Below are 144,179 nucleotides of genomic sequence, written 5' to 3' on the forward strand. Positions count from 1 at the left end.
ATCAACTAACAGATCCTTCACTGATTTTGAAATCATAAAGAAAGCATTTCCTATAGCTGTATTGAAGTTCAGTTTCCTCAAGGAGTTTTGACTATTCCCCTGTGTAGAACCTGATGCACCTTGCATTGGTGTTTTGCTTTATTCACAGCATACTGCAAACATTCTATTGGATGTGTTTTGATTATTTTATTACATTCAACAACATTGATTTTATGGTCCCTTTCTCATTTATTAGAGTATTAGTGGGTATGCTTTTGTTAACTTGCTGGGAAGTCTATTTGTGTTCAAGTTTGAGTTTCTTAGCAGGGGAAACCTGTTGCTGTTGGATAAAAATATTCTGTTATACTCTGGAATCCATCTGCCTCTCAATTCTAACAAGGGCACTAGGAACAGACACACCTCTATATTTCACAGGAGAGGCGTCATTCTTTTTCAACACAAATTACTGATACCTAATGTTTTCTAAAACATTTACCAACATAAAAATGCAAAGAATGCAAAGAATGTCCAAAACCTCAAGCAGACAAAATAAAACTTGCATTTTCTTTTTACGAACACGATGTGATGTAAAGGTTATTCTTTAAATAACCTTTTTAAAATTGAATATGTGTTTGTATGTGTGTTGACCAGCTTTCATTACATTTAGTTTCTTGATCTGGTTAATCTCGCATTACCTCCGATAGCTGGCGGGGAAAGTGGAATGTTGTGTTTTAGGGCAGTATGATGAATTTCCATTGTGCACCACTTCATACTTCAAAAAGACACACTAACGCCATCTATATCACGGTGAATATAAACCAATGTGATCAAAAACAGAAATAAAACATACATTTAATATTTTTATTATACCAGTATGGGGACTTCAGGCAGATTTGATTTTGAAGCCTGTTTATGGGTTTGGATAAAGCTGAATATCCCAGCTTTATTAAAACTTTTGTAAAATATTTTAATTTGGATAGGACTTTGAAATACCACACCTTCTAAGGCACAGTGGATTCTGTCCAAAGGGAAATACTACTTCTGGTCCTTTTTATAAAGGACTCCTTTCCAGCAGCACCCTATACATTATTGAGTGTCTCCCAATCAAGTACTGGCACACCATAGCTTAAATTTGCATTTCTGAACAAGAGAAACTTAAATCCTGGACCTGGGGTGCTATCTGTTTGGAGTTTGTATGTTCTTCCTTTTGTCGGGTTTCTTCCAGGTGCTTCAGTTTCACTTCTCAATCCAAAGACATCCTGGTAAATTAATTGGCTTCTAGAAGAATTGTTTCTGGTGTGCATGTCTGTTTGCACTGTGATGGATGGATGTATCCTGCCTTGCACCCGTTGTATGCTGGAATAATCTCCAGCTCCCGCTCAACCATGTATTTCACAAAGCAGATAGAAAATGTATGGATGGATATAGTGTTCTGTTCATCTGTAAATTATTTGACATGACAATTTTACATATGTTTTACATATCATTAGCTTTTTTTATATTTAAATTTGTTATACATGTACATGATTTGGTATGGAGAATAATGGCAATGTAACACTTTTTACATAGTGACAGAAACATCTGTAGCTGTTCGGCAGATGAGGCATATACCTCCACAAATTAAATTTAAATAGTTGAAAAAAATTCATTAAAAACAACAATTCTTTTCAAAAACTACAAATCTATTTTATTAAAAATAATTGGTATAAAGTGACATATAAAGTGTGCCATTCTTTATTGAAATGTGTGTAGAGTTAAACAGAGTATTAATTTTTACTTATGAATTTGTTTGCCTAATTTAGAAACAGACGGGGCTAAGCAGCTCTCAGGAGTTTAATTAAAATACTTTTTTCGTCTACACTTCATGGTAATGCTTTGGGAAGCTAATTGTACTGGAGTGTGTTAAGTGTAAAAGGAAGCTCGCCGAAGAGCACTACAATTAGTGTTGCCCGTATATGGACCTTATACCCATTGCTCTTAAAACTCCCACAGCTGCACGGTGTCCTAGCTTTGTACCATATATCATGCATACTTACAATATTCAAGTCTGTTAGGAAACCGTTACAGGAGGCAGTAAATATTTGTAGTTGTATAGTAAATTCCCAGACTGCTCCAATGTCTTTCAGGTCATTTGCAGATGGTGAAATGTAGATTATTCCCCCACACATCTTCCTTAATGCAATTTGTGGGTAAAGGTTATGAATCACATTAGTAGTCTAATTCCAGTATCGGTCATGAGTAAGCCACTTATGGATTGAAGCTTCTATAATCAGTTATAATCTGTCATAACTTGTGTTTTATATTATTATCAAATTCTATCTATGCTGAAAGTCCTAAATAATTAACATTGTGTTTCTTTTCTTTGCCTTTCAGCATGGAATGAAAATGAACAGTAGCTTACTCAAATGTCTTCAATACGTAAGCACATACTGTATATATTAGGTCACCAGTTAGTGTTGCTGAAATTGGGTTAGTGTTGCTGAAAGATGGAGCAGGAACAAGTAGCTGTAAGAAGAAGAAGGGTCCAAATGCATGGTGGTAGTACAGGGGATGGCGAGAAGGAAGGTAAGAGGAAGGCAAAGATGAACGCATACAGATATCTCTAATGAAATAACTCATGGCTTGACAATGGTGATGTACCAAGAACCTTATTAGATACAGAGCCAGGACAGTGTGGGGATAGTATAACCATGTTAGCTGCCATATCAGGTGTTGGTGTAATCGCCCACTTTCCCACCATAGGGCCCTACAACATAGGTCATCTATTAGTGGTTAGTTTCTTTGGATGTTCTATACAGTAGTCTTGTAGCTGTTGATGAGTTACAGCTGTTGAAGGGTAACTTGCCAAATTATGTAGTGGTGTGGGACAATGTCAGCTCTCACCACTCTTTCATTCAAGGAAAGGTTTGCTGCACCCCAACACATGGGCATGGAATTCCTACCATCCTGTTCTCCATTCCTCAACCTCATTGAGGAGTTCTATTCTCCCTAGAGGTAGAAGGTTTACTGCCACAGGCCTTGTGATTATGTCTTTGGAGACATTAAGCTGTGGGTAATTGCAGAAGATTATTGCAGGGAATAGGTGTGACAAGCCAGACAGTTTTACCCTTGTTGCATTGAAACAGAATTCATAAGGTACAATGTGGATAAAATCTGTAGGCTAACCATAAGGAGAGACTGAATGCCCAGTGACATGTGTACAGTTGATCATTTGCTTCTCTTTCTCAAACACGTTCATTTGGTTTTCATTTAGTTGAACCATTTGTTTTTGCTGATTTTCTGGATTCATGCACTGTAACCATATTTACAGCATTGCATTGTTTTACTTAATGTATAAGCATTGGTTTAATTTTATTGAATGAATACTGTTAGGATTTGTTAGGTTAAATATATAATTTTTATTTTTTATATTGTGTGGGAACGGCCTTATTTACATCAAAACTATTGAAACAGTAATTACACTTTCAATGATATCCATTTTCAGTTGGACTGTAAGGTAGAGGAACATGCTCTTAGGGTAATATTGATGTTGACACTTCATATTTTGTATGGCACTGTCTAAACATTGAGAAAGAGAGCTTCCCATTTACCAACACAGTTGTACTGTTTCTTAGACTTATTGGATTTTGAGCTTTGTGTTAGATATACAGTATAGGGAATTTTGCACTGATTATGTGTTATTTTGCAAACTGAAATAGAGGATATCTGTTCACTGTTTTGACAATGTCAGTGCTGTTTCCCGAACTGCCTTTAAGCCATTGACAAAAACTGTAATGTCTAAACATCAGAGGTACACTTAGCTTGCTATGCAACAGGAACCACTGTGATATTTTGGGAGCTTGCAAGAGGAGTCACCGAGTGCTGCATGTTTGCAATTTAAGGAATAATAGTTAGAAATAGCACCCCTAGGAATTGAACCGAAGGCTCCAGCACTGCAAGGTGGCAATGCCAGCCATAGAATTTAAGAAAGCCACATGAAAGGAGCTGTTTTGTCAAAGGTGCTATGTTGGTCTGCGGATAGTTAAGAGCTTGGTTGAAATGAAACTCTGAAGAGCAGACATGAGGAGTGCATCCCTCCACAGTATTCAATAAATGTTATGTGGAAAAACATCTTGCTGTTTTTGTTAAACTTTTTGAATGATTAGCTGGTTTTATGTCATTTCATCTGGGTGTGCAAAAGATACTGTATAAATCCACAAGAAATGTTAATGTAAGGAACCATTAGGCTTGTCTACTTGTGAAGTGCATTCTTTATTCATGTTCTTCTCAGTAGGATGCTAAAGCAGCCCAGTACATATATTAAAAAAAAATCTTTATACATTCATTGTATGAAAACATTTCTTGTAACCAGGCACTAATATATGTTTCCTACTTGTCTTTTCCACAAAACTGGAATGATGTTTGGCAAACAATTTCAGCTTAAGTCATTCCTGTTTATGAAATAGAAATCCATTTTGATGTAGGTCTACAATTTGATCTAAACTTCATGTGCTGTTTAATTTGATTTCTATTCTTCTATTCCATAAAAATACTGTGTAATCTATCTGTGATTGTTTGGAAAACATTAAAGATTCTGCACACAATATAAGGGGCACTCATACCAGGGCAATGTAACATAAAAATAGTATCAGTAATGAGCACTGAAGTTCTGTTTTTTTCCCCCATCATTTTATAAGTGTCTGTTATAAAGAATTCAGAATTTGCCTATCAGCCTGCTTTTTTCCATGTCCAATGGTCTTCCTCTTCTGTACTGTATTCCCCATGGTAGATACCAGGAACTGAAAAGTATTTACAGTATTGTATGCATGGCAACCAATTACCACTCCACATTGAATCACTGTCAGTGCTGATCCATATATCATTCCAGCCAGAACTGCCTATGTCAGATTACAAATTGCTTTTACATAATGTACCTCTGGACTGGCACACGTGTCAAAATACATGATCTCTGGAACTATCCATTTCTTGAACGGGGACACTTGTCTCAATACTTTTAAACCTGCACTGTACGGCACTGAACCATGTTGTTTTGTCTGCACTCACATGAGGTAATTGAGCTGCTTGTTTCTAGCAAGCAACGAGGTAAACAGTGAAAAGATATCTGCAGAGCCCCTGCTCGGAGGCATATGGGCAGTTCACTCAGCTGCCATGGCAACATGATTCTACAGAATGGCAAACGTCTATAGCGTTCAGCTTTTCACTCTGCCTCTCACTTGTCATGGAATGTAGTACATACTCTAATGCTAGAAACATTCTTTTTATGAGGGGTATTCAGTATTAGAACAGCATAGAGGCTACAAAGTCAATGAATGTAGGAAAGAGGAGATCTGATGAGCAAAATTTTCCCTCAGTTTGCCACTTAACAGTACCATGAACCGTTGTTTGCATTTTCCAACATCTGCATTCAATTTTCTTTCTCTACTTAGCTAACTTAATACAGTTGAGGTTTTGATCTACAGTATCTGAAACTTACCCATTTAAACTAGAGTGCCTGCATCTCTGTGCACTGAATATTGATCCTGTCAGATTAGGAACTGCAAACTGCTTTACATATGATCAGAAATGAAATTAAAAAAGAGACATTCTTTGCATTTTTCCAATGAAAAGAAATAGGTATGAACAGTACAATCTATTAGAATGTAATATTGATTTATGTAATTTCTATGATCTAATTCAAAATTAGATCAATGCAGATGTTGATTATAATGTTCATTATATGTGTTTTAAAATTTTAAATAACAGAGAAAAATGTAACTTTGTAGCTTCTTTCCATTTAATTATAAACAATTTAAAATGGGATCTAAGAAAAAATATAAACTATAAACTTTGGATACCCACCAGGTGTCCACAACAGAAAAAATATTCTAAAGCTATATCACCCTCCAACTCACAACTGGCAACCTACTGAAGCCCAGCAGGTGTGAGCCTGGTCAATACCTGGATGGGGAGACCTCCTGGGAAAAACTGAAGTTGCTGCTGGAAGAGGTGTTAGTGGGTTCAGCAGGGGCTGCTAACCCTGCAGTCTGAGTGGGCCCTAATGCCCCAGTATAGTGACAGGGACACTGTAAAAAGGTGCTGTCCTGCAGATGAGACAAAACCAAGGTCCTGACTTTCTCTGGTCATTAAAAATTCCACTGCATTTCTCGAGAAGTGTAACCCTGGCGTCCTGATGAAATTTCCTATTGGCCCTTACCAATCATGGCCTCCTAATAATTCCCCATCTCTGAATTGGTATCATCATTCTGTTCTTCTCCCCACCGGATAGCTGGTGTATGGTGAGTGTAGTGGTGCCATTGCATCATCCAGGTGGGGCTGCACATTGGTGGTGGAGGGCAGTCCTCTTAACCTGTAAAGGGATTTGAGTGGATTGTCCAGAAAAGTGCTATATAAGTATAAGGAATCTTGAGATACACATTAAATTTAGAAAATTTGCTGAATAAAGTTGTCAATAAGGCAGATATTTCAAATAAAAAAAAGTATCCTTGATCTTACCAGCCCCTTCACTCTACCCATCTTTAGTTCTACATTTATTTTTTTCAATCTTATTCTGCTGGCCACACAGCTGCTCCTTCTCTTGAAGTGTGACTATATACAACAACCTTCCGGCATCTATCGAAGACCCACTTTGTTGTACCCCACTTTTAGGTCGTCATACAACTCTTTATTACTCTTTATTCTATTTCACAGTTCATTAACTGCAAGCCATGTTGGATAATGGCATCAACTGATTAATTTAATAACATTGCACGTGATTCATAAAGTAACGCTTTGTACTCACATTCCACATACAGGGATTGCTGAAACATTATTAAAGAAGAAAACAGATGTAATGAAAAGAGCCTTAAATTATCAATCTTCAGTTCAAATAATGTCTGCTGGTTTGGATGCTGGTGAGACTTTCCCAAAGCTATGATCCATCTGAATGATCCAGGACAAATGCACTTGAATTAACACAGTACTTAAAAGGGCTATGTTTTGTCAAAGATGTGTTTTTTTGTCAGTGCACCACTATTGTGTTAATCTGACAAGGCAGAGACAAGAAGACTATAACACTTTTGAGGCTTTCAATAAACTCATTTATTATTTTCACACAATGAATAACATATGAACAAGGTCAACTTTATTTTATTTTTAAGTGCTCTATACTGCTAACCAGGAAATGGCAGCAAAAGAATGAGCTTTTCTTTAAGAAAAAAAAGGAAAAAAACAACTAGATCATGAACAAACATGACCAAAAGCATGCCAGCATATATATATAAATATATACGTATGCAATTTTTACCCAATATATACCTATATATATATGCCAAATATTTGCAGTTTTAATATCCATACAATGTACAAAAATGCTTCATGAATTAAAAATCCATTACAAAAAAACATATCAAACAATGTACAAGTTTTTCCTCCGAATTTAATTAAAATACAAATAACTTTCCCCTTGTCTAAAATATGTATACATACAATCAAGTAGAACATGCAAAAAAGAAAAAAAATCCACTCTATTAAAAAGAGGTTAAAAAACACTATGTATACAAACTAAAATATGCCAGCACAGTCAGAGCTCCAATTGTGCTCCTGTAATGTACATTGTTACATTTATTTTTCTCAATACTTCATTTGCACTTTATGTCTGAAACAACAGCATTGTTTAAAAACTTAAAAACACTTTGATGTATATGCAACCTGTGTTAACATGAGCAGTAATTCTGATATTCTTACATTTTCACTTTAGTGTTTCACAGTCAGGTAAGACTTCAGCTCTGTGTAGTGCCAATTGCCTTCATAATACAAGGTAAAGCAGTTCAAGACATATTCATCACATATGTACAGTCTGGTTTATCTTTCCATTTTCTTTTTGAAGCTTAAGAACCAGGTAACAAAAACACTTTTAAGCTTTAGAAGGCACCGGTATTTCGGCTGGTAGAGTACAGGTATCTGGTATTTCAGGCTTCACACAGCAACATAAAATTACTTTTTTTTTCAGAGAAATCCTTTTTTTATGCTGGCTTAATGACTAACCATCTCTGCTGTCTCTGTACCAAGAGTGTCTTGTACTGCCACAAATAATAGTAATGCTTTAATGGTTGTGATTTTTACATTTTGGTTAGAGTAGAACATTCAAATTTAGCTTCTTTCAGAAATGAACCATGAAACCCAGTTAGAGTGGTTTGATATAAAATACTTTGACATGGTTTTGTAATGGAAATATTTTAGTCTTTTTTTGGCAATGTCTCAGAATGAATCAGTCCAAACCCATGTAGGTCTACAAGCCTTGCATTTGTACAACTGACAGAAGAAATAGCTGCTAGCTTGTTTATTATTGGCTACGAAACTACACAATTCAACTTTAGTCTCAGCAGTGCTCAGCTCATTTTAGGCTGTATCCTGCTGGAGCTATAGCTGGACACCTTGACAGGAACCATTATGCAGACCCACGTTTCTGTAAAACACAGTTTGCATTCATGCAGTCAGATCCAGTTTAATTACACTATTTACAATCGACTTCTAGATTAATTAAACTTCAGATTAAGGCTCTACTGCAAGAAAGGACTTTCTGACCCTTTGCAGTAATAGTTGCAATGATAGTCACTTTTTGCACACGTTGCAAATTATTATTATTCATTATAATTTTTTTTTACATTTATTGTTTTCTTGAAATTAAATAAGACCACTTATTTATCTTTGTGAAAGGGTGGACCCAAAACAGAAAGCTGAATTTACAGATCAATTCAACAGTTTGTTGCAAAGTCACAATCCACCAGCAGCGTACTCATATAACCTGATGCATAGCACATAGAAGAAGTGGGGACGCCACACAAGACACAGCCTAGGGATTAATACAATCATGGGAGGAAGCAAAGGTATGAGGGCAGAGGTTTGCAGCTGCAGTCCTGGAGGGCTGCAGGGTCTTCTGAATGCTGTTCCACCTGAGCTCTTTGCTGCCTAATTGAAATATTAACTTATTCAGATCAGCTTTGCCTTTTTCCCAGCTCTTAAAATGTGGGCCATTAAACCACAAATCCTGTTGGACTGCTGCTGCCCCGAAGGAATGAGGCTGTGCACCATTGACCAGGGCCCCTGTGTAATGCTGGATAGGACAACTAGAATCCACGCTAAAAAAAATCACTTTTGTGATCCATTGAAATGATTTACAAGACTTTCCATCTTATAGCTGTCAACAGTACAAAAACAAAATTAAGGTTTCATATTAAGCTATATAAAAGGACTACTGTCTTAAATCAATGTTTTTCAGGCACACTGAGTTGGAATAAAAATTCTGAGTATAGGATAACTTCTCCCTTGCTTGTATAATCTGCGCAGATAATTTTATGCCTTGGGAAACACACATAAGGCACATCAACAACTGCTTTCAGACTACAGTACTACTGTTTCCCAAAAACTACAGAGCCTATAAGGAAATGCATTAACTTAATGTCATAAACTATACATCATTTCTGTTGATTGTTACTTTCCATATGTGGCCACTGGACACATCAACACAATACTGACCTAAGTTCATAATGAATGTTTCCCTAAACAAGAGTAATTTGCCAGCTTTCACGGAAGAAAGTATATGCAAAACATGAAGCATACCATATTTCCAAACAGCTTCTCTTTCTGTTCGTTTCTAGTAAACAGTGCTTTTTCACTTGTTCTTTTATTATTGCCATTTTGCCCTGGTATATTGGGTGTCACAGAGACCGCAAATCATCTTTTAACCCCCAGCATTACAACACAAATAGCAGACAAACTTTGGTTACTATACTTGAAAACTTTCTGGTAACTACACTTACAAAAGTTTACTGTAATTCTTCTGGTAATTTGGACACAATCATCTCTCAACAACATGCATTCTGAAATTAATGGAAGTATATACTGTATATCTTGCACCTTTAAGGTTTGGGTTTTGCCTGGGGTCCTATATAACAACATTAATATCACTGTTAATTTCAATTAATTTTGTTCCAACTATGAACCAAACAGTATATCTAATGTCAAATACTTTTTGTATCTTATTACGATACTTGATAGGTTAACTTTATAACTCCTTAAAGGTTAATTCTTAAAGTGAACCCTAGTTTTGCGTCTTCCGGATTCAGAAGTTGAAATAACTTTTGGCATCAACAGTTTTTAATCTCCTTAGCATTTTTTTCCATGCACAACTAAATATATACCAAATGAATGAATGAAAGACTTTTGAAAAAATGTATGCAGAAAGAACTGATACAACACATTTGTAAGTCCAGTGCTACTACACGGTATTCCATACCAGATTTTAACAGGAACATTTTACATTTTAAGGCTTAATTAAGGATTTAAGTGCTGATTTTATAAATAGAATTATAAATTAAATTGATTTTATTGACAGCCAAAAGCAACTGACTTTGTAAAAGAGAACCGTTTTAACACCATGTTAAAAGAATTACTTGACTGGTATTTAAATGACAGGGAATATTTTGGTTGCTCTGTTCTTATTTTTTAACTACTATGTATGTGACGTACCCACTTCATATAAATAATGAATCTGGATCCTTTTATCTGAAAGCAAACATGTCTCAAGTCACACCCATCTCTATTTTTGGTTAAAAATAATACCCAACTTTCATGTTCCAGGGTACAACACACTTCACTACTTTTTAAGCCAGTAAGTCAAAAATACTTTCTGAAACACACTGTACAGCGAAAAGGCATGTATTGTAAGAAGAAAATGTTCCTATGTACAGTCAGACCTCTTGAGTAACGAAGCTGGCATGACAGCATTCATTAGGTCTTATTATTCCAAAGTATTGCCATCCTCCCACCAGTTCAGAAAAAAAATCAATTCAGAACAGGGGGACAGAGTTCAATGAAAACAAAGATCGGTCAATGTGTTGTCATTGCAATAAATGCACTGTGCTTTAACAAAATTAGTAATCCAAGGCAAAATAACTGAAGCTGCACAGTATAAGCTAATGAATCATTGTTTATATACTTGCTGGTTAGATGTGGCAGAGCCAGAGTTAGGAGACAAACTTAAGATATAGTATGAGTGGGGCAGGATTTTGCAGGAGTCCAATACACCATGGTAGTGTCTTCAGTAGACCAAAGAAAGTAAAAGCCAACTGCAGCAGAGATGCAATGTATTTCCTGTTACATGTTGACAGGTGTATCCTGCAGAACTGACCAAGTTCTCCTTCGGAATCCTCCAAGAATGCCCATAATACTTGAATATAGAAAAAAACAAAGGCTAAAGTGCAAGGAGGATTCATTGCGCAGATTGTACGGTTGAAAAACTGGTCGATGAAAGGGCGGAGCTGCCAAGCTTTCTCCCCGGGACTACAACCTCGTCTTTCTCCATTCCTCGGCACCGTCGTGGCCGCTTGACTCGGACGTCCTCCTGGCTCTGGTGCCACCGCTTTCCGCTCTTTTGCTGCACCCTTGCCATGTGGACCACAGACTCAATCGCGTCCATGATGGAATCTTGCTTGGCAAACTCCAGAGTCTCAGGCACAACGTTCGTGCGCAGGCTTCTCTTACCAGGAAGATCAATGCATTTCTCCAGCACAGGCATTTGGCCCAAGGATTCATCATCCAACAGGACAGGCTGCTTTCTGGGTCTTCCCCTCCTCCTCTTCACAATGTTGTTTCCGGTCTTCGCCTGTCGCTGGAGCCGTTTTGCCTTCAGGATTTTGTTGACGTGGTCTAGGTTCTTCTTAGTGGAAAGGATTTTGGAAAAGGTGCACATCTTGCGCACTTCACACTGTATCTCCTCAATTTCTTTCCGTTTAAACCTCTTCTTCAAGGGTGGGCTATTATCTAACAAAGAAAAGAGAAAAAAATGGTAACTTGCATCAGAAAGGAAATGATGGCTAAGTTAAAACCTAAAAGAGCTCCAGGTTTTCTTTCCTCTTTTATGTTTTTATTGTTCTGGGAAACCAGGAGTTTCATATTGGTTTGTATTATTACACACTTATTTTATGCTTTAAAAGCACAACCACTGCAGTGTATTACATACAGAGACTATATACTGTATAGTAGCAAAGAGAATGCAAGTTCTAAACTGAGACAACAATTAAACAAACTGCAATAAGAAAAGTACATTTTTGTCAACTTTACTTAAATACAGTAACTATGCACAACACTGTTATTTTTAAACAAAACAATGCTCACAAACATTTGTTTCAGTTCTTTTGCAAACAAGCCCCACAACTATTACAGCTAGTCCAAATTTGCAAAAAACTATTTGCCACATAATGGTTTTAGAAAAGGCAATCAAATTTGCTGTGAAATCATGTGACCTATCTGTGCAGCAATGTTGTTGAAAAAAAATACCATACATATGTCCTTTATCCAACACATTCGTCTTTTGTATTACTCCTCCATCCCATCTCTACCTTTGCAGCTACTTTTGGCTAACTCCTCAGTCTATGGCCAGGAGGTTGGTGCTTAGCCAGCTCTTACTATGACTCAGGACTCAAATATTTAATTCTTGGTTGTTGTTATTCCTCATGAGTGGATATTTTTGACATAATCCAACATGGCTGCCAAACACTGTGATTTACTGACAGTTCTCTCTTGAACAGTTCTAAATCTAGGGCAGAAAGGTACTTCATGGCCTATAGTTCATACCTCTACCACAACTGTCTTCAGAGAAGCAGGCTTTTAAAAGTTGTCCAAACTTCCTTATAAACTCGACATCACCACTAAATCATAACGCATATGATCTTCATTTTTGTTCTGCACCAACCTAAAATTACCCTCTAAAATCATGGCTTCATCCATGGCATGGAATTTACAAGTACTGAACACCATGGGAGAACAATAAAACACAATTACAATAGGAGTTATTAGTTATATAACCTTCAACTGAAGTCACAGGTTAAAATACAAAATATTGAAACTAGGACTCGAAGGTAATTATGCAGTTAGACTTTACGGAGAGTTCAAAAATGTTTGGCATGTTTAATGCCATTCCAAAGCTGTGGACAAAATATGAGTCTACAATACTGTAGTACAGATAAAAAATGCCATACATTGAAATACATAGAAACTGAACATAAATTAAATTTGAGTGCCACCTAATTTCACAGAGAGTGGTTTAATATTTTAATATAGATGTCAAACCATGTGACCAATGTCTTAAAAACCTATATCTAGTCTTTGGTCAAAAGTGCTGTATACACCAATATTGCTGCCATAAACTTCCTATGAAGCTCTAAAATCAAAAGATATCTTACAGAAATTGTCCAAGGATATGCGTTTTAAAGAGTTTTTGAAATATTGGCAGGTGAATGACAATAATTAACCATTGTAATAGGGTTCCAGCCTCTCATTCCTTGGTCGCTTAATTACTATTGAAGGGTTGAGGCAGAATACAACCTCTCAGTTAAAGGCGAGAAGAAAACACAGCTGTAACAAGCTTGTAGATTTCATTTCACATAAGGGAGAACAAAGACCTCTTCTGTAATGGCAGGAAATCCACAGAAATGTCTCCTTCAGTCATGTTGTTACAGTGACTTATTTCCAAACATCTGGAGTACAGATATCTACTCTTTTGAGCACAACAAAAGCAATTTCCATGTAAAGATCTCTTTAAATTTACAAACTGGCACAGAACAAGAAAGCAGAGCCATACTGTTCCTCTTACAACCATTAATTTGATATGAATTCTAGACATAATGTTGATTTCCTGTGCCCATGTTTTATAGTATTTAGCAGAGCTACCATCACGTACTTTCACTGAAAAACACAAGTAACATTCCACTCCATCAGATATTTTTTTTATCTATGTAGGCTAACAAGGGTGCTCTGTGAGTATTAAAATGTTTAATAATAATATTTCCATTAAGAATGAATATATAGACTAAAATCACATAATCATAAATCATCATAAATATCTAGAGGAAAGTTTGTCACCAAGATAAACTACGAATTAAGACAGTGATTATAACAAATAAATTGATAGAAACTGAATTCAACCTATGCTTTTGTTTACTCAGATACTAAGGGATTCATTTACTTCACCTTACTAACTTTCTTAGTTCTAAAGTATGTGTAGAATAAATTATACCATAGAAATTATTTACATGAGATCTGAGTCTATAACATAAAAACATTTAAAAACTGATGCAATTTTAAAAAAGACAAAGAAAGGCTTTGAAACTCATTACAGTCTTAAATGATTTGGAAATATCCACTTGTAAACAAAAATACAAGGTCTATTTACACCTGAAAGATAATAGCATCAATATACATAATTAAACAAATATGAACCAATCCATCTTATCATTTACCATTTGAATGTAATCAGTGTTCTCCTGCAAGCCTTGCATATAAGGGCCTGTAAATTCATGCAATAAACTGCAGGACTAAGAACTATAGGTAATTAATTTACTGCCTTTCCACTTCAGAGTTTTGGAACCCAGCCCAGACCAAAAAAGAAATTGTACTTCTACCGGCCTCATGTGGAATGAGTTCAGACAGTCTTAGCGTTGCCCTAGGATAGGTGCCAGAAAATGTATTCCACCTCTGAAATCTATCCTGAGTACACCTATCCTTAGAGAACACCCTTCTCCCCTTTATCACATTAAGTTTGGGCAGTTTTCCCAGAAAACAAACAAAACTGAGATGAATTGAACTTACTAGGCAAAAATAAAAAGCGTCAAATAAAACAAGCAATAAATTTCCAGCATAAAGAAGGTGGATATTAGAATACCTTTGATTTGTGACAAACCCAAAGTCAGCACTTTCAAAAATGATAAATTAAGAAGTAGCTGTGATGTACGGTATTCCCCAAATATTCTTGCCTGGGCGGTAAGCAGAAAAATAAGAAAGGCTGTAAACTTAAGGTTGTTTTGAACACCAAATCCTGCAGTAACAGTTTTGGGGCTAAATACAAATTCTTAGCTCAGTTCAGAAATAACAAAGCAAATGCCCATTTCCTTCTTATCGACCAAATCCTAAGCTATAGCCTTATGAACGTGAATATTACCAACTATTAAAAACTCTTGAAAAAAATGTTGTCATGTACAGTATAAAAACATTTTTTCACACTCACACAAATGCCACACTCTTTAAAAATCCTTGCCTAGAGAACTAGAGATAAATGAGGTATCCATTTTTATTTTTATTGTTGTTTTTTTTCGCAGGGAGATCTCCCAACAAATTAAATGAAATCTAATCTAATGATTGCTTGGGTGTCACTAAGTCAAATGACACATGTTATTGAGGATGATACTTGAATACACCAGAACCGAGCTTTGATTGCATCAAGACTGAGAACTCCTGGGGGTGAAAAATGGAGTAGTTGATGGAAGTCTTTTGTTTCCCAGAGCTACTTTCTCCATACAAATGGAAACATAAGAATCTAAGAAAAGTTACAAATGAGAGGAAGCCATTCGATCCATCTTGACCATTTAGCTGCTGGTAACTTATTGATCTGAGGACCTCATCCAGCTGCCAGTGAGTACTGGATTTGACAGTTCACATAGTCAAGATGGGTCAAAATCTAAATGATGCTTAAATAATGAAAAACCTTTAGAAAATCTGATTTGCCAAAACTAGGAGGTCAAAAGGTACATCGGGCATCAAAGGATAAACATTCCTACGTTTATAACGCAGTTTCTCTTGTGTTATACATATTTTGAAGAAATGGATCGCTTTCAATTGATTATTATGACACAACTATTCTCAAATGACCTCCATGAATATTCTTCTCTATAGGAAGTTATTGTAAAATATAAATATTGAGCAATTTGATTTTGTAACTCATAATACAGCTTATTCACTTTCACTGTCAATAATTTTTACTTGAATAAAAAAAGATAAAAGAACTCCACTTGAACTAACAATTTTTATTATGAACCCTTGATTCTGTCAAAAATGTATTTCTTTGCATACTGTGGGAAAAGTACAGTAAATGAACAACTTCATGGCAGCTATAATTGCTTACATAATCTATAGCACCAAACTAAGCTCTTGTACAACATTGTGATCTTAACATCCTGTCAAAGGACATTTAGCAAATCTCTTCTGGCATGAATGACATTGTAAAAGGAATTCTATAAAATAGTTAAACCAAATTCACATTGTCAGAAAGATCTTAAAATTTTGTGTGGGATCAGTTGTACACAGTGGCAAATTCAGAGCTCTTTTTCATTAGCAACCTTCACCACTTTGTGAACAAATGCAGGGAACACTCATCAATAAAAATCTCCTTTATATTCTCAACAGAGCTCTTGAGTCCTATTGATTTATTTCACCCCAAATCACACAAATAATTCTTTTCAAATATCTCTATCCTAAGTGTCTACTGTACATTAGGGAGAACCTAGGGCTGAGCCTTTAGTGGTGAAGAGCTCAGTACAACCCTATGTTTTTCATACTTAGCATACTGTAGGTACAGCTGACGTATGTAAAAGACAACGCACACCATTTCCATGAATCCATGAAGAAGACATAAACCTGCCTAAACCATTTTTTTTCCCAACATCAATCAAAACATTGTCTCAGAAAAGACAATGCTAATCTGTCAAACAGGATTTCTTCCTTCTACTATTATTTGAAAGAACAATTATGAAATATCATACTATGACCATTTTCAGACCACATAAATTGCAATTATTTTTAAATAGAAATTCGTGGGCTGCAATACCTATCAGAAAAAATAGATTTTAGACATTATAGGGTAAAGGAAACATTTCTGCTGTTAAACCTATATTGGGAATACAGCATGTTCATAGCATAGGGTAGTTGTTTTGATCATATTTAATCATTAAAAATCATCAGCCTCTTGCAAAAACAAAGCATAAGGTGAACGTTTAATGGACTATAATTTTCAAATCATATTTAATGGAAATAAAATGGGAAAAACATTTCAAATATTTCTCCATAAACTCCTTAAAAGCAGTACTCCTATCCATTTTTCACATTGGAGTGACAAAGAGATTTACATCACTTTCAATGAGCATGACTTTGGCATGTCCCAGGATTCAAAATCTCAATACAAGCTTCCAGGCTCCTCTTTCTTTTTATGTTTGCGAATCCGCTCTGCAATTCATTCTTATGATGCCCCCTAGAGGGAAGAGGTTGTCATGAACTCAACAAATAATCTGTTTGACCACAGGGGCAGATGAAAGGAACCCTTTACATTGTTCCATGGTAACCTTGTTCCTAGTCCCCTATGTACACTCTGCCCAGGGCCACTATGGACAGCTTTTTATGCAAGTTTTGGGAATGTCCAAAAGCGGTTATGTTCTTGAAATGAGTCTTGTTTTGTCTGTATACTGTATATGTCCCCTGGGACTGAAATGGCTGGATTAACTGCAACTAAAAAGTTGTTGGCACAGTGTTGGAAGGCTCTTCAATGGCAACTCTGGATTCAGGTTTATCCTGAGATTATTCATGTGGGGCTTCCAAATGCTAGCACTCATAGGGCCAGTGGCCAAAGCCTTGTTTCAGGAGTTTCTGTTGTAGTGATCCTATTTAAAAAGGCCTATTTTAGAGGATTTCATACAATGAGCATTGATGTATAACGTTATTGATATACTGTAATGTTCTTGTTTTCCTCTTGTATTTTATTTGAAAAAATATCAAGTGAAATTAATTTTTGAGAAGTAAACTGCACTGTAAATTCAAGCCCAGGCCACATTCTTATAATGTAACTTAGCACACTGCCAACTGCCATTAATTTTATGTTGTTTTGCGAGTTTCCTATTATGGATAGAACTTTTCTAAAAAAAAAAAATAAGTTTCTTTGACTTTGAATTTTTCAGAACTATGTGAACACTAATGTTTAATTTAGTTTTTCTCTTCATTCAAGTTATCCATATTATTTCTGCTATCTTTCTCTGTATTACACAACTCAGATTATATGGATGACATGTTGGTAGAATGGATGGGATCTATTATGAATTTGTGCCAAACTAAGACTAAAATGATATCCATTCTGCACTTTTATTACAAGAAACAAGCCATTCCTCTGCTCCAAAGAAGCCACAAATTATCCCACCAGAATTAATGCTATTCTCAATCAAGTCATGCATTTTTACACACTTCATATGGGTTAATGACATTGAATTTTGTGGTAAAAATAAATAACGGGACTCCAAAAAGGATTACAAAAAATGAGAGATCTACTAAAAACACTTTAGTATGGGCTCCTTAAATATTTGCATCTAAGAAAACAAACAGTAATTTATTTCAGGGGGAGGTCTCCTAATGTTTAATATAAACCATGGCAACCAACTGTTTTTCTATATGACTGTTAGGAAACCAGTCAATGCTACAGTTAAGAATCAGTGCTTCATGAATAGTTTTTTAGTTTGGGAGCCAATAGCTCTAATGAAAAGGACTGTTCTTACAAGTTCCCACTCTCTCTGCTGTATTTAAATTGCACACTGTACACGCATCTAAGTGTAATTATATAGCTGAAAGCAAGCTGTGCCAAAATATTTTGCTTGTGTGTGGTCAGGTGTTTACTTGTTAAATAAAAGATTCATGTATCCACAGCAGTCTCTGTAGTCCTTTTCCAAACACTTTTTCTTTCCAACAACTCAGTTATAGTACTTTTTGTCTGCAAGGGTAAAAGATAAATATAAAAAATTCACTAAGTCAAATACCAAATATATTTTAAAACCAAATTATGCAATGTTTACTTTACTATGTGAAAAAAGTGAACTTATTTGCCAAGTGTAAAAATATCTATATGTTTCAAATTGTTGGAAGTTTTTTTTTAAATCCCGGTCAATTTCCCGAATTATTGAACATGCTGTTTTCTTAAGTTTTTGTACCTAAAATACTTTGCTTATTAAAAAAAAACATGAAAACTGTATTAAATCTAGAATAGGAAGAATGACAAAACTGTTTTGTGACTGTTAAACTACCGAAATGAAACCCTTACAATTCACACTTAAACAAATTTGTAGTAAATTACATGTAGCACTGCTTATGTTCTCCTAGCCTTAGGGATGCTCATCTACAAGAGAATGGCAGAACAAGTATTTGACACTGATAAAAATATCTTATGAAGCAAGGATCTTTCCAGCTGTTTATAAGCTGCAGCTCCCAGCATAGCATAGAGATGCAGGAAGGGACTACAAATGCCGAGCATTGAGTACACAGTCACATTATACCTGCATGCAGTACACTTCATTTTCCTAGAAGATCTTCTTTTGGAGAACAGCAGTAACTGAAGTGAGGAAGAACACCAAGGAACAACTAAAACCACTCATGAAAAGGTCAGCTGTAATGACTTGTAATTCTACTCCATTATAATCACTAATCACAGCTAGGACCCTTAGACACTCAGTTCCTTTTACTCCATGCCCATACGCACCACTTTGCCATCATTCATCTGAAGAATGCATTACCTCAGCTAGGAAATCCTTTGCTGATGAAACAGTACTTTTTTTTTTTTTTACTGTCGCCACAGATTTTTTTTATGATATCAGAAACTTCAAAGCAGAAGGAAAAGGTTGTTCTTTACATTTTTAATGATACTGTGTATAGACAGTAATGGATTTATTCTATAATATTCTAATTCAATTCTAATTATTATATGAGAGTTGTTCTATAATAATCTTGGCAAGTGTTCACATTCCAGTGGTACTATAGATCAATGGCAAACGTAAATACCAGATATTTACTGCTTATACCACATTAATGATACAAGATGCACATGATGTGTTAGGATAAAGACTTGTCTGTTACATAAGTAACTTTATGTTTTTGCTACCCACACGTAACACTCTAAACTTTATTTACACAATGTGCGCCACATCAATCTTCACTAATGAATCTCCTTTGCCTCTTCAGCAGTGTTAATCTACATCTACTAATTGACATAGATTAATAAGAAATACAGCCCTAATACACATCACTGTAGTGCTCCTCTAACCACACCAACCAAATTGGAGTATTTACCTCTCTTGTTTTCTATCCAATGATATGTTTTCAATCAAAAAAAAACCTTCTGAAAGTCATACAAAATACTGACAACAGTTAACATGGGCAGTTAATATGGGTGTGAAACCATACTGTACATACAAATATACAATCCAGCTTCAAGATCAAAGTAGTAAAACCCAACTTACAAGCATTTAGCTTCTTCCAGTTAGTTCTTCCATTTGAAATTAGAATGATTTATTGTGCCAATAATCAAATGTACAACAGGACAAAATGTAGACATTTTTAATAACCTTTTTTATGGACTCAGCACACTTATCAAGGAGACATTATCTACAGTACATGTTTGAATCCCAGTTGAAATCACCCCTTCATTGACCTGTACCTTAAATTCCCAAAGAATTGATTCAGTATGGATGCTGAATCACCTGCTGAGGCAATTTTACTGCAATTTACCAAAACCTGCTTGTTGTGAAGTGATGTTTTTGTAAGGCTAAATACAGAAATAACACTGCAGATGATGACCTCAGTGTAAGCATATCATTTACTGTTGCTTCCAGAAAGTCCCTAGTGAGAAACAACATCACGTTTTAAAAACAAAAGCACTAATTCATTTTCTGTGTTTAGCTGTTAAATAAAGAGCGACTTGTATGAGCTTATGTTGCTTTTGGCTAAAACGCAACGCTTAAATTGCAGGGAGCTAAGTAAACAGTCACAGTTTTTAAGTTGTTTCAAAGACAGCCACATTCAAGCTCATTGTTGAAATAAGAAGTGTATCATTAGAAGTACATTAATCACAGATTTTTAGTGTTTCACCATACGTGATATTGAAATATTATGGAGTAAATCTGAACATCATTGTCAAATGTAGCAGTTCGTTTGATATTATAGAATAATATGTTAGCAGCTTGAGTTCTTTGAGCATAACACCAAAACTTCATGCTTCATGAAAATGTTTACTTTCAAATGTTGAGTGAGTTTTAAGGAGTGATTGGTTGACTTAACTCCTGGTCAAAAAAGGGAGGCTCTAGTGGAATCTACAGTATATTTTCATCATCGTAATATAAACAAATCTGTCTGAAGTCCAATAGCTGAACTGTGAGGAGCACTGTGAAACACTAACACTGTTTGTTCCGTTTATAAAACTACATCCATCTCATATAAGAAAAAATGTAACTTACAAAATGTTGTATATTAGACAATTAAAAGGTAAGTTTTCATACTATGTGAAATTAAATTTCTGTTAGTGGTACTGGTTGTCAATCTTATGTATGTCGCACTCTTATATGGTACATTCCCTTTTATAATTGATCATTATAAATATTATAGTATTTTAAGCTTATAAAAGTGCACTATTATTATTATTATTATTATTATTATTATTATTATTATTATTATTATTACTATACAGTGCTGTAGTGTCCCCCCATGGACTGGAGATAGACCTAAAAGGATGTCCTTTAACACATGGGTTGTTAGTAAATGCTATGTTTTCGCTCAGTTGGACTAGCATGCACCTGTTAATTATTAAGGGCAGTAAACCCCTGGGAGATTGCAATCCCGCTGCCCTGCTTCTACTTAACTACTCCACACTCTTTCTAAGGTAGAAAAGATGGAAGACCACTATAGTGTTTGAATAAAAAGTACTGTAAATCAAGAAGACAGGATTGGGAGAAATTATGTTACTCAAAGCTTCATATAGCTTAATTCCTAGTGTTGGCTTGATTTTCACTAGTGATCAAAGGGATAACAATGCAAACACATAGTAAAACCTATTCCAGGTACTGCAGATGTAAAACAAATTACAGTGTGGAACAAGACTGAGGTCGAATGTAACTTTTTATTAAGGAAAATTGGATTCATGAAAGTTAGGGAGTACCTCTACTGTAGATGTTATGTTGTGGTTGCTTTTTGTCTCGAGACATTAGGTTTAAAAAATAAGCTTTTGTTGCATGAGCACTAAATCATCTCATTACTGAGAGTTAAATGGGTCTACTTTACATGATGATGTTCTTTAACCTGTCAAGCCTGGTGTAACCTGTCAAGCTTGGTGTAAATCAAGAAAAGAGCCAATAAGCCCCCATTATAAAGACAACAATGCCTTTGTACAATTGGTATTTCATAGGGTGTTCACAGCCAGGCATTTCTAACCCAACAATACATTACATTAAAACACAGCCAAATGTAGTACTTCCATTACAGCCCATGATGTGGAAGACCACAAGTCTAAAACCTAACCAAAGTCAATGGGGAGGTCTAAGTGTGATGATCTGGGTAGGTGTATTTAGTTGTCATAGAATACAGCAGATAATGATAGATAGCAGCTTGACTATATCGTGCTACCGTCTTGGGATCTCAACTGCTGGCCTTCCTGCAGACAGAGATGACGAGTGGGACCTAGACCAGTTAACAGACACATACTTTTCCAGGATCTATGAGATGAATTGAATTCAAGAAAGTGTCTTTAGTTTGGTGCAAAGTAGCTGTCACATACCGTATCCTCCCAGTGGTGACCACAAACACTGTCATGTTCTTGAACATTTTTTGCAATTGCTGTGGCTGTAGTAGGCAAGTTTCTTCATGGTGCTCAGAATACATAAAACTAAAAGCATTAATAGGAAACAATAAAAAATACATAGGAGACCTATGCAATGTGACAGAATTTTCATTTGTTTTTAATCAAAGAACTGGTGAGCCTGCCTCTTCCCCCAGAACCTAAGCCTTCTTCTTGCTCCCTGACCTCCATTAAACACAAAAAAACCTTATGCAGCCTTCCCCAGTGCCAACAAATCATGTGCAAGAGACATTAATTTTCAAAGGGACCGTCACAAGCCATTTATCCCCTGAAATCTCTACCTGCAGCCTGCACACCATGTTTTCATTAGGGACACTGATTTATGGACTTGCTTCTGCTCTCCCTCTAGCTCCCCTCTTGAATGCAGAGGCCTTCTTCCTGTTGTCATGGAAACCAAAGCCCTGAGTTCAAGGTTAAAATATTCCCTGAACAAATTTAGTGTCAAAGCACAGATTCTAGTTATGTTTTTATTGACTTCTGAAAGATATTGAAAGGTCAAAGACAGGTACTCTGCAGAGTTCTTCTTTGAGGTCGAGTCAATATTTTCTATTACACATGGCTTATCATTTGTTTGGAGACATCACTGGTCAATTACTGACCTTGAGAGAGCAAAACAGATAAACAAAGGTGACCTTTCACCTCCGCTTTGGTGTTCTAGCTCAATAACATGCTCTTTTTTGGTCATAATTAAAATAGTACAAGTGTGGCTTGCGAACCTCAGATAAAATTGTCCCACAGTTGTGAATACTTCATATTTTAATATTTAAATATGTTCAAAAGTTTCCAAGAAACAATAGTGTTAAAAATGTTAACTGCAGCACCAAGGCGTGGATGAGATGAAAGTTTAACCTTACCTGTTTTCAAAAAGAGCAATCAAACCTGCTCTGAAACTGATGTACCAATCTGACTGATTAGCCATTAGCCACTACTGTCCTTGCTAAAAATAAATTGGATACAAATACAGTCGTTCCACTCGGTTCTACAACTATAGACTTGTGCAGGATGTAATCAGGAGAGATGATTTTAGAGGTCTTTTAACATGAGTCATGAGTAATAGGTCATGGACAGCTTGAATGAGAAAGAAGCTATAAAAGCTCAGGAAAATTTTTGGAATGATTTCCTGTAAGTAAAGATAAACAGCTCTCCCTAGACTAGTCTGGATTTTTCTCTCCAAATAACTACATTTACCTTCTACTTGTCTAGTTTATTTAGTCTCAAATAGGTATATGAAATTATATACAAAGCTTAACGTTTTACATAAAACTGTTTCCATGAAACATCAGTCTTAGTGAAGAAACCAAGTGGAAATAAAAAAGCATTTGAAGATTCAAATTTCCCAGATCTTCTAATGCAGCTTACAAAACACAAAAATACACATGTCTATGTGGGGGGGGGAAAAAGGCCCACAGATTTTATTTGAAACTCTTGCTAACATTCCACCTCACACAGCCTTCCCCGAAGACATCAATAGGTGGATTGCACAGTACTCTTATCTTTAGCAGCTCACTCCAGGGAGCAAACAACAAGATGACAGTAAGAAGAACCTCAGGGGACATGAGTGCACACAGGAACTGAAACAGACGGCTATCTGCAGAGAATTCAGAAGTACTGTGTGAACTGAAAATCAAATGTACAACCAGTACTTGAATCAATATCCTATTTCCGTTACATACGTTATACAACACAGTCCTGGTTTAAAGTACTCTTGAAAGAGCAATACAGCTGACCTCAGAGAAACATTTAACCTCCCTCTCAACCACAGAGCTGCAGCAAAGGCGTCAACCAGAGTTCCCAGTTTTTTGCAAGAAAAGCTTCTGCAATGTCTTTCTTGCCTGGGACTTTTGTCTAGGTTTCATTTTATTTGTACTAAAAAACGTGTTTCCTGAATTGAAACACCAAAACTCATTTGCAATTTTAAACAGTTCACTGCACAAGTATACCTGTAAATGTGTAGAAGGCACAGCGGTAAAAAAAATGTTTCAGTCCTAAAGCAAACCCCACTTTTCATTTATCTAGTAAAGAAAACAGGGAGACATCAAAAAGTTTGGTCACATTTTGGTGTAGTTCAGTTTTCTGCAGATTCAAATTTTGGAGCTCACTGTTAGGCCAACATATGATATATAGAACTCTTGATGCAAGGAAGTAAATGAAGAAATATTGATTATCCTTGGAAAGTCCTATCAATTTTCCCTGACAACCAATAAATTTAATTTTAAGTACAATACTAAAACAATGACTTTTCGGATGAACAGGAGTAATAGCTCCAAAAGAGGAATCCCACAAATGCCTCTATAAAAATAAATAAATGAGAATGAGTCCAACATGTGCAAATAGTGTTGAAGAAAGTTTGTAATAATGGATCATTTCACAGTTTTCTTTTTCAATAGACAGTTTCCCCCCCTCTACCAAGAAGATAAATTAATTGAGCTGTGTTTCAGGTTCCTTGACTATGTTAACAGGTATTTTACCTCAACAAAAGGCTTCAATACAGTTCATTAAAGAACTCTTCTAATTGATCAAACGATTAATGATGAACAATGTTAGAATGGCTTTACTCTGCTATTCCTTGCGTATAAAACAGCTAATTAAAAGCAACATGTGGGCTCTTACAAACTCAAAAGCTTCCTACTAGGTCAATTTAGTTTATACTCTTGAAAATGTATTTCATTCTAGAAGACACTATGTTTAAGAGCCACGTTAATAGCTGACGCAACATTTTTACCATTTTCATTTGTCCAAATGTTGCTATGGTTTAATACATCGTTCACAAGCTTTTTTTTAACAAAGTATTATCTACAGTATATTCAGTTAGCAAAGACAACAGAGTTCTGTGTTCACTTCTCATTACAGAAGAATTTTGTTTTACAGCAAAACATTCTAAACACAAAAAATAGTATTGGAACCAATAGCATTTGAAGTGTTTTTAGTGCCTTGCAGTACAGTTACTATTTTCAACATTGTGACATGGCAACATTAATTTACACAATACTTCTTTATGTCTGCACTGCTCCAATTTCCTTTAAAATAGCTTCTGTCATTCAGTTTTATTCAAGTTAATTTTTTCATTAGGCATAATTGCAGACAAAAGTTACCCATAGATGTAGCAATCGTTTGGACTTTATCATTTCCATGAGTCTTAAATTTTCCATCTTTGAAAGTCACATCATGACTATTTATTTGAATAATCAAATAATTCACACTTAAATATTTTACTAACATTAAATTTCCACTTCTGCTATTGTACTTTTTTATAGGATACATATTTTTTTTAAAGAAAACACTGTCATACAGTACACACATAACTCTGAAATTATGGTTATGACAGTAGTCTATTAAAATCAAATACCATCTACATAAGAAGCTGGACTGTAAATTAAACAAGTAATTCAATATCTAGATCTAGACCGATAATGAACTTCTAAAGGATAAAAATGGCATTATTTTGTACTCCTTGGTTTCCAAATTAAAACAAAGTATTTTAGCCTGATAAACTGATAAGTCAGGAATATGCACATTTTATGGCTGAAGATCCGTCTTTATTTTATATATTATCATGCAATAAATAAACAATGAACATGCAAGATTTAAGACTTAATGTTTCTTTCCTTAAATTAATTTCGAAAGCATTTTTATAAAAAAATCAAATTAATGAACATTTCTGACATATTTCTCAATGACAAGTCAAGAGCGTAACTGTAACATATCTACTTTGCTGGCTTTTCCTATAGAAACAATTCTTCCATTTTGATAAGAGGTGGATCTGCCAAATGCAGCAGCAAGCAAGGAGGTTGGGGGTGAGGGTGGGGGAAGCAGAATGTGACTCACCCCCCCCCCCCTCCTCAAGGGAGTGGGAATGTAATCTAACTGAGCCCAGGGCTCCCAATTCCCTTCAGTGGAGTAGGCCGGATTCATTAAACTGCTGGCTGCTTTCCAGTTCTTTTAACACAAGGAGCTTTTTTTATTACACGTCTGTAGAAAATAAATCAAAATGTGTTAATAATATATCTCTAGTAGACCACTGGTAGGAGAGAAAAAAAAAGTAATGTCGATATCATACTTGTCTTCCTCGGTTTACAATTGTTTAATTTTACCTGCTACGATGCTTTAAATACATGCAATTTTACTGGACTCAGAAGTCTTTAATTTTTGTTGTTTGTTTTATCTGCAGGATAAAAAAAACATAAAAATGTCAAATCCTTTTGTGCAGAATTGTGAAGAACTGTTACTGGGCAAATTTAACATTTAATTTTGTGTAATTTCACTGAAACAAAGTGCTGTGAGGTGTGGATGATTTATTTAAAACATCTGTGAGGAAACAGATGATTGCAGTAGAATACTTGCAGACTAAATATTAAAGCAAAAAAAAGGGTGTAAGCCTAGTAAATGTATTAATGTAAATCTAAACCACTTTCATGCTAAGCTCATTTATTCTAATTGCCTTGGAAAAGACAACAGTGAAAAGACCAACTAACCTTTCTTTTTCAAGGTTTTAGTGACAGTGGTGAATTAATATTTTGTTATATTTTCTATAACAATTTTTTTTAATTGAGTGAGGGAATGTTAGGTGACATTTCAAAATAAGACAGCATAGTACAGTAAATTTAAAGTACATTAGTCAATATAGTAATTAATATTTAATTAGTTGCAAATCAATACTAAAACCGCACATCAAATTTAAAAGATGCCAAGCTAACACCTTATCCATATTCTGCCTAAAATGTACAATTTAATTCACATTAGTTCATATTCAAGTAAAAGAGTTGTGGAGTAAATTGATGGCATAAAAGCTAAAACCATAATAATAATTGTACATAATATCATAATGAATCTTACATGAGAAATGTATTATAATACAAGCACCTAAAGAAAATAAATAGTCTGAGTATTAAAAATAAATTTTACCTGTCAATGAAGGACTCGGGCAATTATACATCTGCTGCACCTTCTCCTTCCTGCCATTCTTAAATGGGACAATGTTTTGCTCCCTGTATATCCCAAAGCTTTCCAGACTCCGTCTTCGACTGTTCATGCCAGATTCACCATCCCTAGAAGACTGCAGCTCCCCAAACAGGTCAGAACTGGTCCTAATGGTTTCAGCATGCTGGCGGGTGCAGGCATTGTGGAAGTCACCTGCAGATTCAGTTCGTTCGCGGGTGCGTTTCCATTGCTGTGAATCAGAGAGGGACAAGGTAGAGAGGGTATCAACCTCAAAGATGTTCCTGGAACTTCTTTGCAGAGTGTCTGTGCTTTGCTGGTTCCGTTGCTTGTCTTTATGTTTAGGCAAAGAAGGCTCTTTGTCAGGCATCCCAAGCCTCTCGCTCAGAAGGCTCAAATAGCTGGGGTTCTTTGCTCCACTGAAGAGTCCGCCTAGGTCTTCCCTCTGGGAGCTCGAGAGCTGATCCTCCTTGTGTTTGTGCTTGTGCTTGTGTTTGCGTTTGTGGAGGCGGCCACTTGGCAAGCTGCTGGCACCAACTTTGGGAGCCACTAAAGACGACTGGGCTTCATCCATGCCAGTAGAGGGCATCTGGTGGGAGCTGTGTTTGGTTTTGTGTTTGGCAGCAGCAGTCAACTTTACATGAGCACCAGAATGAAACTGGGGTGGCGGGACTGCTGGCCTAATAAAAGGAGACGTTGCTGCCCCAAGAGTATGGGACAAATATAAAGGAGCTGGATATTGACCATAGTAACCCAAGTTCATCATACTGGTGGCAATAGGCATCGACGTATAAGGCATTGCATAGGGTGCATAGTAATTGCCACTGGGGATCGGGTAGCCGAACCCTTGGAGAAAAGGCATCTTCGTCATAGGCTCATTGGCTTTGGCCGGCCTGCCACGTCTCTTCTTAGACTTCATCTCAGAGTTCCTGCGAAGGTAGTGCAGTGGGTCATAAGGAAAGTACGGCACAGGATAGTAGTGGTCAAAGTTTATCCGGAAGATGCTAGGATACGAGTTCTCATGGTAGAAGCTATAGCTCCGATGGGAGACGCGGAAGACCTGGAACTTGCCAATAAGCTCCTCAAGGTCAGCCAGAAACTGAAGATCATCTCGGCTCTGCAGACCCTTGCGCTTACGGCGATGCTTCTGTTTTTTCAGGCTCTCATGGGCTAGGTAAGAGTCTACTGCTACTGCTGTTACATGCTTGGAACAGTGCCCTCTCTTGGCTTTCTTGCTGGCCTCCAGTGCAGCAGCTTCAGAAGGCTCAAGGGTGCAGAAGTCAAAAGAGTACCTCCTGCGAGATGCGGGGCCTTTCTCAGCCTGGTCAGACGTACTATTGTTGTCTGTGCCAATCCCACTGTCACTGGGGATTGTCTCTTCACTGTGAGACTCACTTACAGGAGACAATGTTACCTCTTTGAGGGAAGCTACCTCTGACAGATGAGAAGGGGAGTTCGCCATGAGTCTAGGTGGAGAAAGTTTCCAATTGCTGCTGTGTAAGCCTTTGGGGGCTTTAGTGGGCAATGCACTAATAGGCTGCAGATTTGGCATGGTCTTCAGCTCCTGCAGGCTGGTGTCTGCTGTGGCAGGGCAGAGAAGCCCACCAGTTCCAGCAGCGTGGGCAACAGAAGGCTGTGTAGCTCTGGGAGAAGGCATTCCAGCTGTGGGCTGTGGATTGCAAGGCACTACTGGGTTCTCAAACTGGCTAGGAACAGGCACCGGGTGCTTATCACTGGTTTTGTGCTCATCTTGCTGGACCTGCACCTCAGCTCTAGGTTTTCTACCCCTCTTTTTGCCAATATAAATAGTCCCTCGTTTACTCACATTGATCTGCTTACCCAAACGGGCCTCAATAGTTGATGCCATAGTTGAAACAACATTTGACCTGGGAACCTTTGATTGCAGAGCCAGATTGCTATAAATCTCATTCAATATATTCTTCCTCTTTACCATTTTCATCTTGTTAATTGTCCTTATGGTTTTCTTATCCAGGATCCCTAAATTGCCTACTTTTTTATTAAGCTTCATCTGGTTAGCTGGGGATGCATTTGCAGCAGCAATTTGCACCAGCTTTATCAAACTACGTTTTTTTCTCCTTTTCTTCAAAGAGCCAGGTGACTCCCGAGCAATAGGGCTTACAGGACTAGTAGAAGTTCCCTCATGTATGGTCTCAACCGTGAGTAGAGGCTGCTTTTTTGGGCGCCCACGCTTCTTTTTCACAGGTGTGATAACTGTCAAGCTGTCAGTATTAGTGTACAGTGGGCTGGAGGGTGTAATAGGATAGGCTGAAGGAGGCTCTGCAACAACTGCAGCTGGACTGCTGTCATCTTTCTGGAGGCTGCAATTTTTGGACTTGATGTAAGACCACCTTGCCTTGGCCTTTGGTTTTGGTAGTTTATCATTGTCCTCCTTGTTTATAGCCTGGTTTGAATCAAGAACCATTTTAGGTCTCACCACAGGCAATGGCTTTCGAAGTCTGTTTCTACACATTTCAGAGAATTCAGTGACAGACACTGTATTGTCTTCATCTGCCTCATGTGGTCCTTCTTTCTCCATCAGTTTAGATGTTCTTGACTCAGTCTTGTTGGTAATGGCAGCTTTTGGCTCAGGCAGACCTCTGTTGCCTACATCATTCTTCTCAGCCAAATCAGAAGTCTGAATTTCTTCCAATAAATTCTCCACAGGAAGCTGATCTTTGAATGATCGTCGATATCGTCTCTTTTTCCCAGGATAACCTTTGGAGTCTTCTATCTGCAGAGGAACAGCTCCTGGTATGATGTCTCCCTCCTTCTCCAGAACCTTTCCAGAGCTTTCACTGTTCCCACAGGGTGATTCTGCTGTTTTTTCAGGTTCATGCACTTCTTTTTCTTTTATAGTCTCTGGGATTTTAGCATCAAAATCTTTTTCAGCCTTTTTGCCCCACTGTGCTTCTGGGTTCTGAGCTACCAGACTCCTCATTGAGTCCTTCCTGCCATACTTCCTCTTAATGTTTCCAAATATTGGCTCAGCTGCCTCCTGTACCACTCTATCTTTGTTTAAAGAGTTGAGGATCATCCGAGTACTTTCTGACTGGTTGGGCATCTGTGGCATACTAGCTATGGAGCTTGGCTGAACTAGAGAGCCACTCACTTGGCTGGACAATCCAGTACTGAAGTGAGTTACAGATGGGCTCCCAGTGACCTTTTTTTGCTGTGGTTTGGCAAGACCATTTGCAGAATCTGGAAAAGAACTCTTGTTAACTACCGTTGGCTCTCTTTTAGATTCTGTTTCGGTCAGACTGCCCTGGGAGATTGTTCCCCCCACTGGTGTTTTTGACCAATCGAGTTGGTGCTGAGTGCTTCTGGGCTGGTGCTTTGGTTTCATGGATTCTCCAAGAAAGTCTACAGGGTGTTCACCTTCATTTTGTTCAGTAGGCTTGAAAGACTTCTCATAGATCTATGGAGACAGAAGAAAATAAGCACTTCTGTAAGTTTACACAGCAAATGTAGTAAATAAAAAAAACAATTCTCAACTATGACATATCAACTGGGATTTTGAAATGTGATCTATGGAAAACAGAGAAGTCTAACAACAAAAAACATTAAAAATGCACTCCCAGCACAACTGAGAACATAAGTACATCTTGTCAGTGTGCAGTTAATGTTATTTGCAGATAGTGTTCTGATGTAAATGCTATCTTGAGCCATTATTTTTGTCTCTAGAGGTAGAGGTATGTTTCTGTCGTACGTATTTAATCCTAAAAACCTCACTGTGAATTGAGCAATATGATGGTTCAGAATGGTAGGACATCAACAGAAACCATTTTAATTTAGTGTGATGATATGATCACACAGGAAATGCATTGATTTTATCACTAGTCAGTAAATTAATTTGGGTAAATATTGGTTAATTAAAATACGAGTTGTTCCCTGTGTATTAAGAAAATTTCAGTCTTATTTTCAACACAGATATTTATACACACATTTTCAAAAGTATGTATTTTAGCTCCAAATAGTATCAATTTCAGGACAGAACAAATTAAAATAAAGAAAAAATGAGTGTTCTAACTTCCTTACAGATAGGCAAGAATGCTAACAACTGTACCAAGACCCAGATTATTGAATATAATATTTTTCTGAGACATAAGGCACATATTTTATTTTCCAATGTATCTGATCACTCATATTTTAATTAGAGCCAATCTGTAAATTAAATATAAAGGTATGCCCAGGTGCCTCTGTATCATATTTACTTGTAAATAAAAACAAAAAACATCTATTATTAAAGACATCTTGACATCTCAATACTACAAAACGTCAAAGATAAGCAAAGTATAAATGTTGTTTAGTATAAAGCAATATGTGGATATATATACTGTATTATCCATAATACAGTCCTCAATTTATGTAAGAATTTGGGACTAGAAACTGTACTTTAAGTCATTTTACATAACTTGGACTCATGACGCCTTACCAAAGCACTGCCAAGCTCAAGTGAACACATTTTCAATACATTTTACACATTCTGAAATTAAATGAGATAAAATCATTCATGAATTAAATATTTACTAAGTTAAGTTAAGGAAAAATAAAAACTCAGGAATTACACAGAATATGTTATTTAAGGAGGTACTGTGTAAGTGTAACTAGTTCTCACCTACATTTGAATCTTTAAAAAACAATCCCACAAAATTAATCACAAATCAACATTTTTCATTTACTTTACAGTGGTCTTAAGTAAAGATGACATGAAAGTACAGTGTGATGTAAGCTAGGGAGTGCCTATATCTGGACAACAATAGTGCCCATAAATATACCAAGTTCCCTAGGACTCTTCTGGGTTGGGACAAAAGTTAATCATCATGATCATTCTTGTAGTGAAATTATAATGGTGACAAAACATTATTGATAATCATAATCATTATCTTTGGCTGAACAAAATGCCAAATCTAGAAACATCAGTGAAAATATCATCAAAATAAAGCACTAATCAACTAGCCTTTAGATATCTCCACTGCATGTTCAAATTTAATTTTATTTTGGTTTCTTATCTAGCATAGCAGAAACTCACTAGTCACCTGGGGCCCTATTTTTAAGACAGTCCCAATAGCAAACAATACAAATGCATCATCAAAAATGTATCTTTTTGTGAGGTAATATTACTGACTTACTATGTAACTGTATATTTTGAATCATCTTTCCACAGAGATGTGGATAGATGTTAAAGATCTAGACACAGTTGAAGATTATTAAAAAATATTATAAATATATAAATTAACATTCAGAAACAAAGACTGTAATGTTTTCTTCTTGCATGTGTTTTTAACTTTAACTTTACAAGAAATTGTTAGTAGGTTTGTTACTGCTTGTAAGGTAAAAGCAAATGTATATTATCAGGCACCATACAACTCATCGGATGTCAGACAAATATCCTGGAACCTATTTAAACACTTCAATTGTAAGATGATGCTCCTCAGGTCATACTGATTATCTGAGGCTGAAGTAGACTGATATTTGGCAGTTCCACAATAGTAAGAATAAGAAATAGACAGCCAAACGCCAGTTTTGGAAAATTTAAAACTTGTGGCAACTGAAAAACATCTCTCTCAAGACCAAACTCAATGTGTACAAGGTAATCAGCATACCTATGTAACTCATTGAAACACAGCCAATTGCAAAGGTACTTAGAAGCTAGATGCACTTCACCATTAATATCAGAAGAATATTAGAAACCATTTTTAAGGAATGGAAAGAAGAAATGATGATGTTTCAATTAATCTGTAAGAGAATACATCAGTGGCTGGGGCAACTGGATATAGACCATTTAGTGAGTACCAAACCCAGATGGATTACAGAAAAAGGGGAAACAAAAAGGCTTGGAAAATCCAATGATTCAGGAAGCTCTGAGATAGAATGTAAAAAACTGGAGATGGTGGCTGTAGTGATGGGAAACAAACAACAACAGCTTTAATTGTAGAACAACGCATTTTCATGAGTTGATATGTTTTGTAATCTCTTGCATATGGCAATTACTATGGTATCATGAAGGAAAATGAGAACACTTCTCAGTACTGGTGATTTTTGGCTCCAGGTGGACAAGTGGAAAGGGAATATGTACTACTAAGACAGTACGATGTTTGGTTAATGAGTGTCAGAAAGATGATTCCCAACAATATATTGTATACACAATGCTAAAATGTACTTTTCATATCAGATTTGTTTTCTATTTTCAGCAATATGTTATTCCCTCAGATGATAATCTTGGTTTTCACAAGCAGGAATGCATAAATGCTAATATAATGAATGCACAGCCTAGTCTTTTCTCAGAAATCTGAAGCAACGAAAAAATCACCCCCGCATTCAAATATTCTGACATCATCCCTATGTCTCATTAGAGAGATATGGTCACAGATAATCACCGTTTTATTTTTCCTTTAGACGTTTAAACACACAAAGAGAGAGTATTTGAATTATGTGTACCTGCATATTCACATTTACATGAATAACCCTTCCACCCATTTTCTAATTTATCCAACACAAGATTACGTGGGAGCCACAGTCTATCCTGGCAATCAACAGGTGCATGGTAGGGTACTGCCTGGATGGGATGCCAGTCCATTACAGGGCATACACACAAACTCACACCAGACCCTTTTTTTTCCCAGAAGCCAATTAGCCTACCAGTATGCATTTGGACTGTGAGAGGCAACCAGAGCACTCCAGGCTAGGAATTTAATCCACAGCCCCAAGGCAGCAATGCACAGCACTGCAACTGCACCACTGTGTCATGCACTACATGAATACATATTTAATGATGCTTATCCTATTCAATTTTGGTTTGGATAATGAGAATAACAAAGTGTGACAAACAGCATTCCCATAAATCATTAGATGGATAAAGTCATACAATACAAGTTGGGCTCTATGATCCAGGTGTCATAGGTTTGAGACCAGGCCATGTCACCAGCTGACTGTGCATGCAGACTCGTGGGGAGGTTGTGGAGGTTGTGCCTCCTCCTCCTCCAATCAATGCTGAACCATCTGTACAGGGAAGCATAACCTGTGAAGTGCTAAAAACGAGCAGCTCAGGTGGGAAGATTAGAAGAACCTGCCAAAATGTCCTGATTCCCCTCCACTGCCAGGTTGCAGGGCCCAGTGTTGTGTGCCGAGATGTTCAAACCACACAATTGGTAAAAACCTACCAAAAACTGGAAGCATTGTTGTGCAGCATGGTTTTGAAGTGGAAAATCCAATATAATATTGGATGTCAGAATGTGTGGAACAGATCAGATTCCATGCATCCTTTTATATTAGGAAACTATTCCCATCCTGGAGGACAATTTCTGGTATGGAATGCCAGTACATCACTGAACAATCAGGACAGATAATTTCCCCAGTTTCATCCCAAGATGAAATACTCGTACAACTCTTGGAAAGGTTCACTGAATTTGCAGCTGCCCTGTATTTAAACAATCAAAAGAAAAACAAAATGCAGATCTCCTTGCATTCGAGCAATTTGACTTGTTCAAGTCGCTGCACTGCGAAGGCTGCTTTGCTTTTGAAAGTTAATCACTTTCATTAAGAAAATGTTTGTCCTACAAAGTGAAAATGGAAGTGCCTTCACTGAGAAAGGCTCGGATTGACATTGTTTATATGGGTCAGCTCCATCTTAAAATCCAGAACACATGGGCAAAATGCATATGCAAAAAAAACAACAGATAAAGCGATACCATCTAGTAGTCTGTGAAGGTTTGATAGATTACTTTACTGATGACATAGAAGGTGGTAATAGTTAATTAATTAATTTATTTATTAGAACAAAAAGTACAGAAAGAAATTGTGGTTTTACGGTTATTAAGCATGGGTAGTGAAATGAGTAATGTCTTGTACTTCTCACACATGCATGTTTTGTAAAATCATCCTGTTTTTGAAAGCCAAGAGCTACAAACCAGTCTTGAAGTTTAACCGCAGTTTTGTTTTTTAGCACAGGTCAGCTTCCATTTTGCAGCTTTGCAGCTGAGCCTGAAGCATAAAAGAGGTTTTGAAGTTTTCTTTTCTCCTCTGTGGTTACAGTTAAGCTTTGCAGAGGGTTCTTTATCTTGGTGATATGGTCGTATTGGCCCCTAAAATTTCATGCGCTAAGAAAAGTGCACAAGGCATTTATTCAGTCTGGTAGCACAAGTAGCTCTGCTTCACAAATGACCTGCAACTTCACAAGTTCAATTTTAATACAGAGAAATAGGGGAGAATTCTTGCCATTTAAAATATTATTCAAAGGTGTTCCAAATGTAAATTCAAGATTCAAAATATATAGCTAACAGACTCTGTCATATCATACCCACAAGTCAATTTAAATTTTTAAGACATATTCCTTGTCCCATTGAGAATTGCTCCATTCTCAATATTTAGTTATAAGCTCAGAGCTATAAAATTCTTGAGAAAAAATGTAAAAAGTCAAATGGATTTTACAGCCCAAACTCAATGCAAGTAGTGAAAACTACATTCTTATATGAAGTTGTAAGGAAAGCCTTTAAAATTCTAAGGACGAGGACATTACCAAACAAGAGAAAGAAAAGGCAAGATTATCATTTCACTGTACTAAACATCTTGAACACCTGAAGCTTATATTGAATTCAGCAGTTGATACTGAGAGATCTGTGTCTGGGCTAGGTCAATGAATAGCAGGCTAGTAAAGTACATGGGATGCTTATTTAACTCCTAGTTATTATCTCCCTTTCATAGTCTTAATATTATCCATCAATCCATGGGAAAGATAATCTAATTATAAATAAAGTATGATAAAGAAAAACTAACCTTTAAATAGCAGACACCAATAACAGACATGTTTAGATGCCTGGAAAATTAAATTTAGATGCTTATGTAACAAGCAGGGATTTCAGAACGCTTTGCTGGCAGAAATGAAAGTGAAAATATTTGACTAAACAAAAAAACAGAGAATTTCTAACAGGATTTAAATATTTTCCATCAACCTTAAAAAATACTGTTCTTATAATACTTCAGCTAAACATAAAATGGTCTATATAGTATGTGCTGCCATAGCATGAATCACTGCAAACCTACAAATTATGGACTGTTTCTAGTCCAGCAGTGTTTAGCTCACACAGTAAAAATGGCATTAAATGTAAAAGGGATAAAGTTCTACTGTGACCTCTGCTCATTACATTAGGAAAAACTGCCCAAGATAAATAAGCCAACGAATGTGTCAACAAAACTACAAAGAGAAAAAAAACAACAAAAAGTCTTCAGATTCTGAATGTTGCTTGAGGATGTTATATTACATGATAATGAAGGATGACAACTTTGAAGAATTTTGGCGCCAGGCAATTTAGTGCAGGGTACCATGTACCATGTTGTCCAAGCAGCTAAAGCAATAATGCCAGACAGTGGAAGCGGTTAGTGGCTTTCTGACAAGTCTTTTACTTTCTGATCAACACACAATTGCTTATAAGGAATGTTCTCAGAACCTCAGATAGTTACAAATTCAGAGAAGACCTTCTTTGCCACCATTTACTGGCAAGTGATAACAATTAAAAGCCACCGGGCCTCTAGGCTACGAAATGAAGTACTTGCTTTTCTCAAATAACCTAGTGTGAATCAAAAAGATGTAAAGAGGAAAGAGACAATCAAGAGTACATCTAACCACTATATACTGTACCATGCTCTCTCTCGCTCCATCTTCTCAGCTGTAATCGCTAAGTGACAACTCATTAAGCCGCCTCCTCAGAGCATGCAGCAGCAGGACATTTTATCTGCATTGAACATTCTATGCAGTCACGCTTGGCTGTAAAATTCCCAGTAAGCTCTGTGAAAAGTCAGGAAGGCCAAGGGAAGTGTGGTGGAGGGAGCTGTGTGCTCTGCAGCAGTGCTGTGCTGGAGACCTCCAAGTGCCTAATCCTTCCCAGTATCTTTCAATCAGTGGTTTTTAATTAAAAGGAGTGCCGTTGAGAGATGCATTAACAGGAGATCTCCACACTGCAGGTCTTGCTCTTTTTATTTTCCGTCTCTGAGAAACTGCATCACCTTTCAGCTTCTTAATCCCATAATCCTTTAAGGAATTCATGGTCTCCCCAAACCCTTAGGATATGGTCTCAAACTCTGTGTGCCAAAGCTTACCAGCAGCTGCTAAATTTCACTAAGTAGCATTATAGCCTCTTCTCTCAAAAACAACACTGCAGCCATTACATAATCTTTATGTGAAAGGTGTTAATTCTCTTATAAAAATGCCACTAATTCTTTCTAATGTACAATCTAGGTAACCATTAAGTAACAGAAAGTTTAAAGCAGACTGAGTAATTTCTATCTCCTTTTGCGACATCTTATTATAAAGTGGTACGGTTTATAATGTTTCAAGAATTAAGATATTCAATAAGCTTTAGGACTGAGGCACTGCTGTTCTAGGGCCAAAACCATTACCTCATGCAAACATGCAATGCAACTGAAACATGTTTTGGAAATACAGGTGTATAAAAAGAACAAAGTTAAGCAGAGTTAAATTATTAAGCATAATGAAACTGTAAATAGCCAAAGAAAAAATGATGACATTTGACAAAAGTTTTATTTTACTTGCTGTTATGTGTAGAACTCAACAGGATATTCCAATAGCTGTTATGTCTGTTCTTAAAAGGAAACTTTTACTGTATTTAAGGACTATGGCATCTAAACTGAAATACAGTGCAGGATACAGCAGCTTTAGGGAGGTCAGGAAAACTCTATTCTAATAGTAAAGCGCACAAGCTTTTATACACTTACAATCTCCTGAAATACTTGTTCTGAAGACATTTTTTTGTTTCGAGGACCACTTTGATTTTTACTACTGATTATGAAACAAATAGAAAAAAATGCTTTAAAAATATACATTAAGGATTTAAAAGGGTGAGATTGCAAGCTTCTGAAATGACAGCCTTACTTACTGATAAATGCAACATACTGGTAATTTGAAACAGCTACAGCATTCTGCAAAAATAAAGTGGCACTGCAATATGTAGCAGTTTAACATTCTGCAAAACAAAACTTTAAAAAGGCAAATGCAACCATATACAAAACAGGAATATCTACATTCTCCTAAGAGGGAATGGATAAAAAAATGAAAAGCAGAGTATAACCATTCCAAAGCAGCTTAGTAAGCACTACTAAAATAGGACCAAGCAACAGGAGTATCTGGCTAACGGTCTTGGAAACTCCATGTGTAACTGGAAGGGCATCCACTAAATGCTTTGTGTGTGCGCACATAGTTTGTAGATAAACTGATGGAACACTACATCAGGGAGGGTGCCGAGGCTGAAAAAGGTTACAAAATCACAACCTACATCTAAATAAATTAAAAAACATTCATTAAATTATACCATACTATCTTCCTCAAAACAGAATATGGTCTGGCAAAACTACTTAGCAGCTGACTCAGAAAGACTTGATTGCAGCTGAAGGCTTAAAATGTCTACTGTAAGCAGAATTCAGCAAGCAGAATTGCCTTTATAAATAAAAAAAGAACTCAATGAAACAGGCTGAAGAGCTGAAGCATTAACCTCCAAGCACTCAGATAACAAGAGGTGGGATTTCGAAAACACTAACAGCAAGAGTTCACTTTTTTCCCTTTCCATCTTTTCGTTTATTCCTGTTATAATGAGTGTCAGCCAGTGACGTGCTGGACCACCAAGTGCGTGTGTTCAGTAACTAAGGGTTACCGTGAGTCACAACCACCAAAAATAGCTATCAATACATTCTGCCAACCTTCTTTGCTTGACCCTGAACTGTGCGTGATATCCACTTAGATGTTGATTGTCACCCAGGTTCCATTGTTTCAATTCACGATGCCTGGACTGCCTTACTAATCAACCTGCAACGACACCTAGATTCACTCCTCAGTGTGAACCTAAACCGTTTATGTATATTTGTGCATTGCATGAACAGGTGATAGGTTTTATTTTTAGGTGATTACCCATGCATACATTTGATCATACTGGAACAAAACTATACTTTGTGTCCAAGCCAGTGAATTCATGTGACCACAAGCACTGACACACATTCACTTTAAGTACATTTCTGAGTGTAGAATGAAGTCTCATGATCATAAATACAAATTGCCTTAAAGAAAAAAATAGTTTTGACTTTGCTGCCCTATTTATGTTTCAAAATACACAAGAACATAAGAAAAACCAAAACCTGGAGAGAAACAGCATGATTGTTATACTAGGTCTAAGAAGTGTTGAACTAAAATACAGTGGAGTTGAGGGTAACATTTTATTATTGGTACGTTTCCCAATGGCTGTCAAACAATTTATTTTAGAGGTCTTAGCGAAAAACTTATTGTATGTCCTATATAGGTTGTGAAAAGGACAGTAAAAACTCTAATCAAAGAAATAATGCACAATGGACATGGAATTGTCCAGTGGACAATTCTCTGATTCCAAGAATCTGAAAGGCTGTGGTGGTGAAGAATTACTGTGAAGACTTTTCCTAAGGATATAGTACACATTAGGCTGCATACAGTATATATATATCAAAAAGTCTAAGAAGCACCTATTGACATTCTTCTACCGCATTTGATTTTTATTGCCAATAAATAACTAAGATACAATGCTCATTTTCTTTAGGACTGAAGAGAGTCTGTTCCTGCTGAGTGACAATGAGTGTCAATTCTCCCAAGTGCTGCTTTAAAAGAAAAAAAGGTACACAAAGGTACATGCTTGACTACAGAAGTACATGGAGTACAACACATACAGGCCACCTTGCCCTCTGATCATTGGTGATGCTCCTTGAACTGTTGAACTAATTGGTCAAATTACAGTATTTGTAAGTCAGTCACTGGAAACAATTTCAGAAAAGCAGCAGGTGAATAGAACTGCTGGTTAATTTGACAACGCCTGTGTTAGTTCCATTCAGTCATGAGACACATGAGCAGAAGAAACAAATGAAGGGATTGGGTGACATCCATCTGATATGGAAAGGCTCTCTCCAATTACCTGGGATGCCTCTCAATCAGAGTGTCAAAAAGATGCAGGAAAGAACAGAAGAGGCTAAATAAAGACGTGCCGTTTCAGACGTGTTACGAAAATACATTTAAAAAGGGACTGTAAAACGGGCAGAGAAAATCAGCACATAATTAAAAAAACAAGAGGGGAAATTTGAGTTATATTGAGCAGAATGCTACTAACTGGGTAACAGAGGAAACAAAAACTAAATGAGAATGTGAGAATAAAAGTGCAAGTAGCAAAAAAAGAGAAAACAGTGGCAAGCTGAAGGAAATGAGCAAGCATCAGCTACAGTCAGGCAAAATGTCTAAGCTACCATTTGGATAGGAGCGATAATTGTGTTAAATAAATTAGACCGTAACCCGCGATTGGATAAAGTAATTGCTGTTCTGAAGGACTAATGGAGAATATGAGCTCAGGCTCATGGCTGCCTTTGTAATAATATCCAGATCTTTAATTTACTCAGATCTGATTTCAACTGACTGCTCTCTTCAGCTGGATATTTCTGGAGAATAATGGATCTATCCCAGTGGACAGCAAGCTTGTAATACATGTTTACAGAGATTTACAACCTATTCTTTTCATCTAGATGAAGTAGTTGAATCCTTGCCTATATCTGGCTTTGCTCACCAATATCCAATTTGTTCATCCATTTGTCAGGCAAACCTACAGTAACTTCCCATGGAACAAAACAGAATATATACAATATTTAAAGAAATGTTTGATAAAACCATTTAGAATCTTAACTAAGATGTCAATGAAAATGATATTTTTTTCTATATTATACATAACAAGAGAGAAACAATTTCCATTAATCATAATTATATTAGCATTCCTTATGCCAACTGAAATCAAAACATTGTTTGATTGACAATGGACCTGAATGGTGCTTTCCAGGTTCTATTTGGGTAATAACTGCACTCTTAGATGGTAAAATGTTTCACTAACATTTTGTTTCTCATTTACATTTATAATCCCTCTGCATGCAGATATAATACCAACACCACCCAACGTTAATTGAAAAGGAGAAAAACAAACCAGCTTTTGAGATCTGAGATTATGAGCAAAATGACCTTTACACTGCTCTGTCCCCAAATGTAGCAAAGTTCTTTTTGAATTTCTTCAGAGGATTCATAACGCACTTCTCATCATGCTAAAGTTCAGCATGATAAGAGGGACTAAGGATTCACCTGGAACCTATATCCTTCTGATGGGCCATGCATCAAGAAGGACAGTGCACCAGAATGAGTAGGTGCACTTTGCTATGCTTTAAATAACTTGAATAACTGTTTCAATTAAAGTTTAACTTCACAATCTTGCTCAGTCCTCCTTCTGACCTCACAAGGATCTGTGATTTTACTGAAGTTCTTTTTAAAGGCGACAAAAAATGAGAATGGAAAGGTAGAATACCTCAATTGAAATTAAATTATCTGAACCTGAGCTAGGCAGAGATTATAAATGAATCCAAAAACACTTACCCCCCAGAAACCTTCTTGTTTTGCCGATTGTAAATTTGATGTCAAATTTTGAACAGAATAGAAATAGTTTTGAATCAAAGGCCTGGATCTGATACAACAGGAATACCTACATTCATTTTTAAATAAAAGTGAGAGCCTTAACTGCAAGTCTCTGCCCTATCATTCCCAGATCAAGCGTATGAGGAAATGGAACTTAAAGTTACGTTAAAAGCCAAACCCAAAATCAAGCTCCACTCCCTCCCCACCTCTCATGAATAGTGAGAAAAACAGGACGTCTTAAGTACAGAAAAACAGTTTGCCACCTACTTACTTGTTTGGGCACTGTGACTAGTTTATGAACAAAGACAAAACAGGTACATTGTCTTATTTGTCCAATCACAGAAGATGATTGACATGGAAACAAATCAAACAAAACTATGATTGAATCCTTTGCTGCTCCAGAAGTGAAGACAGCCATACGAAAACAAAATGATAGTTTGAGGAAAAACAAAACACTTGTCTCCAAAAAAAAAAAAGACTTGGTCAGTAGGTGTTTTAGGATGAGAATTTCATGGAAATGTTTTATATTTGAGACTACTGTCCAAAGAAACATCACTGCCCCCCCCCTCCCAACATGCACAGCCCATCCTTTCACTATTCACCCGCACGGTCTCCTGCTCTATAAAACCCATTTCACATTGCAAATATTAATCTGACTGCAGAGTCTTTCCTCTTGCTGCGGCAGTTGCCTTTTGGCACAGGTTCAGCTTTTTGTCTGCCTGCTCTCTCCCCTGCCATCCCTCCTCAAAGCTTTCTGTCTCTCCCTCCGACCTCAATCAAACATCTGAAAATACAGCAAGATTTTTTCATTGTCTGGAAAAAAAAAACACCTACTGGCCAAGTCTTTGTTATTCATCCCCACAAACACACATGTTTATACATGTACTCAGATGCACAAGACAAGCCTACTTATTTTCTCTTTCATCTTTGCCTGTCCATAATTAAAAGTAGAAATCCCAGCTTCCAATGTATTCCTATCACACACACAAATACTGAGAGAGATACTCAGAGTTTTTTTTTCCCTGAACGTCAATGGTTGGGGGAGAGAGAGGAAGGGGGTTGGTGCCCACAATGAGCACGTTGCTTCAGTCACGTCAACTATTTTACAGGCACAGCTGTCATTTCTAATCTTCCTTCCTTCCCCACTCCGAGCATAAAAGGACAAAGATGGCACAGGCGTGACTTCAGGAAAGAGGAAGAAGAAAAGAACAGAAAAGGCTGGGCATCCGAACAACCTCTCTTCCAGAGCTGGGGTTTTCTAGCCAGTCCTCTGTCCATTAAGCAGACAAGAAGTGACTGTTTGTCTGCCATGGCCTTTGCCTTTCCCACTCCCTGGCCACCAGGAACACCCTGCATTTCAAAACCGATGCTGTTCAAAATAAGGAAAGTAAGTGGGGACTATGAGAGGCTTGACATAGGCTGAACTGCAGGAACAGAGCAACACCTAAAGATTAGAAATCTCCCCACATTTATAGTTACAGCTTCGCTTTTATGTTACTGTTGTTGTGTAAAAAGGTAAGAAGGATTTGCAGTTCAATCTTGGACAAATAAAATATCCTCATCGTTGAATAAAAGCACAAAATACCCATCTAATACATAGACCATTGTGAGAATCAATATCAATGTCTCGTATGTAACACAGAGCATTTCTGACTTGCTACATTGTCTCCAGATTATAATAGCCTAAATTTAGACTTAGTTACGTGGCTTTCTTAGCATTTTTTAACAATAAAAAATATTGGGGGGGATTGGGTTTTACTATCTCCTAGAAAGATTTATTCAAGCAATCAGTGTTAGCTATTTTGACACACATTGTTTGTTATCCTCAGCAGAGTGAGAGCATATTAATTTTATATACTGTACAGAATAGTGCAGTTAAGATATGGGCTTATCTTTCAAACACATGACAAAAAATATACTGCTCAAGCTAAAAATGACACTATAAGACATCTTTTAAATGTGCAGATATACACATCAAGATGTATGAATCCACAATATGTAGCATTTCTTCAATTTTCGCATATGGTATGCACTCAGCTGTCATCAGAATTGCCCATTATCAGGTAAACCTTGTCTGATCATTTTCATTCCAGATGTTCATAAAATGAGGTAGCTTTATATTTGTTTTAATCACCCCAACTTCTTAAGCTATAAATTAAAAACAGTCTCATGACTTTGTAAGATCAAGTTGTAACAGCACAAGCTGATACAAGATACAGAACCACATGTGTGGATAATGTTTGAAACCATTTTTGTCCAGGTTTCTTGAGTTTTGTCTCCAAAATTAGGGACTCAAAATGAATTGGTTTTATCTACTGTTTTATTTCCTAGAAGATTTGTGAAATTTATGTTCAGTCATTCACTGAATAAACTATGCTTTGTTTGCTCTCTATTTAAGATACTAACTACAATGTTCTTCATGTACTGGATACTTCAAAAGTGAACCCTAGTTAAAATCTCTTCAGCAGAATTTCTCTGTTTGCATTCAGCAATAAATGCATTATGATGGCCATGGACAGCTGCAATATGCCAGTTTCATATTGTTCTTAGGATGGAGACACTATGATTAGTTGGCAAAAACTAGATCTTTCCTTTTTGCACCTGTCTCAACGAATATATTAATGGCATTCAGAAATTTCAATTTACACTTTATTTTACAAGCCATCATCAAAATAGTTACTTACTTTTATGACATCTTTATTCACAAGAAAAATACATACACTAATAAAACACCTGTCCTGGAAAACTGAAATTGGAAGGACTCCTCTTGACAATTAATTAATTTTCCATCCTATCTCCTAGTGTATGATTAGAAGTTACACTTTTAAGAAGGTGAGCTGGCTAGATGGTGACCTTCAGATCGATTTTGCCTCCAGTCCCTACTAAACATTTAATGCTTCTACTTGTAAGGTATAATGCCACAGTTCTTCCACTATCTAGACACTGTGGTATTTTCTTATGAAAAGTATAAGCCCGTGGCATCATATAGCTCTGTTCAGTTCAATAAATACAGAATTATGACCAGACACACCGAGCAGGAAAAAAATTGATGAATTTATCGCTTCATAGCATATTTGTTATTTAAAACTGAATGTATTTAAGTAAATATTAAACACATATGCAACATAAAGTAGTTAAAAGGAAACTGTGAAAATATTAGTTGAAACAGAAAAGGGATCAATAAAAAGGCAGTTAAAGTTCTCAATATATGAAAATATATAAAGTTTTGGGAAAAATATAAAAAAGTTCTAGGAAACAATGGTCATATGTTCATAAACCTTTGACAGTTACAGATATTATTTTGTTTACATATCCTCCTTTTTTCTGTATATTGTTCAGTAAATTACAACCATGGTGGAGAAGTTTTTAAAATGGGGGAAAATAATTGTTTTCATTGTACTTTAAACATCTACGTACACGAAGGGCTTAAAAACACTGTTAGTATTCAATCACAAGGGGTCACTAGTTACAATGATACAGGGAAGTGAAATTGTGCCCCGCTTTCTTGTTAAATTACCTAGTACTCATTATTGTCTGCATTTAATTAGCTTGTTATCAAAGGCTTGCAATTTTCAATAACTAGCATTTGTGCTTAATGAAACAACACAGGCTACTGTCATTCTGTATGGCAAACAGTATAACTTATGTGACCAGGGAATTAGGGGCATGTTAATGACTCTCTTCAAGTGCTTGGTACGGCTATAAAACAATGAGTTCTACATTTCCCAGTCCAAACAGTAGCACTGCCTGCATTCAACTTCAGTGCTAGAATGTTAAAGACATTGACTTTAAAGACAAAAAGGCAGTTTATTGCTGCTTCTTTTGAAGATATATGTAAGCCTGCTGCCAAATAACTTTAAACTTAAATAACCTCATATCAATTCTTCAAAGCCAGTGGGATGATAACCTCTGTGTTAATCATTCTCAAGTGTTTCACCAAAAGGAATCCACATTAGGAACCAATAAATGAGACATATTATTATGTACAACAATGTATTCACAATAAAATCCTCATTCCTTTAGGGGGTCAAGCTAAATTAACAGAATTAGTGCCAGATAATGAAGGAAATGAAAGTACATTATTATTCGGAAGTCATGCAATGAAGCTGATGGACCATATTATAAGAGTTCAGATTTTAACCTTCTTCTGCCTGAATTTTCAAATGCCTATGAAATCCATCCTTCTATATCAAAGCTCATGAAATCTGACATGATTATAAAGTTCTATGGGAAGTTGTGTCACAGGAAATGTCATGCCAGCTTGGCTGTGATAAAATTTGCAGAATTTTCAGATTTGTTGTTGAAACACTGTACAAACCTGAAAATTGGTGGGCCATGCTAGTCCCAAAGTCTGTTCACAAAATGCTAATGGTTTGGCCACCATCTTGGATTTGAGGGGAGAAAAACACCTGAAAGACTTTTCTCTGAATCAATTATGTGAAATGAAGTGAAACATGGTACACAGACTGTATGTTGTGCTGTCTGTCAATTGTATTCATGGCATGATGCTACTTTAAAAACATTGGCTGTTATGAGCTATGAGTAATATTATAATGCATTATATCTTGATTGATTCAAAAGTTTAATTTAATTTAAAACTCTTTTAGCCCTGTGAATTTAAAGATCTGAAGCTAAATCTAAAAATATGCAGATTACATCCTTTATTAATGTGCTTGGACAACTGGAACTAAATTTAGTATTCATAAACTGGGGCACGTTCTCTCAAATTCTTTTAGCTCAACTTTCTACAATAGTAAAAACGCGGCTGCTACAGGCAAATCAAGTATCAGGTGTTCTTAAAATATTTAAACATTCATAGAATGCAGCCTGTATCTATTGTAGAATGGCTTACGAATAGTCACTAAGCAATAGAAGGCTACAGAAATTACTGAATAAAAAAATGAATAACACTGACTGCTCAACATGATTGGGCAGCCAAATAAGACCTTTTACCTTTCCTTCTGGTCAAGTACAAAACCACATCATAACTCCTTACAGTTCTTATGGAACACATACAGTATAGGAAAACATATACAGTATGCTGTAAGAAAGGCATATGGTCAGGGCTACTCCAGAACACACATACTGTAGGAACCCACAGATGTGCCAGGTTACGTAAAGGTAAAATCTTAAAACTGCCATATAGCTTCTTAAAAACTGCGGAAAGTATCATGGCTACTTTGGAACACATTAAGAAAACCCTATACTGTATACTCTATTAGAAAATGCCCTTGTCTGGGGAATGCTGTACTGTATGTCACCTTGGGTTGGGCATATGCACAACAGATTAACCTCAAATTCCTTTGAGTGTTGAAATGAAATATGTAATGAAAATATATATCTTCTGAACTATAGGTACCCCTCAGAAAGATAAAAAAACAGTTTCCAAAAAAAGAAAGAAATGTTTGATTTCTCCTGCTGAGGTAGTGGTGAAAAATGAACAGCTATTTATGTCCAGTCATTTGGCCAAACAGCAGTGTGCTTAAAATTGGATCACCGCTGCGGAGTACAGATTTCCATTACGCTCTTTACAGCTCCATTTCCTAAACCTTGGGTAGGGAAGTCTCAAATGACTTTTTAGCAGCACGCTTGATAATTTGACCTCAAATAGGTTACTAATCACGACCGCTTTCCCTTTCGACCTTGTTGAGCAAAGAGGTTGACCTTTTAGTTTACACAATTTGTGCCACTGCCCTTCTGTCTTCCATCCATCCATTATCAGAAAGTCTCTCATTCCTGGTGAGGATCATAACCACTCGGATTCTATCCTCGGAAGCAAGGCGGGACTACATCCTGGACACAAGCTACTGTATTGTTATTGGGATGCCGATCTATTAAAGGGTGCACACACACGCAAGCATGTGGTGACGCCAGTATTAACCCAGCTACCATGATTTTTTTAATGGTAAGAGATTTAAGAGTTGCTAGGCACTAGAGCCAACAGCCTGTATTTCATTTCCACAATCTAAGAACCCATCCCAAAACAGAGTTTCACATGCATGCAGAAGTGAGGGGGCCTTGATTTGGAACAGGAAGTGACTAGACTGAAAGTGTCATTAAAGTGTCTAGTCATTCATGTGTGCCACCTGAAAAGTAAACAATTGGACTTTTCCCTCTGCAGAAGGAAAAAAAAACATTCACTAGGGGGGTGTCTGAAAGTGTCATTCCCACCTGTGTCTGTTCATCAAAAATTGATCAACTAGAAAGAGCTGTTCAGTCAGAAATACAGCCCCACAAGTTGTGAAGAGGCTGGGTAAAGTTGTGTGTGCTGAAATTATTGGATACCATATGCCTGAAGTAGGGTAGTTCTGTCACTCGGGACTTAAAGAAGAAACTAAATAACACAAGCAGACAGATCATTTCAGTTATAGATTAGCATCAGAGAGATAGAGCTCAAGTGGAAGGAAAACTAGCCACCAGTGTATCTCCATTGCTCTATGGCACTATGGGAAAATGAATAATGGCTGAATCATCTCCTCTCATATGTGGCCCCTCTGTTGTTCTGTTTTATGTATAAAAGTCAAAAGATCTCTTCAAATTTCTTTGATCACATTTAAAGACTCCACACAAAAACTAACATTCATTTTACGTGTACCACGTGTTGAGTGAGTTGATGTGATAGCTGCAGATTATATTTTGTAAATGTCAACACATTTTTTACATTAGTGTGTTAAACTGTGAATAAAAATTAACTGTGTACTTAAGACATTATACATACAACTTACTAAAATATCTTAAATGTAGCCCCCTACCAAAGACGTTCAGTGATAATGGCCAAAACAAAGACACTGTTTTGTAAAACACAATGTAACCTCTGCTGTTAACACTTCATTATTTTAATGTTGTGCGATACTGTTTATAAATACAGTAAGAAGAAATTTGTAGCTGATGAATGATGAATAGATGGAATTTAAATTATGGCCTCTGTACAGTAGTCTTACTTCTAGTTTAAAATTTTACTTTTATTATAAAGCAGAAAAAAATAAAGCAGAACAAAATACTGTCAAGTTCCAAAAAATACTCCCAATGTTCTCAACGCAGATCCCCATTCAATTTTCATTACTGCCACATTCTGGGAGAGTGGCTCATGAGTGGGTCGATCTACAATAATCAGGAGAACTCTCCCAGCACTCACCCATGCAGTGTTCTAACCTGGTGAAACACATGTGCCCCCACTCCCCAGAGATACCTTTGCTTCCAGTAGAATAAGCTACTTTTTACAGGCAAGTTTACCAATTTTCTGCAAGCCTCTAAAGACAGGGAACTGGGTTCTTTAATGTAAAAGCAGCCATTCCGCCTTTTCTGAAGGAGCCCCAGTCTTAAAACAGCTGTCTGCAGTCTCACTTTCACCACACAGCACAATCACAGCAGGAGGATACGGTTTTACAAGGGGAGGGCAAGTGTCAAATTAACTATGCCTGCCTGCAGTCAAGACACACTAGCCTCAGGGAGAGTACCCATCCAAAACCATAACCCCCTGTAAAACTAAATATATGAACTTTTGAAACAGTTCTTTCGTCTAAAAAGACCTGCCACAGCCACCGGTCTGCTTTGAAACTACTGCCGTATTTTGATTCCCCATCGATACCTGGGGCGATATTTAACAAATAAACAGTTTTTGGTTTGTAACCAAATATTCTGCCTGACACAGACCTCAAAGATATGGATTATTACAATTTTACTTGGATAGAAGGGACGAGGTGATTAAAGAGATGGCTGACAGGGCAATACTAGATTGTGATCATTTGTGTCATCACTACAGAGATATTGGGGATCTACATTTACAGGTGTCAACTGTCCCTCAGTTTTCTAAAAACCTTTAAAATGTCAAATCTACATTCTTATATGTATATGAACTCTTCAAGTAATAATAAATTACATTTATATACAGTAGTACCATTGATCCCAAATGATCCTAAAGCACCTATTACTGAAGGAGAGAATCCACCTGGGTGATGTGAGGCAGGTATTCAACTCCAACAGTCTCACAAAACAGCATATCAGATACAGTAGATAAGCGAGAAACTGCTTCATCAGTAGAATCAAGACAGAACACTAGGAAGGACAGATTGTGCACTGCCACTGCATGCCACAGCAATTTTATCACTTGGCAGTCAAGATTTCAGGTCAACGTCTCATCTGAAGAAAGCTCCTGTATCCCAGTTCACAAGTTTAAGGGAAGTGGTTTGGAACTCCAGAGCATAGTTACAAATATTAACTTGAAGAGACAGATGCAGAGCCGAAACTAAACTGAAACTTTAAATTAAAAAATAGGCTATCATAAAATACAATTTTTAAAAAATCATTTGCTATGAAGAAAAAAATGTCTACTTTGTTCTGTGTCAGTTTAACTTGAATCCAAAGGTTAAGAAAATTGCATGCTTACTGAATTATCCAACTCATATATAGTAATTAAATTGCATTCCTTGGCCAATAACTGTTTAAAATAGACATGCTTTTGAGGTTTTATGACTCTTACTAAAAAGATGAAGTTTCCTTTACATTTCTTGGGTCATTCATGTGTTTATAATTTGAAGTGACTGATGTCTCCGTGTGTGCAAAAGGTTACTTTTTAATTTCAACAATCCCATTAACATTACTATGTTAATTTCTGGAGACTGCACAGCATGTGAAGACACCGATAAAGGAATTTAAAAAGACTAAATGAAAAAAATCTATTTTAAACAGGCTAGTTATTGATCATACAGCAGTATTAATCTTAGTTTAAATTCATTCTATCATTTTGTGGGTTAAAACAAAAATTGTTTGGATAGCATACTTAAGGGAAAGATAGCACAAGATCCTCTGTCTTTACCGACATGTTTACCACAGTTTTAGAAGCAATACTGCAGGAAAATTGACTTTAAGGGAACTTGCATAGTACTATCTGCTCAGATATACAGATACAAAATGAATTACACTGCATCTGCAAATGGCTTACCAACTTATAAACTTAACTTATTTTTGTGATAACAGTAGTATGCTGAAAGGCTAAGAAAGCATGTTAAATAACATGCTTTAGTCCCAAGACGATGATAAAATACATATTTATGTCCATAACTGTAATATTACAAAACTATTACATTTACGTGTTATTTTTTTAAAAAGTATTTTAGAATATAAATACTTTCATTTATGAAGTTTCATAAAAATTCCTAAAAGATTCTTATGAAGTTGTATGAAACTCAATCAAATGTACTTATGGACAGAAATGAAGGTTGAGAGGAATATACCAGAGTGATGAAATAGTCTCTGAATTAACCAATGTTTTAACATACTGGCATTAATTATTGTTTCCATGAGCTGACATTCAGTGTACTTAAAATGTTTACATGATAAGCCACTTCAGATTGAAGCTGCAGAGGAGTTGTCTGGTGATTCATGCAAACCAATAAATGTTAAGCAACATTAACAAAAAAAAATCACTGTTTAATGATCATTTTCTAAACGACTAAATTTGAAAGAAATGTCCCTTTAGACAGCCTATTGGAGCGGATGCAGTAGAAAAAGTCTCATGCCCCCCCCACCCATAACCCTCCAAAGTCCAATCTATCCAACCTTACCCCTTCAGAAAATAGTTTTCACTAACCCTCTTTGACTAAATACCCAGTAGTTTGGGTCTTTTGAAGAAAAAAAAAACTGAGAGGGACAAGGCAGATGTCCAAGGAAGCTTCCACACAAAGGAGAAAGGGTGGGGAAAAAATTCCCCTCGTCTTTAATAACAAATCCCTCCAAAACAAGTGATTGATATGATCCTCACATAGCTGCCTCGGCTTTGAGACAACACTCCACCCCCCAACCCTTCCAGCTTTCTCTTTCTCAGCACCCCCCCTTTTCTCCCTTTCCCCTTTCCAAAAGACCACCCTCCCCTGTGGGAACCACGCTCTCAGAAACTAACCCCCCGAGACCCCCTTGGGTTCTATTGAGTGAGAAGCTCTTCTCTGATCTCTCTCGGCTTTGTGCGACTGGCTTGACAGGTCCAGAGCAAACAAACAAAATGAATACTAACATGCCTTTGTGTCCACTCCGATGAGGAGTACTTAAAAAGTGGGGTGAGGTGGGGGGGGGGAATGGGACTCACACAGCATGCCGCCTAGGAGTCTGATCCCCTCACAGTTCGCAGCCCCCACCCCCAGTCTCAGCATCTATTCCCACAACTGCTCCCAAGAATAAAGACTCCCATTCATTCCCCAGTTAGAAACATAGGATTATGGGAGCAGGGGATCCTCTCAAGGTGTGGCAGGACTGATGCTCTGTTTTGCACTGAGCCCCACATTAAAACTGCTCTGTCAAGGTAGTGTGAAGAGTGAATGGTATTGGACTATTACAAATAACCTCTTGGGACAAATCCCAGACAGTCCTATATACCCACTTTCCAAGTGTTCTATTACTTTATTCAAACCTCCACTACAGTTGCTGGTTCCTGTGGTACACCATAGTACCAGGGGGGAAGTTGAGGTAAAATACTTCAATTAAAACACATCATTCAAAAGAAAAGTATATCCTGTCAAATAAATCACTCACCATGTACGTGCACAAAATCTGCCCACACATTTAAGTATCCAAAGAGACTTCGAAAAGAAAACCCTTTTAAAGCTTATGAGAACTTTATTAAATATAGAAAAATAGGAAACAATGTTGACAGTGAACAGTGAACAGGTTGTTTGCTTCATCCAAGAATCATTGTTGCTTGATTTTAGGAGGGTTTTAGGAGACTTGAAAGGATACCAAGAATAGAGACCATCTGTTATTTCAATGTATTACAAGACAATCATTTAGTTGCACATGCACAACCACTGTAAATTTTGATGCATGGAGACACACACACACACACCAACGTTAACCAATATCAAGGTGGCAAAAGTCAGATCTCTACTGTGTCCCTATTTTGGCTAATTAAGATAGACTCTACGTTTTAAAGTACTGAGTAAATCCATCCCTTGTTATACAGGAAATAAATTATTGAAGACTAAGTTGCAGGACTAGGTTTTACTCTTTGCAGTTTATTTTGATAACATTAAAAAATCTTTGAAGAAAAGAATAGAGCAGCAAGGAAAATGGAAACACTGAATTATGCAAGAATCAGAATCAGTATCTTTATGATGGGAAGACATCACATCAGAGTCATTAATAAGATCATTAGAATAGGTTATTAAGAAAACTGCGTTGATTTTACAGATTTAAGCTTTACAATAAAGGGAGCATAAAATCACACATAAGATTTCAAAGGGTTTGCAGGGTATTACAAACAATACACTTTTGTAATTGCTTCCATTACCTAAACACTTGCAAACACAATGTATATTTTTCTGTCTAATGTTACATTTTCATTAAATTGCCTCAATTCAGTTGTGATTATACCCTTTGGCTGTACTACTTGATTGTACCTTTTTGTTTCCAATACATCTATTTACTAATTGCCTCACACAGCTGCCTGAAAGAGTCTTATCTTTCACCTGTCATTTGACAGCTGCAGTTATGCAGCCAGCAAACCAATAAAGTCAAACACATCATTTAGCATTCTTCAATAAACTAACTCTGAAAATATGGGCTAGTACACTCTCTTTAAAGTATTTCATAAAACAGTTACTTTAGATATGTGTTCAAGAGTACAACTATGAGTTATTTGAATCCATAGAAATACCACCAAGGCAAATCAAACAAAGAGGCAAATTAAAAGTATTGGGTCAGACCTCAAGAAAACCAAGGCTATTTCCTGCAAGGTGCAGTATTTAGTGCTCTTTAGATAATTAAAAACTTTTGAGATTAATTTATTTTCTTAGAAGAATTTTATTAGAATTTCTCAATTTTAAACAGTGGTTATTTAAAATTTTAATTGCACCTCAAAGTGTTGAAACATTATTTTTTTCCCTACCTCTTTAAATTATTAGTCATTTCTGCTCTATATTTGTAGTGAGCTGTATCCCAGAGTTTTCAGCTCAAGAAACATTTTTTCTGACTTACAGGAAAACGAAAACTTTCCGGCAATTTAAAGAGGTCTGGTCTTTCTGACATTACAGAAAAGGAAACATTTTAAAGGTTCAGGGTTATTCCTGTCAGTGAAAATGCTTGAGGCACTGTAATTGTGGGCATAAAAAAAATGCAACAAAGTAAAAAAAAACAAATCAGTTCCTGCAAGGCATACAGTCTGACTGCAATAGCACTACAGGAAGAAATGTTCTGCCAATTAGTTTATGAATTAATAAGATTGGTTTTCTTAATATTCTTCAATACAAAAGTAGAAAATATATTTTTTGTAAATGCAGATTATTCACAATGTAGTCCTGTTCAACAGAAATTGTACTTATACTTATTAACTTTTTAAAATATCTGTACTACTGACCTTAGTTCTTTAATTCTTCACTTGCAAAATATACTATATACTGTACTGTATACACAAACTTTGAAAGTGACAAAACCTTTTATGCAATACAATTATCAAGAATATAAAAACCTAGAAAATCATTTTCAAGTCTTTTGTTTTTTTCTCAGAAGGGAAAAACAAGAAAATAAATCATCCATTTTATATACCTTAATAGAAAATGCAAGTTATTCCAACTAAAATTTCACTGAGGTTGATGATTTGTAGACTAACAAATATTTCTTACAATACTCCATCATGTAAGATTATGAAACTGAAATCTCAGTGTGTTTTGCCTGATTACAGGCAGATCCTGCCAGGATTGCTGAGAGGAATTTTGGGAAATCTCTTACCTTCCTGGATGAGTCACCTCTGACATTCTTTGTGAACTGCAAAGCAATTTAAAAAAAAAAGTCAACATTTGCTGTGGTTTGCAATAAGTTGCTAAGTGACCTAACCTCACCTGTTCAATTTATCACTAATGGTGCATAAACACAGAGAGAGATAAGACTCCATGGAAAAAGTGAATGTGTCCAAGGAAAAAAAAAGAATCTTCCAGCAAGCTTGTCCTTAACTTAACAGAGGGAAACTTCACAATGTCATTGCCCATTTTTGGACAGGTTATGTTTTTAAAATGCATTTATTCCTTCACCCTCCCCAAGTGCTCAGATCAGTAATGTCAACAAAAATTAAACGTGGATTATGATCTTACAGTATAAGACTCATCTGCATGCAGAGTTTGAGGTTAGCCACTCTGTTCATGTACACATGGTTGAATTGTACAAACAGAAATGCCAACACTCAATCGTATGGCATTCATACAACATAACCTTAAGAGGTTTAACTACTTTGATCACATAACATGTTAAATAGTTCTCCCCTGTTATTTATATAATGCCCCCTGTAAAGTGTGGCAATTCACCCTAGTTAACTGTACCACGTTATGTACTGCCAGACTGCGAGGTTAAAGAAGTCTGAAATTTCTGCAAATATGCAAAATGACCTTGATTTTCAGGAACACTGTTCCAATAATTCGGAACGGATTTTTGTGGAATGTTTAGCTGTTCAGAAAACATCTGAGAAACTGCCCATTTAGTAGAAGCTGTCTCTTTTCTCCCCTTTAGTTCTGTCAAAATTAGTTGGAAGAAAATCGGTTGCTATAGAAACCATCTTTCCATGACTGCAAAGGAGAAAACTCATGTGCATGGAGTAAGTGTGAAATCTCATGAACTGCACCTCATATCAGGAATAAGGAAATATCTGGGATATCTCAATGAAAGCCTTAAATGAATCTGTTATAAGTAGAACATGTTATATTCTAGAAAAAAAACTGTGCTGCCTTGATTTCTTAAAAATATATATAAGTTGCTTGACTGGGTAAAAGAAAAAATATTAAAAACTAACCATTTAATTTCTGTTCTCTTGACTTCAGCACTGAAACAAACTACAATCAACTGTAAAAACAGGGCAAAGATTACACTTCTCCAGAAAAGAGGTACTATTCATCTATTGTATATATTTACCAGCTTCTGACCACAGACCCCTGCCAATTGAGGAACCTCTGTAATCTTGTAGACAAGTGTGGTGAAAACATGCCAGATTACATTAACGAGTATTACAGAAAGTAAAAGGTTCTGTAACAGCAACTCCTATAATGTACCAAGATTTCCCCAGAATCTCTGCAAATAAGCAAACAGTCAACAGTGTTTGGATCCATTGTTTTGACAGACTTGTGACTGATTTTAGCTGATGGATACCCAACTGAATTTAAAAGCTACTTTCATGTCAATGTGTGAGACATTTTCTTCATTTATAATATAGCTTGTGAAAAGTACAGCACCCTGTGTAAAACAACAGGAGACATTAAATATTAAAAAGAACAATGAACCCATGGGTTTCTGATGTGAAGCGTAAAGAACTCCCACCAAACTCAACCGAATATCAGGAAAGAACATGTCACTTTGTCTGAACATCTTGTCCTAGGGATAAACTGTGCCTGGAGTTTGTTACCTCACTGCTTATATTTAGCTCCTGACGCAGCTGAAGTCAATATTAGTCAGTCAATAAAATTGCTCCAAGCTACAGAGATGGCTTGGCGTGGGATACAGTGCTGTGTTTTACAAGGAAAAAGAAACCCAAGCAGGAAAGAAAGGAAGGCAGAAGGGTACAAGAGGAAAATCAATCTTTCATACTAGTTTGATATTCTTTTAAAATTGTTTGTACTTTGTACATCCCTTTATGATACTTTACCTGATTTATTTTAAAACCTTTTTCTCCTTGATTTTTTCAAAATTAGCAGGATAGCTCTCCCTATACTTTTCACATCAAACATTTGTTAGCTATATGCAAATAATCATGTTCAGACCAACATTTCTTTTAAAGGCACAAAACACGAAAGAACAGTTACTAACAAGATATGCCTCTCATGAAGTTAGTTAAAGATGATAAATCCTATAATCCTTTTAAAAAGTAAAACCATTATGCAAAAACATAGGACTTTCCTTATTGTAATATGCTGACATCAAATCCTTCTGCTATTCAACATAATGGGGGATGACACAGTATCAGTGCTCTGCTGTGTTATGGGACATGAACAGCCTCCTTCTTGCCATTATGACAATATGGTCATATGTAAACACATTTAGAGGGCTCTCTCTTAAACTTTAACTGAAAGAATGCAGAGAGCCACTGGAGGATGGCTTAAACTAATAAAAGGGAACCCTTGGTTTCCCCCCTTAGTAACTAAACAATAGTGCCTTTGTGCGGCAGTGCACTTAGCTCAAAAATAGCTGGTTTTACTCTTCCTTGATATTGATCTTAGACTCCAGAGTACTTAGGAGAGCAGGGTCATAGAAATCACCTGCATATCATCTCAAAGGATGTCAGTATAACAGGGCTGTTGGCACTGAACAATTAATATTAAGCGCTAAAAAAAACTTGAACGTCTTAAGACCCTTCTATGCCGAGACAGAGTGAACCAGAAATCACAGGTTTGTTGTTGTTTTTGGGATTAAATATTGATCTTTCAGATTATTAACAGAATTTGTCTTACACAACCGGTCAAGCCTTACGGAAGGTAACTTTTATTGTACTCTCAACTTATGTATTCAAAAATAACACTTGTCAAGCTGGATACAGCACTAAAAAGTTCTTATATCCTTCATGTTCATGGTGGGACAGAAAATAAAGTAAAGTCAAACAGTCACTGTTTGTATTTAGATAAATTCAGAGAAGATTACAATGAAATCCAAACAAAGCAGGAATCCAGAACATCCACACCATGTAGACTTTTGTGACATTATACGTTTTCAACATGATGCTCGAATTTCATTTTTATCGCACCTCACCTACTGTAGTTTCATTTTAGCAGAGAAAGTATTTCAGTTTCTGCTGTCTGCCATACTTCATCTGTTTAACTAAAACATTTTAGTAAAACTGGCATTTTCAGTAAAAAGAGAGCCACAACCATAACTGATCCCACACTATAATGGTCACATTATAACAGGGTAGTGCTGTATGAGACAAAAATCATTAATAGTCTGAGTTGTAAAAGAGCAGAGCTAGGACAGAAAACCCCCTTCAGCAGTAAAACATATTTTTGTGTAGGATTTTGTATAAAAAAAGTGGCAATACCAAAAATCATATATGCCTTGATACTCACTAAAAATATATTTTGCTGTCACTGAACATTCCACAGCTGTTGTCTACAAGTACTATGTACTGACAGTATGTTTATTTTAAAGGAATAAATATGAAAAGGCGAATATGTTTGATCACATTTAAACAAAGACTTCCTTAAAAAAACGACTCTGGTGATGGTACTGAAATGATTCGCACTCTCCTTTTCGGTTTCTGAATTTAACTGGCAGCTTTTGTTTTCACCTGGGCACATGACAGGTCCCCCTCCCCTCCACAGAAGGGGCAGCTCTGCATTCACCACAGTGTGGGTGAAAGGTCACGGCAAAAAAGCATTCCACAAAGTCTGTGGCACTCACACTGCAGTGTAAAAGGTTTCAGTCTCTCTAATCCTGCCAGCAATTCAAGGATTTGCAAGGACAGTCTGAGCCGGTCCCTTGCGAAATCGTTCAGATAACAGAACATTTATTTCTGTGTGTGGTCAGAGAGAACGGCCAGTCAGTGAGGCTCTTTCAAAAATTCCACCACTGATTCAAATTTTTGGCTATACAGTATTTATTTCCCTCCAAAACTTATACTTTTAGACTGTTTATATAAGCACTTTCTTTATATAACAGCTATAAGTTGTTGATCAGCAGTGTTATATTAACTCCTGAGGAAACACTGAGCGTGTGGAAACCAGGCCAATCTTATCATTTTCCACTTTGCTCAAGTTAAAGTACATTTTAGACACATTTGCAGATCTACAATATTGGCTGTACTTTCCATCAGAACACTTATTTATGTATCCACATATATGCTATCTTACGTTTTGTTTAATTGTTTTTGTTGTAACAAATTTACACACACGGGAAGAGACCTTTATGATAGTTTCACCAACCATGAAAATGTTCAAGCAAAAAAAGTTGCCCCCTGGGGTTGTTTTGGAAAAGTTTCAAACACTTCAAAACTGATGTCTACACCCCAGCATGCCAAAATTCAGACACCTTTGGTGTTGCACAAGTGTGTATACTAATGAATGTGTCAGGTTCCAAATACCTTTCAAAACAATCAAATTAGGCTGCATTAAACAAGAAAATGGGTTTTATGCTAGAAAGCTGCCAAACAAGACAGTTTCAGTTTTAAAGGCATCCAACTTTGCAGATTCCTTGTTCTTTTAACTCTTTCAATGTAAAAGCCACAAACATGAATGTGATGAAAGATCCTTTTAATAGTCATTTGTAACAGTCATACAGAAAACTGCCGGTTGCTACCTTTTACAGATGAGAGAGGAGTGGGTTTTCCCTCAGCCTGAGCACCCACATGGTGTACTTTACGTATCAGTTGGCACTTACAAGTTGGAAAAGACCTTTTTTTTTTACAGAGTGTATCCACATCTGTAGCTCATATCTCTACTCTGCTTGCTTATTCACAGACTCCATTCACAGAAAGTGTCTCTCACAAACTTGACACCAGCAGAGCTACAACTATTTTTTTTCCCACAGACATCCCTTACAAGCAAAATTTTGTACATACACCGTAGCAGTTATTATGTGAAAATGACTGCAGCAATTCACAACGGCGTATACAGCACCTCTAACCAAGAATCTCAAGTTATTGAGGTGTAAAATGCAGAACTGCAAAAGCTTTGACACATCTCTACTACTGCTTTTTAGAAACCCAGAAAACATTATACTGCTGATGAAAGGCAAAGGTTATACATGTTTAATTTAAAAATAAAACAAGCTCCGACAAAACAAGAGAGTACTCCTTCCTTCCTCCTCTGTCATATTAAAAATGACTACCTTCATCGACCCGCACCTTTCATTTTGGTAAAAGTCACCGCCCTCTCGGTCTTCTTTACATCTTCCTTTGATCAGAGTGTAAATGGAGAGCCCTGTGTCTGCCACTATTAATTACTTGCTTTTCAATTGGTGTTCTGAGGAAAGGCTTATCTGAAAAACGATCTGGGCCTGCTGACATCTCAGCGGCGGTGACAGGAACATCTTCGAGTGACAGCTGATTGACCTGATCACGTTTCACTGACAAACTCAATTGCACTTAAGTGAGATCTAGTGAAAGTCAATATGCCAACAGCCCCCTGGCACTACAGACAAATAGGACATATATAGTCAACCTCAACTTTACCGTCTTCGAGTTTTCATTTTCTGTAGTTTCAAACAAAATATACACAAGTGATATAGCCTGAATTATGAAGCAGAAACAAACTTTTTTTCCCCCCACCCATGGCATCTCTGTTAAATTACTATGTCAGCTTTCTTGAACAACATGGAGATACTAACAAAAGGTTATACAGTACATAGTTATAGTTGTACTTGCATTAATACTTATATTGCTAATATTCAATAGTACATCCTTTAATTGAATATGTTAGAAATCCTAGAAAATAACATAATAACAAGATAAAATAACAAGAAAATAATAATCTGTATCAAAAAAGATAACTACATTCATTATGTTATTTCACAATTACTATCAAAGATATAATATTTTAAATAAATGCACTCGTAAATTACAGTGAGAAACTTACAGAAACGTATCTTTGTACTTAAAACTAAACAACATATAACAAGTTCCAAACAGTCAGATAGAGTGGACATCGGTTCAACAGCCTCTAATTTTATATTATGCCATAAACATTCTCCATTCTTCTCTGTCCCTGGTTTGAAAGGGAGGTTTCACAGACTCATATAAACTAACCACAAAACACACTGGAGGCCCTTCTTTTCATTTGTACTTCTACACTGACCAGCTGAGAACTTACCGCAGGGTAATGTGTGGTTATTAATAATACCACTTCTACAGCCATCATCCACAACAGAGGATCTTCATTAAGAAACCTTCATTGATTAACAGTCCTTGTGGAGCTTAAGAAGAAGCTTAAAAAACATGTTCTATTCTACTCTACAGTCAGCTAAACCAGAATATTACTTTAGTTAAGACCGTTCATTAAGATGATGTGGAACTAGCTCATGAATGAAACAGAAACAAGACGGAAAGCTATTACTAAGTTTCTGGGACAGAACACAGCATGGCTGTTTACATGTTGCTCTTTTGTATTTCCAAATACATTTTAAAAATATAGGACAGAAAGTCATTGTCTAGCTCCCGACATTATTAAATGTAACTGAAAGACTGTACTCTCAATGTCTGTACTGACAAAGGATTTTTTTCTGTCCACACACTGAACATCACAAATAGGAAATTTCAGGTTTAATGGCTGCCGACTCTTTGAGAAAGCCATCTCCTTCACGGAACAAACAAAATGAAACTGTGATATCATACACAGTGGTATGAAGACTGCAAAAAATGTCCTTCACCAACTGAGGTCTCATAGAGAATGGCATATGTGCTCAGAAGAGCTGCTTACTATGGCATTAGAGTAACAGCTTTCAATGGGAAAGAGAAGGTCGCACTTCAATAAAGACCTGAGATGCCACTGCAATATTATTTTCCACATTCTATCATCAGATCTAAAGCGAATAAGTATGTAAGCAGGCAAAGGGCTGCTTTTTAAATGATAGGGTGAGAATGTCAGAAATGTCTAGGAAAAATTCCTAGGTCAGGGGGCCTCAGCAGTACAGCTAACAAACAGGGTGCACAGCAGTGTGCAGGGAGATATGTGATCTGGATAGTAATGGCCTGAGTGCCTGTCACGCAATCCAGTCCACAATCTTAGCTGGAAACCACACAGATGACTGCATTGGCTTTTATACTCCAGTTGGTATGGGTTGATTCCCTCTTTTCTACACTAGTGACCCTCTGCTCCCGTACCACACAGGGAAAATCCAGAGTCTTTAAAAAGCAGCCTCCAATTCATCTGGAATGATTCTCTGGTCAACGTTAAAAGATTATGGACTTCAAAAGAGGATCATGACAGACACATTCCTCTTCAGGTTTCCCGTGATTGTTCTTCCTAGCAGTTAAGGCATAATTGATTTAGGCTTTTCAAATTGTGGACAAAACACACAATAGACCTTTATAGTATATAAAAAAGATTGTTTGAGAAACCAGTCCCATTCTTTGATTCAAAGGCTTTATTTAGATAAGTGTCTTCACTTTTCTCCAATGGAATATATGGATTTGACAAGAGTCAATAAGTTGCAAGACTACTTCTGAACCTCTGGACTCTACCATCCATACCATATCTAAATTAGGAACATCTTAACTGTGCCAGTACCAAACACTTGTCTAATCAATTTTGCAAGTGAAAACAAACTTAAAACTGCCAATTTAAAGTGTAGTTTCAGATTATTAAGGTGAGGTTTTAAAAAATCTGTGTACTGCAGTCTCACTACTCCATAAGCATTTCAGCATATTGCTTTTGTAAGTTTCAGATCCCTGCAAGTCCTTGTTAATCAAAAACACTACCTCACAATAAATAATCACTGACATTTTTCTAATAAAGAATATTTCCTGGACAATTCACACTCGGGAGTGTGGAAAAAGCTACCCGTTGAAGCTGTTGCCCCAATTTCAGGATGAGATCCTTGGATTAATTAACTACTAATTACCAAACAGGCAAGATACCGTAGGTGGAATGACCTTCACTTGTTTATAACCATTCTTATGTCCTGTGTATGTCACAGTGCTCAACTGCAGCCTATGGCAATATATTAATGAAAAAAAAACACTATAGCTATTTGTTATTTTGTTGATCTTGTAGTCATTAGGGCAGAAACTGAAAGCATGACATAAGTAAGGTACAATGAAGAACAGGATGAAATGCCAGCCAGCTGATAAGTCAGAGTCCATGTTTAAAAATAGCTGAAGTATGTTTGCAGAGTGTGGTATTTGGCTATTTAATACTACAGTATGTAGGTTCAGCAACACTGTTTGATTTACCTGTTTGTAATGAGACACACTAAACTCACCTTTTTAATCCCCAAGTTTATTTCCTCATTATGTGAAAACAGTAAAAAAAAATAGTAACAGCAGTTTCCAGTTTACAGCGAATAACTAACAATCCATAATGACTTGTCATACAATGGACATACATACAATGCTAGCTCCATGACTTCCTTCCATTGCAACAGTGCTGGCTGGTAGGAAATAAACTGGAGAGACTGTGTTCCCAATGTTATATGTTTTGTGTGGGGAAACAAGACACCCACCCATCAATTTCATTATTTTGCAATTAAGTAATAAGTAATAGGCTTTTATATATAACTGCTTAACTGCTCCCATCTAATTTCTGCCAGCATAATTTGCAAAACCCATTTATTTGTATTACTACAGAATGTGTTTTTTTCTTTAATAAAAGCTCAAGTCAAGCTGCCAGTCAAAGTTGAATATAACTTGTAGAAATGTTAAGATAGTGTTTTTCTTTACTCAATGCAATACCAAAAATAAGCGGCATTGCTTGTCTGTATTCTTACAATGGCTTGACTGCCACAGAAACAAGGATAATTGTAGAGGTTTAAAATACACTACTAGACTGTTGATACAAATCAGTGTTTGATGTTTCTGTGTTTGTGAATGTTTGATATGATAGTACATGCCATTTTAAAAGGTGTTTTTTCTTCTGCAATATATATTTCTGAGACCTATCAAAAGGAAATCTCAACAAGCTTGAGGAATGGACAGGACTTGGAGCAAGTTACAGCAAACCACCTACCACAGATAAATAATATTGAAAAACATCAACTGAAGGCATGCCTCTAAGTACAGAAAATGTAGCCTGGCTGACTACCAGACCACAATTTCAGTCTTTACTGAGATGAAATTACTGCTATTATTTCAATAATGAAAGGAATAATACACAGTTGTATTTTTTCCATTATAAGTAGAGAGGCTATTATCACAAAATAATCAATGTAATTATTTCTTTACTGCATTCAGTCTGGAACGATGCAAAAGGGAAAGTTAACAACTCAGTCCTAGTTAATCTTAACTACATCTGTGTAAGAGGAAACAGATTTAAGAGAGATTTAAGATCACCCTTCTCTCCTCTGCCTAGTCTTCAGACACACCCATTTCAAGACATTCCAAATGCTTTACCCACCCACATTCTTCAAACATTTCTCTTGTAGCAAAACAGTAATTTGACATCTGTGCAGTGTTAACTGGATCCTGAAGCAAACAAGCGATTTCGTTTAGCACACTCAGGTAAAAAAAAATAAACAATGACAACCCCAATTTACCACCAATGAACTAACAATACCTTTGTGTAATAAACTCATGCCAGTAATTAAAATATCACTTCAGGTATTGTTTTGACAACAGTAACCTGAAACCACCTTCCTCAATCCTTTAAAATAAATGTTTTTAAGCTGTCATGTTTGAAAATATTATATCAATACAACCTGTAACCTTTCAATGATCTGCTCTAAATTGTCCATGCTTTCTTTTAAGTGTCACAATTATCCAAATTCTTTGCATAGAAATCAACACATATCTTTAAGCTTAAGTAAAAACTTGAAAGAGATCATTCCATAAACACACTTAAAAAGATTTTTTTCTGCTATAAATAAGTATAGACTACATTACTTTGTAAACATTTAGTGATTGGTGTTCTATGCTTACTCTAAGGCCCTTTTATATGTAAGAGTTAGTACTCTTGGGATCTGGGTAATACCAAGCTGGATAGTTTGCAGTGATTTATAACCTGAGATTCTGCATTCCCAATCACGACATTCCACTTTGAAATAGTGAACCGCACATAGACAGACACAGTGGCACTATCTCTCTCATCAGAAGCATTCCTGCTAAAACTATGTTTATTACTCTCTAAATCGCACTTAAAACTTACATGCATCTCAATGGTGCTGGAAGAAACAGACCATGACAATTGTATTACCTCTGCAAGAGAAATTACTCTTTGCTGCAGGTACAAGAGATTTAAGGACAAATAAAGCAAAAGTAATAAGAAAAACGAAAAAAAACTTTGAGCAATTGAAGATCAGAATCTCACCTAATATTTCAAAGAGTCAGGTCTAATCTATCACAACACTCAGTAACTTAAATCTTATTGGAATCTGTAAATAAACTTTTCTTTTACATAGGCAGGGTGCCTGTGATTTATGTTAGGTGTTAAATGATGCCTTTAATTGATTTATGTAGACTGTCATTTACCTGTTTCTGCAATCAGTCCTTGGTTTTAAAATAATTCTACTTAAGGTGTACCTTTCCTGCTCAACCTGTTAATAGCCCTGCTATGAACAGGTGATCCAATTTATGATGAACGGACACAGATGAAAATGACAATGACCCCCACAGAGCCAAATTGGTTATATTTGAACAAACACACCTCAATGTAGGGGGGTTCTGAAACTAAAAAAAAAACGGTACAAGATTGATACCATTTACAAATCCCAATCGCTTCTTTAGAGGTCAAAACAAATCCATTAGCTTCCCTCAAATGGAGCACTGAAACATGCCTGTGATTAAGATCTCTGCTGGAACAAACCTGCAGAACCTTTGATCTGCACCAGCTCTTTCTGGTTGAATGATTTTACGTGTTCACACAAAAACATGCTATGATGAAAAATGTTTAGAAATGCCCAACAACAGAACAACAGATAAACGTAACACGAATAAGCCAATCTTCGTTACTCAATGGGAGATTTAGAAGGGAAAGCTTTGAAGGAATGGCTACCTTCATCTAGTGACACTGACGCAAACTACCCAATCCTTCCTTACCAGCATACAAATAACTGCACCCCTGCACTACACCCTTGGCTTAATCCACATGGGAAACTGAGAGTTTCACTTCATGGCCAGGAATTCATCCACTGGTTTAGCACCAAAAAGTGCTACAATATCTTTACATAATCAGGCTGTGATGTGAAGATGCATGGAGCTCCTGCACTGAAATTAATGTCATAACCTTTTTCTTTCATCTGAAACACAATACCGTGGATCATACGCCATTTCCCCATAATATCTCCCCTTGGCTTGTCGTAAAATATATGCCAAAATATATGCCATAAGACATACAGTATAGTGGCTTGCAAGATCTGAGGCCATCTCATGATCTGTAGGTTTGGAAGACCTTTACTAAAAATAGAAGAGGTACCTGCAGAGACTTGGAAAACAACGCCTTTTTACTTTGCAAAAAAGAATGGGCAAAAATTGCACCAACCTGGTCCAAATAAGTTAGTTGACAAAGAATGAATTGCTTATCTGTCCTTTTGTCGGGAGTATAACAGCAGAGACTGGATGTCACTACTGTATATACAGTCCATGCCAAAGTCAAAAGCTATTTTCCATTGTTCTGCTGTTTTCACAGCGTTTTCCTCTGCAAAAATTGGTAGAGGCTAATGCAATAAGACCTGCAGCTGTAAGGCCTGCTAAATGTATTCACAACACTGGAACTTTGGGTTCAGTTCCAGATCTGGTGTGCTATCTGCATGGAATTTGTACATTCTCCCTGTGTTCTTGTGGGTTTCCTCTGGTTTCCTCCCACAGTCCAAAAACATACTTTTAGGTTATCTGACTTCTGGGAAACTTGACCCTGGTGTGAATGTCTGTTTATTTTCTCTGTTTGTGCCCTGCAATACACTGGTGTCCCGCCCAGGGTGTATCCTACCTTGCACCCGTTCTTTGCTGGTACAGGTTCCAGCTCCCCCACAACCCTTAATTGGATGAAGTGGTTAGAAAAAAGACAGATGGATGGTACACCATTACCAAAGTAATGGAGCAATTTACAACTGGGAATGATCTGGTACTTATTCAAAACATTCTCCTCTTGATCCTCTAAAATAAGCAGTACAGCTCTGATGTGCAACAACAACTCAAGCTGAGGAAATACAAGTTAAGTGTCCAAAAACAAAGTGTCAGCCCTGACTCATTGAGCAGCTTCTGGTAAAATGCAGAGCCACGTTGTCATCACTCCTACTCCACTGCAAAAGTGGAACATGACAAGTTGTGTCATTGAGCTCTTTTTCATGATAAAAAGATAATACATTTGGCAACAACAAAGCAATCGTACCTGGCATTACTCATAATTCCTAGAAAGCACAGAAGCAAAACCTTGATTAATTTATTGATATTGTGTAGAGGCACTGAGCTATAATAAGCATGTATTATGATTCTGACCTTCAAGAGAGGCTCCTTTAAAGGTCATCATCTGACTCACTGTGTAGTTAGAACAGTCACTCAACCTTACAGTAAGGAAAAAAATACAATTTGATTCCTATTAGCAGTTTCTATTTAAGATCTAGTCAAATGCCTGGAACAGGAAAACCTCTTTGTTGTAGCTAACTGGAGTTCCTCAACATAGCACAAATGCAAAAGCAATAAATATTATTGCAGTCAGCCAGCTGAGGACATTATGGAGTATTGTTATTCATTTTCTTAAAAACATTCTCAAAATAATTCACACGCGGGGGAAAAAATGTGCAAATATTTGAAAATAACAATGTTGAATTTAAGAAAATTAAAAAATGGAGCAAAGCACTTGCCTGAGTTGTATGATTACTGCCCTATTACTGATATATCCCTTTTCACACTATAACAAATTAAAACATTTGTAAAAAGAAGAGTAAGCAAACACCTAGAGCCGAGATTGTACGCTAGCTGATGGTACCTAGGGAATTGGGCTCAGTTCAGTTTTCAGGTGGAATACAAAAGAGGGGTTTCAGACCAGAAACAAGACTTACTCAACACAATGAAATCTAAAGCCCAAAACAGGACAGACATAAAATGCTGTGGTTGATAAAGGACAGATTACAGCAGGGCTGTACTGTGCATGTGCAAAAGGACAAAGAAAAACATTTTTCAATACTTATCTTTGCAAGCGCTAAAACGCATAATACATACGTATATTCATCTAAAAAATGCACTTTATTTTAATGCAACTGTTTTGTTTTAAACTTAAGAAATGGCAAAATAAAACAAGGCCAGCCAAGGCATGACATTAAAAAAAATCCATCTAAATCCAAACAAAATAATAAAAAAACATCTTGAAACCAAAATCAAACTAACATTTTGACTGTCCATGAACATCTGAGCTTAGAAATCCAGGCTAACCATTTTGAGGTAAACGTGGTTTTACGTTCTTCAGCTTACAGAATTGAGGAAACAATTAGCTCTATTAACAAGAGCAGGAAACTTAACTGTCAAGAGATAAGTTTGGATATGTAAAAGGACAAAAAAATCATGTAACCAAAAGGTAATGTTTAATTTCAAAGTTTTTTTTCTAAAAGTTAATAAAACATTCCTTTCATTTATAAAATACAGACAAAACAATCAAAAACATTCTTCTGAAGTTAGGTCTTGTGGTATGAGGCTAAAACCACCAGAAGAGGAACCAAAATTCTCTAGAAAGTGAAAAAACAGAACTTTAGGACTGAACAAGAAAATAACAAAAATGCACAAATGTCTTATTCAGGAGAATGTGTAGTGATTTTTCATTGAACTTCCAAAGTGAACCACTTCCGAAAAAGAATGTGCAAAAACTAGTGACTTGTAATACACTTATCATTTTGGCTTTTAAGCAACAGTGAGGAAAACTGGAGTGAAACATCTTCATTATTGTGTTATGTCAGCCTAATGGTGAAGGGTTTAAAGGACAGAAATATGTGTAACAGAACTTTCATTTTATAGAGCAGGGTGTTGAAGAAAAAGATGTTCCGTGATAAAATCACTAAGTGAGATCGCAAGGGAGCAGCCGACGAAGGGAATCACCTCCATTCTAGCAAAAAAAATGGCTTTGTATTAAAACATATACATTATTGCAGGAAGACTAATAAATCAAACATTAGAATAGGATATGTCTGGTTGTATGCTGTTGTGTACTTTCTTTGTTGTTTTTTTTTCAAAAGAAGAGATGTTTACAGTATGTAAGATAACCACAATTATGATATTTTAAATAATTACCATTAATAATGCTAGCATCCCATAATTAGAGGGTAATAACTAGGTTTTGCAAAGCTGGCAACTAGTGAAGACACAATAACTGATTATTTTGAAAGAGAGGTATTCTGTTATGAAATAAACACCATTACATAAAATAATGGTGCAAATAAAACGGTGAAAAAACATACCATGTCACTTAAAAATCCCGCTGCTGAATGGGACTAGCAAGAGTCGATGAAACCCAAGGAAACTGTGGGCAATGCGCTGACAGTGGCTGAGGCCCAAAGCCGCAGGCAGGGTAGTGTTATACTGTAGCAGGCAGCGTTTCTAAACTGCACAGCCACGTCGCTGAGGTGGAGACATGCGAAAGCACTGGGGTCAGTATAAATTCCTTACATTTAAATAGCACTTTTCTGGACACTCCACTCAGAGCGCATTACAGGCAATGGGGACTCCCCTCCTATGGCTACACTAATGTGTAGCCCCCACCTGGATGATGCGGCAGCAGTCAAAATGTGCCAGTACATTCACAACACATCAGCTATCATGGGGAGAACAGAGTGATGAAGCCAGTTCACAGATGAATTGGCTTCATCAATTCACTCCTTTTGTGAAACAGCTGGGATTTTTAATGACCACCACGTCTCAAAGGACGACACCTTTTTATAGTATAGTTTTCCTGTCACTATACTGGGGCATTAGGACCCACACAGACTGCAGTGTGAGCACCCCCTATTGGTCCCACTAATACCTCTTCTAGCAGAAACCTAGCTTTCCCAGGAGGTCTCCCAACCAGGTACAGGCCAGGCTCACACCTTCACTCTCTGTAATGCTACACTTCAGTGGGTCGCCAGTTGTGAGTTGCAGAGTGATATAGCTGCTTGCAAGGTATGAAGCTGTAGCACTGGTGAAAGGAACAAGAGTTGGGCAATACACAGGAAACACATCAAAGCAAGGGGGAGATCCAGGAATCGTGGTCAAGAGAACAAAAGGAAAACAAAGCAACATACATAACAGAAAGCTAGATAACACAATAGACACTCAGAATCCAAAACTCTACATCACAGCCCAAAGCAGAGTCTGAGCAGCCCTTAAATATCCCCTCAAATCACCCACTGCAACAGGACGTAATAGTCTCCAGGTGATCCTGTTAATTCCTGTTAAGATCTCTCCTGTTAATTGGTGTCCAAGGCAACTGGCACTGAGTGACAGTTGGGTGGAGCAGAGGCCAGTGAGCCTTACAATAACATTATTACTGCATTATATTGTCATAATACAAACAATACTAGAAAAAATACTACTATATTGGTCTTTAGCTGTTGTATCTACAAAACACACTTGCACTCACCCACTGCCAAACAGATGGAACATGTTTTTGTCAGGTCACGAAGAACTGGAACTTTCCCAGGTCTAAAACTGGAAGGGTAAACCATGTTCCCCATTACAGACTCTGTCACACTATTTCCAAAGAAAAACTTAGATTATTCCTGAAGAAAAATGACTTTCAAAACTTGATGGACTTCCTGCTGAAAATAAAAGGATGGTACTAGTAAAATTCTTTCCATCCATTTCTAACCAATTTATCCAATTCAGGGTCACAGGGGAGCTGAAGCCTATCCTGGCAAGCAATTGGCTCAAGGCAGGATGTACTATGAGGTAGCTATACTAACCACTGCATCAACATGCTGCCCCAATAGCAATATTTCAGCATAAATGCAAAATTATCTTGAAAAAAGCTGTTAAATCCAAAACTGATGAGTACGTAATATGCCATAATGAACATATTTTGAAGTGACATGAAAAGCCATGTGCTTAAAAGTGCTGAACCACTATGGCCAGTAAAGCACTTACTGACTGAAAAAAGACATTCATTCACTAGCTGAGTATATCATTTGATCACATACTGTATCCCTCTCAGAATGTGAGATTCTCATTTCGATGTGTAGTACAGTACATCAATTTAGTGGATGATCATTTGAGCATTATTATATTCATTTCAATAGACAATTTACTCATCTGAACACATTTCATACACTCTATTTCACCCTCTCCTATATTAATGTGTTAATTTTGCTCATATTAATGCCTTAGAATTGTATTTTGAATAGCAAATGTTTTCAAATGTTGTTAAATATACCATGATAATATACTATAATAATATATAAATATATAAGATATCAATTCAGTTTTAAAAAAACCCTGTAATAATATTTTTACTTATTACTTATATGTTACAGTCTGGTCTTTTAATAATATAATAATTATAATAATTGCTTACACTTATATAGCGCTTTTCTGGACACTCCACTCAAAGCGCTTTACAGGTAATGGGGACTCCCTTCCACCACCACCAATGTGCAGCATCCACCTGGATGATGTGACGGCAGCCATAGTGCGCCAGAACGCTCACCACACATCAGCTATCAGTGGGGAGGAGAGCAGAGTAATGAAGCCAATTCATAGATAGGGATTATTAGGAGGCTATGACTGGTAAGGGCCAATGGGAAATGTGGCCAGTTTCTCTTTTTCGAGAAACGCACTGGGATTTTTAATGACCACAGAGAGTCAGGACCTCGGTTTTACGTCTCGTCCAAAGGACGGCGCCTTTTTACAGTATAGTCACTAGGCATTAGGACCCACATGGACTGCAGGGTGAACACCCCCTGCTGGCCCCACTAACACCTTTTCCAGCAGCAACCTTAGTTTTTCCCAGGAGGTCTCCCATCCAGGTACTGACCAGGCTCACACCTGCTTAGCTTCAGTGGGTACCCAGTTGTGAGTTGCAGGGTGATATGGCTGCTGGCTGTAGTAATGTCATCTTACTACTGATTACCGTCCTGTAAAATTATGGACAATTGTTTAACCTAGAAGTCTAATATTTGTGTTATAAATGATGTATGACTAAATGTGCTTTAAAGTTAATAAGCAAGACTGCAAGTCCAAATTAAATATATAACAAAATGCAAGAAAGTCATGGTTATAAGTGTTATTTGTTCAATTTATTTGAGGAAAAGGAGATTTACAGGTAATTAATTATATACTGTAAATCATTTTTGCTTTACAAACATAGTTCCCTCTTCTGGTTCAGAAGCATTTGCTTTACTAAATTTGATATGTTGTACATTCGCTTGCTCAACATATGTCTACAATATGTAACTTTTGAAAAAAAAACACAACACCTTCTGTGAAAAAACTGAATAAAAAAAATCACAAAGAGTGACTCCTGTTCAGAAACGTCACATTGCTCCTGTATGAAGCAAATATCCACCAGCTTTCACCCTGCTGGTCTGTAAGACAGTGGCTTTTGCTAGACAGACGCAGGAGGACAGCTGGTGTTTAGATGGTGGTAAATCACACTGAAACAAGCCACATCCCCTCACCCATCGCTTCCAAGCCCACCACTCTCGTTCTCCCCCACACCTCCCCCAAAAAAATAACCCCTTCCGGCTCAATGGATCACACAACAAAGGCAGGCACAGCTTGCAGCCAGCCATTCAGTAAGCATGAGACCAAAATGAGACGGCTTCATTTGGGGCCCTGTTAGAGCAGATAGAAAACAACATGCAACCTAGTCCAACAATACCACTTCCTTATATCATTATCACATGCCTAGGTCGCTATTGAAACAGGAGCCCCCTCTCAGTGGTGTGAAATATAAAAAACACAGCTAATTATTTTTTTTGTCATGAAGGAAAACCTACTGTGGATTTTTCTGTAGCTGGAGGGGGTGTGACTTCAATACTTTTAGTGTAGCCCCTACTAGATATTTAGATGGTGGAGTTTGATACAACACCCATTAAAATTAATGTATAGGGTACAAATACAGTTCACACAGAGAGTATAACTAACAGTACACGCTGGAAATTGATGTTTTAGTCACATACAAAAATTTGGGAAAGTATTCAGTGTGAGAGGGTACCAGAGTTCAGCTGCAGAAAAAGGCTTTTTAGCCATTTGCCGATTTCACACTAGCAAGAACAACCCCCCTCCTCTCCCTCATTATTGTTGCTGGAGGCCACTGTATGAGTGATGTTTGATTTCTACAGTGCTACATCAAACCACAGAATGTCTTAACACTCTTGCAACACTGTGAACCGACGTAAGCCCCTTTTAATCACACTTTATAGAAACCCAAATCCCTTAAATCCCTTAAAAGTTCAATCTCACAGCAGCATACTATAAAGCCTACCAGTGTTGCCTCCATTTTAACTGAACTATTTACAACAAAACATCCTCTGTTATGAAAACGTTATTAATTACCACAGAACGCTATTTTTCTACTTCATAGTAAGCAAATAATCTGAATATGAATTATCACAGAGATACAGTTAATATCACATATTAAACAGACAAACACAAAGATGTGCATACTACATATTTGTATATAGTATAAATAAAAATACAGGATGATACACACCCACTCTTATTATGTTTCCCTTTTGGATTTACTGCAGTGACCGTTTGACAATAAGTTATAGGCCTCATTAAACAGTCCTGCTATTTTATGGTGGGTCAGTGACACCATCACATCCTGACTATTGGGTTATGATAAACAGTTCACATCAAGAGGCTGCTTAAGCCACCTATATCTGTTTGATATCCATTAAATAATACATTTACTGGTATGTACATCATACTAATGATAACTGTGCTCTCTTTGTAATGCTACAATTCAGATTAAGCTGAAACACAAGGAGATAATCCTATCCTAAATTCATCTGAGACTAATATTCCACCTATCAGAGTATGATGGGCGCATTTATGAGCCCATATATTGTTTTTTTTACAGAAATCAAAAATGATTTAACCACAAGGAAAAAGTAGAACAACCTAGACAATAATTGATTGCCTATAAAGGTTTTCAACTGCCTTCATACTATCTTCCATTTTACACATGAGATGGTATTTAAATGACAATTTAGTCAATTTAAACACCAAACCTTAAAACCTAACACTGACAGTATAGCCTACAGATGTCACATTGAGTATCTTTGTCAATTCGATGTCCGGCAGCAGTTAGCAGCTTGAACTTGGCATATACAGTATTCAGCTCTTAACTTGTACAAACACACTTATTTGTAAAGCTTATTATTGATCAGCAGAACTTGAATGACTCCAAGAAAATTCCATGTGAAGTAACCTAAAACATCAAAACTGAACTCCACACAGAAAAGACAAAATTCATATTGAGTAAGCTCTTGATATTCACATCTGTCTTACAACATTAATTACTATGCCCAACACCCAAACTCAGTGACCCTGTCTAACATGAAATAAGGTCCTGTTGTCACTAAAAATCACTGGAAGCTCATAAATCATAGAAATGCTAGCTGATGTTAACCACTACTGAGGGTGGCCAACCCTTTGAGTAGATGATTAAGAACGAAGGAGTGTTCAGGTATAATTAAGAGAAACAATAAGTATTTCCCACAACCTTGAAGTGGTGCATGTAGAAACTCTTTAATTAAAGTTAGTTGCTAGTGTTTTTGGATGCTGAACTAAAAAGGAAATAAGAGTAAAGCACGTTGCTTCATATAATTTGACTACAATTAAAAGTTAGGAACGCAAACATATACAGTACACCGCGAATAATGGTTTCACATTTATGGTATACGGGCATTACCCCGAGGATTCCTACACAATTCAGCATTATGAAGAGCCAACTGGCATTTTGATGTAATATCCTTAACCATACATCAGGGCGCCTGAATTATTTGAGTGTCACTTACAATTTACAGTATTGTGCGGACAAATACTTTCAGATCTAACCACCCCATTCAAAGTATGAAAAAAATACAAAAAAAGATCCTAAAATCCGGCCTTCCTTATTTCCGAAAGCATTTAGTAGAGTTTTCGGCAGTTACATGCAAAAAAGCATATTATTATTACTACTAATGATAGCATGGCTGCTTCTATTGATAGCAGAAGAATTAATGACATGCACAAATGATTAGGGTTTTGGGCATTTGATCATGAAGTACACAAAAGCATTCCTCCCTTCAGTTAGAAATGCAAAATTGTTAATTCATGTACTCTAATGGCACAACCGATCAGTGTGTGCAGGGCCCACCACTGCTGCCATTGTTACATATATCCATTAGGCAACCCACCCACCCCCAATACTGGCCTTAAGAAGATCAAGTGACAGTAAATTAACATGACAGGACTTCCCATATCATGCTGCATACACATATGTGCGAAATCAGTAAATTAATCTTCTTTATCAATTTATCTTTTACACTACATTAGAATTTAGAACTAAACCTTGACATCTTTCACTTTAAAGGCTGTATTTCAAGCAATTTGTAAGCTCTGCGGTTTAAATACAGCAGTCTACAACCTTATCCACTAAAGTCAAGTCCTTCCCTTAATTCTCTTTTATTGTATCACACACCCTAACCCCCACCCCCACCCCAGCAGGGTCCCATTTTAAACAGGCTCCCCATATGCCGTGCTTCACTTGTTGGCCTTTCCTCTTTGCCACCATCTGGCCTATTAGTTCAGCCAAAATGAAAAAAGAAAGACCCAGACACAATGAGACATAGTGGCAGCCCATCTGCTCCGTGCCAGACTCCCCAATCATTATAGCACAAAGGCAGCGTTTAACCCAAACACAATTCCTCGTTTATTTAACCTGTTCCTCTCCATCAACTGAACCAACACACAAACTGACAAGCCTGTTAGACACAGAAGGCAGAAAGGAAAACTGATCAGTGGAGCTTCATGTCATACATTTTGAGACTCTGGGATCTGACTGATTCGGCTCTGCTCAAATCCACAGCAGCAGTGGTAAGAGTTAGGAGAAATGAGAAACACAACAGACAAGCTTTACTTATCAGGGATAGGCATTTTGGAACCAGAAACCTCCTCCTTCAGACCACAGAACTACTCAATTATCGACTCAAATGTTTAAATTACAGGTGCTAAATCTTCAGCTTTAAAAATGTATTTACAGGAATAAAAGATAATTCAGGGCTACAGCAGTATTTCATTCACAGGACTGAGACTGAGGCAAAAGCACAATTACTACCCAGCATTTGTTATTTTTAATGACGGGGTGAATATTTGTTTAATATTGAAACCTCATTCAATATTAATAAAGACACAGAAATCAAGAGCTCACTATAACTTCAAGGTAGTTAAATCTGCCATGGCTTCTACTGACTTGAAATGACTTTAAATGATCAGGTCATCAGAGTAAATAGCAAAGTGAAAACTCTCCAGACAATAATTTGATCACCCCTGCTGCATGCAAAATGGGAATACATGCAATTAATTGCAATGCCCTTGAATACTGATGTAAATTGGCACTGAGCTCAGTCTAAGCAGCGCGCAGTTTCTCTGTGCGGTCAGGCCACCTCATTATCAAGCCCGACTCTTTGGTCTCACACTTAATAATCGAAATGGCTGGACTCCTGTACCTCCTAATGTGGGTTTAGCATTTACCTCCACATCTAATTGCTAAGGATTTGCCTATTCACTGCAGCAGGTTGAAAAAAAGAGACACATCAAATATCTCAACAGATGCTTTTTGTATTCAAATCTCCAGGATGCGCCAACAACTCTGAACACACCAGACCGGTCTTCTCATTGTCACATTATTCAAGCTGGGATAAATTCTCGGATGTTAGAAAGCCCTGGTATTTAACATATAACGAAGACATTTCACAATGTACCATGTCACAGAATCACAGATAACCAATTTGTAAAAATCTAATCTTCATTGAAAGATGGTCATTTCATTACAGGAAGGAAGGGGGCTATTACAACAAATGAAGGGCAGTGCAGGCAGCTGTCACAGCCCCATCAATTGGTGCAAACATTATCTTCACAAGCCTTGACCAGTTTCAATTACTTCCTGACCCTTGACCTCAGTCAGCTTGGAACTAAGCAGATCCAAAGGGAGGTGGAGTTGACTCTTCAAAATCCCCCAGTTCTTGATTCTGAAACCATTGTGAAACTTCATGCCATCTCAACCTCAAAGTGATCCATCTGTCCAAGGGCATTAATTTACTTGGACACCAGGAAAATGTAGCTTAACCCTCATCTTTTAAAGTCTTTTTATGTAAGGAAACTAAAAATGCTAGACCATAAGGTTTTGTCTGCTGGACAATTTGAAAATGGGGTCAGATTTCAGGCTAAGGATCCAGTATCAAACAGACTGCAGGTAAATCTTTTGGCAGCATTTATAGCTCAGGACTGGTTACAGCTAAAGGCAAAGACATGCAAACACATAGCTCAAACATAAAAAAGAACACCTGACTCTTCATCAAATTTAAAATAACAATAAAAAATAATTTGGATGTACTAATTATTCTGATAACCTGATAATAACAGCTGAATTTACCAGATGTACTGAAAAATAATGTTTTCTTTTTGGGACATTTTTATTATTTATATATTTTATTAAGATTGCAGCAAGGGCTAAAATCACAGTATGGGTTTCTTTAAATATTAACTTCTTTGGCTATAAAGACAACTAGAACCTTGTGTTACCTCAAACAATAAAAGCTAAAATTTCACTCTTAGCCCTGTATATACAGAAGTAGTTCAAGTCTGTAGCTGCGTAAGCGTGTGCGGGCTGCAAAGATACAAGTATAGGTTTATTCCATGCTGAAAAGAAAGGAAAATAAACACAACATTCTGGCTGTGGAGCCTTCTTCGGGTGTTAGAAGAAGGCTCCACAGCCCAAACGTTGTGTTTCTTGTCTTTTCTTTTCAGCATGGAATAAACCTATACTTGTTCCTATATACAGTATATATATATGAACATTTTAGTGGAAAGGTCTAAGGATGGTTTTAACCATTTGCTATCAAGCATAACCTTTTGTTCCATTCGACCCACTGTAGGCACATACGGTGAAAACCTGACCTTTTCTCCGTTACAGTATGCACACCCCCTTTGTCCATTATCTATTGCATTATGACCTTCTCTCTTTGAGGCAGTTTGGGTGCCTAGAGCAGATAACTATCTGAGACAGCCTTGCAGGATTAAAATGCATTTCAGGCTCTCTCTCTCTCTCTTACCTACCCAAAACCAATCAGCTGTGAAGTTTAGCCTCCAGCCAAGGACTAAAATGTTGTGCTTTCAAGCGAGTTCCAGTTCTGTAACAAGTCTTAAATTAGGTCCCAGCAGTGGTTTAGAGTTGCCACCTTCTTAGTTTCAAATAAAAGAAACAATTTGTTGGCAGTCTCTTTCTTAATGCCAGTTTTATAACACTACATCAAAACAAATAACTGAATTCCCGGTTTTGGACTGCTGTATCAGACTATAATCAATGCACTGTGGGAGCTGGCAGGTGATTGTTTTGTTGGGATAAATAGTGATTCAGCTGTTAAATTATTACACTGCCAATTCATTGATTTAATCTCAGTAGGATTATAATGCAAGGGCGTGATCAATTTTGTACTTTAATTTCCCTTTTAGTAGTAGCAGAGAATACTTCACAAAGAACAAGAAAAAAAAAGTATGACATACTGTAGCCATGCTTGAACTCAAGACCAAAAATCTCCTTCATATATTTAACTGTTAAGCAAAATGTAATTTCTAGTTTAATAGAATTGATACTTTTTGGTGATGCACAACAAATTTTCAGATAAGGTCACAGCACAGAATCTCTAGCTTCTGCTGCAATGATATCAAAACTATGAATCAGAATTAGACCTCCCAGCACTGCAGGCAAAGAAATGTAAAAACGGGCCTATTTCACTTAATGGATACAATCAGCAACTTCGGATACAATCTTCTGGTGCAAAAACGACTTAGTGCAAATAGAAGCATTCTGACAATTATTTGGCTTTAGAAGCTCACTGGTTAACAACCAAATTCCTCAATGTTGCAGAAAAAAAGAAAATCAATTTGAGCTCCAGTGCTCTTGCGCAAAGCTGCTGATGCTGGCAGTTCCACATCACTTCTGCAAGCAAAAGCATTTTCTCCCTAATTATATTAAATTACAGGGTCGGGCTGCGGTTTCACAATCCTGTCCTTTCATTCTCTCCCAGAATCCTCTATTTTCCTCTCTCCTGCTTTCCTCTTAAAAAAAACATTAGCTTTTGTGGGACATGCTAGGCGTTTACTATTTTCCTCTTTGGAGGGTTAAGAAGCTCGTCGGTGAAAATGACTCCCTATCTTGTCCAGGTCCAAACAGGTTTTCTTAGTATATTACAAAATAGCAGGAGTCAAATTCATTTTCATCACATCAGGTTTTTTTTTTAGGTATTAAGCAGCACTTCTCTGATGTGGTTATCATGGCTGCATGACTTTGTGGAGCCCCTGCCTACTATCAGCACATAAATAATCCTCAGGCGGCTACTTATTCAAATCAATCTTTCCATTACGCCCCAAGTACCTCTGACATGAAAATAACAGTTCACCCCCATCAAATTGTGGGAGGCTACAACAGCCCACAAAGGGATCTACTTTCTTTTACTGAATCATCTCTATTCTTGACCAATGTCTGCATGAAAAGAACACACCACATCAATAAGGGAACTTGCTAGTTCTAGTATTTGTATTGTGAGACAAGCTAGATGGAGTTCTAGCATGAAAATCAATTATCTACATGGCTATGTTGATAAAACTGTAAACCCCTGATATATAAGCTTTAAACAGAGGTAAAGTATTATATGGTGGTGATAAAGAATCATTTAATTGCTTAATTGTGGGAAAAGGATTACCCAGCTGTTGAAATTGTCTACACTTGTCATTAAACACTTTTAAACACGTTTGATTCAATGTCAAAATATAAGACAGATTCCTTTCTGGCAAAAATATTTAATGCAACACACATCGTTTTTTGAGAACAATGATAGCAGCCTTCCCATGGGGAAAAAATCTTCCAATACACATGTAAAACATTCCTGGTTAAGCACTAATTGCTTATGCACTGCATAACATGCTACACTACAACTCAGAAATAGTTCTACAAATACAGTATAATAAAAAACTCAGCAAAATTAAAATCCCAAGGAGCTTCACTATTTCATCTGGTGTAATTAAGGAATTAAGTTGTCACATTGAATACAGAAGACAAATAACAAACATTTTATGTCTGCTAATAAATTGAATATCTACATTTAAAAGGCTTATGTTGCAAACAATTATTGTTCCGGTTTGCACTTCTTGGTTTTCTCATATTTAATTTGACACTCATTAACCCAAATGTACGTTAACATCTCAAAACCCATTTTTGTTTTAACAATAAGTGTGAGTTTTATTTGGTAAGACTGCAGATCTCATCAAGACATTTATCATACTTTTGGAAGATTTGTTTTTATTTTTCTGTGTGCAGAGATGAAAAGAGATACACAAGGAAGTTAATGCATAGAGAAACTAGCCAAGTATCAGGTCTCCTGGAAGGCAAATTTGCATAAGTACATTTTTTCTAAAAATTCTTCTTATCAGGCAGGGCAGTACAACTGTTTGAGACTGAATTAAATGAAATTTGGTCCGATAAAATACTTCTTGCAATGAAGCCAAGTGAAACAGAAAATACCACTGACCAGTATTTAGTTGCTTCAATCACTAAGAAGATTGTAAATACACTTTTTTTTTAACAGAGTACTGTCTTATGCAGTTTTTGCCAACATTCCTCTCAGTTTAAAGTACTTTTATGTGTTTTTAATGTATGTATTATCATAATTAGTCTAGATTACAATTTTAAGAGAAGGAAATAAAACAGACGGTGTTGAGACAATTGTAAGAATTTTCCTTCTAGTGGTCTTACAAATTCAACTGCGATGCAGTTTGGGTGCTATGCTAATTCTGAAAGGCCTAAAATGACCCTGATGTTTTTTGTAGTGATGAGGTCTTAAGAAGAAGTGAGAATTTGGTCCCCCAAAAAAAGGGCATCATTACTTGCAGATGTTTGTAAAGATAATTAAAACTTGAAGCTGCAACAAAATCATAAAAGAAAAGATCACTACCACCAAGATCAAAGTTATTAAGATAACACTACCTTCTTTTTAGGAAGTCCTTTATCTTCCTCCTTGGTCCCCTTGCTACTTTTGCCTGGTTTGGCAACCTTCTGCTCTCCTGGCTGTTTAATGGTGATCCGAATCTCAGGGGGACAGATGTAATTCTCCAGGCTCTTAGGGGGCTTCTTAGCCCGTTTGGTCGTCTGGATCTTCAGCTTGAGGCTCCCTTCGGAGAAGCTAGCCTCCTTTATGGAGAACTCCTGCTCTTCTAACCCGTCTCCCTGCGCCCACTTCTCACTGTCCGGGTTGGAGTTGGCATCCACATCTCTGGCCAGTCCCAAGTCTTCCTCCTCTTCAGGTTCGGCCCTCTGACCAGCTACGGGGAGCCCCTTTCCTGGAAGAGGGAGGGGACTCCCAGAATCCTCAGGGATGGGACCTGGGATTGGGGTGCTGCCGCCTGGTCGAAACTCAACCCCCTCACCCCCCTTTGGTCGGGTGGGGCCAGGAAGTTCTCTTTGCTCCATCGACGTTCCCGGTCCTCAATTCGGGACGCAGAAAGGGGGGACAAACTCACAAGAGGATCGTGCAACGCTTCCAGACAGGGAAGGCTCAAAGATCTGAAACCGCTATTGCTTGAGAAATCCTATTAATCCCAGATGAAGACAAAACTGCAAAGGTGTCACTGCAGAGACAATAAAGGAAAACAAAGTCTTAAAATGCATATAGGATCAATATTTCTCCATTTCACCAATCCATAATCCCAATACTTCTCTTTGCAGAACATCAAATGTATCCGTTTTGTTCAGATTTTACCACATTCCATAAAGGAAAGGCATATCCTTTGTATCTATGCGAAAAGTTTTGTTTTAAAGGATAAAGATCAATTTACTGTGCACATATACAACTAAATCAGTCCAGTAAATCCAGTAGAAATGTTTTGAGAATGAATGTATGCCATTATCATTCATAGCAACCGTATATCTGTAAATTCTTTTATCTGAATCTTTTCCATTAACAGGCAAACCATTCCTACTAAGAAACCCTGTGTTCACGGAAAAGATGTCTTGATGTACATGTGTGCCAATTCTTCAAAAATGATCAAACAGCTTTCCCTTTTTAATATTACCAAACTTAATTTGGGTTTGTAAAAGCTGAATACTTTTTTCCAAAAAAATATATGAACAAATTCATCCAGATAATCTTATCTAGCTATAGACATTAATATTCAACTTTGGGTATTCCATGAGTAAACTTCCATCAACAGTTGCCAGTTTAGTTAGTTGTACGTCTTGCCTTTCATACTACTAAATATAATATACAAATATGTGCATTTCACAGATATCCTGACGAATGTTTGCACTGAAGTTAAATTTAATATTCTAGTCTTATTTGGCATTTAGGCTACCTCTAGACAGCAACATCAAAATATCCAAAAATAAAAATGATCAATTACATCAATATAAATTATTATTCTAATAGCATTTAGCCAATACAACAGGAAGTAACAGTAGCATAATTAATATGAAAGACACCCATCACCTACTATTTATACTGATAAAAACAGAATACACTATGTCACCCAGAGCCCTGATTTTAGAAACATCTGTTAAATAGTTTAAGATGTCTATAATTAAATAAGTAGAGGGAACATTCTTTCTTACTTTGTCTAGCATGATTACCTCTAAATAATGGTGTGCACATACAGTTTGTAGTATGGTTATACAGTACATAAGAAAAGCAGTAGAAAAGTAGCAGTCATTCACATTAAAACACAAAGCACTGTCCTCATCTTATTAAAACATTTGAATTTGTTCAAAATATTGCTAAATATCTGAATAATTGTCAGTTATATCTCTTACAAATAACCCCATTTAAGTGAATTTTACTATTAAGAAAGATGGACTGTATTTAAAACATTTACAATGAAAGCTGCTCCATTTGTTTCTCTTTCATCTAACACAAACCAATTTGTAAAGAGGTATGGAGGTATGAATATTCTCTCTCAAAGGCATAATAGAGGCATGTTTTTAGAACAAGGCGTTTCTATAATTAATAATATTAATAATAATATTCCCCCAGAAACACAAGAAATTAAGTATAAGTATTCTGTATCCTAATTGAACATTAGCATCATTAAGCATCAATAAGAGTTAGTCCCTCTCATAGTTTGTTAAAAAAAACCTAATGTGGGGGTATCCAGGGCTGATAAGTTAAAAAGACAAATTTTAGCAATTTGTAATAAAGATTGCTCCCAGGTGCATCTTTCCAGCTAAATCTGCGACAGTTGGTTAACAATCTTCCCTTGATCTGGTTTGTGTTGGAATTGATTTAAGTTTACATTAAATTGCAGACTGCTTTTTTAAACCCAAACCACAGGTACACTACTGCTCATTCCAAGTGCAAGAATGAATTTGTAAGTCTGCTTCTGATGTACGTCCATTGAACCAAACCATTTGGCTGGATTTTACAATGAAATACTGTCAAGTACAAGGTCAGACATCACGGAAGACCATCATAATATTATAAGCCACCTCATTTGGTTTGTGGTGTGCTGCAGAATTCTTCAGCGAAAATGAACGAATAAGGAACTCCACATCAGACTTCTGACACCATGATAAATATATTTATTTTAAAATACCAAATAAATCAGTGACCTGCAAACCAATACTAGCTCCATCTCAAACAGACCTAATTAGGGTTTGAATGCTGTACTTCCATGGCAGCCTATTTAACATAATTGAACCATCAGTGTCAAACTTGGAGCCATTTTCTGTCAGTAGCAGACAGCTTCAATCCAAGTGAAGAACAAAAACCATAGGAATCTCATGTCTAATAACTGTCTGGCAGAGACATATTTCATAAAATCTCAATAAGACCTGTTGTAACAAGAAACAATACCATAGAATCACCATAAAAACTTTAAACGAAAGGTTTTAAAAAATTGAAAGAATTCTAGAGGTTTTTATTGCCTTTTCTAGTTTAAAAATGACACAAAGCAGGCTGTTTTGCCTCCAAAGAAACACTGTACAATTCAAAAGATTTTCCTGCAATTATTTAGGATACTAAAAACCCAACATTAATAACAAAGTACAATGCCTGACCTATCTTTACATCACTAACCTATGCTGAACAGTCAGATGTTTGTTTGTTTTTTTCATTTTATCCTAAATTGTTCTGTTATTTCTGTTCTTAAATGTTGTCCTTATTAAGTATCCCACCAGGAAAACACTACAGTAAAAAACAGGCTTATCCAAGGTAAGTGTGTAGAACTTTTCAGAGAAGTCAGTGCTACTATTTACTTATTTCTTCCCATTATTATAGCAAAGAGTTGCCAAGTTCCCCATGTGGTTTTGTCTCACAAGTCATTGCAGGACTGTATGTGCCAGAGAAGGTAATTACTAACAAATAACTAATAAGGTAATAAACTGTTGAAGCTGAAATCCTAAAGGAAGAAATATTATCCTTCTTCATAAAACAGTTGAACAACACCAATGATAAAACAAATGATTATATAGGGAATTCCAAGACTGATTTTTGGATATTTTACATGAGTTGGGTACCAGTGCTACAGGTTCCTATCATCAGTGCTTTGTATTTTTCCCCACCAGGATCAAGCAAAAAACAACACCTCAGTCCTGCAGGATATGTGTATCCTCATTCTTTCTTGCTATTAACCTTAGCTACACATTAACATGAATTTCCATTAAAATGCATACCCCTAGCAGGCCACCATTGTGAGTTTTCTTCCACAAAGAACAGCACAGGTGATTGTTTTAATCCCCTTTATGTTGAAGTTCATATTATTACTAATCCTATAATTATCCTCCAAACGTTATGAACTTCAACATGCCGTAAAGGAATCAAAACCACTTATGTTGTTCTTTGGGGGAAAAAGAATCTCACTGACTAAAGTAATGGTCTCACAAAAAGTCAAATATGAAACCACATCATGATAACTAACTACATTCACTATCTTTGAAAAGAGCAACACTGTATTGCTGATTATTACTGTGGTTTCCTTCCTTGGAGTATATTACAGAAAATGCACAACATAAAGTACCTATTATCTCCTTTTTTTTAGTTGGATTCAGGTCTATGTCCTTCTCTTTTTGAGAGAGTATGCTAAATACTAAGAAAAAAAAACTTTTGAACAGCTGTCAACAGAAAACTAAGTGCTAAGAATTTTTTTAAGGGTCCACCCAACAAGCTTACCTTGCAGGGATCACTGAGAGCTAAGATCTTGCATCAGCCACAGAGTAGTTATTAGAGACATAAAACCCCAGATTAATTACACTGGTGTATTTTCTAAGAACTGGGTCATCCTGTGGTGAAAGGACATTTTATTCTGCACACCGAGTACAGAAAGCACACGCACAAGAATGTTGTTTTTTTTCATTTAGTTTTTCTATTAGATAACATGGTATTGTTCGCAAACTGACAATCTCAGGATGTCTGAAAAGGCTGAACACAGCAGGGATCTGTTCATTGCAGTTTTCTTTTTTGCCTTCACTTGCAAGCTTTGAAACACAAAGGCTGAGTTTTATGGTCTCTATGATACATTGATCTCTGGAAAGACTGGTAATATCTCTTTACCGTTCTGTTATGTTCTCTTTGCCTGTGCTAATATGCATCAAATCAGATATGACAATTTAACAAATAATAAACTAAGAATGGATGTGAAATGTTGGCAAAAATGCATTCCATATCCTTTAAAACAACAACAACAACAAAAGGTGGATAACTCCTAAATTATTTTAAAGCCACAGTATTAATGTTTTTCTTGAAAAAGTAAATGAACAAAACAAATATCTTAAAATCCAATATGGTCTTGATCTTGTACCTTTCCAGCACAGTTAGATCATTAGTATTTTAGGTGAAGGGTTTATTTAAAAAGCAGCAGTGGGCACAAATGAAGCAGCTGAGAGATCTCTTTTTTAAAAGTGTACATTAAGTTAAAAGTGTGGTTTACACAGCAGGATGGAGAACTCTAGATGCCATGTTCTGAGTGCATATAAACACCAAGTTCATGTAATGTTCAGATGAAATTTAATTCTGTTTATGATGCAAAATAGATAGAAGGTGTCACAAAAACACCTAACAACTAAGCTTGGTGTAGTAGATTCCAGTCCTACAAAGAAACACAGAAAAAACTTTACTGAGGTATGGTGATTACAATTACTTCACCTCTATGTTTCAAAACTATGAATTATGCCATTCCCTTATATATGGTACAGCACTGCGCATTAACAAACCTTTCATGGTTTCTTCTGCTTACACTTGCTCGGTATCACAAAAAAGGCACAATAGCAGGACCCTTTAGAAAGGTCTCTTTTTACCAATATCCAGGAGGCTGTTTTCTATGTTCATATGCAAAATGCAGGCATGAGTCATGGCATTGCCATTGTTGGAACTCCAGTATCTGATACCAGAGGTGTGATGTAGTGCAACGACCATAACTGAGTTTATGGGTCTTCAATGCTGCCCATATGGGTGGTCCCTCCTGAGTTATTACAGTTGATTGGGCCTAGTTCATGCATGGGTGTTTTCAAGCGCAGTGGTGATAGACGGATGAACCCTGAATAATGTTAGTATCCTTCACATTATATTGTTCACCAGCATAATTCCCAGTGTACGATCCATCTGTCTATCACTAACTAGAATCAGTGTGCCATTTAGGCCTGCAAACTAAACTTTGCATGTGCCAACTTATAAACGCACATTTCCCACTATCCAGGTGTTGTCATACTTTGCTTTTTATAATTGGGTATGGTGAGGGCCAACATTTTTTACAAGCATCTCACAACTGTTTCATAATACCACACTGACTTATAAATACTGGCTAGCTTGGGAAAACAATGAGTGAAAATTCAGGTTATGTGAGTTTTTGAATTTAACATTTCATATTTGGAGTTGCCAAAAAGGACAATAAGTAGCACATAAGTGACAATTATGAAAAATGAAAGAAAAACTTTATCTCCTACGGCTCATTATGACCTCAAAGACACTGCTAGCAGGTGTTATCTTTCATTTTAGTCTCCTGGAACCCACATATCAGTTTACAAACAATGCTTTTAAACTAACATTAAAAAGTCCCTTGGTTCTTCAAACCAGCACCCTGTGTCTAACATAATAAAGCTCTAATGTAATGTAAATGCCTGTACGAGACTACATTTTATAGAGATTCTAATACATCTTCCTCTAAAAGTATCTATCCCATGATGACTAAGAATAAAGCTATGCAAACTTTCTTAGCGGTTAAACCAGAATCTGAGATTATCCTCACTTGAACTCACAAGCCCTAAAACCTAAACGCTCTCACTAAAGAGTACTCGGAGTCAAACAACCTGTAAATAAAAGCTCCTTTGTGTAACATAAGAGATTGAATTTCCCTAGTTTTCTTTTTGTATCAAGAATAGAAAAACCTGTTTTACAACATATTAATACAAGACAGAAGATTTAAGTCACAAACCATGGGTCACTATCAAAATGTAACAATATCATTCCTTATTCAGCAACAATGCAGGCAGAGGTACGTGAAGGTTTACAACCATTACTCTTAGTTTTAAAAGTTTTACAAAATAATTGTCTTAGTAATACTACACAACCATTTACAGAAGAAAACCCAGAGAAAAGTCTGCCAAATGCCTCTTGTGAAAAGGTACACGATAAGAAGCCAACAATTACTCAGATTTAGAACTGAAGTCCTTCGTAGCTGAGTTTCTCCAGCATGTAGGAAGATCTTGCTGGCTCTGCACCTAACTGTGCCAAGCTGCGAGTATTGGCACATATCACCCCAAGAGATTACTGAAATAGTTTATTAGCCTCCCTGCACAAGTAAAAATAAAAGCTGATAGAGCTAGTGAACTCACGGCTCCCTAGCACACATTACCATTAAAGTACTTCTAGTAGAGACAGACTTTGATAACCATACCATTCAGAGTTCAACTTTTTTTGCAGAAGACTTTACCTCACAACACACATACCACACTACTACACTGTCACAAACAGCAAAGGCCCATATCACATGTTCCCTGTTGATTTTACTCAACCCTGTGTCAGGGTGTGAAGAGTCTCAATCCAGCAGTTTTTTTAGAGGTCGCCTTTAAATTTCCTAAAGCTTTCACCGTGATCAAGTAAGGAATTTATGGATCTGGAAGAATATTCAAAATATCCCTCAGCCCTTAAGGATTCCTCAGCCCATCCATTTTCTAAACACTTCCGCAGGGTCGCAAAGGAACCGGAGCTTATCCCTGTAAGCAACAGGAGCAAGGCGGGGTAAACCCTGGAGTGGACACCAGTCCATCACAGGACACGCACGCAGACATGCAGTACACACTCACTAGGGGGAATTTTCCCAGGAGCTAATTAACTTACCAGTATGTTTTTGGATTGTGGGAGCAAACCAGAGCACCCAGAGGATACCCATGCGAACACAGGGTGAACTCAACACAGATAGCTGCCAGCGCTGTGAGGCAGCAATGTTAACCACTGCACTGCCATGCCTGAATAATCCACTGCATAAGCAAGTGTTCGTAATATTTTAAATAAAAGATGGAATATCAGCTTTGGCAAGACACTTAAAATTGCCCAAAAAACCTGGGAAAAACAGACTATTTCAGTTATTTATGATTCAGAAATAAAAGAAAGTGTTTAAGATAGGCGGAGGTTAGATTACTTGTAGCACCGATGAAACTTACTTTCAGCTTTGCGGCTGACATCAAAGACTGCTACTAAGGGGAAGAGGTCAGGGCAGTTTAAACTGACAGCGAGAGACCTATCAAATCTCATCTGTCCTTATGAAACACCCCTGCTGCTGGAAGCCAAGTGCTGGAGCCAGTTTCCATAACAACAAAAGAGGACTTCACCAGCTGACACCTTACTGATATTGACTGTCAAGGTGTGAAACACCCCTTCCCACACTAAACTGTAAAGGTCATCCAACAAGGGAAAAAAAGACTTCTTTATGGACAATGACAATATAAGAGTGAAGAGAACCACCAGTGTAAAGAATTACCTATGTCCATGTTTGTAGATGTATACAGGTACATTCTATAGAATGCACAAACAGGTAATGCCTAGACAAAAGTCTCATGGAGGTAATGGCCAGATAAAGAAAAATACATGGACAGAAAAGGAAAGAAAAGTTTGCTTAATTAGGAACAGTAATATTGCCGACATATCTTACGCACAGGTTCAATGGTGGTTCAATTGGAAAAATGGACTGATTTAGAAGGTAAATAGTAAATAGGTAAATAGCTCTCACAGAATAACTTCAGCGGTTGAGATGGAAATCATCAAGTCTTCCCTTTGGCATTTTTTATTCAATTACTTTACAATAATTCTAGAAGTTTGAGAGATACTGTGAAAATCAGAGCAAAGGCATTTGGCTTCTCCAAGAGTGCTAGATGACACTGAAAAACCCATTAGCAGCAGCAGGCAACATAGTATCCAGAGTTGAGATTCTCCCAATTATACTTATCATACTGCAAATTATCTCTCAGCTTGCTGCAGGAGGTTAACCCCCTAGAGGCAAAGCTAAAATACTATAATGTCATGGTGTTCTGTTTTAACTTTGGTAGCTAAATGAAGAAATATCTCCTTCGCAGCAGAAGTACAATGAAAACCAAATGCCGTTATGAATCCGATACTACTCTGTCAGCACTATTAAAACAAGCCAAGCATTTGCCCTTCACATAGTCAGCTCTCTGGACATTTAAATGAACAATTTTCAGAAGATGTTAACCCATAAATACAGTGCTAACCACAAAGAGAAGAACACCTATTAAAAGCGTTTAACATTTGTGAACAAACGATGTAAATGACACACATAATTCAACTTACTTTTTAAAAGCCTTTCAATCTTTCAGCTCTTCATAGTGTTAAAACATGTTTATTAGCAATACTGCCATCTTTCATAGATCAAATACAATCTGACATTCATATAAAAAATTGATTCTGGAAGACAGAAGATTTGCCAAAGTAAAACAAAGAACTTTTCTTCTGGATTGCCCCCACAATATAAACTAAAACGTATTCAACTGTTCCAGTCCTGCTTACTGAACTACTAATCTTGTGACAAAAATGTAAACCTTTTTTCTTATCTTTTACCAAGTATAAGTAACAGAAATTAATATAATCAAAATAAAACTTTGCAATTATTATGAGTCATACTGCTTTACTGATTGATTTTAACTCCACTGTTGTTCTGGACTGCACTTTGCATATTTTTGTGTCACTCTATGCTGCTAGCATCTCAGGGAGCAGTCAAGATCTATGAACTTGACAACTGGTGACAACTGTTAAGTCTTGGACCACCCAAGACTGCTAGTTGCAAACCTGATAAATGGAGTGCAACATACAATATAACAAGTAATAGGTTTATTCCATGCTGAAAAAAAGAAGAAAGAGAACACAACGTTTCGGCCGTGGAGCCTTCTTCAGGTGTCACCTGAAGAAGGCTCCACGGCCGAAACGTTGTGTTCTCTTTCTTCTTTTTTTCAGCATGGAATAAACCTATTACTTGTTCCTTTGCAGCCTACGCATGCTGACGCAGCTACCCACCTGAACTACTACAACATACAATATAGTCTATCAATTCCAAGCCTGCCTCTACCATGTTTCAGCGACTTCACCATATGGAATGTCCAGAATGGCAACACAGCTTACAGCATTAATCTGTCATAAGGTGTTTATCACTTTAAATTGTACAGCACACAATTCTTCCTGAAATTGTACAAGAGTATTTAGACCAAGACCATGTCCTCAATAACCAATACAATGTATTTTCCTAAGTGCATTTCTGTGTAACATTGGGAGCACAAACGTCTTAATCTTCCGAATATCAAGGTCACATGTTCTTAGAATATAAAGGCTAAAATTATTTGTATTTCTATCACTTCACTACATGTTTTTTCTTCTTTACGTAAAAATATGATTTAATTTGGTTTTAAACTGACAGTCCATTTTATATTTTACAGTATAAAAAGTACCCATTTAATTTCGTGGCTGTGTACAGAGGAACAAATGATATTAAGGACAAGGAACATCTCACAATGATTCAATTACATACGATTCGTAAAAGTAATAAGATTAGTTACTACAACACTTTATATAGGATGTTCATGGATAAGTAATTTGTTGTAATCAAGGCTGTTCCAGATTTTGAAATTTTGATCAATGAAAAGCTTATTTTTCTCACCCAAACTACACTATATTTTAGCAGTCAAAGTTGCTATAATAGTAAAAGTGTTGATTTTTTAAAGCCATTTATCATTTTCTTTGGTACAAACAGTCAAGAACACTTCATTAAAACACCAAATTCTGAATGTTTGACATTCCATAAATGATCCAAACCATTTACTTACATTAATAGTGCAGTACTAAACTCACATAACCTTAAGAGTACAAGCAGACCTATTAAAGCAGGAATTCCCAAGTTTAAAGATATAACATAATTATATTTTAAATCCGTCTCCCTACTATTGTAAAGGTCATACCTACATTGGCATCATTTCAATAAGGTATTTTTTTTTCTCCTACCAAACACCCTCAGATGAGGTCCATGATACCACTCACACATCTCTGAGTGACGATAACCTATTCCACCCTCACAAAAACATAATATCTCAATCCCAAACCTCACAATCCATTACAGTGCCTTACAAGCAAGTGATGTCCAGTTTAAACTGAGTGACTTGTACCACAAGATTAATCAGCCTAGTGATAATATCACACAGCAGACCAAAATCAGTACAGACCCTGTGGGCCGCTGGTAAGAGCACTTGATATTGCTTTTCTGCTCATCAAGGAAACTGCCTGACTGCACTGACAGCAGCACAAGAGAGATCTCCTTCAGAGCGGATAGGAGGAAAAGACATTTGGATAAAAGGAGACACTCGGAACTAACTTGTAAATATGTATATTAGATGAGCTTTGATGTCTTTTTATGTGGTCCGCATAGGAGAAGTAAAAACTAGAAAGGTTTTTTAACTCTCACTTCAGCAGTAGATCCCAATAGTTTTAAGATGTTAGGACTAGTGTGCCCCAGGGATACTGGTGCTCATGTTCTAACAATTGCAATAGGAAAGGTGTTGCTCAAGTGTTTTGTTATTCCAGTTACAGATACAAACTACATACCATGGTACCTAATACAGTAAAACTGGTTTTATTAATTTTGGATTTTCCTTGCCATGGTTTTCTACCAAGTACTTAAGTTTTGTAAGGAAACTGGAAATATTCAAACCCTAATTTTTTCGTGTATTCTTTTCTGTACTACGAACCTAAATGAAAAGACTGTTGAAAGCTACAGTTATTTTTTTATTACCACTATACCAAGAATGAGCATATGCAGTGAAATTCAGATTAAAACTCATCTCTAATGCATTTGTTTCTGTAAGCCAAAAGTAGTATACAGTATGCACACTTGCTTCCATGTGTTTATACTTTGCGTTAATTTAATGTCTGGTGAACTTGGGCTTGAAATGAAAGACTTAAACACTGGAATTTTGGCATTGGTACATTTTGAGTGGTTACTCATCATCCCCACCCAACAGAGAAAAGTACAAATTAAATTTCATACTGTATGTTACAAAAAGACAAAGAAATTTATAAAAGTGACAATGATAAGGGTAACTGGAAATAGCAAATTTAAAAAAAAAGGATAATCTAGTATGGATATATCTTCAATTTACAAATTTAAAAAAGCTGGAATATTTTATTCTGGAATAAAATTTTATGGACAGATGAGACCAGGATAAACCTTTAACAAAGTGATGGTAAAAGGTTAAAGTGTGGAGAAAGAAAGGAACTGCAGATGTTCCAAAGAACATCAGCTCATCTGTGAAGCATGATGGAGGTAATGTCATGGTCTGGGCATGCATGGCTGCATCTGGAACTGGCTCACTTGTCTCTGTTGATGATGTAACTAATGATGGCAGCACCAGAATGCATTCTGAAGTTTATAGAAACATTATGTCAGCTTATGTAGAAGAAAATGCTTCCATACGTATTGGGCAGAGCCTCACTATAATAAAGACCGAAAACACATGGCCAGTGTAACAAAGGAGTTCATCAGAACAAAAGGGTGGAAAATCCTAGACTGGTCATATAAATTTCCAGGTTTAAATTCAAGTGAGCAGCATATTGCAATCCAAAGAAAAAATGAACAGTGCAAAACCAGGAAGAAATTCAAAGTGGCTGAAAATGAAGGCTTGGCAACCCATTTCAGAGGATTACACTTGGAATTTAGCAGTTAGTGCCACAAAGGGATATGCAACCATATAAGGTTTACACTCTGAAATTTACTTAAAATGAATGTATACCAATTCGGAATGCCACATAAAATCTCTGGGTTGAACACAAAATATATTTAATACATGGAATTACCACAAGAGTAAATGTAAATTATATTGTACTTATACATATCAGTCCCATGAGGACAAATAAAATTGTATAGTAAAAAACATTTAGTCCAAATGGATATCATAACTATTTGAAAAATATCACGCAACACTTAATTAAGAGCACTGCAAGGCAAGATTGTAGTCCAAAGGCCCCACTCCAGCTGGACGATTCATGTTATTCTGGCCCCAATTCACCAAAAATATGATTAGAGATAAATGATCTTACACAGAAAAGATAACAGCAACACTCAACCAAGAAGTCTAGACACTGAATTGCATTTATTTTAAAACTCTAAAGGCTTCCACAAGGGGGTAGAAGTAATTTCTTGTGCCATTATGTATTTCATCATCACATGAACAAGGTTTTCAAAAATCCGAAAAAAGTGACTTAAAAATAAAACATGGACAAGCCATCGAAGGCACACATCTGCACTAAGATAACAGGTTACTAACTCATATTGATAGCTTTCTTTAAATTGAAGACTACACTGCATTATTCAAAATCACTGAGCCATTTCAATATTTACACACTTAGAAGGTTTATGTTTAAACAGGATTTATAACCCGTACAGGTAAGGGAAGTACTTCAAGAACACTCTATTTTTTCATCCCTAGAGACCCTGGCTGAACATGATTTAACCAGTTTTCCAGCAATCCTTTTTCTGGTTCCCATCAATCCATTTTCTGTGTTACCCAATACAGAGTCATGGGGGAACACATGTCCAATTGGTAAAAAAGTTATAGTTTGGTGTTCATATATATTTTGGTGATTTCCAAGCCTCTTCAGGGAACATGGAACAAAAAAAATTACAAATGAGTGGGGGCCATTCAGCACTGCTACAGTAGCTCCTTTGGTTGCTAGTAATGGTTTGAAAATGAACGTCCAGCAAGAGGCAATGTGAGAATGGAAAGAAAGAAACAAAACAGTTTTGTATTGCAAAACTAGAACTAGAATACAAATAGCATTTTTCTATGTAAACATTAAGAACGAGTTTGAATAACAATACCAAAATTTACATTGTGGAAAAATGCTTTGGAAGCGATCTTGTAAATGCCTGCTTCTCTCACTGAAATAGCATGAGGATATCTTACTGTAGGTGGCACAACTGAAAACAAGGAGCTGCTGAACACAATCCCTTTTAAGGCCATGAAACAGGGCAATCTGGGAAAAATCAGAGACAGCTCTGCCAAACGGTCACAGACCTTAAGTGTCTGCAGAGGTAAATGGCAATTTACTCAGCACACAAGTCCAGGACATTAAAGTATTAGGTAACAATCTTTGCCAAAGATGACAGAAACCGACCCAGAACATGATTCAAGTGCCAAGCTGGTTTTATGGGGTATCCTTTTCAATTAAACAGCTTCTCATTACCTCTTTTCACACAAAAAAAAGTTGATTCGCTTAAGAAATAAAGATGGCAAACTCAGGAAACTTTCTCTGAAGTAAGAAAAAAAAGTTTCTTATTTACTGTGCACGGCCTTACAAGCGAACCATGATTAATTTTTAACTATTTAAAACTATTGTAGGTCATATTCTTATTTGAGGCATTATCTTACAATATTTATAATCCTTAAACCACAAATGTATCCCACTTGAATTGTAACTATCACATAGGACTGACTGAGGTTCAGTCATAGACTTCAGTGTACAAAAAGAAACGGAAGACAATTTAATGAGAATTCATATTGCGACATACCCGTTATATAGTTTAGGATTCTCACTGTGCAGTGTTGTTACATCCAATACCTCATTAATTTAAACAGTGAAACAGAAACACTTGTCAGTTGGAGACCAAGTGAAGCATGTGCAACTATTCATATGAAAGCTATATCTCAGAAAAAAATAAATCAACCTCATTAATACTAGAGGCCAGACAATATTACCAGACTATCTCTATTTTTTTTTAGAAATATCAGTATGCTCCTAAGTGAGGGTTGATACTCAGCTGATATTGTTTCTCATCACACATCACACACACAAATTACTTAATTTTATCTGCACTTCTTGAGGACATACCGTCTTGGAGTTACTTAGTGTAGACTGCAAGTGAATGGATCAGCAACCTACCAACGATTGTTCTAAAACGACTTTATTTTGTTTCAAAACATCCTGCAAAAGAGGTGGCCCAAATGAGCAATATGATTTGATCAAGAAAGTGCAGAATTACAGGTTCCTTAAAACTAATATTTCATCATTTAATACATTACAGGAATCCATTAATATGCTGTATTATCTGTTATGCAAGGTCAGGTTGAATTTTGAATAAACAAGCATTAAAGTGCAAAGCATCCACTGAAAGTATATTCACTAGAATTATTTATTTTGTTTTATTACATTTTGTATTTTGCTAGCTTAATTTTAAGGCTAATGTTAGCATGCAAGCACAGTTTCTTAATCACTTCAAGATGTCAGTGGAGTGTTTTTAGTTAGGTTTGTTGATAAGAGCTGAAACAATTTCTACAAGTTGACTGAAGTTGGCATTTTGCTTACACATCAACATAATTTTATAAATTGGGGATTTTATACCGCAAGCAATATGCATTTTGTTGTCTAATATATTGTTTCGCAATACTGTATAATATATGGTTACATGTGATAATGGTGATACTGCATAGCTAACTGAATATTCTGTATTATGATCATCACTTGGGTCAATACAGGTCAGTTTTAATCAGGCCTATACAAAAGGAGAACTGGAATTGATGGCCAGTAGAAAGGCCACATACAGTAAACACCTCTTTAAATACAAGACAGAAATTGGCAGAACATTGGTAGAAGATTCCCTGATTTTTTAATTAAATAATCAGCCAAGAGGTGAACAGAGAGGGTAAGACATCAACTCTTCAGATCAGAGAAAGTTTGACCATCTCTTCTCTCTGCCTCCGACTACAAAATAAGCTGTAACATGACTCAGTGGGCTTTCTGACAGGCAGACCTCTTAACTCTTTGGCCTTTCTCCTCAAAAGACTCAAATTTCCAAGGGATTTAAGAACTGGAGATCAGATTTACAGTATTATCGCACAACAATAAAGATCCAATAAAACCCAACCTACTATTTTTTCATGATCTAGTTGTCTTCCCTGTCTCAAAAAATATTTCAGATTAAAGTGTCCAAAGTGGTCACCACATCTAACCAAGAGCTGATAATTAACTTCACCAACTCAGAATTCTGCCTTTCTTTACCTTGTTTCCCTACTGGTGGACACATCCATTTCAAAACACTTGTTTTGCTTGCCTGCAGCGGCCTCCACCACTTTGCCACAGTCTATTTCCAGAGTTTCTTCTGTCCCTCTACGGCCTCCTGACCTCTCCTGTCCTCCTCTGTGCTGCCTTGCCTCCAGTGCTCATTCACTCTCATCCCTGGATCCAAGCAGTGAAATGAACTACCCATTGAAATCACATCTGCTCAGTCGCTGACCACCTTTCAGTGTCTCCTCAAGACTCATCAGTTTGTACAGCAGCTGGGATCTCTTTTACACTACTGTGAACTTTAACCACCAACTTATTGTGCACTCTTCTCAATGGCAATCCTTCTATTCTATAATAACTGAATCCTCACCTATATGTTGTTTACTGCTCAATGGAAACTAGCACTTCTAACATGTGCCTGCCTCAAGTATCTTTATATACTGTCTTATATACTTTATGTCAGTCTGAATAAGAATGTTTTATACGAAAAGTAATATTCACTACTTTTTTTTTATCCCGACGTCTGTATTAGTATTAATCTTGGTTCTACTTCACAGGTAGTTTTATTATATTTGAAATAATAGAATAGAGACTTAAAAGAAACAGTGACATGTAGTGCTGAATTAAATACTACTACTCACAATAACTAGAGATTTAATCATCTTGAGTTGTTTCCAATAAATAGTGTCAGTCACTGTGAAATTTTCCTGTACGACATACACAGTGGTAAAGATTAAATTTTATATTATATTTTCAGCTAAGCTTTATAGAAAAGAGTGAAAAGGAAAATGGCACTAACGTTATTCACAATGCATGTTTCTTCTGAGTCTTTTCAAGATTATATTAAAGTCAGCCATACTACATCCCTGCAATAATTCAAATCATATACTTATAATGACTAGCTGAAGAATTTATGTAGAATTTATAATACACTGTAGCAATCATGAAATAGCCTGAGAGTTAATCCTAGATTCCATCACTTTTATTCATCTCCCACTTATACCTTGTCAGGCTGCAATGTTTTTTCCTGAAGTAAAACCATCAGACCTTCCTCTTTATAAAAATGACCAAGGTAGGCAGCAATAGGAAGTAGTGTTTAGGGTTCAATACTCATGAAAAAAGTTTGTTGGTTCAAAACCTAGGTGGAACACTGATATTGTATCCTTAAAGAAGGTACTTGAATGAAATACTTACAGTACAATATCCAGCTGTAACAATGAGTACAAAAGAAATCGCTTTAAATAAAAGCATTAGCCTAATGAATCAAACATTTACAAGGGTCAAAGAGAAATTTAGTATTTCATCCTGCTTCATAAAATATGTTAGTTCATTTCTGTTGTCATAAAAAACTGAAACCTTTACCAATAATAAATGCTTTGTGATTAAGGCTTCTAATTAAAAAGTTAAAATAAAAGTGACCATTTCCACCCCCAATACCAACTGTATCTGTAAGTAATAACAAAACCGCAATGACTGAGAGCATTGTAAATTACTTCAGCTGCAATGCCAATACAATCTTCCAGAACAAGCAAAAACAATTACATTTTAACTCCAAGAAGAACAATGGATCTTTTCATTCAGTGATTCAGATAAAAATAGTAGAGGGTTTTAATGTGTCTGGTGCAGTAAAAAAACAATGCACTATAGATGGCACGTTCCATGTAACTCAATTAACCCTGCCATGCACATTCAAAGTTCAGACTCTGGTCAGGAAATGGTTTTGACCCTACCAACAGACAGGAACAGAAGTAGAAGAAGCCTTCAAATTAACAACAACAAATAAAATCTAAAGGTTTATTAATCCTATCCTTCTCATTAGATAGGTGTTTGCTACATTAGGCCTAAGTGGAAGTCCAAAAGTGAAGGCTGCACTAAAAAAAGCAACTACTATGTGATAAACCTCCTCAGGTATTTGCTCATTTGCCAGGAAGAGCTGAAAAAAATGTTTAACATATTGTGTTTCTGACTCACATTCTGTTGTTATGACTTTTGAAAATTAAGACTAAATGCCTGTTGAAAATAAGACATTTTTTCTGATTACCTCAAAACGCAGTTAAGCAGTCTTACAAATCCTGTAAAAAATACATTAACTCACAAATCTGTAGCTGTGCAGACAAGCATGAAAGGCTGTGGAGCAGTGTGAAAGCAAGGGAATCATGCAAAGGCAAACTCAATAAGCTTTCAAAAATTGTTGAGGCTTTACCTAATGTGCTACAGCTATCAATTTAACTATATTTTACTGTTGCCATTTCCCAAAATCAAGAATATGAGTTGGCTTTTTATCAACTGAAGAATATAGCTAGTCTGTTTTACTGTATCTGGATTATAAAATGGCTGTCAATAACAAAGATTAACTTTCAACTCATGAACACTGCCAACAGGTATACTTCCTCTGATGTTCAGCTCAGAAAACCTGCCAACAATATGCCTTGTCCTTGGTCGTCTCTTCCATTTCCTTTAACTCCTGTCAAGTTTTGGCTGGTTGCCATGGAAATCCAACCACAGCCAAATATAGGGAGAAATCTTATCATATTGAAAAACAAAATTACTACTTCTGGCACATTACAAAAATATACACAATTGCGATGGGAAGAATTAACCATGGAACTACACAATGAAGCAAAATGAGTTGATTTCTTAAAGAATTCCAGAAAGAAAACTTACCATTAACTTAAAATTTAAAGGTCATTATAGGATTACACTGCATTTTTACTATACTTAGAATGCCAACAGAATCAATTCATAAGAGAGATTCCTGAATCCTTCTCACAGTATGTGCTCCTGTGCTGCCACAGAATGTTATAAGGTAAAATGTTGCAAGCTTAAACAGCAGCCTAAAATGGATGCTCTGGATGCACAGGTAATATCTGTATATTGTACCTTATTAGTGTCACTTAGGTTATCAACAAATACACTTTACTATTATTTCAGCAACTGGCAGCAGCTATAAATAACTAAGCTTCTAATCCAGTATTACTATCACTTTCACCATTTCTAACTGTGCTGACAGTATATTCCTTTATTTATAATTGCTGAAACCTTTATGTTGAAAATTATTTGACTGAAAGGGAAAAGTAAATGTAGGGTTTGGTCTTCTTTTCTAATGACAAATGGATTGGAACCTGTACTTATTTATCAAAACAGATTACTAAAGTGAAATAAAAATTAATGGACATTAATAAAGGGCTGCTTTTCATAACTGCTCTCCCAGAAATAACTACATTGAGAAGATTGCAAAAGTCAAATTTCCAGTGTTGGAAAAGTCTTAATTGTCCCTATAAGTAAACATTAAGCTCACCACCCACTGCAGAGAAAATAAGTAAAATGAACAATTATCAAGTTTATGCAGAGGGAAATTTTTGCAATAAAACTCATATTTTAGTCCTGTACATTTGTATTAGTAACGAAGTAATTGCTCTAGTATTTCAGACTGTCTTTAGTTCACAGAAAAGATGTTCTTGTTACATTACTCATAAAGTTGTAAAAGCTGAAATACTTTTTCAGCTTTTACAATTATTAGTCCCAGAATACCATCTGGGACTAATAATTGTATTGAATAAAGAATAAAACTATCTAGGCTGTACTATTTTTCGTGTGACAATATTTTTTAGAAAACTATAAATGCAAACTCCTATAACTGCATTACACAGCAACATTTACAGTACATGGTGTTGGACTTGCTTATGGTCCTAAAAGGCTGAGGTGAAATTATTGCTTAGTAAATACTGTGAAACCTAGCTGGAAGAAGACTATTGAAAGGAGAGTAAAAGTGGACAGATCAGGTTTGTACACAGCTGTACAGCTGTGTAGAGCTAAGAGTTCAGGTGGAAAATGGCAGCAAAGTTTCAGAAATGATCAGCGGTTTTTAGGATCTCATGGAAAACAACATCAAACTTGGGGTTTTGAAAAGTAAATGTCTTTTAAAATATGGGATGTTAAAGATGAGGTAGCTGTACTTATGTACACCTAAGAGACTAAGACACCTATTCTTTCTTCATCTGTTGTGCAGGACAACAAAAACTTGGGTGTCTTAATTCTATCATTCAAACTTAAGCAGCCTAAAGAGAAGTGAATGATCCAGTTCTCAAAGTAAGATATGTTTCCAAAATAGGTTGTCTTGAAGAAAAACAGCTACCAGTTGACATTTCAAAGAAGATTTTGATGGAAATGTACAGTACAAATACTTATTTCACTACCGCCCTATAGCACTGCATTTTTTGAAAATCTGATGTTTAACATACTAAGAAACATGTTACACAGGACATCATCCATCATTGAGCACAACTTCATGAACTTCACTCACACACTGGGTTTCACATTTAATATCCTCACAAAATTTACAAATGCTGTGATTTTCTTTTATTCCCACAGCCTTCAGTTGTTGTACTGATGTGAGATTATTAAAAGAAAAATTAGATACTATAATCCATTTGTTACACACAAGAAGTTTTTAAAGGTCTCCAGCCTCCAGAAAAATATTAAACAGTGAGGCCACCTCCTTGTCTGTCTACAGTAAACATTTTCAGAAATGCAGCCAAATGTAATTTGATTATAAAGCACACATTATCAAAAGTTACATCAGTGAAATATTAGCGGTAGAAATGTCACTGGGTTGATGGATCCCTGTGTTTTTTAAAGTATGATCATTGAATACATTTGTAAATTATCCTTCATATTCATATTTTACACTTGGAAGAAAGGGGTTTCAAGATTGGACTGACATATTTCAGTAATTATTCAAGATGAAACTAATTTTCCTCAAATCATTTTCAGACGTAATGACAAGAATATATGAAAACAATGTAAGTACAGTACATACATTATCATTTTGGACAAGGTTTTGGTTTACAAACATGCATTAATATACTTTTGATCATTTTCAGACAATGCTATCCCTAAATACAGTCATCAAGGTGAAAAATAAGGTGAAACAAACCATAGCTTTTGTTTAATTTAAGATGTAGAAAACCTAAGTAAACTCACATCACATTCTGTGGACCCATGCTCAGATTGCATGATCATCTCCAATCTTTAAATGAAAAAAGACATATGGTTACCCTGAAAATCAGAAGACAGCCATTTTATGATTAGTTTACTTTAATAACATCTTTACGTTTTATACACCTTACTACACCACAACAATCTTATACACTCACCTAGACAAAATACTCTTACATACTTTCTTCACCTTTGTGAGAGCACAAGTGACAGTACTACTGCATTTCAACATCTACCTAAGGCTACTACAATTAAGCCTTACATACAGTATCACTAAAATGTAATGTAAATGTAAAATGTAACCCCTGAATACAGAATACTGACAAAACTTTAGTCTGCCTACTGCACATGCATGTGAGAAAGAGCAAGGCTGTTAAAATCCATGATCCAGTGGCTTTTACACTTTGGGGAGGTTTTGTTTCCTCTGGATGAGCTTAAAATATTTCTCAAAATTATTTATTAAGAAGTGCAATAACAACTTTGTATTCTGAAAACTGAAACAAAACTGTTTTCTTTGTGGATCTGGAGCTTGATATCACACTAGCAAAAAAGTGATAATGGGTTCAGTTGCTGATTTTTGTAAAGGTTGTAGTGGTGATTCATTATGGTTTATCTTGACAAACGTCATAGATGAAAATTACCCTCCCACCTCTTACACAGGCATTTAGTCAAACGAGGATAACAAGACTGTTTCGAAGAAGAAATTTAGACTTGATATGTTTAATATATTCAGCGCTATTTATCTTAGAAATATTAGCTTCCTGCATGTTAACACACAACGATTTACATGGGAACTTTTGATGCTTGTGCTAGACAGCGTTTATGAAGGCCTTTTGACCGTAATGCTGCAGAATGACCGCTCTTGGCATTCAAGCCATATCAGGTGATAAAAATTTCAGGAAATGTCTGACAAAAAGAAAAAATCCACTACAAGCCCCTGAATTACGAAAAGGACATTTAAACACTGAAGCTACAGGCCAGAGGATTCTGGTGAAAACCTACATAAAGATCAATAGTCGTGTCCTTGCTAAACCACCCTCACTATGCGAGACTGCAGCAGCAAATGCAGTACTCAGCAATCAAAGGGGATTCCCTATACACAGGAACTGAGTCAATATAAAACCTTTTTTATCAGCTTAGTTTCAGAGTAAGTTATCATCTATTTAATGCCCTCTAATGTATACGCATTTCCATCAGCCAGACATGATTTAATAAAACGTGCACGATGTTTATAATTTTTTTAGCTTCACTAGTAGATAATGCTTGATGCCTTTTCGTGGAGCTTGTAGTCAAGTTTGATGCGCGAACATACCAGTTTTTAGCGGGTTTTGCAGCGCCTTGTGTCCTTTGCTTACTTAACCAAAGGACGTCTAGTTCGTTTCGCACTTTGCTCCCTTTCCCCCCCAACTACTTACTCTTCGCGGGAAACTTTTTCATAATAGCTCAACATTACATCCATATACAATTTTGTTACGAAAGTAGTTTTACTTAGCTCATTATGATTTTAGAAAACGCAATACCTTTAATTCCACAACAGTTCTGTGCGTGAAACAAATATTATAGAAGGGATTGCAACATATAATGACACTAAAACTTAATCTCGTACTTTCTTTCGTTGCACATATGTATGTAACTGGTATTAGATCTTCAGTTGTCTTCCAAGTAAACTCCCTAAACCCAGAAATATTTTCTCATCCTTTAACTGCATTCTGAAGACTCCAGTCCCTATAGTTATTAGCTTCATTTCACCTTGTAACTGTTTTCTCAAAACCCCGCAATGGAATTGTTTGAAAAAAAATAATCTTATAATAGGTGAATGTATAGAGAAGTGTGTATTAATAACAGTAAGTTTAAGTTCAAAACCTCGGTAATACAGACAACAAAACGACAGCTCACCAAGAGCTATCGAGGTCGAGTGTCTCTCAAAAGAAAGGTCCGACAACGTTAGGAACCTAAACTTTAAACAATATTATTTTAGACTGTTAAACATTTTGTAAATTATAGTAAACGTAATCAGAAAGCGTATAAAACAGTATATATGCGGCTACAAATTCGCAGCATGTAGCTAAAAAGTTACCATTTGTCTCTTCTTTGAAGGGCATTTCATGAAGCATGCAGATTACGTACAGTATATGGAACTTGCACACTATTATTAAACTCCTTATTGCTAAATAATACAGCGGTTAAGTATATTACAACATTTTGTAGTAACACGTTAAAAAACTAAGACTTAAGTTACTTACTAACCCATATCCAATTTTGTATTATTTTCTCGAATCTTCTTTTTTCCGATTTTGTGTGTTATTTAAAATCCATTTACACGTACACCGGCTGCAATGACATCCTCCCGGCGATCTGTCAAACAGAGCGAGGCTTTAAAAAGAAAAAAAGAGGGGAAAATGGCGTCTGATGAAGGCTGAGTTAATAAGAAAATGTAGAAATTAAAAAGGGTTTGATTATCAAATCAATATGTTCGATAAGATCCGTTGCTCAAAATCGATGAATTTCCCAGCTCCGCTTTAAAGAACGCAAAGGTAACAGCCGTAGCTTAGTTGCAGAAAATATCCACTTGATTTGCTTAATGTTGCTGGTCAATCAGAAACCTCCATAGCTTCCCTCTCAAATCCTAGACCTGGAGTGAAAAAAAAAATCAAGCTGATTTTTGCTGCAGCGAAAAAAGAAAGCAAAACGCGTATCCTTATTAAATCCGGAATCCCACTTGAGGTGTAGTGACGCTAGTTTGCAGACATGGGAAAGGCGGTTGTGAATGATCAGAAGAAGGTGTTTTTTCAGTGATTTTCCCCCTTGGCTGTGTTCAATCAGAGTTGTGAGTATTTGCCTCGCTCCATCTCGCTCTCTCTCTGACTAGTCCTGCAGCAGTTTCTGATAATGATCTCACACACATGCACAGAGCACGGCTATGAGCTCCAGAGGCTTGAATACTCACTGCCGCCTCTACCTGTCAGTCGAGGAGAAACACCTCGCTTTTCACAGTTGACTGTAGTATCCCCTTTTCGTCCCATATCGTATTAAACAACACCGTTGTAATGTCTGCATTCCCATCGGTGACATCATTTTACATTTCGCAAACATAAATTAAAAGATAACTGAGGCAAATTAAGAAACCTGGCATCTGTCATTCAGATAATAATTAAAATTAATCCATACACACGTGAGAAAAATACAGTAAATGTTGTGTTGTAGAAACTGTATAAGGGAACATAATTCGCATCTTTTTCTTTGAAAATTGGTCAAACTTATCTAATTCGTTGTGCAGTCCACAGCTGTTCATCATTGAAAATAACACTAGTTTTTTTTTTGCTTAAGTGTCAGGAAAGTGAAATGAGAAAATTCCTAAGATGTTTACTGAACCCTGGTAATCCTTTATTAATTTTAATTAATTGTTTTATTGATTTTCTTATTAGATGAGCTAGGAAGTCATTTTTATGAATCTCTGTGACTGAATATAGCTCCAATTTTAAGAAATGTGTATCATATGTAGGAAATGCTCACGTTTTAACCCTGGAAAACCATGCATCTTTGGAAAAACCTTACCAGTTTTCCGTTTCTTTTTTGCAAAACTGGGGAAATCTCCCTCTTTAATAACTGGTAATGCTAATTGTAGGTGTTTCCAGCAGCTTGAATTACATCAAAGTTTATCTATACTGGTAATGGTTTTGTTACATATCACATATTCACCTGCCAAACACTGAAACATTGTTACAGATGTTTTTGTTGGATAAACAATTTCACAGTTGGAATTACTTTCCTCAATTTATTCATTTTTAAGTACCATACAAATTGTCAATGTCTTGAGACCAAATTGGTCTCTTGATATTTACAGTGTCAAAATTGTTTAGTTATCAGTGAATAAATGCATACATCAATTGAAAAAAATAATTTTGAGTATTTATTTTGTCATATTACTTCACAGATAAGTGCATTAAATAAAAATAAATTACATTGTGAGCACTTAATATTTGTTTCATTACATCAACAACTGAAATATGTGTCATGGTATCACCATCTGCACACCTCTCTTTTCAAGTGCGCAGCTTGTAAAATCTGTTCTACCAGAAAATATGTGGTTCTGTCATAAGTTTTCTGCTGAGTAACAGTGCCTGAGACAACCACAGAGCATCCTGGAAGAATGCACTCTTTTTATAATCTCTGAAATGTAAAGTAACATAGCCTGTATGAATGGCCTAGTTACTACAATATGATATATCACATACAGTTCACTTTTAAGTATTGTAATCAAGATTTTGAAGACTCTGTTCAATTTAGATTAAATATTTTCAAATGACAAGCTTGGTTACTTCTCACTGAAACTAAAGTGTATTGATAACAAACAGAGTTGTTATAATAGGAGACTTTGAATTGATGCTCACTTTGTATTTACAGTATATTGTAACTCCAGACTGATACCAATAATATAGCACATTTCATCCCAAGCGATCCCACCCGTTCCGTCCCGCAGCACCTGGGGTGCGAACCCGGGTCTCTGGCATAATGCAACAGGGAACCAACCAAGTGAGCTAAAGGAGACCTCCCTCAGCCCAGGCAGCTGAGGTCCCTGCTACACGCAGTGAGGGCGGTGACGTCACCGTTTCCGAACAAGCTCCGCTACACCCTCCCATGCTGAACTTTGCCTCGGCGAAGGACACTCCACGCTTCCGCCAGAGTCACAGCACCAATGTGACTGTCGTGGTTCCTCGCGGTGTCGTGCCCCCCGCCGCCCGTTCCGTCCTGCAGCTCCTGGGGCACGAACCCGGGTCTCCGGCATAATGTAACAGGGCACCAACCACATGAGCTAAAGGAGACCTCTTTCAGCCCAGGCGACTGAGGTCCCTGCTACGCGCAGGGAGGGCGCTGACGTCACCGTATCCGAACTACTGTAGCTCCGCTACAGCGGCTGACTCCGCTACAGCCATTTCACCTTGCTGACATGTGGCAGCCATTAAACACAGCAGACCAGGTGGAGACGTGAGAAATTATGTCATCATTTTAATTAAGGATGAACTTTAGGTAGGCCGGGATGGTGTAGTGTAGTGCATAAGCAAGTTGTCGGTTTAAGACCCCACTATAGGCAGTGTCCTACTCTTAAATTAATTACTTTATCCTGGTTTCTTCAGTCCACTAGCTATACTAGCGGGGATCAACAATTCTGGGGCATATTCCATGTGATGGATTGCTGTCCCATCCAGAGAGGGAATAACATGCTTAATGCTGCAGAAAACCAGTATAAGCTCTGGTGTAAACTCTGGGAATGGAATTTAGTCAGAACAGTGAAGTCAAAACTCCTACTCTTATGAACAACATGTGATAGAGTTTATATTTTAGACTGGAAGAAGCACTTTTAGAGTCCCTAGGAAGCTTCTGTAGAAGGTCACAATTTTAGCTTAAACTCCTCTCATCATTCATCTTGGATCAAAAAATGGCTACTGAGAGGTGAAGTAATTGGAAGCAGGTGTGTGCAGTTAACTTTGTAGTTCCAAGGAGAAGATACAGGATGCCAAAATGTCTGAGAATCAGGGAAAAAGAGTCTCTCCTACTGGTTGCTCCTGCACCATGTGAGAGGGACAAATGGAGAAGGACTCTGTGTTTAGTAGTGTTCTGCCAGTGGGCTGTGGTTTGAACAAGCTAAGAGCCCTGTGAGATTCAACAAATGGCTCTGTAGCCTGAGAAAATCCAGAAGCCATACTGAGGGGTGCTACAAATGACTGAAAGGGTAGAACTACCAATGAGAGCAAAAGAAAGAAGATCTCTTTTGAAGAAGAGAGGAGACCTAGCCAGAAGACCTGAAAGGAAGGAATTGGGATACCTAGGAGCTGGTGAATTTTTAATGAACAAGAAGTCAAGCAGTCACAATCACTGGTTTAATGCAGGGCTTGTCAATCCTTTTCTTGACGGTCCAGTGTGTTTGTAGATTTTAAGCTGCTCTTAGCACTTGATGCCCTGGTGGAACTTGAAAACCCCACAACTAGAAAGTGTCTATTAACGATTTAAAGTGATCACTAATGTTAGAGTGCAGAATCAAGGTTTCATCATGTTTCAGAGCTGAAAACAGTCAAACAGTTCTAAATAGTCCTACAATCAAGTCAACTAAGAGTTAAGTTGTGTAAGTGCTGTGTGGGTCTCCCGGACCAGGGGATACATCACCTAAAGTACCATCAACTTTCAACAATCCCTGTTACTTGTTCCAAATTTCATTGGTCCACAATACACACTATTCACAATACAGCTGTTTAAAATAGGTCAACTAAATTTAGAAGTCTAATGCATGTAAATGTGAAAAACAGAAAACCTGTCCTGATTTGGCCTTTTAAAGTATAACTAACCCCACTTGAATGGTTGCCTTAGTAAATATATGTATTTTTCCAATCTTTCCAGGTTTCTACCCTGATTGTACCACTTGATGTTCTATTGTCAAGGTTTCCAATTCTTTCATGCTTTACTTTAATCTGTCTAGGTTTTACCACATTACTACTCTTGTGCATATAGATGTATCATTACAGTAGAACCAACCAGCCCAGGTCCAGTATATGTTTTCTTTGACCTCTATGGCCTAGTTTTTTATGTAAAAAAGTGCTTATACATTGAAAGCCACTTTTCACATCTCACTCGTGGGGAGACTAACTGAAGTGTCTACCTCAGTCCTGTGCCCTAATGTCATTGCTCAATTAAAATCTTCCTGTCCTCCTCTTTGAAGCCCAGATAAAAAGTTCATATACTTTGTTCTACTAATGGGTCTTTCAAAAGTTTAAATGTTCACCTGCCCTGAAACCACAGCTTCAGTCATATGAAGAACGATTGTATGTAGAAGGGTGGGTCATGTTTAAAACCAATCATGTTATTTGTCTCTTCATTGCTGAATAACTGAAAAAAATAAACAAGAAGTATATTTAGTAATGCCTCTTTATATTCTGAAGTTAAGTATTGGTATCCTTTAGAATATGTACTTCTTCCTTTGATTTTGTTTTACTTTTTAATTCTTTCAGAAATCCATTATATTAGTTTTAGACGAAATGGTGGTTCTCCATTTTACATTTGTCTTGATATGAATAATTTATTGTTTTGTTTTTATTAATTGTGCTTTGCAGTTCAGTAACTCATTTTTCCTTATAGTGCCCAACTTGCACAGCATTTCCTATAGCACAGTTCAAAACTGATTAATAGCACCACTTGGATTCCTGACTTTAAATGTGCTTCCTTTTGGTACAGCCTTACTCTAAATAGTGACCTGAAACCTTTGATGCTGTATGTTAAGATGTACGAGTTCCATTTGTTTTTGTATAAATAATAGCCTATGAAGCATCCATCACCTTTGATCTCAGTGTCTTGGTTATTAGATAATAGTAAATCAAGATAAACTTCACCTCTTGAGGGTTTCTGGACTAATGAGTTATAAAGCAATCATAAAACATTGTGTCATTCCAGTTTCATCTGCAGAATTCATGAATGGGCTTCATCAGCCTGCTGCAGGAAAGTTTACTCTTTATTACTTTTTCAGTCTTGTTACAAATATTACTGAATTTGTTATCATAACAATATTGTTTCTTTCCAACTTGTTAGTGGTCTATAGATCTCATCTCTTAATTTCAATTGAATTTTCAGCATTTCAAAAACATTTGATACTTACAAACACATTTTCTAAGTATTTTTTATCATAAAACCTATCCAGCCTCCATCTGTGCATCCTTGAGGCTAACATTCAATTTCTGAAAAATTATGTGCCACTTCATAAAATGTGAATTTCTTCATTGACCGTGTTTGCGTAGCCTCAGTTGCATACAATATTAACAAATTCTACAATTTCAAGTTCTTGTGAGAATGTTTAAGGATTTGTTCGCCTTCAACAGCCTTTTCCAGGCAATGATGTTTTGGTAGATGAAAGTATTGATACCCTCCTTCTCTAACACTTGAATCAACAACTTCATCAATTAAACAGATATACAGTACTGTAGCTCTACTTTTTGGTTTTCTACATTTGTGCCCTGTCTCATCTATTTTGACCATCAACAGCATTCTCAGTGTGTGTTTCCTTGTACATCTGCTCACGTTTTGTCAAATCCTTCAGAGCTAACCCTTCATGAAAACTGGACCAAACAACAGCAGAGTCTGAATAGAGTAAAATATATCAAATACTGTGTGTGTTCATTTTTAAGTTCTCTGAAATTCTCTGAAAAGTACATTGCAGAATTGATTTTGTTTTCAATCCTATAAAATGTTGTCTGTCTGAAGCACATCTCAAGATGAGGATGTCTGAACGTTCTTATTTCTAGACATTCTAAGCCTCTAATGCTTTAGGGCATGGCAGAAAGGGCAACTGAAGGTCACAGGCAACTCAAACTAGACAGTTTCTTTTTCTTCAGGCATTGCTATTCTTCATAGGAACACTTGTGCCTGGTGACCTAATACAAAGAATGCAAATCTTTTCCGAAGACATTCTTGGACCTAGTGTAGAAAACAGATTCTGGGCTGAAAGAAGACATGTCATGACTTGGTTATTTCAACACAAACAGCAAGGGAAATTCCATTTTACATGAGCACAAAAAAGATCAATAATTAATTATACAAGTTCTTTCATACATTACACAGAAGAACAAAAAAGGGGCCTGGCAAAAGGCATTAAATACTCCTTCCCTTGCCAGTATCAATAATGTCTGATGAATATTAAATTAACGTGCTGCTAACAGTTTCAAAGTGTTTATTAAAATTGTTTGATTATCTTTTGGTCTGTCAATTAAAAACATTTTAATTCTGAAAAATGAATTCTTAGTGACTGTTTCAGGAAAAGAATGGGTGTTCATTTGAGAAGCATTAACACATACTTTGTTTGCAATGTACTGTATACAGTTTCCCACCATTTACCTTTATACTGTATCTCAGTCTAGTCATTTTCTTGGCTTGCAGTTGTTTCAGTTGTAAATCTATAGTTTTCTTCAGAAACTCTTCAAATAATAAATAACAAAAAATAAAAAAGTTTCCATACTGTATGCATGTTCTTTGTTCCATGTCAGAACTATAATGAATAAATATATAAAGTTAAATAAATATATACATTAAAATATAGAAAAAGCATTTTTACCATAATTTTCAACTTCAAAGGGGTGTTGTTATTTATAAAACATTAACCATGTACAGTACAGGCAATAACAAATAATTAATATTTTCCTTTCAACCCACTGAAGCATGTTTTACCTGTAATTTAGCTGTCAGAGTACACATACAGTATTATGCTACTTTATTCATCTGTGTAGATGAGGCACAAAGGAAGTTTATTTCACATTCTTAAGTTTTCTCAAGGATTTATAGTATGTTAAGATGTCAAGAACCAGAGGTTAAAGATGCACCTTAAGTTCAAATGTATTTAAGCGAGTGTAGCAGTCTTTTTATTGCAAAAGGTGGTGTACAGTAGATGTCGGTTGTAAGTATTTAAAAAATGCTCCTTAGAAGAGCAACATATTGATCATTGGATCACCAACCTACTAAGATCGAAAATGTTAAAATGAAGGCCAAAATTAATCTACAAACTTGATGAAAAAAAAATGTTTTTAAGAAGTTTTTTACCGCCTTTCTAATTTTCATCAAATGCATTGCAGACATCTGCAATTAATTATTTGGGAGAACTACCAAGCAGATGGAAAAAAGTAGATAACATGAACACAAAAAAACATGCATAAAGTAACATAATCCCCTACCAGACCTTGATAGCCTTGAATTTACCAGCAAGTGGAGGCCAGACTTTTGACATAATGGAATGCACTGCTGTCTGAAGAGGCACTGTGTGGTTCAAGGGAGGTAGCTGCCTGAGAGAGGGTCTTCAGCTCCTATCTTGGTGTGAGCTACATTTCAGTGTATAAAACAGAAAAGACTAAAAGAGAGAATGAGATTGTGATGTTTAAAAGTTAAAAAAAAATTCTTTCAGGGTGCTTGAGAGAAAAACACTTTCAACTGTGAAGAAAATAAATCCTAACTAGTACAGTAACCATATCACTAAATTATGTGTATAAAAGCAGTGTGCTGTATGTTACTCTTCATATAGTATGTAAAAGAAAAATATGTTCCTTAGCCATGCTTCTGCAATTAATGAGGATGAGAGAGATGGAGCATAAACCAATAATTGTAGGACCTGTTGAAAAATGTGCTTTTCTGTAGAAGGGCACTGGTAGTTGCAAAATAAGTACTACAATATTGGTTCATTCGAAAATCAGCTTTATATATCTCCCTGTAAAATACAAATAGTATTAAGAATCCTCCAAATGTGTAAAGAACAACAAATATGCCAAAACGAAGATGTCTGTTTTAATTCAAGTTTATTATTTACTCCATTAATTTATTCTAGCAGTTCTGAGAAAAATGTCCAGATAAATCCTACCCCTACAGGGGAGTTTTAAAAACAAATGTAGACATACTGTAATGCCTAGCAGCAATGCAATGTCATTTATAAATGTGTGGTGCCCCAGAATCATATATGACAGCATAGCCTGTACTGAATTTGCTACAATAAAGGATGTAAGCAACCAAAAAATAATATCAATAAATAACTATGGGCCAAAATTTAAGGATGCTGCTGAAAACATACTGAAAATAACCAAAAATAGAATCTTGTGATTACTTAAGTATCTCGCATATTTTCAGTACCTTGTGAAAGTATTCACTCACTCTCTCCATTTTCACATAGTGGTTCACTTGACTTCAGAATAAACACATCTGTCTTAGTAAGGTCCCTCAATCAGGTAATGAATTTTAAGGAAAGATCTAAACATTACAACCAATACATTTTCAAAAACCCCTCTAATGATGTTGATCATTAGTGGAAAGTTGATCTTACTACCCAGACACTACATAGAACACGCTGTCCTTCCAAACGGAGCAGCCAAGCAAAGAGGAAACTGGTGAGGGAAGCCACTGTGAGGCCAATAACATCTTTAAATGAGCTACAAAGTTTAATGATTGAGATGGGAGAACTTGTCCATGAGTCAAAGTTAGGCCTGTAGGACAGAGTGGCAAGCAGAAAAACTTTACTAAAGAATCATATCCTGCATGAAGTTTGTAAAAAAAGCATTTAACTATTCCTAAAAACATATGGACAAATTTGTTTGGGAATCAGATGAGACAAAACTGGAACATGTGGATTAAGATGTAATATATTACATCTCATGCAAACAATCAAGGTTATTATGCAGTCACCACCATCTCTGCTGTTGAGTATGGCAGCTTTATGTTATGCTATTTCTCATCAGCAGGGAACGATGTATTTCCCACTTGTCAAGACGGAAGGGAAAATCCATGGAGCAAAGTACATGCACACCATAGAGGAAAATGTACTTTAGGCTACAAAAAACCCGATACTATGACAAATATTTCAGCAGGACAATAATCCAAAACGCAAGGTGAAAGACACACTGGTGTGGATTAAGAATAAAAAAGTGAATGTTTATGAGTGGTCCAGTCAAAGTCCTGACCTGAATTTTGTTGAGACACTGTGGAAAGACTTGAGAATTGCTCCATTAGCAATCCTCAAGCAAACTGTGAAAGCTTAAGTAAATCTATTGCTCAGATTTGGGAAGGGACCATTGGTTGTGATTGCTACCAAAAGCTGCTTCACATTTCTGAATACTTTTATCGTAACATAAGTTTGAGCATTCAGATTTTGAAGGAAAGTTTGAAAACGTACGTATACTGTAGAAATAATTCTGTAATTTCATAAAATTGGGCACCATAGGAAGGGTCTGAAATATAATTGGAGGTAGACGGAAGAAAATTACAGAAGCCTCACAATCAGACTACAGGTTATAAAATTGTGAGACTCAATGATCTCGACTAAAGTTGTGAATTCTAAATGAGCAAATGGTTTTCTTATATTGCCCACTGTACAATACAGCATGTTATACTGTGGTAATGTTTTCATCCACCCATTTTCCAATAGCTTTTTCCAAAACATGATTGCAACAGAGCCAGTACCTGTTCCAGCATACAACACGCCCAAAGCAGGGTACAACCTGGATAGGACATCAGTCCATCTCAAGAATGCACACACACTCACACCAGTGCCAGTTTTCCCAGAAATCTGTTAAATCACAGTACAAGTATGTCTTCATTCACACACAGGGTGAACATAGAAATTCCACAAAGGTAGTACTCCAGGATTTGAAGTCAGGGACCCAATGCTGCAAGGCAGCAATGCTAGCCACTGTGCCACTTGGCAATGCTTTCAATAAACAGTTTGAGTAAATTCTCACTCAGTAGGATAATTATGTATCATCTACATTTTCAGCAACAAAAATCCACTGTTCAGAAAAAACAGTATGAAGATGTCTATCAAACTATCCGGCATGAGGCGTTGTGGATATGGATAAAGTTCAAAGCTCAAAAACAGTAAATATCTCAAAGCTATCTTTAAACTATCAAAACCTGTCTGTAAGCATCAAACTTAGCACTTACAATAATCCTTATCTGAGAAACTTCAAGTCTCTTGCAGTTTGCAGATCAGACAAGCAAACTCACATTTGTGTTTGTAAAACCCTCAAAAAAGCTTTAAAAGGTTGGGGAACGTCCGAGACAATCCACCATCCAGGCAAGCATTTTCCTCAAAGGCACCCTCCTATTGACCATTACTTCAGCTACAACTCAAGTGCTTCTCCATAAACACCTTTGTATGTTTGGTATACATCAAACATTACAGTCAAGGCCAAAGGTTTGAAATGTGTGGGAAATTTTATTTATGTACTTATACTTTATGAATTATAAAATTCAATTCAATTCAATTCAACTTTATTGTCATTAAACTTACACAGGTGCATAGTATAATGAAAAGTGTTTCTCATTAGTCACTCAGGTGCAGTATATAAATAGGACAGAAGATAAGACAATAGACAGTTACAAAATAGCAATAACAGTAACATGTAATAACATAACATAAATAACATGTAATCAAGTAATCAAAACTGCAAAATTCCGCAAACAGAGAAAATTTAACTGGACAAAAACAGTGCAAGGTAATTCTCGGAACAGTGCAAAAAAATAGTATGGTTAAAAGTAGTATGGTTAATTAATAAATATTAAATGTTATTATGCCTGTTACAATTTTACTGGGCTATCAAGGGGACAGTACAATTTTGGCTTACATGTGTGTGTGGTGGTGTAGGAGTACAGTCGTTGTGGGTACAGGAGGATGTTAGGAGAGATCATAATTAGGTGGAAGGGAGTGGGGACATCACCAACTTGACAGCTCTGGGGAAGAAGCTATTTTGGAGTCTAGTTGTGTGCGACTGGAGTGACCAGAACCTTCTGCCAGATGGTAGGGGAATAAACAAGTTATGACTGGGGTGAGTGGGGTCAGACAATTTTGGTGGCTTTTTTCAGACTCCTGGTGTTGTATATTTCCTGGATGGATGGTGAGGCACTGTCGATGATGTGTTGGGCAGTTTTGACCACCCGCTGTAGTGCCTTACGGTCGGTTGCGGTGCAGTTGCCGTACCAGACTGTGATGCAGCTGGTCAGTATGCTCTCCACCGTACATCTGTAGAAGTTGGTGAGGATCAGTGGGTGTAGGTGTATTTTCTTCAGCCTTCTCAGGAAGTACAGCCGCTGTTGTGCCTTCTTGATGAGACTGGAGGTGTTCAGTGTCCATGTAATGTCCTTAGAGATGTGAACACCTAGGAATTTGAAGTTATTCACCATCTCCACCACAGACCCTTCTATGTAGATGGGGGAGTGAACTTATCCTTGTCTTCTGAAGTCAACAATCAGCTCTTTGGTTTTGCTGATGTTGAGACAGAGGTTGTTGGTTCGGCACCAGTCTGCAAGTTGTTTTATCTCCTCTCTGTAGGCAGTCTCATCGTTGTCAGTGATCAGGCCCACGACTGTGGTATCGTCAGGATACTTGATGATGGTGTTTGTGCTGAATTTAGCAGTACAGTCGTGGGTGAACAGGGAGTAAAGCAATAAAAGGCAATGGTTGTATGTTTAAGGGGTAATCCTTGACAACATCTCTAAATAAAACTTTTTTTTTATTTGTTCACCTTTGCTTTTATTTTTATTTTCCATATCCATAGTCTTTAAGCCATTTTGAACGAATCCCCCCAGCAAATCTGCTCAAACGTAAGCACATAGATGATAAGTAACTGCTGTATATCTGGAGTTTGCTTTAATGGTTTAAGGTAATTTATTTTCCCTTGCTTGAGACTGAATCCCTGGAGAAAATTTACTGGCTGAAACAGATGGCATTTTCCAGTTGAAATTATCTTTAAAACATCTGGCCATCTTACTAAAATTTGGAGATCAAGGAGTGAGGATTTATCCAGGCAAGCCAAACCTATAAATTTATAGGATACCCCAAACAGAGTGGATTTTTGAGCTCTTGCCCTATGAGCCTTTTGGATGGGGCTACAATGTGGTAAACACTTAAGGACATCACTAAGATTTGACTTTGGAAGTCACTGACATACTGTAGCCAATAATGAAGCAGTTGAATGTAATAAATTTTGTTCAGAAGATACAAGCAGCATCTCCAAGCTTTTAGAGTCTTAATGGTTGGTTTCTTGATTGATTAGGAATAATTATGGACATTCTTGGGATTTAACTCCCTTGTCTGAGGAATGATAGCCTGACCATGAGCATGAGGTATCAGTAACCCTTTATGTGACGCAATCCAAGAGGCTGCAATGGTGCGCAAGGCAAAGGGGTGTATTGAATTCTGGGAAGGAAAGGTTAATGCTCCAAGTGTGTACCTGGGCAGGAATTAGAGTTAAATGGAAGCTGTCTGCTCTCTTGTTTTTAAACTTAATTTAACAGATCTTTTAAAATAGTTTTTAGCTATTGGTTTCCCTTCTAAGGCTTTCTGCTTTGCTTGGGTTGAAAGATAGCTCAGATGTAAAACAAAAAATGTGGTTTTGGTTCAGCCTCCAGCTTACATTAGTCCACAAGATAGAATCACTCTAAAGGAGAGGTTAAAGGTTACATCTCTAGAGAGACATTGAAGCTGCTGGTCCTCTGGATTTCAAGACGTAAAGCTGCAAAACCTGCTGACTAAACACTCAAATGTTCTCAAAGTCTTCTCCCCTTTGTTTATTGCTTATTCTTAACACTTTACTAAAATTATCTGAACAAGATGACTGGTTTTCTTAAATTTTCTGAATTTCAAAGCACTACTATTTTGTACTATAAATTGTAAAATACACCCTTCATTCAAAACAGGTGGAAAAAGAAAATATTCATCCCTTTTCACAAACCTTTTTTCATAGCAACTTTTGAAAAATATATTCTCAGCAATACATATCCATTGGACGCATTTGTTTTTATTTCAGATGCTGAATATTTTTACTTCTGTCAACAGTACAATTACATCTCTCCTTACAAAGGTCACTCAGTCATTTGAATTCTTTAGAGGAAATTATTGAGTCTTTTAGTACCAGGTATTGTTTGACATGCAAAAGAGTTTTCTAGTGTGGTTTATCTGTTTTGTAATTGGTAACCGCAATGTGACAGTTGCTCCTCTTTTGACCAAACATATCCTGATATGTTTCGATTCGATTCGATTATTATTTCTGTAGTTCCATAGAAACATGTAATGATCATCATCCATGCATTTTGCTAGGTATACTTATATAGTATTCAGCATTACTAGTCTTATAATATTTCTGTATTAAAAAGTACTGTACTTTATGGTGATATAGCTGCTTTACTGTGCATCCATGTATTTTTATATCAAAGTATAAATTTTAGAATTGCCTTGTTTTTATTGTTGCTATTGGAGCAGTGCCATATCAAATGTTGGTAGATCCCAGTGAGATTTGGATTTGTGCAGTACCCCAGACACAGGCATGATTCCAAGTCAGGAAGTGTGCAGTGACCCACGCAGTAGTGCTTGTCATATCAGTTGATGGTATCCAAACGTGAACAATCCTCCAAAACAATGCACTCTGCTGCCAAGTTAATCTAAAGCACCTGGGGTAGGATACCAGAAGTACATATTGTGTCTATTGTACTGTACTATTGTGTGTGTTAGTACTGAAAATGTCACATACAGTACAGCATAGAACATGCATTTTTCCCCCTTTAAATTATATAATTTCTGTAATATTTCACAAATAAAGACACCAATAAAACACAAAGACAAATAAAGAAGTGATGAACACCCATAGGTTCCTGGTCAGGCAATCTGATAAGACACAACACCCCTGCCAGAAATAATAAAGATAACTTTATCTTAATTAAATTCAACGTTAAAAAGATGGAAAAGCAACATTCTGTTTTTATAATTATGGAAAATAATTGGCATTTACATGTATTATATGTATGCTGTAATTCATGCTATACTCTAAATATTACCCTCAAGATCTGTAAAGCCTTATTTGTACAACTTTCTAGGCTTTAGTATGGAAAATGTCATTCTTTATCAGGGGCCCATGCAATGAAATTGTTGGAGCCCTCTTATTATTATTATTATTTGGATTATTTCACTATCAATTTTAAATCCTTATAAAACCTTGCTAGGATTCAAGAGGGCCTGTGGGTAGTTGTGGAAGAGTAAAGATCACCTGATTTGGCTGCCATATTGGATTAAAAAAATAGAAATCTTGAATATGTGTGCTCTCTGAAACCAAAAGTCATTAGGCTAAACAAAGAAAAACTTAGGCCATGTATAGAAATTAGGCCATGTTGTGTGTCATTTTTATTCATGGCATGATGCTCCATTAACATGTCAAGGCAGACTTGAACTTGTCAAATTGAAAACACAGGTAATATATGGTACATTAAAGGATATGTGTCTTGTAAAAAATATACTTAAAATTACAACAAATTCACTAATGTCATGAAAAACATAAAGTCCTTATGACATATTTTGAAATAACAAAGGTAAATTTGTTATGCTTACAATTTGTCATCTTCTTGTGACCTACTGTAAAAATGTCTAGACACCCCTGGAAGCAACACGATATGTAGCTATTCAAGACATATTTTTGATCAGGTTACATATATTTTCTTTGGAGATTTTTCCAGTAACCTAGATAATATTGTGTCTTTTCACTGGTCTCTGAACCTCACACATCATTCCACCTCACCTCCCAAATGTTTAATGAGACTCAAAAATGGGCATAACTACATCATTGTCACGTTATCATCTCACAAGAAAACATACTGTTATGCATCCAGCAGGAAGTTGTGTTGTCCTGCTGGAATGTTATCACATCAATTGCTATCAGGGGCAGAAAAAAAGATGACAGAAGCTGAGACTTGGCTGCATCAAATAGTCAGTTTGCCATCAATCACTACAAGCGGAGTTGTGAAGCAGCTACACACTCTTGCCCAACCCAGACCTCCCCCTGCCTCAATCAATGGCAATATCCCATGGCTCATGATCTCCCAAATCATGGCCTGTGATTGAAAGAAAGCGTATGGCTGTAATGTCTGTAATCAAAATGATGCCAAATCATTTTATCCCTATCCAAAATCTATATACTTTATTTTTCAAAAAACATACATGTGCAGAGTGTTATTTCTTTTGATGTTTGGCGTAGCATGATGGTTGAGTGTGACAGAGTCATGAAGTCAAGTAGTCCCACAGTTCACACTGACTCAAGCTGATTAGTCACATGATTTGGTCACATGTGTTTGGCTGATGGAATGAAATTCAGTACCTTGTACATAAATTCAGAGAGGCTCACTCTCAAAAGCATCAGTACAGCTTGTTACATTATGATACATGAAATTTCATTTGTGTCTAATATGCAGATCCTTGCATATGTTGCAACATATACTGTAGCTATAGTAGAATGTTGCAGGCTTGTGAACAATCATAGAGGAACAGAAGGCTATGGAACCATAGCTTTCAACTGACTACCTGATTTGGCAACATAATACATTGTATGACCTCTGACCGGTCAACTACAAAATCTCATAATGCCTTACAGAGTGCCCAAAGGGTCATGGTTATTATGGAACACACATATGTGCACTACCAAAAATGGTATTTCCACTGACCTTTGACCTCTTCAATGACTAAAGCACTAGTTATGTAGCAAGTGGTCTGTGCCGCTTTTTAATCACTTCTGATTTCACTGATGATTTTGAATCCCCGAAACCTGCTTACAGTCACTTGTCGACACTAAGCTGAAGTTACATGAAGGCGAATGTATTTAAACTTCGGAAACACTTATAATGGGATGTAAACATTGGATGTAAATAACATAAGAGCTGGAAAGTAACAAACAATTGTGTTACCTAAAAAAATAGCATGATGAGTGAAAGTAAAACATGATCTTGGTAGAAGGTACTTGTTTTACTAGTACTGCATACTGTATACAGTATGGCATCATTCTTTACTTGTATGCTATACTCACCTTTGCCTATACATGAACCAACCAGAGGCTAATTTATTCCTGAAAAGCAGAAAGAAGTGCATCTTCACAGCTGACATGAACCCCTTTGGCTTGGTTTTCCATAATTATGTGGGATACTGTATTAATGTTTCAAACTCTGATGTTAAGAGGTACTGTAATATGAAGCAGGAAAAATGAACAATTTTGAACAAATTATTGTAATGAGAAATTGGGTTTAAAGATCTTTTAAGGCATTAAATTAAAATGGATTTCTGTTGTTTGTGTCTTTCTCTAGGTCACATTGCATTTCACCTCCAGAGCCACAAGAAATGAAATGTTTAAGTTTCAACCAGGTATTGATTGAGTGTGCTTTGTAATGATACAGAAAGACCTTTTTGAAACTAGGGTCAGATTCAGTTCCCCTGATAGGCAATCAATGAGTTATTTATTAGTAAACAGTCTTCATAGAATAAAGCAGGGCAAGTTTAGAAATCATTGACCCACCCAATTACAAGCTTCTGGGAAGTGATTTTCTTTTGGATGTGTTTCCATGGAAACCTTATGAAGGCAGTTAAAAGACTGAAGCTTTTCGGCTTTAGCTAGTTTTTTTTCAGAGCAAAAAAGAATGAGACTATGAACAGTTTGATACCACTATAAGATGTCAATAAAAATAAATTCAGATACAAAATACGTCTTCTTACAATGTGATTACCATTCTTCCTTTCATGCTCAGTCTAATTTTCATGCCCCTGTTACACTGCTGTTTTATGGTTTCAAAAAAACAAAAAGGAATAAAACACAGTTTTTATGTATTTGATGTATAGTATGTGTAAACTTTTCAAAACTGCAGATTTAATTATTCATACTTTAATGAGCACAATTAACTATATTTACCTTTTACTACATAAACAGTATTCTAAATGACACATCTGCTCTTATTATGCTTTTTGTTATCCAAACCTCACACACCTGGTCCCAGATGACAATATTTCATATTTGAGATGTTTCTGTCACGAAGCGTTTTTCAGGACCCTATGCAGACAGCAGAATCCGGAGGGGAGTGAAACAAACATTGGGAAAGAAAACTAGGATCGGGGCTGGAAGAAGAACAGGGGGGCATGTTGACGGTTAGTGCTTGGTGGGAGGAGTGGTCCAAGGCAAACAAGTCCAAAGGGAGTCTGTAGGGTAATCCAGAATAGGCAAGAGTCCATAGCCTCGTAATCCATCCAAGACAGAGACATGACAGGAGTTAAAAGCCGGAGTGAGATCCGGCGAAGGGTCGGGGGAATAAAAAGAGGGGTAACGGGGCCAGGTGTTCCAAATCCCAGACCCAGATGATCAGGACAACGTTGTGAAACCTATGCTGTCGAACCTCTCCTGGACTCGCTAGTAGGTGGGCTTCCGGGCGTCCATCTTCCAAAGTTTAGCCTGGAATGGTGGGAGCATCTGGCTTTTGTAGGGCGGGGCTGGAACAGGAGGCAAACAAGACAAACAAGAAAGAGCTGGAGCATCCTTAAGAGGAGGGACTCACGATCTTGACAGTTCATCTGAAGACAACCAAAGTTTGCTAGTTATAGTATCAGGTTAAAGCAAAAACTATTTTATAAAGAAAGAATATTACGTACAACAATACATTAAAGCTTGGTGCTGGAAAAGTTGAACCTCAAGAATTTGACACCACACCATCTATTTGTAAATGTAATAATTCTTTAAAAGTAAACTTCATGGGTTCCTTCTACCCAAGGCACTTTGCATTCACCCTGATCTGAACCTCACGATTGTCACGATTGTAATCCCTCCCCCTTAAGGGCGCTCTGGCTCCTTCACGTTCTAGTTGATTTTGTGCACCTGCTCCCTTCCAGCCTCCCTACAAAAGCCAGACGCTTACTCTGTTCGGGCTCTGCACTGGAACAAGGATGCCCGGAGGCCTGCCTACCACCGAGTCGCCCTACGTCCACAGCTCGGAGGGCATTTGCCTCCTGTTAGCGTCCTGAACCAGTCAAGTCCGGGACTTGGAGACAGTGTTACACCTCAGCACGCAAAAAGTATTATTACAGAATTCAGAATAAGGGATCTGCAAAAGTGATACCTGAAAGTCATTTCAATGGAGTCTTATTCAAGTAAGTGGGAATCTAGTTAAAGGTGTGAACCATTTATAATCATGCAGTTGTACATTTACTGTCCTGCCTTATTCCCCTATGACATTGGCTTGCTGTTCATTTCACCTGGATAGGCAGTTTACTATAGTAGAGGGTAAAAAGATTTTTCGAAATGTTGATGGTCATCTACACAAAACAAGAGCAGTTCTGGGGAGAAAAACTGATTTATCCACATTCAGTTTATAATAAATCTAAATCTATGATAAGTGTACCTGTTTGTGGAGATCCATAGTTGAACATAGCCCTTGTTTATTTGTGCTTTATCAACCATCATAACTCAGCATGGAGTGCTCAACACTCATTTAAGAGTTAACAACTTCTTCATATGAGGAAACTCCAGCTTCATTAATATGGTGGGTGTTCAATTTCTTGGGAGATGTGGCCTAAGATAAAATTCCACAGAAACTCCTATAAAGGCTCCTATAAACCATGGGAGTGGTTACAATAATTCTAAATATTCCATCTTACCAGAAGGGTGGACACAGTTACAGAGGAGCCCTATTCCATCACAAAAGCAAGTACATTTGCCATGCAAATGTGTAATTACTAATGGAACAAATGTTATGCAGACTATGGTGTAGTGGTCTCTTCTTCTGTTTTGGAAGAATATTTTATATTCTTTTAATATAAAAGAAATAAAAGAACCTCTCTTGATACAGTATAAAACGTCTGTTACAGAAGCCACTGTGATGCAAAACAGACCAGATGAGAATCATGAGGTTCGTAGCTTGATGAAGCTGCCAGAGAAAACACTTTAGTATTAGAATCAAAGCCAAAACATACATTGAATTATTCTAACTTTATTGTATCTAGTATTTTCCTTAGTGTTACATATCACATGGTCTAAATCATCTAAGCATTTAGTGGTATTTGGTCAGATAATAGTGTTAAGGATCAATTTTTGGTCAATCTGAGTCAAATGCATTCCTACTGGTGACTAATATTATAAACACTACTAAGTAAGAATTTTTTTCAGACGTCTTTCAGAAAAATATCAAAATCTCTACACAGGGCTTCCATATGCTTACAGCGGTTGGTACAGTTTCTCTGTCACTTCCTGAAACACACCAGGGTTTACATCAAGTGGAGTATCAGTGTTTGGATGCCAGCCCACCTCACTAATAAATTTGGATTCTGATTTTGGTACTGTATACTCACAGAATGAAAATATATTGAAGCTGTGGTGAACACTTTTTTCTCAAATCAGATGAGCACTCATTATGTTGTGGACTGTAACAGGCATGCAGGGAAAGTGTCCATAAACACTCATGTAGTAATATACAGTAACACGTCAACATTCATGAATAAAATATTTTTAAAAATCCATCAATATACACTACAGTATAAACTGAAGCAATAAAATGTAGTTTAAACAACAAATGTTTAAGGTGAGATCTTAAAACAGAGACTTCGAAATCTTTATTTCATTGGCAAGATTATTCCACAGCACAGGTACAAAATCAAAGAAAAGTCTGTCATTGCCAGTTCCTAGTCTTCTTAAGGGGACAAAAAAAAGACCAGGATCAGAGGACAAGAGAGTGCATCTAAGGGTGTAATTTATAATGAGATCAGTAATTAAAGCAAGAAAGGTTGCCTTAGTGACATTGGAGTAAGTCAAATTACATGATCATCTGATTCACAAATACTGTAGCCTACATTTTTGTACTTTCTTCTTGCTATGCATATTTTAGTACTGATTAACACATTAACATAATTTGCCATCCAAGGAAGTGTATTGGATGAAATTGTAGGCTTACAATCCTGATTTTTAGCAAAATGTGAGTAATATGAGATTTGCACAGAGTAACCAACTGCCACAGTTTGGTTAAATATATAGAAATGTAAGGTATAAAGCATAACACAATGTTTTTGTGAAATAAATCCAAGAACATATTGCTTTGAAACAGAAAAACTACATTTTAAACGTTTTAGAACTCAAATTAAGCAATGAAAGACATAGGTCTTACAGAAATTCCAAATTCAAGTAGGAATTTGTCTTGTACTATCCCATTATAGAACATTGTATAGTAGAAACTGAGTTTATACTGTAGATGCTTATCTTGCCAATGGATCTGAAAAAATTAAACTTCTGTCAAATTGGGTGGGTGCGGGTCAGAAAAGCTTACCTGTGCATCACTGCTATCCATTAATTCACTATACACACACATTCACTGTACATTCACTGTACACACACACATACCCTGGTGAGCACAACACTGGATCCCCTGCAGTTCGTCTATCGGTCACACTTGGGGATGGAGGACGCAGTCATCTATCTGCTACACAGAGATAACTCTCACCTGGAGAAGACAGGGAGCAATGTGAGAGTTATGTTCTTGTCACGACTATAGTCCCCCCTCCTTAAGGGTGCTCCAGCCCTTTCACTAAAGACTTCATTCCCTGCACCTGTTTCCCATTCCCTGCCCACCTTAAAAGCCAGGCGCTGACGCTCTTCCGGGCTCTGCATCTGATTTCCGTATCGTGCGAGTCCGGGACCAGGAAGCGCCTGGTCCCGTTAAGGTTTTAACCTCGGTTCCCGTTCCTGTTCCCCGTCCGCCGGTTCCGACCCGGCCTTCGTGGTTTTTATCTTGTTCTGATGGATCTTCTGGTTTTGGACTTACTCATGTGTTTTTGGATATTCCCTAAGGATTACTCTTGGATTGTTCGCCTCGGCCACACCTCCCCCGTGCACCAGCGCACCTTGGACACGCCCCCTTGTCTTCAGCCCCGTTTTCCTGCATGACGTTTCCCCAGTGTTCCCCCACTTCGTCGGATTGTGTCGTCCGCATAGGGTCCGGAAAGAACTGTTCGTTACAGTTCTTTGATTTCTCCAGTACCGTTAATACCATCCATCCCCCATTACTGAGAGACAAGCTAAAGGCGGCGCAGGTGGACACTCCCTTGGTGTCCTGGATTATAGATTATCTGACCTGCAGGCCACAGTATTTATCGCTACAGACCTGTGTGTCCTAACAGGTTGTTAGCAGTACTGGGGCTCCACAGGGGACTGTCCTTGCTCCATTCCTGTTCACTTTTTACACCTCTGACTTCAAGTAAAACTGAGGCATGTCATCTGCAGAAGTTTCCAGATGACTCTGCAATTGTGGGGTGTATTAGTGAGGGGTGGAAGGAGCAATATAGGAGCCTGATTACCAGCTTTGTGGAGTGGTGTCATCTTAACCATCTCCAGCTCAACATCAGCAAGACTAAAGAAATGCTCATTGACTTCAGAGGAAAAAGTCTCCATTTACCCCTGTTTCCATCCAGGGTGAGGACATGGAGGTGGTTCAGTCCTACAAGTACCTAGGGGTATACCTGGATGAAAAGCTGGAGTGGACTGCTAACACTGATGCCCTGTACAAGAAAGGTCAGAGCCGACTCTATTTTCTTAGCAGGCTCAGGTGTGTGAAACACTGCTATGCATTTTTGTGAATGTTCTATGCTTTTGTGTGCTGGGGCAGCAGTATCATGGCAAGAGATGTAACCAGATTCAATAAACTCATCAAGAAGGCTGGCTCTGTTTTGGGGCTGAGCCTTGATTCCCTGGAGGTGGTGGGGGAGAGGAGAATGCTGACCAAGTTCACAGCTATCATTAACAACACCTCTCATCCGCTACATGGGGCTGTTATTAGACAGCGGAGCACTTTCAGTAACAGACTGCTCCAGCTATGGTGTTCAAGGGAACGTCTCTGCAGGTCCTTCCTCCCAGAGGCTGTCAAGGTGTATAACACTGCCTTATGCTGGGACTGTTAGCCCTCATCTGCTCGTCTACGGACAGCATGTTGCACTTTTTGGACACTGCATTTATATACTGTTTATACTGTGGTATTTTAAGTCTCTATATACTTATGCACATTTTGCACATATTTGATTGTTTTACAGTGACTATTAGCATATTTTGCACACACATATTTTTTCCTTACTCAATTTATTTTATTTGTGTATTCTATATACTTTTTAATAACTCTAATGCTGTACATATTTTAATTTTAGTCTATTCTGATGTCTATCTTGCTTGTCTTGGGCTGGGCTGCTGTAACACCTCAGTTTCCCTTCGGGATCAGTAAGTCTTATCTTATCTTATATGGCTGATGTATTTAAGAGAATAGTTTGTAGGTCTTATGAGATACAGGTATCAATGATAGATAATGTTTCAAATGTGGATATCAGCCATTTTACTGTGTAATCTGAGGTAATCGTAGCTAATTTAGAGCCCATAGCACTATGACCAAAATCCGCTTTGGTTTAAAATGAATTACACCACTCATGCAGGTGGCTTGCAGCAGCCGTTATGCATCAGAAGCCCCAGTTCATAGCAGGTTAATTGTAGAAATAATACTTTACTTCACCAAATTAAAGGGGAACTTTAGGGATGCCAGACTCTCCTTTGCAAGGAGGAGTGCAAGCTCAAAGTGGAATGTAGCTACTGTAGGACCCTGGATTTAAAACCCCTACAATATAGAGCCATGTGTACAGGATTTCCAGTTAAGCTTGTGAGAAAAGAACATTGCCAGTTGGTGTGTCTGAAGCACATTCACCCGCCTTCAATATCTCTTGCTCATTTGTGCATTGCAGAAATTAGATGAATTTTAATTTAGTGAAATAACAAATGCAAACTATTACGTGGGGAACTAAACAAACGAAATAGTGTATAATACATATTCAGATCATATATAATATATAAAGACACAACAAAGGTGGAAAATATGCCCTTAGAAAACTTCAAAAAATATATAGAACATTTTGTAGATTTTATTGTTACAAATTGTGATAAGGGTAAACATTGACAGTTTTAAGAATTGGTAATCTTTAACAATTAGTAAATTGTATTTAAAGGCTATTAATAACCTATTAATCAACCCAAAAGGTTATGTATCTTTTCATTTTTGCTAATTATATCATGTGAAGTTATTTTTCTTCTGAATTTTATTTCTGCTCAGCATGTGTTGGCAATAATCTCACATGCACTGACAAAAACAGGAAGCCTTCCATTAACTCTTAACAGAATGTGCCACTCTCTCAGTCTGCTTAGGGGAATAACAAAGGGAAAGTAGGAAATTTAATCTGTTATCAAAATACACCCTCCGGCCTTGTATAAGAAACTGAATAAAATTTACCTGCTATTGATTTTAAGAAACCACATTCTTTAAAAGCAAATCAGATAGGAAATCAAAAAGAAAAGAAATATTTAGGAGCCAAGAATCTAAACTGCAAAAACAGTAAACTTAGAACGAGAGTGTTCCATTGACACTTTCTGAACAACACAAAAAAACAATAAATTGTTTCCAAATCTGGGTTATAATCCAGGACAATCTTAAATTCTGTCATTTAAGTGCCTTTACACAGCACTCTCCTGTGCCTCCAGGAGTGTTTTAGGAAAGAGTTTAGTAATATGCTAAGATTAGCAGTAGGTTCACCCTGTAGACATGCCCAAGCTTGTTTCAAAGCAGCCTGGTCTCAGTATACAGTATCTCATCAAAGTGTGAACTTGTGACCTTGTTGCATTTGTCAGTTTTTTAATACTAAAACTGATATTAAAAGTCATAATTTATCATGGTAAAATTGTCTGCAATTGCTGTTTATCCATGGCTTCAGTGAATCCTGTATTTATTTGTACAGTATATGTCCCTTCCCTTGAAAATAAAATCTGTTAGAAAATACTATTGAAGTACTTATTATTGGAATTGGGATTGGATTTGGGAAGTGATTTTTGGTTTAGTATAGTCTTAAATAGATTAAGTTTTTGAACTTTTGCACTTTGCTGAGGGAACAGCATTTTGAAAACCGAAAGCAAACCTTGTTGTTGGCCAAAAGCTAAAAAAAGAATAGGAAACAGCAAATTGTCTTTTATCTCATAGACATGAAGTAAATAATACATCATGACACTAGGATGATATTTAGCTTCCTCTGTGAGAAAAAGATCTTCTAAAAGGCTATTACAATTTAGGATGTTTGCCCACAAGATTGTTCAGGCTCTGGCTTGACATCCTTGCAAACAGAATGTATGCCTACAGCAGATTTTCCAAGTTAAAAAATCCTTCTTAGATGCCATACAGTTTTCTGGACTAATTCCTAACAGGCCAAGTGTATACTCGATAGAAATGACAGATAATGAATAGCAGCACATTATGAGGAAATAACAGATTTAGTTGCAGAATAAGTGCACAACTGTAAGCAAGTATGAAATGGTGGTATAGGAAAATAAATATTGTAACGAATACACCCCTGCGCATAACAGGGATCTTAGCCGCCCGGCCCGAGAAAGGTCTTCTTTAGCTCAGCTGGCAAGACCCCTGTTGAACGACGCAGGAAACGCGGGTTTGCACCCATGCAGTGGAGGGATGAACTGGGGTGGGACCATCGAGGGCAGAAGCCCGAGAACCCGAATCTGTTACAATATGATAGGATGCAGCTGTTCCCACAGTCTAGGTACTGTGATCTGAACTGTGGAATGGCTGCTGATCAAAGACATAACTACCTTCATGACTGGATAATCCTGAACTTCAAAGTTCAAAGGCTTTTGTTTTTTTTATTCTAGCTATCAGTCACTGAACTGGGCTTGTTTGTTTTTGGCCATTTTCCCAAATATCTGCAGCAATATATGATTTAAACTGAATAAGTCAGATCCTCAAAGTCTTGGATTTGCAGCAGCTATTAACACAAAATATATCTAGCATTCAGAACTCGTAAATAAAGTAATAATTTATAGTACCAGAAAAAAATGCTTTTAATGTTAACAGGAATTAGGCTAACAAATCTGATGCCTGATTAACTTTTAGAACAAATTCCTCCTCCAAATAAGCTACAATTTTTAGATTTTGTCTTCTCCTTTCATAGTTGGTAGCAATGCATTAATGTCATTCTCTGCAGTTACATAATTATTTTAAAATTGATTACTAATATGTATAGTGACCATGGTAAAGGGGCCAGTTTTTATACTAAGAAAAGGGCAATAAAGAAAATGTAAATTTCATAGAAGTTTTCATCCTTTCCCAATGGGAAGAGAGGAAAGAATGGAATCAATTGCTTTTAATTAATGTCCCTTGAACAATGAGTCATTAATCACCTCTGACAGGTGCATTTCAGTGCTACTGCGATTGACTCAGATCATCTGATTTGCTATTGATGGCTTTTAGACTAGCATCGCTATAGATATCGAATGGCCTTTCTGCCATATTGACCTGCCAAAACAGTTTAAATCGGTATAGGGTCAGGGTTAATAAACATAGGTCAAATGCTTTACTATGAGCTCATCCAAGCAACATGAAGTGAACTTTTTTAATGTAAGATAAAACAGCTCCTTCACTTCTTTCATTTTTCATGTCCCAAGTTTTAATATGTGTATTAATAAGTGCTATGTGTATTTAAAAATATACAATTATACATAGTGATAATGACAACAGCTGCCTAGTTTGGTTCCTTGGTTATTTATTGCAGTGGAGAACTGGAGGATAAAGTCTCAGATGTGAGTCCTGTTTGCAGTGCACTTTTATAGAAGAGAACATATTTATTTGCATATTTATAAATCATTCAAAATAGTGTTCCAGAATGCAAAATCCTGGAGAATTTACAAGGGGATTTTACAGTAACCTTATAAATAAACATATGCAATGTGGGTGATATTAAGATTGTTACTAGTTGTTTACTGACCTCTGAATGCCATTATAAAATACACTAAAATGTAATTTTAAATACTGAATACAACTTTGAAATATGATACTTGTACAATTCACATTTGCTCTCGGTGCTTGCCTTTTTTAAAAATGAAAAAATAATAATTTAATAACATTTCTTCAAGGGCACATAGTTTTACTATGATAGCTGTTCTGGTCTTTAGTAATATGCAGTAGAAAGCTATTAAAAATCCATCATTGACCTGCATCAGGAACAGTAATAAAGATGCTGATATACTTAACAGCTAGTTAATTTTACTTGCACCATCATCCTCTGTGGCAAATTACTAACCACTGTTTCCTCCTGTCAACCGCAAGAGAATCTTCAGCACTTTTATTAAGAGATTGCAGAAAGAATTTCTTCAGGGGTTCCAAGATTCTTATTTTAGTAGACCTGGTACAGGCAGCATCTACCTGACATTCACTGAAAGTGACACAAGTGCTGGAAGGTGTTTCTTTTCACTTATATGATGACATTTTGATATCTTTAAGTGTTGTCATCTTTAATAACCATCACTCTGTCTTCTGTGAGGTGTTTATTAATCTGTGTTTTATTTAAAATGTCCCCTTGTCTTGCACACATTCCTGAATTTACATGTCTGTTTTATGGATTCTTCACAATCCGTATAGATAGATAATACAGGTATATCCCCCCAGACATTCTGTTCTATGACCTAGAAAATATCTGGAAAATGCCTCAAAACAGCATTTTTTCCCACTTTTTCAAAAAATAAAATAAAACACGTTATGATAAAGATGACAGAAATATTTAAAAAGGGCAATAGAACTGTTCTTTGTTTTGGTAAGCAAGTTGGTGAAATGATATTAGTGATACGTTGTGAATACATGTTTCCTTTTAAAGAAAAGCAAAATACACTGTTCATAAAGTCACCTTGGCCATGGCTTGTTGACTAGTGGTAGACATTTGGAAGAACTCTCTTTAAATTCTGTACAAAGTACCGATGTTGTTTTCATTTTAGATTAGATCAAATATCCTTTGAAAATAATCTCCTAACCCTGCTTAGACAATTATGTTTGTGTGCAGTCTAGTATCCTAAATATTTACATTGTTGCAACAAAAGTGAATAATCAATGCATATTTCAAGTTAATACCCCCCCAAAAATCTAGAAAGTTTGTTCTATATCCCTGCCTGTTCTTTCCAGACTAATCTCTAATTCTAGATATGGTTTTTACATTCCATGAGATCTTTCTTTGATGTTTCTTACCTCCCAACACTTTCATCTACAACCCATCTAAAAGAGGGGACCTATTAGATTTAGTGATATGGGAGGGGGAGACTTGGTTCAGAAGTGTTCAGTCGCAATCCCACTTGATCTTAGCCCAGGACATTTACTACAGTCTGAGCCTCTGGATCTGAGCACGATTACAATTGCAGCAACACTTTATCATTAAGGTAAAACTAACCTCAAATTGGTCTCCATCCACCTTCTCTTTATTGGTTTTCTTTCTTCTTCCTCCATTGATTCATTAACTAAAGGCTAAGATAACTCCGCTTATTTCACTCTTTTTACAACTTTACTTCAGATCTTAAAACGTTTACCTCTCTAGTTCTTTAACAAGCTGTTTTCTGTGGAGCTAAAACAGAGGGAATCTAAGTTTTTACATGGACCTCCACTGGCTTCTCTCTCCTTCTTATCAGGCTCCACCTGAGTTAATCAATCTTTCCCACATCATTAAGCCCTCCACTAACAATCTGTGACAGAGCCAGTGTACCAGTCAGAGTAACTATGCACAACTGAAGTCAACAAGATTGCTCAATTACAATTACCTACTTCTTGGAACTTTTACTTCTCCAGTGTAGAAATCAATCAGAATGAAAAGCAAAGAAAAACCTAGCCCTCTCTGTAGTCTTAGTAACTTAAATTCCCAGTCTTGTCAAATAAAGGAACTGTTTTTTGTTTCTTTCAGCAAGAAGAAATATTAGCATATTGTATCGTAGTCTCAGAATGCCCTTTTCAAATTAAAATAAAACAGCATTCATGTTATACCAGATAGTATCTTTTATTTTCCTCTGTAAACATTATTATGCTTTTGTCCTTTATAAGTGTATGATTTCATCGTCTAATATCCGCTGATGAGTGAATGCGTAATTTTCATTGATATTCCCAGAACAAAAGGACATATATTTTTGCATACTTACATTTAAACTTTAATGGTTGTTGGAACATACTAGTAGAAAAATTGTATTAACCTTGAATGTGGGCCTGAATTTAGGAAGATGTTCAGTGGTCAATGACATAAGAATGCAGGACAGATGTGGACAGTCCACAGTTTATCTCCAATGGAGTTAAATCTCGGCTACTGTATATACAACAAGCACTGCTTACATTTTTTACAGATAAACAAAAAGTTAGATAATTAATTTCAGGATTCAATTTAATTGTATATCTTTCAAACTGATTAGATCACTTTGATTTTATAACTAAAGGAACGAAAGTCTTCTTGATATATTTGCTTTACTCTTGAAAATATTTAACCTTTGCTTTAAATAGTCACCTCTGATGTTCAGAAGTTCAGTCACTGGATTTTTATATGCTGAAAGAGCTCATATTTTGATAAACCCAGCTACTATCCATGACTCCTGCTATAAGCAGAGGCTTTTAACTCCACTTATTCCTGCAACTGGACATTGGCAGTAGGCAGTATTGAAAGTGCTTATCCCATTTAGATGCTTTTACTCTGTCAGGATTCACTTGGTAAATTATTAAAGGCCATTGTAAACTGTACATTTTTTAAAACAAATGACCTGTGCAGTGTCAAGGAATTACCTTTGCAAATCTAAAAGCTAAGATAAGATAAAGCCAACAAAGCTGGAATTTTAGGATAAGAAAGGCATTAGACTACTTTAAGAATCCCCATCACTCCTTTTGTATGGTAATTTTTTCGTGTAAGACTGAAGGCGTAATTTTACTTCTGAAAAGTCCTTTCAAAGGCAAAGACGGCAGCATGCTTCCTTTATTCATTACATTATGGTCATGAGCTTCAGTGAATTTTGAAAATTATAAAGAAAAAATATTATTCATATTATACACTAATCATATGCAAGGTTTACTAAACTGGTTCATTTTATTTGTAAACCAGAATGTTTTTTAAAGTATCTGGACTCTTCTTATCTTTATAGCGGTCTGCAGTTCTCTCCAGAAGTCTTAACACAGTTATTTGCTTTTTGTAAAGTGGAGTGCCATCAAACTCAAACTGTTTTTAAGGCTTGTCTTGCACTTGAGGTAAACCAGAGTTTACTTTTGGAGGTTTCTGTTAGGACCAGAGGCATTTATCTTTAACATTCATGGTTCTATATGGGACTTGGATCTACAACTCCTGTCCTGGGTGAGTGACCCTTTTGCAATTTTTATAGGTATTCTTATACAGTAAGTATTCCTGGCCACTAAGCAGAACATTTTCACTCCTCCAGATTAAGATACTGACAGATCCCGTTATGTCATTCAGAGCTCATTTTGGAATGAAAGACAAAGGACATTGTGGGGGTGGTTAGCATTATTTAACAAATATGCAACAACGCTACAACTACTTTAATATTAGGGATTTTCAAAAAAGAATTTGTTAGTCAATACAGTTAGATAATGCTTTGCATGTAATTTGTTGAGGCCATAACAGAATACATTTTATGGAAAAAAATGATTTATCGCATAGGTCATTTACACCACGCCATTTGTCAACAACTTAATGACAGGGAGGAAGTCTCTGCAGAATAATTATGAGATTCATATTTTGTATATATGGGGAGTGAATATACTTACAAATACATTAAGAAGAATACTGTACATGTCAGTGACCTAATGACTGACAGCTCCTGCCCTGTAGGGTTCTTTGGGAATCTGCTTTTCTTTCTCACCTTAGAGAATTATTCCAACCGTCTTCAACCTAACAAGTAGGATAAAACAGGATAAAACATGCCTCAAAAAACATATCTACAATCTGCGAGTCTTATCAAAGTACAGCTCCTGTTCTATGGGATAATACACATTTTAGAGCAAATGTCACTCACTCACATTCCTGGTGAATCGTTGTGCTGTGTTATAAACTCTCTGTCAGTCTATTTTTTAATTAACTAAATACCCTGTCATGACAACTGCCTGTGAATGCATACTGTACTTTGTTATTATTTGAACTGTTATAACTAATGTATTTTATTGCAAAACAGACAATGTTAACCAGGGATGACCTCTATTTGTTTCCAAGAAAATGGCTGAAGAAAATGCAGAAACTTTATTTCTGCTATAGTTGTATCAAAAACTTCTGAAAATTGTTTTTAAATCTCATAGTTGAATAACTAGATTACCCTTTTCCACACTACGAAGATTTGATTTTACACTAATATTTTGTGTATAGAAAAAGAATTACAGGGTGTACATTCTTCCATTTAAGAGAGCAGTGGATTATTTAGTGATAATGTGTTGGTACAGTCACATTTCACTAGAAGCAATACACTGTTTTATGTGTTCCTCAAGGTTCCTAATTAAAATATACTCTAAAGTAGAAATACAAAAAGTAATGTTTCAGCTGTAGAGCATCTTTCAGGAGTGAGAGAAAACGATTAATTCAGATCAGCGGGTCTCAACAAAAGGTTCCTGTTGGAAGGTCATCCTATTAAATGCAGAGGTTTATCATCGCATATCACTGACCACATAATCTATGCAGCCTTTGGTCCACGGTTTGTCTAGCAATCTCATTTATTGCTTCTTTTCCATTTTAACTTCTCCTGCCCATGAGTACTTTACAGTTATTCCATAGCTGCCCTATACAGTATGTCTCAATTGAGCCCCACTGAAATTAGTGGGATGAGCTGGGACAACATGTGGCATCTAGGGCTTAGAGACCAGTACACATAATAATAATAATAACAACAATAATAATAATAATAATAATAATTATTATTATTATTATTATTATTATTATTATTATTATTATTATAAGGATTATTTTCTGACTAAGACATTCTGACATTAGTTTCGACTTGACCTCAGAGATTACCAACAATGTTTCACAAGGTTTCACAGTATTTACAATATGTGAATGAATAACAGGTTGATGTTCAGGAGAATTGTACACATTGTATTAAAGATGTGTTTGTTAATCTTGATTCATTTAAAACACCTCTGTCCCAGACAAAGGTAATTGGGGATTAAAGACACATTTCCGCAGTCCTTCATAATTTTTGATGATCATTTAAGCAAGTTACCATGCCTGAAACCAGACATATACTTCTGTTTTCCTGTATTAGCAGTTGTTAAACTTTATGAATAGTTTCAAGTTTATCTCTTGAACTTACAGTAAGTGGCTGTGCTTGAGTGGTATCTTACTCAAGTACCCCGAATATTAAATGGAACAAAGTTATTATTAGTTAGTAAGAATGTCAAGTTATACTTTAAACAGTACATTAGAACATCTAATGGAAATGTACTAAAAGTCAGATTGGAAAAGATGTAAGTTAGCTTTTTTGTTCTGGGAGTCTGCCAAATGTTTGCAGTATCTATCCACACAAACACAATCACAATCAGGGCCTTTACAGTAACAAGGCATTGGATAAGGGGATATGATATCACTTATTATGTTGTTGAGTACACATCTCACAACCCTGTACTAGATAAAGCCGTTTAGAAAATGAATGGCTGGACTTTGCACAAACAATTTTATGCAAGTCAGTGTTGTCTCTGAGGCACAACGGAAAAAATATGATTGGATAAATAAATGAACAGATGGATGAACAAAAACAAACACATTCCCTCTCAATCTCTCACATTTTTTATTTCACTCTTCCCCCCCGTTAAACTGAAAATGTATTAACAGTTTATTATTTATTAATTTAATGGATGTAGCCAGGATAACATTTTCTGAATAAAGGAACACTTTAAAACAAATGATTTAAAATATACAATGATAAACCAATTCAATTATAGAAAAATAGATTTCAAATAGTCCTTTATAAACCCATTACAAAATCTAAAGAATGTAACTTAATGTACTGTAGCTGGGGACCATGTACACTTCCTCTGACAGTCATTCAAAGAAGCAGCGCTCTTTTGTTGATGTATTTCTATATCAGTCTGTTCTAGTCTTAGTCATTACAAATCATCAGCAACAACTTAGACACACAGCTGTGATAGTTACAGAATGAATCAGCTACAGTAGGAGGAAAAATTACAAATGTACACTGCAAGAGGCAAATTTGAAAAAAAAATGCTGCTTTCATTGTGTTTCTCAAGGTCAAGAAGAAGGCCTCTGACCTTTTCTTCCAGCCCACACTTTCAACAGGGTCGAGTCACAGCCTGCTGCAAAGCAAGACTGTAATACCAGAACTATACAAATAAAGTCATTAGGTCAAAATGAAACAACTTTAAAGAAGACTGCACTTTTGGTATAATGATAAAGAATTAAATTAAACAAAAGCCACAACACTTCTTTAATAGATTTTTTGTTTATTGATGTTAGTTCAGTGCTGATAGAGCAATACTACTCGTTTTTATTTGTCCACTCTAATCATTTTATTATATTCATGTTTGCTATTAAAGAGAGGGCAAGAACAGGGTAAAAGACTATTTCCCCACTTATGAGGAAGTCAAATGAGTTAGAATCTCCTCAGCTAACCAGGATGGCTACTCTGTTGGAGAAATCAAAGGAAAAGCAGCTTATATACAGTATAAGGAGTTTATAATAACAGCATCTTGCAATACTATTCAGACCCTTATAGTTTTTCCATTTTGTTGCTTGCAGTCATGACACTTTGATATAGCAATTAATATTTGTTACTTACATAACACACTCCACAATGAAAAAAGCAAAAAGAGCAGGAAATAGATAATATGAAAGAAAAAAATGGAAAAGTCATAACTGTATTCACATTCTGTGCTGTGGTTATCCTAAATAAATGAAGGTGCACAAAATTACCTTAATAAGCCACACAATTAGTTAAGTGACCCATCTGTCACTCTGTCTGTGTGCAATAATAGTCGCTCTTATAGAATAAAGACAACTGTCTTTGTGGGGTACCTTGGTCAGGTAGAGAATTACAAACGTAGGACTCAACCATGAAGACTAAGGAGCTTTTGAAGCAAGTCAGGGATAAAGTCATGGAAAAGCACAGAAGAAGGGATCAAAAAATATTAAAGCCTCTGAATATCCCAGTGAGCACAATCTACTCAAGCATTCAGAAAAAAATTATCCTACCACAAGAAGACACTGCCCAGATTAGGCCGTCTCTTCAAACTATAACAGTGCAAGGAGAGAAATGATTAAGGGTGCCACTGTGAGGCCAAGGACACCTTTGAAAGAACTACAGAATGGCGAATGGCAGAAAATGTGCATTAGTCAACAATCAGCAAATTTAAAATGATACTGCAACTGTGTCAAAAGGTGTTGTGGTCAGATGAGACCAATCCAGAACTTTTTGGTGATAAAATGTTAAGCCCAAGACAGGTACAACACAGCACATCTCCCAATCAACACCATACAGTCAATCATGATGAGGTCAGTGTCACACTACGGGGAAAAAAACTATGGTGTGAAAATTTTTGCAGGACAATGGTGCAAATCACAAGGGCAAAAGCAAGTGAATTTCCCTGTGCAGTCCAGTCAAAGTCCAGTCAATCCTATTGTGTTTATGTGGAAAGATGTGAAAACTACTGTCAATAAGCGAAACTAAAGCCACTTGGGAGAGCTTTTTACTCTTTGCCCTGACCACACACTTGATCTTTACAGCAGCATCTTTGTGGTTTTCTCTCAATCTTGTCACACTCTATCAGTGATTGCCAGTCTGTTTGCTGATGGTAAAGTCAGGGGGTACTTGGGACTCAGCCTGTTCCATCTACACACCTCTCACTCTCAGTTGTGGGGAGAATATGTGCTGCTACCTTTCCAAGTGATGCCTCTCCAAATGAAACTCCTCCAGCTACTTATGCCAGGTACTGTGCCAACGTCTCATTCTTCTGTTCATTTTCAATACCCAGTTGGGTCACACGCTGCCACACAGTTCATAGTATGTGGAAACATACCAAGTAAAAAAAAGTGTTTTTTTGAAAATGACATGTTGCCTTTATTTATCTTCATTATTTCCAGAAATGTAAAGCTGATCTTGGCAAAGATATGTGTGCATTTCTATGGAATTTCAAAGCTGTTTTCTCCTTCACATAATTTCTTCACATTTTCCAATTCCAAAAAACTGAAGAAAAGAAAAATGTCTTTTCACACCTGTACTTTCTGGAAGACTAAGACCTTTATACTTTTCCAGCTACTATATTTTCAGAAAATGGAAAGCAAAAAACATCTTATTTTGATTTTAAAGACATGTTTAGTAACATGAGCAACACTTCATGCTGATATAGTAGAAGGAATCTTTTTTAGAGGATTCTCATAATGACTGATCAGTACCGTGTAAGGGCCATGTTTTTGCAACAGTGCTGCTGGAGAGAAGTGTGAGTGTGAGTGAAAAATTGAACTTTGGATGCCATCTTAATACATAGCAAATAGGAAGAAAAAACATGCAATTTTCTCTGAGCTTATTTGTGAGTAGTAATTTAATTGATCTCCTTCCTTACTGACAATGAGAATGAAAAACACTGTTTTAGTGACATCATTAATGTCAAGATTCTCTTTTTGTTTATTTATTTTGAAAGTGAAGGAAATTACTGATTTTTTTTTCTGTAATCAACTGGAAGATTACAGAGCCAATGCGTTTTCAGTTTCAACAATACTTTTTATAGTGCTACTTTTGAAACACATTAGAGATATAGAACAGCATGAAAATGAAGCATTTAGGCATGTACAGTATATCCTACCTTATGGTTTGCTGAAAAAAATATTTTTTCTTCTGTTGTTACAGTACATCACAGACTCTTACAATAACTTTCTTTCGCCTTTGTTCCTGGGCAAAAAGGACTGTTCTGGCTTTTTCACACACCTTAGAAGATAATTGGGTGTGTGCTGTAACACTTAGTTGCACACTGAGAAATGCAGCTTGATAGAAATGTATTTCACTTTAAAAGGTAAATGACCACATGCAATACATTTTCAAAAGCAACCAAAGCTCTCCTGTCCCTCTGATCCAACGGACGTGCAGTAGCATTTTCTTTCATTTTCAGTTCCCTTTTAAACTTGGTCAGCATGTGTGAGTGTAATTGAAAGCATTTTCTTGTATTATCCCATCAGGAGGCAAAAGGGTCTTAGAAAAGAGGAACCAAATAAAACAAACTGTCTTCTTTCACAGATAGTTTATTGAAGCTAAACAAATACACCTGTAAAATACAATTTAAATAATTGTATTTGAATCATTTAGAGAATTAATATGTTCGTTCAAAGGGCCACTTATGGTATAAAACTGTCCTTGTTCACTACATGTACATATATGTGGGCACATACTGTAGAAAAGTGAAAATTGTCATCATAAAGATAGTGCTTTGAGTTAGTCTTTCTAGCTGTGAATAATGGTTGTAAATTATAGCTGATGAGCCATCAAATGCAATTTTTTTTCAAAGACATTACTTAAACTCAGAGCAAAACCGTGGGTATGATAAATGTGCAAAGAGAGGAAAAATAAGAAAAATGATGTGGCAATTTGCCTCATTTAGCCCATTTGGTAGATAGTAGCTAATTGATCCAAGGCTCTCCAGCTGATTCTTTAGAGAAACCAGGGTATTGGCTTTAACAACATGGCTGTGTAGCTTGATCTACACTGCTATAGCCGTTTGCATAACCAAGTGCCTCCTGATCTCAGTTTTAATGCAGTTTCATGTAGTTTCTGCTTGTGTGCTTTGGTTCATTCTTCCATTTTGATTCTGAAGTTCTCTATGTTTTTCAGTGCTATTGAATGTCAGAGCCTGATTCAAGTATTCAAAATGTGTGTATTCAAGTATCCAAACCTGTGTATTTTGAATACTAGAATCAGACCCCCTTGTAGTCTTCGATGTTCAGTTCTTTTAGCCTGTCAGTGTATGCACAATATGTATTTTTGGAGCTTCAGAATCCAGGATTGACAGTAAAAACAACATCGTAAACATGTGTACAGGATTTATTTCGTATACAATCTCAAATCTTGCTTGCCTAGGACATTTCAGACTAGGACATTTCAGACGGTCACAAAAACATTGGTGGCTCAACTGTTCTACTCCAAATGCTTCCATGCATCTAAATACTGTGCAAGTGTACTGAGTATACTGTACAACATATCACTTATAATTTAAATAAACTGACAATGTATCACTTATAATTTAAATAAATTCACAATGCTGGTATCAGGAATCAGCATTCTGTTTATTTTTTTTTATCAGGAGTTAGCATTGACTAGTTATCAAGCTGACATGGCACAAGAAAAATAACTTCTCTTTGCACCAGGTTACAGCTGTCCCAGGCTTTTTTTATCCTAGGCAAACATTTTTTCACAGGTCTCTGAGCCCACAATTAATCAAACGTGTTTAATTGTTAATATTGTTATACAAAATGCATATACCAGGAAGCCAGAGTCTATCCCAGTAAGCAATGGGCACAATGCAGGATACACTCTGGATGGGACACCAGTCCATTGCAGGGCACAGACAGACATAAATATGCAGAAACTCACACCAGGGCCTGTTTTCTCAGAAACCAATTAACCTATTAGTGTGTCTCGGGACTGTGGGAGGAAACCCACACAAACACAGACAGAACCCCATTTCCAGAATTGAACCCAGGGCCCCAGCACTGTAAAGCAACAATGCCAACCACTGTGCCAGCATGCCACCAAATGTGTAGAATTTCAGAGACAATTCCTTTTAATGCTCTTAATAATAAACTGAATAAAGTATATAGTATACTGGTCCATACTTGCAGGTATATGTTGATTTTCTTTCTAAAACAAAATGTATCTCTAAGAACATATTTGCTCAGTGAAAAACATGAATAATTTTGAACCTTATTCCATACTGTATGTGTCTGATCATTTGGTGATCCGAAAGCAATAGCACCAAAGCCAACATTGAACAACTTCTTTGGCCGTTACTAATGCCTTGTTTTCATTGTGGACTTCAGTGCATTGACTAGTGTAAAAGCAACAGCAGCAAATGAGGAAATAGTGAGATAAATTTCCCTTTCATTCTGAACCAAGAAGTAATGATACCTTAACTAGTTTTTATCTGTTATTGCTCTATGAGTCCCAGGCTCTGAATTCAAAATTAATATTGCACTGATGTTAGACATAAAAAGGCCTGACTCAATGAAACATGGTACTGATAAACTTATAATATATATATATATTATTCATATAAAGTGTATTTTTGTGAATATGAATACTTCATATCAGGAATTTACTGAGCCTTAGGTGTATCTATGGTTCTTTTTACTCTTAGATACTTACAAATAGGGTGATAAAGAGAATTCAGGAATTTTATATGTTGCATTTTTGGTTCTCTGCAACAGTTCTACCAGTCTTACATTAATGTTGTTCATCCAGCTTTGTGACTGAAGTAGAGAGGCTTTGGTTCCAGTCCTTGGTTCCATATAATTCAAGTCTACAACCATGCTTCTGCAGTGTGCAAATCTAGATAGTTAAAGACCTGGAAGAATTTAACTGTGATCAGTTAAATGGATGATTTGTTAAACTGTGTAATTTAGAGATAATTTGGAACAAAAAACTGAAGGGATTACAGCCCTCAAGGACCACAGTTCCCTTAATTGAACAAATTACTTGCTCTATTGCTCAATTGATCAATAACTTGCAAGTCTTCCTAATCTTAAAAAGAAACAGATGAGCACTATTTAAAAATGAATTTTAAGACACAGAAATTAACCTGGTCACATATTTCTCATAGAACATGTATAATGTACATGCAATAAAGGAGAGACAATTCCTTAAGGAAATAAAAGTTTTTTAAAAAACCTGGATGTCTTTAAAAAACTACAGATCGTTCAGATTATTTTACACATATATAATCAATTTTTATTCATTTTTTAAAAGAGAAAAATAATCCAATATGTTTTTTCAGCTTGTTGGCTCTTAATAGTTCTAAATCATATAGTACCTCTCTAAATCCAAAATTGTAGTAAACATATCCGTTGTATCTGTTGACAAGATATTTTGTATTTAGCGGGGTGTAGTATTTGCACATCAATGGTCCTGACATTATAACAAGAATAATATATCATATTAAGATATATTAAGAATATATGTTGAAAATATCAACACTATTATTGTCAGGGATGTCGGAAGGAGGAACCGTAGAATGGCAGGAGAGCGAAAAGACCCTTTGCGTAGCGGCGAGACGGGGGTTAGCCCGGGCTCAGCTGTTCAGGGAATGCCGTAAAGAAACCTCTGCCCTCAGGTAGCGGACATGGGGCGACCCGGTGCTAGGCGGGTCTCAGGACATCTGAAAGTCAATGCTGAGCCCTGGCAGAATTAAAGACCCGGAAATATATAGTCCCAGAGAGAGAGAAACACTGGAAGGACAGCAGAGAACCGGAAATGAGAGACAGGACAGAGAAGAAGCGCCCTCTGGCTGCACAGGGCTTGACAATTACTCTATAATCACAATATAAAATAAAAAAATCACTTGATTCATCCCATATAAAAACAAGCTAGAGAGGTTCATTTAATCAAGTAAATGTAAAGCATTATTTCTGAGCTGTGTTTAGGTACGCTTTTGACCTCAAAAACTATCTGCACTGTCTGTTGCCAATGTGCAGTTAAGACATCTGTCAGCTTTCTTTGTTCTTGTCTCTGGAGTACTAAGGTCATATGGTCATTTCTCTGAGTTCCAGGCAATAAGAAAATGTCCAATAGACACTGTAAACTTTAAAACACTCAATCTCATATCAATCCCATGCTCAGATTCCATGATATTGAAGCCACCATTTGTAAATATAACTTTGGGCAGTTCGTCAGCCACCATATAGCTTAGACTTGACTCAGATCAATATTATCTTATGTTTCAAAATCTGATGGAGAAGACTGCAGAAAGGAGACAGGCCTGAAGGGACTCATCAAGGCCTCATTACAGAGGCATCCTAAAGAGTTCCAATTTGCTGCTGGAGAAAGGTTCCTTAAGTACCTACGTACTGTGTTGTGTGAACTTACAGTACTGACCTACCCCTATGATCATATTTAATTTATGTTATCATTTACAATTACAATGATTCTCTATAGTTGTATATTTGGTGAGCAATCAAGCCTGTAAGGGGAACTAATTTAAGTTACAGTGTGTCACAGACGTTGCAATATCATAAAGCAGATTTAAAGCTTTGCATTAGAATTTGCCAGTAGTTTCATCAATGTTAAAGAGCAGGAAAAATTAAACCAGTTGGTAAATCTGGGTTCTATTCTATTAAGCAGGCGAGGCATAGTGTTCTGATCTCCGCCACATCCATTAAACCGTACAATATTCATCGACATTGTACAGTACATCATTTAAGATGATTGCATTAAAATTACATGATTCCATGACATTTTGTTAGCAAATATTTGCAAACTAAACTACAATTCACCAATAATTAAACTTTGATATTGTGCATTTTCTGCTACACAGACAAGTTTTGAGTAAAGAGCAAAGAGGATAGAGAACAAAATCACATTCTTGAAGCTGGCTGTTTTTGTTTAAGATGCTTGAGATCGGAATGAATTTATACATAGTATTGTAGTAATAGCTTCAGAAAAGTGTAAAATGTGCTTTATTGAAGGATTTAATTAATCTCCAATGAGTAAAACCCAGTCAGGAATCTCTTCAGTCTTGATTGATAAAGGTGATTTGGTCCTAGTTTTAATTAACATCTGTTGGAGCCCAGGGGAGGGGTTAGCTGCTTATAAAGGGAGCTAGCTCTACTAAAGAGAAGAGGAAGCAGAGACAGAGTGAGCCGAGGAAGAGGAAACATGAAGAAACAGAACGGTCAGAGTTTGGCTTCACATGCCTGTTGAGAAAAGTAAGAAATCCAGTATTGGTGGAAAATATTGCCTACACAACCGGAACACATTTTTTACAAAACAGCCCTCTTTATTTTTTAGAAAGTGTTTTCTTTATGGGATTGTTGTGCCTTTGCCTGGAAAACTTGGAGGACAATTTACAAAAGGACAGCAGTGTTTCCATAATACTCAAATTGTTCGGGAATTTGCACAACAAAATGTTTTGGGATCTATGACCAATCTCAGAGAGGAATAAATGCTACGTTTGGTTCTCTTGCATTTTAAGTAAGAACTTTTCTACTTAAAACTGCAACAAAGGAAAACTGGCCACACCTGTGACCATTTATATTCTTATGGGCAATTACTTATCTGATATAAAATAAATCTTTGTTCACCAACACTGTTACTGAGCTTTTTCTATCAAATTAACAATCTCAAGAGGTTTTTGTTTCAAGAACTGAGTGACCCTCAAATCCTTTTTTGCTGTAAGCTGATTTGGGCATAAGATATCCATATTGTAACATTTTGACCTGGTAATTAATCTATTAAACTCTGACTACAGTGCCTCTGGAATGTTCTAGAACGTCCATTATGACATCCAGAGCAAATTGTTCTTCCGGAATCAAATTCTAATCTTGCACTTCCATTCTCCAATACATAAATACCTGCTGCCTGACCACACCTCTACATACAGTGCCTTGCGAAAGTATTCGGCCCCCTTGAACTTTTCAACCTTTTGCCACATTTCAGGCTTCAAACATAAAGATATAAATTTTTTATTTTATGTGAAGAATCACCAACAAGTGGGACACAATTGTGAAGTGGAACGAAATCTATTGGATTTTTGAAACTTTTTTAACTAATAAAAAAATGAAAAGTGGGGCGTGCAAAATTATTCGGCCCCCTTGCGTTAATACTTTGTAGAGCCACCTTTTGCTGCGATTACAGCTGCAAGTCG

General features: G+C 36.6%; 1 protein-coding gene across 5 annotated transcripts; it reads right to left on the bottom strand.

Annotated features, from left to right (window-relative positions):
• Positions 1-7,041: 7,041 nt before the first annotated feature.
• Positions 7,042-104,055, bottom strand: setbp1 (SET binding protein 1). Of its 5 annotated transcripts, none has more exons than XM_015364962.2 (6): positions 103,410-104,055; positions 101,148-101,193; positions 80,615-81,255; positions 54,576-54,611; positions 27,344-30,812; positions 7,042-11,778 (listed from the first exon to the last, which is right to left on the bottom strand). In XM_015364962.2, exons 3-6 carry the CDS (start codon positions 81,095-81,097, stop codon positions 11,228-11,230), a joined length of 4,539 nt encoding a protein of 1,512 aa, XP_015220448.2. In that variant the 5' UTR covers positions 81,098-81,255; positions 101,148-101,193; positions 103,410-104,055; the 3' UTR covers positions 7,042-11,227. The 5 variants fall into 5 exon arrangements, with proteins under 5 accessions (XP_015220448.2, XP_015220466.2, XP_015220457.2 ...); XM_015364980.2 differs by having other exon boundaries at positions 103,406-104,055; XM_015364971.2 differs by lacking the exon at positions 101,148-101,193.
• Between the last annotated feature and the right edge of the window lie 40,124 nt (positions 104,056-144,179).

This window comes from Lepisosteus oculatus, chromosome 3, assembly GCF_040954835.1.
Source record: "Lepisosteus oculatus isolate fLepOcu1 chromosome 3, fLepOcu1.hap2, whole genome shotgun sequence".
NCBI lineage: Eukaryota > Metazoa > Chordata > Actinopteri > Semionotiformes > Lepisosteidae > Lepisosteus > Lepisosteus oculatus.

Coding starts and splice junctions, on each gene's coding strand:
- setbp1 (XM_015364971.2), bottom strand. CDS start 81,097: ATGGAGCAAAGAGAACTTCCTGGCCCCACCCGACCAAAGGGGGGTGAG. Junction 54,612..80,614: donor AAGGACTTCCTAAAAAGAAG/GTAGTGTTATCT, acceptor ATTGCTTTGCAG/TTCACAAAGAATGTCAGAGG. Junction 30,813..54,575: donor GAGGTGACTCATCCAGGAAG/GTAAGAGATTTC, acceptor CTGTCTCCATAG/ATCTATGAGAAGTCTTTCAA.